The sequence below is a fragment of the Leucopleurus acutus genome, assembly GCF_964270905.1.
Source record: "Leucopleurus acutus genome assembly, chromosome: 1".
Taxonomy (NCBI): Eukaryota; Metazoa; Chordata; class Mammalia; order Artiodactyla; family Delphinidae; genus Leucopleurus; species Leucopleurus acutus.
The window spans coordinates 59492874-59637052 of record NC_139142.1 but is presented as its reverse complement, the minus strand read 5'-3'; the positions used below and the strand labels follow the sequence as shown (position 1 = coordinate 59637052).

The 144179-nt window shown below is 37.5% G+C and overlaps 1 protein-coding gene across 1 annotated transcript; it reads right to left on the bottom strand.

Annotated features, from left to right (window-relative positions):
* Positions 1 to 71845: 71845 nt before the first annotated feature.
* SEC23A (SEC23 homolog A, COPII coat complex component) lies at positions 71846 to 137115 on the bottom strand. The gene is made up of 20 exons (XM_082835230.1): positions 136969 to 137115; positions 131856 to 132097; positions 130142 to 130199; positions 129852 to 129938; positions 128399 to 128635; positions 124756 to 124835; positions 123836 to 123980; positions 119478 to 119636; positions 118262 to 118377; positions 114483 to 114606; positions 109821 to 109901; positions 108713 to 108802; positions 106950 to 107056; positions 97001 to 97154; positions 90430 to 90507; positions 87826 to 87987; positions 85337 to 85423; positions 84026 to 84181; positions 82277 to 82342; positions 71846 to 73264 (listed from the first exon to the last, which is right to left on the bottom strand). Exons 2-20 carry the CDS (start codon positions 132074 to 132076, stop codon positions 73175 to 73177), a joined length of 2298 nt encoding a protein of 765 aa, XP_082691356.1. The 5' UTR covers positions 132077 to 132097; positions 136969 to 137115; the 3' UTR covers positions 71846 to 73174.
* Positions 137116 to 144179: the final 7064 nt, after the last annotated feature.

Below are 144179 nucleotides of genomic sequence, written 5' to 3'. Positions count from 1 at the left end.
CCGAAACAAAAGAGGCCGCTGCAAGGAGAAGGCCGCACGCAGCAATGAAGAGTAGCCCCCAGTCGCCGCAACTAGAGAAAAGCCCGCGCACAGCAACGAAGACCTAACACAGCCAACAATAAATAAATAAATAAATAAATAAATATTTTTTTTAAAAAAGGGAAAGACTGAGTGTTTTTCCTAATACGAGTATATATTTGGTTCCCTGAATTTTCCATATCCTCTAATCTCCACTATATCCCTCTTTGCTCTAACTTGCCCATAAGATTCTAAATATTCTACCATACATGCAACTCTGCCTCAAGCAGTTTTGAAAGCTTTTGAGTAAGTCACAGAAGAAAGCAAAAGGTGACAACTGTAATTTACAAACTATAATACTGCCTGGCAACATAGCAGTTACAGAAGTTTTCTGGGTTTTCTTTACTTTCTAGATAGAAGAGTCTAAGAATAGCCTAGAGAGATACATGCTGTAGAATTGCAGTGCTCCAGCGCTTGATAAATTCAGTTTTAAAAAAACTGGCGCACTATTTGAAGGATATCCCAGTCATGTATTTTCATGTTTTGATTGACTGTTTGAGCATCATGTCTAATTTCCCAAGATCACCATCAATCTCCAAAATCCCTTTCCATCCTTTCCCAATACTCTCCTTCACATTCCCTATGTTCTAGATCAGGCCTATTCAGAGAATTTTCTGTGATGAAGCAAATGTATTGTATCTGCACTACACAATACAGTAGCCATTAGCCATCTATGCCTACTGAGCACTTGAAATATCGCTGGTTCAACTGAGGATCTAAAATTTGAGTTTTATTTCATTTTCATTAATTGAAATTTAAATAGCCAGATGTGGCTAGTGGCTCCCATATCGGACAGTGTACCTCCAGACAAAGAGACCAACTTGTCCGTTCTTACCCTTTCTCATTTACTCCATTAGTATTTATTGCCCATGTGCTCTGGGCCATGCATCATGCTAGGCTCTGGGCATATAATGGTGAACAAGACACCTCTGACCTTATCAATGCTGAGGGAGACAGCTATTCCTCAATTACAACAAACAAGTTCTTAATTTCAAATCATAGTACTGCATCTCATCAATTCTAAGATGTTAAGTTTTTCATATATTAACATTTCCAGGATCAGGGTGTATGCCTTATACCAATGGCATCTTACAACCACTGCCACACAGGCCAGTCATGGCAAACTTTCATTGCCTGCACATACAGGAACTCAGGCATTATTCCTAGTGGCATGACCAGAAAAAAAATGCAACCCCTCAACATTTCAGCCAACAAATTACAGACGGGTCATTTAAAGAAAGTATATGAGTCCGGGTCATTATTGTTCAATTAACACCTTCTGGTAGGATCAAGAAAGCACTTCCTGTTGATACCTTCTGATAAAATCAAGATGACACCTGGAACAAAACTCAAAAATCTGGGATCTGTGTCTTGGAACAAAATTCAAAAGACAAGAGTAGAGCACTCTGTTAAGAACTGCTGCATTACCGAAGTACCTGAAGGTACAAGGATAACACTTTGGAAGAACATGGACATCATCAACTCTACAGTGTTTAGTGATTCAGAAGACTAAGATTCTAAATTTTAAAACCTATCTGGGGCTTCCCTGGTGGCGCAGTGGTTGAGAGTCCGCCTGCCGATGCAGGGGACACGGGTTTGTGCCCCAGTCCAGGAAGATCCCACATGCCGGAGAGCGGCTAGGCCCGTGAGCCATGGCCGCTGAGCCTGCGCGTCCGGAGCCTGTACTCCGCAACGGGAGAGGCCACAACAGTGACAGGCCCATGTACCGCAAAAAAAAAAAAACCTATCTGAAATACCTTACTCATTTTGTTTATATTTTCCTTTTCACAAATGCACAAGAATAAAATATGATGAAATCCATGTCTATATAAATCTAAAAGAACTCTCAATAAGAATGAAATTTAAATTACGAAGAAAAGATATTGTATCATGGATTAATTGGGAGTGGGGCTTTTCCCTTTCCTAATAATACATAAAATAGTTGATTATTTTTCAATATATGGCATCGCAAAAGCAATGAAATTTGATAAATGCAATACTCAAGTGTTCATACTTCCAATCCTTTTTTTTGCCACTTTTCCCTCTACCTGGAATGCCCTTCTTATTCATCTTTTTATTCCAGGTAAGATGCCAACTCATCACTGATCTTCATGTATTTTCCATCCCAATTAATTTTTCCCTCTCCTGAATTCTCAGAGTACCTTCTCAAGACCTACTATGGAGCACTTGGTACTTCCTTTGTTGTATTATAGTTACTTATGGGTGTTCTTAGCTCCCTCCGCAGAGTACCTGGAGTCCAGACTCCTTAAAGGCCAACTGCATGTCTTATTCAAACCTTATGTACCAGTTGGGATACTTGTTTGCCCACTGGAGTATTTAGCGAATGTACCAAGGCCTCTACAGCATATAATGACACGAAGATACCCCACAGAGTGATGTAATGTCCTTCAGACTTGAAATATGACAGATGTTATTTAATAGTAAATTTCTGATTGTGTCAATATGCAGCATGGATGAGATAAACTGAGAATCTTTCCGACCAACACATGCAATGGTCTGGGAGGAATGCCATGAAAATGCTGGTCTCAGGGCTATGTTCAAAGATCCCACAGGGTTAAATATAGGTAATTGAACACATTTTTGTGTAAAAGGGATTATCTCTGCTTCTTCCCAAAAGCCCAAAAGTTAAAAGTCAAGGAATTAACACTGACAAACCCAAAATACTAAGAAGTCTGGTAAAGGAAATCACAGTAAATAAGGTTAACAAATTTTGGAAGCTGATAAGCAGATGGTCAAGAAATTTTCAGGAATGGGAAAAAAGGCCTCCTTCATAGATGAAGTGTGGCACAGGGCTAACAATAGAGGGCTTTGAAGGGGGGGTGGGGGAGGAGGGATAAATTGGGATTGACATATACACACTACTACACATAAATATTGTAGATAACTAATAAGGACCTACTGTATAGCACAGGCCTATATGGGAAAAGAATCTAAGAAAGAGTGGATAATGTATAACTGATTCACTTTGCTGTACAGCAGAAAACAACACAACATTGTAAATCAACTATACTCCAATAAAAACTACTTAAAAAAAAAAGACTAAATAGAGTCCCCGGTCCCCACCTTCTAGCAAACACAGGATAGGCAGAGATGAGTTTACTTCTGAACTGGAGGAGCTCTGTGTTCCACGCAAAGCTAAGGGTAACACTGAGGTATAATTAAAACAAAGGAATACTGCACAAGGGGCCCCAGCCTCCTTCTCTCACTCAGCTCTGACAATATCCCCTCCAAAAGTGGATCAGTGAATTCCTCTTCAGGGAAAATAATAAGCTTCTTAAAAATAATTACTGTACTAGCTATTTTAAAAGATAATATTTTTTGCTGTTCTATACATACATATATACAGGTGCTTATATATACACACATATTCAGAAACACTTGAGATCCAATTTGAAGTTTGAAATTTATATACATTTTATATATTTTATAATTATATGTATATACATACATATCCCACTAAACAGCTTGCAGAGTTTTACAGGTAATAAGTGCTCAGTAAATATTTGTTAAATTTAAACAGAAAACTTCAAAGAATACAATATTTACCACTATGTATCCAGACATGGAGTTTGATACTTAACAAACAAAAACTGTTCAGACAAAACTTTCTGACTCCAACTAAAAACCAAAAACAAAACCAAAGTGACCATGAGTATTTACTGTGTTCACAGTGAACATACAGCACAGTTCTTTCTCTCAGCTCCCTCCAGGGTGCTGATCTCATAGTCAAAGATGATGGTTTGATGACAGGTGCCTACATGATCCAAACAAATCTATCAGATCTTCTGAAGGCCTATTTAGCAACATTACAACCACTTTATAAAAACAGTTATAAGTAAAGATTTAAGTTTAAAAATTTGTTAAAGTTTTTGAAATTTTTCTAATATGTTTTCTTTTCTTCAGATAAGAGTTCAACCAATTACATTAGAGGTTGTTATTGCAAAAAAAAGCATGGAAATTTAGTACTAAAGTATATAGAAATGTTTTTACAAGATGGAAATTGGAAAATATGCTACTTTACTTCCATAATTTTTAAACATTCCCTAACAAGAAAATGGCCCAGTCTAGATTAATTTTATGCTGTCGGTTCTGGGAAGACATCTGCGGTTTTCATCATTATCCATTATTATTAGCTGTTGATAAGCATCACTAAGTGATTTTAAGGTTTTATAAAGCAAATGAGGCCTTGGGAGTTCTCCGCGATGCTGTGCATCTACCAAGGGTTGGCAACAGTTCAGGAATGGGGTAGCCAAATCGCTGGCCCCCTTTTCTTTAAGCAAACAGAAGTACAGCAGGAGAGCAGCAATACAGAAGAAAGCAGAAGCCAAGAATCTTCTTTTCCCCCATAGATGAGATCAGCTCCACTTAAGGAATAAACTTTTACATTATGATGCAGAGTTGGAAAAACATTCTGAAACAAAGGGTATGTCCAAGGAGGGCAATTATAGCTGATCCTTACAGCAGCCTTGCCAGCTAGGTATTTTCACCTCCACCTAACGCCCAAAGAGAATGAGTAAAAGCCCAGACTACCAGTGACTGCCTTGAAAACCCTCTCCCTCCACCCTTGACAGCTGGTGTGCTGAGACCCAGCTGAGGCTCACTTCCCTTTGAGCAATCACTCAGAAACAGCCTCTCTGAACCCCACCTGCTTCTCCTGGCTCCCCACTAAGGACTCCACTTCTCTAACAACCGTCCAGGTAAAGGCTGCTCATCGTACCTGATCCCTCAGAGCTGAGAATGGTGCAGAAGACTCCTCACTCCATAATGCCTCTTCTAAACCATTACTCCTGCACCCTTTCAGAAAGTCACTGTCCCTACCTGGGACATACCACCTGGTACACTACCTCTGGCTTTCTGTGACTCCGTCATTTACCTACCTCCAAGCCAAACCTATCAAAGAAGACTTTGGTATGAGGATTATCCTACTCTACTCTGACTGCTGGAAGAATGATGCCAAAGAGAAAGTGGGTGGGAACCAAAGTTAACTTCTACTTTGCCATTTTGCCTGTGGCTCTAGTTCAATCATCACTTTAGATACCATGAGAACCACCTGTGACTTGGAGTGCTATCAGCTTTGGCACCTGTACCAGTTTGCTAATGACTAAGCTATACAATAGTAAAGTATCTGGATTTAATTATATATCATAAAGTATAGACGTTTAAGTTTCTAATATCCAACAGTATTTGGAAAAGTTAGTGTTTTTCAATATTATCAGTAACTTTGGTATAACAAAGATATGACTAGATTCAAACTATCACCCACCATCTGATATGGTACCATTTCAAGACCCAGGGAGGTGGCTGGGCAGGGATTATAAGAGAGTAAAGGTGGCCAGAAAGTAGCAAGAGACAATGGGGAGACTTCAAAGGCTGCCTCACAACAATAACAACCCCTCCCTTCCCCTCAAATACTCTTTATTTGGGGCTTTCTGCCCTGAGGTGTTATTGACACCTAATAACCTAAAATATTACCTTTTCCTGGCCATGTCTCTAGTCAAGTTCTATGAAAATGTCTATTTCTGCTTTTCATAAACATCCTAACATCCATATTTCTTATGTCTGTAAATTCTAGTCTTCAGGTCTTAGCTCAAAAATCCCAAATATTCCCTACTTGGAAAAAATCAAATCGTTTGTATGGTCTTATGGTGGGGACAGAGAATGACATATATGTTATATACTTATAGACATACATTTAACATAGCAGCCTACTGGGCAAGGATAATCTTTAATATTATCACTAAACATAGCACTATAAAAACATTAAAATTTTATTAAACCTGTATTATCAAGGAAAGTTATATAATTACTGCAAACTAAAAGGACTTCTTGGCCTTTATTCAGAAATTTATTATTAATTCCAATATAAACTTCCCATTCCTTCAAGCTATTATTTTTTCAATTCTGAAATTATATTTAAGATATATATAAGAATTATATTATATATATAAAGATTGACTCACTCAACTTCGTCAACATCACATTTTACTAATTGCATTGTTTACTTGAATTTCTTATTCAAAACAGCATTTGATTATTCACAATAATGTTGTTCAATTTTAACTGAATCCTCAAGCAAACCAGCATGCAGCTTCTCAGTTTGTATGGTAATTCATCAATACATTCATTATGCATTTCTTATGCACAGGACATGAATTCAAATGAGAGATATGGTTGAAGGTATGCCTACTTTTCTTTAGGCAGAAAAAAGGAGGAGAAATAAAATACATATACAAAGAGACTTTTTTCTAAGTCCAAATGCTTTAAAATATCATTTTAATTACTTTTAATTTTAAAAGACACCTGTACTCTATGGAATTAAAAACATATATCTGTCTGTACATGAGGGAGTGACATTTTTATCTACATTCAAGGGGTGGATGACCTGAATCCCACAACAGTTAATTAGTCGATCCAAGATCACAGATGCATTAATGAGAATCTTCCAGAACCCTAAAGGCCAAACACCTTCCTTGTTCAGTGCAGTTTGTGACTTACACCATACATTTTTACATTTATAAAAGTAATTAGAAGAGCTACCATTACATTGTCATAGAATTTGTATGCTATCAGCAGTTGCAAACTAACAGCTAGAGCAGAATTCTGTTCTATATTTAGAAGTGTTTTTGGCCAGCAAAGTATATGTGGTTTTTTGTTAACAGATTTGGATACCTTTAGGCCAGGATATACTGCCCAGTCCATCAGAATCCTGGCCGCTGCCTAAGGCCTTACCTGACAAATTCACTCTTTCACATCGCCTACTGATGCCGAAGGCCTTTGAACTTACATCCTTGATCTATACAGACTATATACTCTATTTCCAAGTTTAATCTTTATTGTCATTTCTTACTTTTAAAGCCATTTCTTACTTTTTAAAGTTTTCTTATTATCATTCATTCAACCTTCCAACCCAGTCTCTCTATCATAAATGCATCTTGTCAAATGTATTCATTCAGCAAATATTTATTGTATGGTCTAGGTACAGCTGATAGCCAATAAAATAGGGAAACAAAGTATCCTGTTCTCCTGGGGTTCTAGTGTAAAAGACATATAAAAATAAATGCTGATTAATGCTCTGGGTTGGGGGAGAGATGCTATTTTGAAGAGGATATTGGGAAGGCCTCTGTGAGGAAGTGATATTTTGAGCAGAGATGTGAATAAAAACTAGGCATGAGTCACATGAATGCCTGGGGAAGAACAAGTACAAAGGCAACAAGACAGGAACCCACTTAATACACTTGCAGAATAACAAGAAGGGGCATAAAACATGGACAAGAGATGTAGGAAACTAGGTCAAAGAGGTGGCCAGGGTCAAGTTCACCCATGGCCTTGCAGGCCACAATAAAGACTTGGAATTTGCGCCAAGTGTGATAAGAACTACTGGAGATTTTTATCAGGGGACTGAGAAAATCTGACTTGATACTTTTAAAAAATAAATTCTGGCTGCCATGTTTAGAATAGACAGAGAGAACCATCTAGCAGCCTACTGCATTGATCCAGATGAGAGATGAGTAGATTAGACTCCTTGTTAATGGTCCAGGGATGAGTTACATCTTGGTGCAGGATGTGACAAGTGTTCAAATTTGGGATATATGTTGAAGGTAGAGTTTACAGGATTGGATGATATGAGATTAGAGAACAACAGTTGAGTAAAGATGACTCCAAATGTATATAGCCTGTTGAACGATTGTGTCTGTTCCTGACATGAGGAAGGCTAGAAGAGAAGGCTGGGGAGTGGAATCAGGAGTTAAGTTTTGGTCAAGTGAACTGTGAGATGCCTATTTGACACCTAGTGAAGGTATCTCATAGACAAGTAAACATACAATTCTGGAATTCAAATGAGAAGATGGGCTATAGGCATATATTTGAGCTTACCTAGATGGTATATGATGCCATGGAAACGGAAAGAAACACCTAGGGAGTGAGTGTACATAGAGAAGAGGTCTGAGAGCTGAGCACTCCCAAGATCATGCCACAATTTCAAATTAAAGAGGAAGAGGAGTGTCCAGCAGAGAACACTTAGGACTGGCCAGGGCAGCAAGAGAACATGAAGTCCTAGAAGTCAAGTGAAGAATAAGCTAAAGTTGACAGCACTGAACCAGCAGCAGCATCAACTGGGAACTTGTCAGAAATGCAAATCTCAAACCCCACCTCAGACCTACTGAATCTGAGGGCTGTGCTTAACCCAGGCCCCCAGAATGTTTTGACACATACAAAAGTTTGAGAACCAAAGAAACTCAGTAAAGAAACAAAGTAAAGGCAATACTTAAAAGGATATGGTCCCCAGAAGCGTTTGCTAAGACTCAAACTGAATACATACACATTTAAACTCTACGAGCTGTGCTAGATTTTAAAGTACTCTTTTCTTTCGCAGTATCAAGTGATGCTCATCTAACTAGCAGTTTTGTGGAACAAATATCTTTAGGAGTCTCCCTTCATTTTAATTTTCACCAGATTTGTCTTATCACAGATAGTAGCTATTGTTTCAAGGAATTTACTTCCCACTAGTTCTTTTGCAAACAGACTTCACTCCCTTTTACAAGCAGATCTTACCACTATCCTCCCTTTCCCACTATCCTCAACCACATTAAGGTTCACCTTACAGGTTGGAACACAAAACAAACTCACATGAAAGAAATTTTCACATCGGACAAACTTTAAATTCTTATGTATTTTAGATCACTGGTTCCCAAATCTACCTACTCATCAAAATCACCTGGGGAGTTTTAGGGGTTTGGGGGTATTTTTTAGTAGATTCCTGGGCTCCACTCCAGACCTATCTCAAAACAGAATTTTGGAAGTAGGGCTCAAGAATCTATATTTTAAATAAATTTTCATATAATTTTTTGAAAAACCTTTCCAGTTGATTTTGAAGATTAGCTGAGCTTGGGAGCTACTGTTACAAACTGTAAACAATTTAGAAATTCAGGAACCATAAATCTGTCAGGACTGAGCAGTAAGGGAAAGCTCTGTGGCATAAGTGAGATTTGACTGAGCAGAACAGGCCATCAAATGTAGCAGACTGTAAACTGACAGGCAGAGCAAGGGCATGAGTTTTCCAGAAATGAGCAATAATCTGACAAAAGTAAGAAGCAACACAAGCTGGTACATTTGTGGTCCTAGGAGATGACGAGACTCACCAGAAAGCAGAGAGGGTGTAGTGAGAAACGACAGGAAGTAAGTTAGACAGGGAAGCACCTTACAGTTAATTTCAATAAGTAATAGTAGTTCAGGCTTCAAGATGGATGAGTGTGACACAAAGAATAGAATAAAGGGAGTCATGACCCGCCCTGAGTTTTAGCCCAGCTCTGAACTAGCTAAAGCCCCTACATAGGTGATGCTAGCTATGACTCTGGGCAAAAGGAGATTTTATCCAGATTTGTGATTCTCAGTAAAATAAAAAGACAGACCTAAATGGCATCTAAGATTTCTTGCAGATCTAACCTTTATGATCCTATTTTAAATAAGTCCTACTATTTCAACATTTCCAATGAGTCCCTTTAAGCACTCTTTGCTGTTCTTTGAATTTTACTTCTCTCCATTATGGAGAGAATAAAGTGCCAAGTAATGTGGGCAATGGCGGGTGATTTTCTTCATTAGTCTCACAATAGGAAGTCCTGCATCTACATTCCAATAGCAATCAACCTGGAACAACACACACCTTTCTCCAAGGTTTGCTCTAGAGACTTTGGACCTTAATACAGATTTTTTTGACGGAGATAAAGCCTTACAAAAACACACAAAAAAAGATGGATTCATATGCCACACTGACCTAGAAGAATAAAACTCTGCAACAAATGTGTTAGATAAATCTGATGTGACAAGCACTTCTGTGGTAGTAGCCATTTTACCCAAGGGACTTAGTGATATATGAAGACTAATATACTCACGGGATAAAGACTACAACCTTCTATTTCCAAGTACACTTGGCACAAACCAAAATCAATTTTCTCCTCTCCTTAAAGTTAGTTCCATCTGTCAAGATCCATCCCTCTTTGGCCTCATCTCCAGCCATGTCCCTTTTTCCATCATATTATTTAATGACTACCATTGCAAATCACAGAGATAAAGATTCAACAGAAGATAAACTGTTGTTGCTGAAATAGAGAATTTGATATTATTCACTTTAAAACTGTCTTGCTGAGAGCTCATGAGATTATTCCTATGATTCTCAGGAACAATTATTTTATGATTTTCCGTAAAGTATAGAATAATGTCCAAAGGAGATTTCAAGGAGAAGGAATTATGATGAAGGTGTACAAACGAAGCAAAAAGCAAGATGAAGTTAATAAAGCCTCTTTTCCTTAAGTCTGTTTAGTGCTATAACTCTGTACTATGTTAGGAATATCTGATGGCTTATCCAAGTTCCAAATAAAAGACTTACAGGATAAAACCTGTAGAGGAAACATAATGATTTACTCAGGAAGCCCAGTTCTATTCCTCTTATATGATGTGTGTCCTGACAAATGATCTCTTTAAAAGTAGTGCCAGGATGTAGTGGAACTTGACTTCCTATTAAAAAATCCCCAGGTAAAGAGCACCTGTACCAAACCCTTAATTGTTCACTGACATGTTTATTAGGTTTAAGTGTTTAAATATATATTTTTTAATTATAATAATATTATATCCATATTATATATATTATTATTAATTTATATAAAATAAAGTTTCAAAAGCTAACAAGCTGGTAGATAAAGGAAATATTGCAAAACAATAAAAGCCAGTATACATCTATTACGATGGACATAAAGCTGACTTCATATGTGGTGAATAATGGTCTTTCTTAGCTGTAAGTCATCAGAGATAGTTTTGTATAGAATCAGATTTTAAGTAGACTTTGAGGGATCAGCAAAGCTAAAGACCTTAATATTTTGAGGGTACCCTCTGAGTATCCTGTCAATTATACCACCTCAGTGGATCTTACATTTGTTCCCTTCTCTCCAGCTGCTCTGCCGCTGCCTTAGTTGCACCCATCATCATCTCTCACCTCAATGACTGCAACAGCCTCTTTTCTTCTTCCACTTTGGCCCAATCCAACCCACTGATTGTGTCTGCCCACTTTCTGTCCTGGAATATACCAAGTGCTTTCTACCTCATTGCCCTTGTCTGTAGTTTTTACTGCTGTCGAGTGTTTGGCGCATAGTAGCTACCCAATAAACATGTGTTAAATCAATGAATAATTGTTTCTTCTTCTAGTTTGTAAGCTCCGCAAGGTCAGAGACCATATATGTTTTATTTCCCACTGTATTCCCAGAAGCTAGCCTAGCATATAACAGATAGTAGGCCTTCCATAGATAGTTATTGAAGGAAAAAAGGAAAGAGAGGGAGGGAGGGAGGGAGGGAGGGAAAGACTAAGCAAACACCAAATCTGCTGCATGAGTTTTGCTTTAAGGACATGTTATTATCCATGTCACAATTATAATAATTCTTAGTTCCCTTTGGAAGCATAATAACACTATAACTCATTGTGGAATAAAGACAGGAACGCCTATGTTGGTATTTGCCCTATTAAAATTGTTTTATAACTAGTATCTATTTGACTAAATGTGCTGTTTTGAAAAATAATGAACAGTAATAAAAATTCCATAATTGCATCTAAATTAGTCCCAAAGCATTATCACTAATACCTACTGTCTGTACTTTCAAATGCTAACTAATAACTAAATATGCATGTCTTCAGCCATTTTAACAAGGCTTTTACTTGAATATTAAAAAGACAAGGTACGTGATAGAAACTATCTTATTAACATCCGTGAACAGTAGTTTGATTCCTATAAAATAATTGCATATACTCAGAGAAACATCATGTTTCTAATGCTGGAGGTAATATTACTTCAGTGACACTATTGAAATGAATTGTTCTTTTTTTTATTACAGCTAGACATATGCCATTATCTGTTGGATTTAACAAACATGCACCATCGAAGCTGTTTCATATTTAGTACCCCAGGGTATACCACGTAGTAATAATGTATTATGAAAAGAAAATTGTTTTACACTCTTTCTTGTAAATTATTCTCTCTTTCCCATTCTCCATGTGTTGAGATTTATTTAAAGTATCTTTTATTTTTTTATTTTTTATTTTTTTGCAGTACGCGGGCCTCTCACTGCTATGGCCTCTCTCGTGTGGAGCACAGGCTCCGGACGCGCAGGCTCAGCGGCCATGGTTCACCGGCCCAGCCGCTCCGCAGCATGTGGGATCCTCCCGGACTGGGGCACGAACCCGCATCCCCTGCATCGGCAGGTGGACTCTCAACCACTGTGCCACCAGGGAAGCCCTAAAGCAACATTTTTTAAGCACAGAGATGTGCATGGCACTTGATCAAAGTTAATAACAAAATTATACTTTGTTAGCTTACTAAGAACTTATAATACAGTATAAAACAATGTAAACAGAGAAAACAGGTTGAGAAGTTCTTTTGGTTTTGGGGGGTTTTTTTGGTGTAATATCAAGAGAGCTGCAAAGACCTCTTTGGGGTAAAGAATTTAAAAGCATATTATATACTTTGTGGGGTATACATAAGATCTGCAAAGTTTGGCTTCATTCAACAAAATAGAAATTTCAATTTCATAAAGAATTCCATCAACTGTTTTTCAGAAAAACAAAAACTGAATTTACTATAAGATAAAAATAAATGCAACTTGAATGAAGGAAACTGGAACTAAAGTTTCCTAAAATTAGATACTCTGTGATTTTGTTTTAAGAGTACTGATCCAGTTTTTATGAAGCAAGGCTTCTCCGAGGATAGTACACTGCCATCTTAGGAGGAGTTATTTCTCTGGGATGATAGTTGAACTAAATAATTACCTTTGCTGTCAATTTTTATGATTATTTTGATTGATCTTCTGTTGATATGTTAATCATACAGTCCTATTATAGCAAACTATACAGTTTCATTCTTTGCTTTTCTTCCTGACCATTAAAAACAACAGTGTACATGATTTTCTAAAATTCAGTAAGTTTACAAATTAGTCTTTCTATACCAATTTTAATAACTTTCTTCTAACTAGTGAGAAAATTGAAAAATACAGAAGAGCTCTAAAATATCACCATTATTCTGCCTCCGAGAGTTAATCACTGGTAACACTTTCACATATCCTTTTCTATTTAATGCATTTTAAATAGTCATTCATGCAATAAATCAACAAACATACATCAATGCCTGCTATGTGCTTGTCATTATTCTAGGTATTAGCAATACTACTATGACCAGGACAGTTAGGATGCCTGCTCCCATGAAACTAACATACTGGTAATAGAGATAGATTAAAAACACAGATAAATATATAACATAGTAATGTAAGTACTCTGAAGAAAAAAGATATCAGCTAAAAAGTGTCATTTGCAGAAATGGGAACACTGGGAAAGGAATACATTGAAGGGAATCAAGAGTCTGGTTTTAGACATGTTCAGTTTACAGGGACTATTAGACCATCTGGGTATTCATAGTACCATATTGTTTTTAATGGTTTGTGATCTGCTTCTTCTCTTGGCCTTTTATGGGTATTTTCCCTTTTTAAAATACATATTTCTATATGGTAGTCTTAAAAACTTACCTAGAAATCCACCTATTGCTGAATACTTGTTTCCTTTTTTATAACTATAAATGTCAGCAGAAATTCTTTGACATACATATTTATAAAAATGCCTGATTATTTTGTTATAGCAATTCCTAAACATAGAAATATTTGGTTGAAGGATATGCACATTTTAATGTTTTTTGCTTATATCGTCACTTTTTTCTCTAGAAAGATTATGCCAATTTTCACACACTAATTTGCCACTCAGTATTTTATCTTTTCTTCAAAAAAAATAATAAAGTATTTCTTTGCTATGTTTGATATATTATAAAAATTATAGCTAAAACTTATTGAGAAATTATTACTTGGCAATGCTGTGCTATACACTTACATGTATCATTTCACTTGAAAGTTAAGAAATCTGAAGTTTTAAACAGCTAAATAAATCGCCAAAAGTCACTCAGCTATTAATTAAGTCAGAGCTTAGATTTAAATTCAACCCATCTGATTTCATAACCTTTTTCTATTAAATCATGACACTATAAGCAATTTAATTAACTAATGATTGATGATTGGCAATTTGTGTTTGACAACTGTGATATTAATATATTTATGTTTATAGGGTTTTTTGTAATTTTGATGCTCTCAATTTATACATGCATTTATTTGTTCTATACCATGATAGACTCTATAGAAATGATGTTGAGTGAAAACTGACAGGAGCTTTCACCTCACAGAGAACACAGCCCAGAGCAGGAAAGATAGTGAACTCAGGTTAGAGAAAGAACTATAGGAAGGGTCAAGCAAAGATTTGTTTTTTAAATCCGTTCCCAGTACTGACAACTCTGGAAGATCAGGGCCAAGTCTGCTGCTTGAAAGGACCCTTGGCTGGACTCTATAATAAAAGTTGAAGAACCCTAAGCCCTGTGGCTCAACTGGAAATCCTACTCTTAAGTCCTAAAAGTCAAATCTGAGTTATGGAGCAGCCACAGGACAAGTGTATTGTTGCCAAGCAGGGATTAGGGTGTAATGAAGTGGCTTCCTAGGTTGGAAGGTGTAATGATTAATATTATGTGTTAACTTGATGGGGCTAAAGGATGCCCAGATACCTAGTAAAACGTTATTTCTGGATGTGTCTGCAAGGTCATTTCCAGAAGAGATTAGCATTTAAATTGTTGAACTGAGTAAAGCAAATGGCCCTCTCTCCAGTGTGAGTGGTCATCACCCAATCTGTTGGGGGCCTAAATAAAACAAAAAAGCTGAGGAAGGGTGAATTCACTCTTTCTCTGCTTGAGCTGAGACATTCATCCTCTCCTACCCTGAGACTGGCATTCCAGGTTCTTGGGCTTTTGGACTTACACTGGGACTTACATCATCAGCCCCCTGATTCTCAGGCCTTGCAACTCAGACTGAATTATACCACTGACTCTCCTGGTTCTCCAGCTTGCAGATGACAAATCATGGGACTTCTCAGCTTCCACACCCATGTGAGCCAATTCCTATATTAAATTTCCCCATATATATATTGATATATTCTATTGGTTATGCTTCTCTGGAGATGTGTGACTAATACAGAAGGGCATAAAAATATGAGCATGTGCAAACTAGCAGGACCCCCACCCAGCAGGCCACATAAACCAGCAGACCCAGGGCGCACCTTTGTGTGGGATAAGGAAAGCACACAGTAGGTCATCCACTTTACCAAGATACCTTCTGCCCTCTCTAGTTAACAGCTTCCTTTCTACAGACCCACTAACCTGCAGGCGTCTTGCATTTCCACAGCTTGGAAAAGTAGCATTTTACAGAGAGGAAAGCAGAGTCCCTAATTCACCAAAATGACCTTTGATGAATCACATCATCAGAGACTGAAAAATATGCAATTAGAAATGATTTCCTGGGGAAAAAAAAAAAATTGAAAAATCCCAGGAAAGGAACACAGGTGTTAACAAACCGCTAAAAGAGCAGACCTGAGCATCTTCAACACACTGAGAAGTTGTTCTTATCAGCTGCTTACTGTGAAGAAAATCCAAGTTTTCCAGAAGATCACTGTATAGTCTCTATACTGTTGTATTTATACTTACCTAGCTAACGTAGAGTCAAGTGTATGTAGTTTCATTAGAAAACATGAATTCAATCATTCTCATCGAATCCTTTCGTCGGCTTCGTAAAATCCAAACTAAGATCTCCCCACACACAACTATTCTTTTTTAATACAGATTCCCAAACAATGAAGTCCAAGATTCTGGCACCTAAAATGAATAGAACCAGATGCATAACCTCTCTCACAGAATGTTGTCTTCAGGTTTATTTCTCCTGGGCATGCGTAACTACCCTTTCATATGCGTCATTTCATTTCTTCCCTACAACAGTCTCATTGGAAAAGATATGCTGGAATAGATATTATTAAGCTCCCATTAAAAATGAGGAAATTGAGACTCAAAATGGATGACTTGTTCGAGGTCACACAACTATTAAATGAGGCCTGGTACCCTGGCTCCTGTTCAACCACAATGCCTGTTCTTTTTCATATCATCAGACTTTATGTTCTTCATCATGATTTTGAAGTTTAAAATAAAAGCATTACATTGGGACTCTCAAGTTCAATAAGCTTATCATCAAACTTGCTTTTTAAATTAGAGGTACCATATCTTAGACTTGGATTTTGCATTGTTGGGGAATTAGAAAGATTTGTATTTTTTTACAAATACAGATTTTGGTATTAGAAAGATTTGTATTTTTTTAATTTATTTTATTTTATTTATTTTTATTTTTGCCTGCACTGGGTCTTCGTTGCTGCACATGGGCTTTCTCTAGCTGTGGTGAACGAGGGCTACTCTTTGTTGCGGTGCGTGGGCTTCTCATGGCTGTGGCTTCTCTTGTGGCAGAGCACGGGCTCTAGGCGCGCAGGCTTCAGCAGTTGTGGCTTGCGGGCTCTAGAGCGCAGGCTCAGTAGTTGTGGCGCACGGGCTTTGTTAGTCCATGGCATGTGGGATCTTCCCGGACCAGGGCTCAAACCCGTGTCCCCTGCATTGGCAGGCAGACACCTAACCACTGCGCCACCAGGGAAGCCCAAGATTTGTATTTTTGTTTCAATTATTTCTTTCACACTGCCTTTTTCTAATAACCTTAGTCCCTGTCCCTTCTTTGCATACTATTTGTTTACTAGTGGGACCAATATTGAAATTAGGCAGTAACCTCTTCTTCTACTTCCTCTCTTTCATTTCCAGAATAATTTGAAGTATATTTTTTAATTCTCAGTTAATAACTATAAAGCTACCAATAAGTTTACCCTGCTTACCATATATTCTTCTGCTTTTCCTGACATTTTTAACAATTGTAATGTTTCAAAACATAATATATTGCCCCCCTTATGTCCATTATTTACTTAGTTCTACAGGCAAATATGCAGTGTACGTAGAACACTCTCAATTTCTTACCCAGTCATTTTTGTTATCTGAACTTGTTCTCTAGTAGATTCTATGGGAAGGTTTATAATAACAATATTTCCGGAGTTCTATTATATAGAGCTTTCCCGAGGATTTTATATTTGAAGGTCAGTATTTAACTGGATATAAAATGCTTGGCTCACATTTTATTCAAATATGTTACTCCATTATCTTTGGGCATAAAATGTTGATATCAAAAATTTTTATATAAATCTGACATTCTTTTCTTAATAAATGCCTTGGTCTTTTTGCTAAATAACCAAAGAATTCCCCACCCCCAATTCTACTTATGCTGTTTGATCATAGTTTGTATTATTTTCTTAATTTTTAAAAATCATTTTGAAATACTAGGTTAACTTTTTCATGTTTTGTGGGCATTCTTTCTTTTCTGGAAGAGTATTATTCTCTCTATTTCTCTATTTTTTTTAATAATAATAACTTATATGGAATGTGATCATGGTCCAATCTTGTTGCTCATAGGAGGAATGGGCCAGGAAAACTTTCCTAGCTTCACTCTCTACAGTTCTTTCTTCTGTTGTTAGCATGAAGTATTAAAAACTATGGCTGTGTATCTTCTGAGATATGCCACCCCTGCTCCCTCCTCCCTTTTCTATCTGACATTTCTCTCCTCTGCCCTAGTATTCTAGTCCTCTCAATTTAGATTCTACTCCCAGCAGCTATCTCTGTGGGGTGGGGGTGGGGGGAAGCTCTTTCCTAGAAGAGATTTAGTTGATTGGTATTATGAGTTCATCAGGCCCAGACCATTCCAGCACCATCCAATTTTACATGGTCACCTTATACTCATGTGTGAACTGGGAACTAGTAAAGCCTCCTCTCAGTTTTCATTGCTGTTTCTCAGTTTGGCTTTCCATAGTCACTGGGGACTCCTCTATTTGAGATGAACACCTATTGGTAATTTGTTTCCTGAAGTTCCATTACCTCTCCTCTGCTTCATTACACACAACTGCTGATCCTACTCTGGTCTTGCTGCTGTCTGTGGTTTGGCCTTATCCTTTTTTATTTCTGAGGTTTGTGGAGATAATTCGTTACTTCATTTTTTGGTAGATGTTGCCAATGAGTTTTTGGTTTTGCTATCCTAATTGCTCTGTTTTTATGGGGGAAATTCAGGGAGTTTAAAAAACTACCCCACCACTGCTGCCAACTTTTCTCTGAGTTCTCTATCAGTATGGGTTTCCCTTCTTCTCAACCCCAATCCACATTATTCTCTATCCAGCACTCAACTGTTCTCTCAATAGCACTTGTTTTTCAATTGTTTACTGCTTCTCTCCTTCCCATTTCAATATAATCTCTGTAACAACAGAGACTGTTTCATTTATTACTATAACCCCCAGCATACAGCACAGAGATTTCCACAGCAAGCACGTGATAATACCTATGAATGAATAAGTAAATGAATGGATGGTCAATGTCAGTGCTGTTAATCTACATCTATAGAGAATGAAACTTTCTTTCCTTAAGCTTTCAGTATCCTTGCATACAATCTTCCATCAATTTAAAAGATTTATTCTAATTTGCATTAAAAGTTATGATTATTTTTTAAATCTTTAAGATAATTCATATAATCTTTATGTTCAGAAATTTTATTAAGCACACAAATAAAAAGATCTAATCCATATATTTTATAAGAAAATAGGCAATGATTTACAGTTCCTAGTTTTTATACTTCATAAAAATTTAGAAAAGAATAAAAAATAGATTCTAACTATAAATAAATAAATAAATTAGAGGTACCACGGTTGGTCACAGAGGCTGTAAAAACTCTCCCTGTGGCTTTGAGAGCCTTGTTTACTGCTCACTGGTCGCTATGACAATGCTACCATAAATAACCCCAGATAGATTACTATGTATAATCACAGAAGACATGCATATGCATGAGTCACCTATCAGCTCTCCAATCCCATCATTTCCAATACCTGTCAACATGTCATCAAGGACTCTCTGAGTCTGTGACACAAACAAAATTTATTCTCTCAAAAAATTATGCAGGGCTTCCCTGGTAGCACAGTGGTTAAGCATCCACCTGCCAATGCAGGGGACACAGGTTCAAGCCCTGGCCCAGGAAGATCCCACATGCCACAGAGCAACTAAGTCCGTGTGCCACAACTACTGAGCCTGTGCTCTAGAGCCTGCGAGCCACAACTACTGACCTGCGTGCCTAGAGCCCATGCTCCACAACAAAAGAAGCCACTGCAATGAAAAGCCCAAGCACTGCAACAAAGAGTATCCCCTGCGCGCTGCAACTAAAGAAAGCCCGTGTGCAGCAACGAAGACCCAATGCAGCCAAAAATAAATAAATAAATTTTTTTAAATCATATTAAAATTCACTCAAAATTGTCTTTCCAACCAATGACAGGTATATAGGGGGCAGTTACTCCTTGTGTATAATCAGATGCTGAAAAACTGTAACAAACAGGGAATACATTAAAAATAAAATGAGGAATGAATATTATCATAAGGATGAGACAGAGGATAGTGAAATGGCTGTTTCCACGTAATCTGTCTACTCTAGCCCTTCTCATAAGGGCACCTCACACATTAAGAAGGGACAAGAAAGCAAGCAATTAAACATGTCATCCCCCTTTCCCTTTAGTGTTTAATTTGTAACAACTTTTCATTTCCTTCTAAATGAGAGTTGATTATTCAAGGGAATGCTGGCTGCATTGTACATGACTTTGACTTGGCCCAGACTAGCATTAATCAGCCAATGTATCAACACTGAAACTCACAGGTTCAACAAGATGGAAAAGGAACATTTTCACAAGGGTTCAGTGAGGCTGCCTGTGTGAGCATTCCATTCACTGACAGTAACAAGATTAATGAATATAGTCACCTGGATGGTGTGTCCAACGTTACCCTCAAGCTGATTTTCAAATACTGCTAATCAAGGAGCCAAAAATCACAAAATGAAACATATCATATCTAATGTCTATATAGCAACAGACTTTGTCTATTAGGAAATGTGGGAAATGCTTCATGTTTTACTTCTTAATTTTTCAGGTCTTTATTATAAGGGGTGGCTACCCTAACTGCCTTTGTGATGTAAATCTATTTTGACTATTAGCTCTGACCTTCTTAAGGAGCTCCCAAATTTTCCCATGTCTGCTCCTTTTGCTCACAGAACTCCATGATCAGTATTTATAACCCAAGAAGTATTAAGCCAAGTGGCCATTTTCCTTCAAGGTTATCCAGTTACTCAAAGAATGCACTTAGCTCTCTCATCTCCCACCACACCCCCTCCTATGGCCTTGTCTCCAGACTCACATAGCTGCTCAGCTTCCCTTAAACACACTGTGTGACTCTGTGAGCTACTCATTGTATTAATCTACTCAGGCCACCACAACAAAATGCCATAGGCTGGGTGGCTTAAAGAACAGAAATTTACTTTCTCACTTTCTGGAGGCAAAAAGTCCAAAATCAAGGTGTCAGAAAATTCAGATTCTTGTGAGAGCTCTCTTCCCAGCTTGCAGATGACTGCCTTCTTGCTGTGCCCTCAAATGAATTTATTCTGTGAGCACACGGACAGAAAGAGAGCTCCAGTGTCTCTTTCATTTCTTATAAAGACACCTGTCCTATAAAAGTCCCACCCTCTGACCTCAGTTGACCTTAATTACTTCCTTAAAGGCCCTATATTCAAATATAGTCACATGGGGGGGTTAGGGCTTCAACATATGAATTTGGTGGGAACACAATTTAGTGGATAACACTCATGTGCTACCACCAACCCAGAAAGTTCTTTCCTCTCTTTCTCCCTGAGAGACATTCCACTCAAGCCTCTAGATTCTGCCTAAATGTTATCACCTCCAAGAAACCTTCTCCAATTCCGTTCAGGAATAATTTATTACCATGATGCCATTTCATTTTCCCTCATATTATTTCTTGTTAGTAGCTTATATGCCTCTCTTCACTAATATACTATGAATTCCTTGGAAACAAGGACTCTATCAGACTCATTGTACATTGCCCATAACACCCAGCACAGCCTTCTGTGTCACAGTCATTCACTCTTTCTGTTTCTGTAGTGTCTAGCACGTGACTATACACAATAGGCACTCAATAAAGGAATAAATGAACTTTCTTTTTCTTTCTGCTACTAACACTTTCCCCAATTCCCCTTTAGTTCTTTTTGTCCTCTTTCTGAACTCTCTTCTTTCCCTTTTTCCTTTCCACAACATTAACATTTTTTCAAGCCCCCTAAAAGTATAGTTTGCTCTCTCTTCCCTGATGTCCTCTCCTGTATGCTTTGCAAAAAAAGAAATACAAGAAGAAAGGCTTCAGATATGATTCCCAAAGTCTGCCTGCATCCCAGACCTCTCTGCTGAGTTTCAGTCCTGCATGCCCATATCCCTGCTTGACACCTCTACTGCCTGTCCCACATGCAGCCCAAGTACAACAACCCATCTACGCATAAGTCACCCCACATCAAATCAGTCTCCAAATCCTACAGATTAGACTGCCTCAACATTTCCCTTTCTGCCACTTCCTTAATTGAGACTGGTATGCTACTTGCCAGGATGATGATAACAACAATGGTGGGTGTGAGAGTAAGGCGGTGGTGGTGGTGGTGATGATGACTGATGTTAATGATGATCATGATGACAATTACTTCAGCAACAACTTAATTATTTTGCCCAATGCGGGTCTAGGCTCATTCCCACCACTCCCCTATATTTTCTTTTTGATCCCACCAGTCCAAAAACAACTCCCCAATTACATGTGATATTTCACGCCATGTTTCTATACACTACCCCCCCAGCCAGCAGTATCACCCTCCACCTTCTAGATCCAGTTAATTCTCACTCATCTTTCAAAACTTAAGTTAAGTTGCCACTTCCTACAGGAAGACTTACAGGATATCCTTTGTAGCCAATGGCACTGCAAGCAATACCTCCCACTTGTGTTGGGATAAAATTTGGAAAGATAAGCTAAGGGTTTTCCTTGCTGACTCCTGACTTTCCTCTTCTGAGTCAGTGGTCTTCACTGCCCCAAGAAAAGGAATGTACACACACACACACACACACACACACACAACAGAAACTAAAGAGTCACCTGACTTTAGAAATTGGATATCATGTTTTTTCCAATCACAAATTTGAATTATCCAAAGTGTATGAGAACTTGGGCTAAATTTTAAAAATACAAAACTTCATATTCGATCATATTAGATATCATTTTCCTACTTACATAGAATAAGTAGAGACCCTTCTATATAACTCTTTCTGGGTGAAACAAAGAAATGAATGAATCTCAACTGAGAGTCACTCTAACACCACTAAAATGTTCTTGAAACTGCCATAACTACAGTTAGTCTCAAAATAAGTTTAAAAGCAATAAAATTCTTAAATAGTTGCAAGGTAGTCATGTTTGGGTCACATCCTTCAGAAAAAACCAATAACATATAAGCTTCAGTACGATTGTGAGATCTGCAACTGCCACTGATGACGCACATGGCTCCTCGAGCAGTTTCATCAATGTTTATAAGCACTAAATGATGAGACAGATTACCAATACCCAGGGTCTGAAATGTAATCAATACTACAACATAGACACTAGGCTTATTATGTTTCAAAGTGGCCAGGTTTAAAGGGCAACAGCAGAATACTAAAACAGTTCTTTATTTACCTTTGTGGGGAGACATGGAAGAAACCCTTAACAAATGGGATAAGACACAGCTGCACGAGCAAGAACAAAGTTTGTCTGAGCAGCCCCTCTCGGCTCAAGGACTGCACTAGACCTAAGAGTTGAGATTTGCTGAAAAACACCAGTGCAGGCAGACCAGCCCACAGCAGTGAGGAATGTGGGGGATATGGGTTCTATCTGACTAAGATTTCAAGCTGACCACTCATCATTGTACATAAACTGCCTGATAAAAATGCACCTAAGAGAAAGCTATTCAAGTGTCAAGGATTTTGTGTGGATTTGTTCACCTAGCAATTTATTTTGAAAAAAATCTATATTCTCACTGATTAATAATTGGATTTTTTAAATTCTAATCTACAAATGACTTTCAAAATAACGTTTGATTGTGCTCAGCCTACGTAATCTTTCACAAATTGATTCTCTAAGGTAGAAGAAGACTAAGAAGCCATGCTGCAAAGAACAACAGACTTCAGTTATGACTACTCAAGCAAGCCAGAAACTAACCTTCTGGGAGCAGAGTGTGGAAACGTTCTCACAGCCTCCACTATATGTGTGAAAAGTACTTGTAAGCCATGCGTCATCTTTCCACACAAAGAGTAAAGAGATCCATATACATTATATAACAAAGGTAAGTTTTAAATCACAGGACTGATTTTCTTATACAATTTACAGTAACTCTCATTGCTTTGTAATTACACTAGGTATACTTTGAATTACAAACCTCAATACCAAACAACCTTAATTTGCATCATGAGCTATAGATTACCAAGTACTTTCATATACATTATCTCAAGTGGTCCTTAAAACATTACCCTGAGATATATTATCTCTAATTTCAGCTGAAGAAACTAAAGTTCAGAAGGTTAAGTCGCTTGCCCAAGGTCATGCAGTTGGTGTAGTCTGGGCCAGAGCTTTGCCATAAAATCTAATTGCAGCCCTTTTTCCAATGCACCACTGCTGCCTCCATACATATATATGTCTATCCAACAACACCTGCATGCCCAATACTATGAATCCACCTCTTCAATAAACACTTACCGATCATCTACTCTGTGCTTAGCACTATGTTAAATGCTGGATATTCACATTCGCAGATTCAACCAACCACAGATGGAATTCTGGTTGGTTGAATCCCTAGGTTCAGAATCTGCAGATCTGGAGGGCTGACTGTAGTATGCCATTTCACATAATGGAGCATCCTCAGATTTCGGTATCCACAGGGGGCTTGGAACCAGTTCCCCACAGATACTAGGAAACTGTAATGATGAGTCCCATAAACAAGGACCACAGCTGTTCTCCAGGATAACTGCAAAGCACTACCTCATCAGAGAAAATATTACATAACTTTTTAGGCACTTGGACTCAAAATATTGGGTACTTTTCTTCATGCTAAAAAGTGTATTACAGAATGTAATCTGTCTAGGGTAGTCTGAAAAAGGGTTTTTCCCAACATGTATAAACATGGGCATTTATAAGATTTTTACATAAAATTAATAAATAATAAATTCAAGCCAAAAAGTTCTGGGCATCCAAAGATGACTCAGAGAGGGGAGCTTCAAGATGGCGGAAGAGTAAGACGTGGAGATCACCTTCCTCCCCACAAATACATCAGAAATACATCTACATGTGGAACAACTCCTACAGAAGACCTACTGAACGCTGGCATAAGACCTAAGACTTCCCAAAAGTCAAGAAACTCCCCACGTACCTGGGTAGGGCAAAAGAAAAAAGGAAAAACAGAGACAAAAGAATAGGGACAGGACCTGCTCGTCTGGGAGGGAGCCGTGAAGGAGGAAAGGTTTCCACACACTAGGAAGCTCCTTCGTGGGCAGAGACTGCAGGTGGCAGAGGGGGGAAGCTTCGGAGTCGAGGAGGAGAGCACAGCAACAGGGTGCGGAGGGCAAAGCAGAGAGATTCCCGCACAGAGGATCGGTGCCAACTGGCACTCACCAGCCCGAGAGGCTTGTCTGCTCACCCGCAGGGGAGGGCGGGGCTGGGAGCTGAGGCTCGGGATTCGGTCGGATCCCAGGGAGAGGACTGGGGTTGGCTGCGTGAACATAGCCTGAAGGGGGCTACTGCGCCATTGCTAGCCGGGAGGGAGTCCGGGAAAAGGCTGGAGCTGCCGAAGAGACAAGAGACTTTTCCTTGCCTCTCTTGTTTCCTGGTGCCTGAGGAGAAGGGATTAAGAGCGCTGCTTAAAGGAGCTCCAGAGACGGGCGCGAGCCGCGGCTATCAGCGCAGACCCCAGAGACAGGCATGAGACGCTAAGGCTGCTGCTGCTGCCACCAAGAAGCCTGTGTGCGAGCACAAGTCACTCTCCACACTTCCTCTCCCGGGAGCCTGTGCAGCCCGCCACTGCCAGGGTCCCGTGATCCAGGGACAACTTCCCCGGGAGAACACACGACACCTCAGGCTGGTGCAACGTCACACCGGCCTCTGCCAATGCAGGCTCGCCCCCCATCCGTACCCCTCCAGTCTGAGTGAGCCAGAGCCCCTGAAGCAGCGGATCCTTTAACCCCGTCCTGTCTGAGCAAAGAACAGACGCCCACACAGAGGCGGGGGCCAAATTCAAAGGTGAACCCCAGGAGCTGTGTGAATAAGAACAGAAGGGAAATCCCTCCCAGAAGCCTCAGGAGCAGTGGATTAAATCTCCACAATCAACTTGATGTACCTGCATCTGTGGAACACCTGAAAAGACAACGAATCATCCCAAATTGAGGAGGCGGACTTTGGGAGCAACGATATGTATTTCTTTTTCCATTTTTCTCTTTTTGTGAGTGTGTATGTGATGCTTCTGTGTGTGATTCTGTCTGTATAGCTTTGCTTTTACCATTTGTCTGTCCATTTTTTACCATTTGTCTGTCCATTTTTTTGTTCTTTTTTTTGCTGTTTTTTTTAGTATAGTTTTTAGCGCTTGTTATCATTGGTGGATTTGGTTTTTGGTTTGGTTGCTCTCTGCTTTCTTTCTTTTTTTTAAATTACTTTTTAAAATATTTTTAATAATTTTATTTTTTATTATAACCTTATTTTATTTTATTATACTTTACCCTCTTTCTTTCTTTCTTTTTCTTTTTTTCTCCCTTTTATTCCAAGCCATGTGGATGACAGGCTTTTGGTGCTCCAGCCAGGCATCAGGGCTGTGCCTCCAAGGTGGGAGAGCCAAGATCAGGGCATTGGTTCACAGGAGACCTCCCAGCTCTATGGAATATCAAACGGTGAAAATCTCCCAGAGATCTCCATCTCAATGCCAAGACCCACCTCCACTCAACGACCAGTAAGCTACAGTGCTGGACACCCTACCCTATGCCAAACAACAAGCAAGACAGGAACACAACCCCATGCATTAACAGAGAGGCTGCCTAAAATCATAATAAGGCCACAGACACCCCAAAACACACCACCAGACGTGGACCTGCCCACCAGAAAGACAAGATCCAGTCTCATCCACCAGAACACAGGCACTAGTCCCCTCCACCAGGAAGCCTACACAACCCACTGAACCAATCTTAGTCACTGGGGGCAGACACCAAAAACAACGGGAATTATGAACCTGCAGCCTGCGAAAAGGAGACCCCAAACACAGTAAGTTAAGCAAAATGAGAAGACAGAGAAACACACAGCAGATGAAGGAGCAAGGTAAAAACACACCAGATCTAACAAATGAAGAGAAAATAGGCAGTCTATCTAAAAAAGAATTCAGAATAATGATAGTAAAGATGATCCAAAATCTTGGAACTAGGATGGAGAAAATACAAGAAATGCTTAACAAGGACCTAGAAGCACTAAAGACCAAGAAAACAGAGATGGACAACACAATAAATTGAATTAAAAATTCTCTACAAGGGATCAATAGCAGAATAACTGAGGCAGAAGAACGGATAAGTGACCGGGAAGATAAAATTGTGGAAATAACTACTGCAGAGCAGAATAAAGACAAAAGAATGAAAATAATTGAGGACAGTCTCAGAGATCTCTGGGACAACATTAAACGCACCAACATTTGAATTATAGGGGTTCCAGAAGAAGAAGAGAAAAAGAAAGGGACTGAGAAAATATTTGAACAGATTATAAGTGAAAACTTCCCTAACATAGGAAAGGTAATAGTTAATCAAGTCCAGGAAGCACAGAGAGTCCCATACAGAACAAATCCAAGGAGAAACACGCCAAGACACATATTAATAAAACTATCAAAAATTAAATACAAAGAAAAAATATTAAAGGCAGCAAGGGAAAAGCAACAAATAACACACAAGGGAATCCCCATAAGGTTAACAGCTGATCTTGCAGCAGAAACTCTGCAAGCCAGAAGGGACTGGAAGGACATATTTAAAGTGATGAAGGGGAAGAACTTACAACCAGGATTACTCTACCCAGCAAGGAACTCTTTCAGATTTGATGGAGAAATTAAAACCTTTACAGACAAGCAAAAGCTGAGAGAGTTCAGCACCACCAAACCAGCTTTACAACAAATGCTAAAGGAACTTCTCTAGGCAGAAAACACAAGAGAAGGAAAAGTACTACAATAACAAACCCAAAACAATTAGGAAAATGGTAATGGGAACATGCAAATTGATAATTACCTTAAATGTAAATGGATTAAATACTGCAACCAAAAGACACAGACTGGCTGAATGGATACAAAAACAAGACCCATACATATGCTGTCTACAGGAGGCCCACTTCAGACCTAGGGACACATAGAGACTGAAAGTGAGCAGATGGAAAAAGATATTCCATGCAAATGGAAATCAAAAGAAAGCTGGAGTAGCAATTCTCATATCAGACAAAATAGACTTTAAAATAAAGACTATTAGAAGAGACAAAGAAGGACACTACATAATGATCAAGGGATCAATCCAAGAAGAAGATATAACAATTGTAAATATTTATGCACCCAACATAGGAGCACCTCAATACATAAGGCAACTGCTAACAACCATAAAAGGGGAAATCGACAGTAACACAATCATAGTAGGGGACTTTAACACCCCACTTTCACCAATGGACAGATCATCCAAAATGAAAATAAACAAGGAAACACAAGCTTTAAATGATACATTAAACAAGATGGACTTAATTGATATTTATAGGACATTCCATCCAAAAACAACATTATACACTCTCTTCTCAAGTGCTCATGGAACATTCTCCAGGATAGATCATATCTTGGGTCACAAATCAAGCCTTGGTAAATTTAAGAAAATTGAAATCATATCAAGTATCTTCTCTGACCATAATGCGATATCAATTATAGGAAAAAATCTGTAAAAAATACAAATATCAATTATAGGAATATTATAGGAATAATTTCCTATAATATAGGAAAAAATCTGTAAAAAATACAAATACATGGAGGCTGAACAATACACTACTTAATAACCAAGAGATCACTGAAGAAATCAAAGAGGAAATCAAAAAATACCTACAAACAAATGACAATGAAAACGCAACGACCCAAAACCTATGGGATGCAGCAAAAGCACTTCTAAGAGGGAAGTTTATAGCAAAACAATCCTACCTTAAGAAACAAGAAACATCTCAAATAAACAACCTAACCTTACATCTAAAGCAATTAGAGAAATAAAAAAAAAACCCAAAGTTAGCAGAAGGAAAGAAATCATAAAGATCAGAAATAAATGAAAAAGGAATGAAGGAAATGATAGCAAAGATGAATAAAACTAAAAGCTGGTTCTTTGAGAAGATAAACAAAATTGATAAACCACTAGGCAGACTCATCAAGAAAAAAAGGGAGAAGACTAAAATCAATAGAATTAGAAATGAAAAAGGAGAAGTAACAACTGCCGAGATACAAAGGGTCATGAGAGATTACTACAAGCAGCTATATGCCAATAAAATGGACAACCTGGAAGGACTGGACAAATTCTTAGAAATGCACAACCTGCCAAGACTGAACCAGGAAAAATTGAAAATATGAACAGACCAATCAAAAGTACTGAAATTGAAACTGTGATTAAAAATCTTCCAACAAACAAAAGCCCAGGACCTGATGGCTTCAAAGGCGAATTCTACCAAACATTTAGAGAAGAGCTAACACCTATCCTTCTCAAACTTTTCCAAACTACAGCAGAGGAAGGAACATTCCCAAACTCATTCTACGAGGCCACCATCACCCTGATACCAAAACCAAAGATGTTCACAAAGAAAGAAAACTACAGGCCAATATCACTGATGAACACAGATGCAAAAATCCTGAACAAAATACTAGCAAACAGAATCCAACAGCATATTAAAAGGATCATACACCATGATCCAGTGGAGTTTATTCCAGGAATGCAAGGATTCTTCGTATATGCAAATCAATCAATGTGATACACCATATTAACAAATTGGAGAAAAACCATATGGTCATCTCAATAGATGCAGAGAAAGCTTTCAACAAAATTCAACACCCATTTATGATAAAAACCCTCCAGAAAGTAGGCATAGAGGGAACTTTCCTCAACATAATAAAGGCCATATATGACAAACCCACAGCCAACATCGTCCTCAATGGTAAAAAACTGAAACCATTTCCACTAAGGTCAGGAACAAGACAAGGTTGCCCACTCTCACCACTCTTATTCAACATAGTTTTGGAAGTTTTAGCCACAGCAATCAGAGAAGAAAAAGAAATAAAAGGAATCCAAATCGAAAAAGAAGAAGTAAAGCTCTCACTGTTTGCAGATGACATGACACTATAGATACAGAATCCTAAAGATGCTACCAGAAAACTATTAGAGCTAATCAATGAATTTGGTAAAGTAGCACGATACAAAATTTATGCACAGAAATCTCTTGCATTCCTATTCACTAATGATGAAAAATCTGAGAGTGAAAATAAGCAAACACTCATATTTACCACTGCAACAAGAAGAATAAAATACCTAGGAAAAACCTACCTAAGGAGACAAAAGACCTGTATGCAGAAAACTATAAGACACTGATGAAAGAAATTAAACATTATACAAACAGATGGAGAGATATACCATGTGCTTCGATTGGAAGAATCTACATTGTGAAAATGAGTATACTACCCAAAGCAACCTACAGATTCAATACAATCCTATCAAACTAACAATGGCATTTTTCACAGAACTAGAACAAAAAATTTCACAATTTGTATGGAAACACAAAAGACCCTGAATAGGCAAAGCAATGTTGTGAAAGAAAAACGGAGCTGGAGGAATCAGGCTCCCTGACTTCAGACTATACTACAAAGCTACAGTAATCAAGACAGTATGGTACTGGCACAAAAACAGAAATACAGATCAATGGAACAGGAGAGAAAGCCCAGAGATAAACCCACGCACATATGGTCACCTTATCTTTGATAAAGGAGGCAAGAATATACAGTGGAGAAAAGACAGCCTCTTCAAGAAGTGGTGCTGGGAAACCTGGACAGGTACATGTAAAAGTATAAGATTAGAACACTTCCTAACACCATACACAAAAATAAGCTCAAAATGGATTAAAGACCTAAATGTAAGGCCAGAAACTATCAAACTGTTAGAGGAAAACATAGGCAGAACACTCTATGACATAAATGACAGCAAGATCCTTTCTGACCCACCTCCTAGAGTAATGGAAATAAAAACAAAAATAAACAAATGGGACCTAATGAAACTTAAACACTTTTGCACAGCAAAGGTAACCATAAACAAGACTAAAAGACAACCCTCTGAATGGGAGAAAATATTTGCAAATGAAGCAACTGACAAAGGATTAATCTCCAGAATATATAAGCAGCTCATGCAGCTCAATATCAAAAATACAAACAACCCAATCCAAAAATGGGCAGAAGACCTAAATAGACATTTCTCCAAAGAAGATATACAGATTGCCAACAAACACATGAAAGAATGCTCAACATCATTAATTATTAGAGAAATGCCAATCAAAACTACAATGAGATATCATCTCACACCAGTCAAAATGGCCATCATCAGAAAATCTACAAACAACAAATGCTGGAGAGGGTGTGGAGAAAAGGGAACCCTCTTGCACTGTTGGTGGGAATGTAAATTGATAACAGCCACTACGGTGAACAGTATGGAGGTTCCTTGAAAAACTGAAAATAAAACTCCCATACCACCCAGCAATCCCACTACTGGGCATATATCCTGAGAAAACCATAATTCAAAAAGAGTCATGCACCACAATGTTCATTGCAGCTCTATTTACAATAACATGGAAGCAACCTAGGTGTCCATCAACAGATGAATGGATAAAGAAGATGTGGCACCTATATACAATGGAATATTCCTCAGCCATAAAAAGAAATGAGATTGAGTTATTTGTAGTGAGGTGGATGGACCTAGAATCTGTCATACAGAGTGAAGTAAGTCAGAAAGAGAAAAACAAATACCGTACGGTAACACGTATATATGGAATCTAAAAAACAAAAATGAAATGGTCATGAAGAACCTAGAGGCAAGATGGGAATAAAGACGCAGACCTACTAGAGAACGGACTTGAGGATACAGGGAGGGGGACGGGTAAGCTGGGACAAAGTGAGAGAGTGGCATGGACATATATACACTACCAAATATAAAATAGATAGCTAGTGGGAAGCAGCCGTATAGCACAGGGAGATCAGCTAGGTGTTTTGTGACCACCTAGAGGGGTGGAATAAGGAGGGTGGGAGGGAGGGAGACACAAGAGGGAAGAGATATGGGGATATATGTATATGTATAACGGATTCACTTTGTTATAAAGCAAACACCATTATAAAGCAATTATACTCCAATAAGGATGTTAAATAAAAAAAAAACAAAGATGACTCAGATAACTCCACTGACCCCTCAGAGACACACAATCTACTAGGAAGACAGTGACATCATCAGCCTTATCAAAAGAGCTAACTTTTTTTTGTATTAACTGTGTGCCAGGCACTGTTCAATGCACTTTACAAGTATTAATTTAATCTCATAAAACTCTATGAGTTGGGTAATATTAATATCTGCATTCTACACACAGATAAGGAAACCAAGGCAAAACAAAACTGACACAAACAATGCTAAGTAGTAAAAAGAATAGTTTGGTGTTAAAAACAGTGTTAAAGAAATTTCAGCAAAGTAGATCCTATTTGAGCTGAGCTGCAAAAGATGAGCTGCGCTATGAAAGGTAGAAAGGAAGACATTTCCAGGGGCAAAGCTGAAGTGTTAGCAAGGCTGGAGAGCTACCTCAAATGTGTTTCAAGCTCTTTGGCCTCCCTGTCTTTCTGCTATTCCTTAGCTAGGATTCTCTTCCCTCTTATCCAACTTAGTATACCCACCAGGGCTTACTGGTTAATTGGGCATGGTTGGAACAAACAAAGTCAAGGATAACTCAAAAATAGTTGACTAAAACAACAAGAAAGATGGAGCTGCTATTAACTGAAAAGAAGACTATAGGAAGTTAAGGAAAGTTGAAACAAAAAAAAAAAAAAGGGAAGCCAAAGCTGTGCACCCTACACAGGGAGCTTCTGTCTAGAGAAAGATAAGTCTTTTTTCTAATCTGCATAAAACAAATGTATAGCAGCCCTAGGAAAAATCAAGAGTTTGGTTTCAGGCATGTTAAGGTATTTATTAGACATCCAAGTAAATCTGTCAAGTAAGCAATTGAATACACAAATCTGGAGTTCCCTGAACAGGTCCAGAAAGGAAATATAATTTAGGAGCTGCAAGCTTAATTATACTACTTAAAACCATGAGACTGGATAAGTTTATCAATGGAGAGGGAAAACATAAAGGAGAGATCTAAGGACTGAGGTATAGAGTATCCAGTGTTAAGAGATCAGAATGATGAAGAGGAACCAGCAAAGATGACCAAGAAAGAATAATGAAGTATCCCGGAAAATTAAAGAAAGAGTGATGTCAAATACTGCTGACTGATCAAGTAAGATAAGGACTGAGAAGTGACCACTGAAGTTAGCAATATGGCAGTCACTGGTGACTGACAAGAGCAGTTCTGGGGAATATTAAGGGAGAAAGCTTGATCTGATTGAGTTTAAGAGAGAATGGGAAGTGAGGAATTGGAGACAGAAAGAAGAAACAACTCTTTAGAAGTTCTGTAAAGGAAAGCACAAATAATGGAGCAGTTGCTGGCAGTGGTATTAACTACCATTATTTTGTTGTTGTTTTAAGTTGGGAGAAACAGTTGCCGGTCTGTACACTAATGCAAACAATCCAGTAGCGGAAAGGGAAATGATGATGCAGAAGAAAGAGGACAGAAATAGTGGAGCAATGTCCTTGAGTAGATATAAAACATGGGATCTAGGGCACAAGTGGGATGATTGCCACAGCTAAAAGCACAGACAGTTCCTCCATAATAATGGGAGGAAAGGCTGACTACAGGGGCACTGATGCAGGTAGGCAGGTAGAAGTAGTGATGGGAATGTGGCATATCTATTCTGATTATTGTATTTTCTCGGAGAAATGGAAAGGAGAGTCACCATCTGAGAATGAAGACTGCAAAATACTGTAAGCATTGTTGGCAAAAAAAAAACACTAAAGTCTGACATACCAAAAAGAAGGAGTTGTCAATGATGTGAAACAGCAGGAATCTGCATACACTACAGGGCATGAAAACTGGTAGAACCACTTGGAAAAGTGTGTGATAATATTCAGTAAAGGCAAAGGTATTCATATCCTGTGATCCAGCAATGCCATTCCTAGGTACTTGTCCTATAGAAATGTGTGCATATGTAATCGTGGCCCCTGTACAAGAATAATTATGGCACGATTGCTCTTATGGTAGGTAGTAAAATTATTCAAAAAAAAAAAAAGAAACAACAACCAATCATCAACATAGCGGTTACCATTAAGAAGAAGGAAGGGGCTGTGACCATGAATGAACATACTAAAAGATTCTCAAGTACCAGCAATGTCCTATTTCTTAATCTGGATGATTTGGTAATCTGTACACATATATTTTATGCACTTTTATAAACTGTTCAATTTCAAAATTAAAAAATGTTTTTAATCCCTTAGTCTTGCCACTTTTGATTTATAACTGTCTCACTGGGTAAATATTACATCAATTCAAGATTCTCCCACTCCCCTCCATCTTCCTTCTCCTCTGATGACAACATAATTTCCCAAGGGGGTTACAAGAAATCTTGGCAGCTGAAGACATCTGGTCCACTAGCATCTATGGTATAGCTCACCCCACCTGGTCACAGGGCATCACGCACTGGCGTCTGATAAATAATGTGTTCAATTCCTGCCTCAACTCCAATCCAGTCTCAAAGGCAGCACATTCTGAATTTTCCTCATTCAGACCCGGGCCCTCTTTTAGCCTACCAGTCCTCTCAGCACTTTTGCGTGGCCCTGCAGGTTCAGAAAATCTGAACATAAGGACTAAGTGAGGCTGCCCCAGGCTTACCCACTTCTTCATCCTTTGCTTTCCATCTTCCTGCACCGTGCTTTCGGAAATAAGGCACAAATCTTCATGTTCTGGGCATCTCCCTATAAATATCCACATCTTGCATCCCCTCTATTTTCTAGAAAACTCTCAAATGCCTGGTGTTTCCTATTACCTTTAATTCTGTCCAGTTTTGCTTCATGTACTTTGAAGTTCTGCTATTTGGTACACACTTATTTATGACTGTTACATTTTTCTCATGTATTAACCTTTTTAACACTATGGAATCCCCTTTATCTCTTATAATAACCTTTGTCTCAAAGCCTAATTTATCTGATATTAAAACAGTTTACTCAGCTTTCTTATGGTTATAGTTCACATGGTATATCTTTTTCCATTCATTTATTTTCAACCTAATTTAATATTGCCCTACAGATCTGTGAGTCTCTGCTCCTTTTTTTCTAATCTTTTTCTCTCTGTCCTTCAGATTAGACCATTTCTATTGCTCTATCCTAAAGTTCATTGACTTTTACTTCTGTCATTTTTAATCAACTATTAAGCCCATTCAGTGAATTTTTATTTCAGGTATTATATTTGTGAGTTCTAAAATTTAGATCCTGTTCTTTTTTGTAATTTCAATTTATTTGCTGAGCTATCTTTATTTATTATAGAAGTATCTTCCTTTATATCCTTTTCAAGGTTATAATCACTACTTTAAAATATTTGTTTGCTAAATCCAACATCTAGCTACCTTGGGGTCAGTTCTGTATGGGTCACATTTTCTTGTTTCTTCATGTCTAGTAATTTTGAATTCACCTGGACATGATAAATGATAAATTATAGAGACTCTGGATTCTGTTATGTTTCTCCAGAGAGATTTATTTTTGTTTGTTTTGGCAAAAAGTTACCTAGGCTGAACTCAAACTCGAAACTCTGAAATCTCAGCTCAGCTCTCTTATTTAGCCTTAGCTGGGAAGCTTAGAGTCATCCTGCATATGTGTCATTCAGGGCCCATCTAGATATTTGGGCAATTGTACAAAGAATCTGGGGCTCCCTCTCTGTGGCTCTCTCTTTTCCTGGATTCCTCCCTTACTTTTCAGCTGCTATGGTCACCTCAAATCCTATACTCAGTATAGGTTTTACTCTCTATGGTTTGGTTTCCTAGTGTGCCAGCTGGGACTTACCTCCAGGCTAAAATCTATAAGAAACTGGAAACCCACCCAGTGCTGCTCCCTTACTCTAAATGTCCATATAAAATACATACAAATATGCCTACTTTGGTTTGCTCTTTAATGCCTTCAGATGGTTGTGTTTTCCATTTTATGCAGTGCTTATAGTTATTTGTGGAAGGGTTATTCTGACAGGAGCTTCTAAGCCATTACCAGAAGCAGAAACTAGCACCTACTATTAAAATCCAGGAATTTTGTATCTATTGCCTCTGGTGTTATTGTTGTTGTTTTAAATCTTGACAGAGTCATGAAGAACCTAGGGGCAAGACGGGAATAAAGACACAGACCTACTAGAGAATGAACTTGAGGATATGGGGAGGGGGAAGGGTAAGCTGGGACAAAGTGAGAGAGTGGCATGGACATATATACACTACCAAACATAAAATAGATAGCTAGTGGGAAGCAGCTGCATAGCACAGGGAGATCAGCTTGGTGCTTTGTGACCACCTAGAAGGGTGGGATAGGGAGGGTGGGAGGGAGGGAGACGCAAGAGGGAAGAGATATGGGAACATATGTATAACTGATTCACTTTGTTATAAAGCAGAAACTAACACACCATTGTAAAGCAATTATACTCCATAAAGATGTTAAAAAAAAAATCTTGACAGAAACTCGATGAAGTCTTTCTCTCTCTCTGTGCTTTTTTGTATCCTTCCTTCCCTGGGACTATAGGATTCAACCTCACTGCCTAATTTTAATGCTGAAAGGGCTAAAGGAAATAAGAAAGGGAACTATGCATATATCCCTCTGTAAGTGCAGATATCTTATGGAAGAGGTAACATATTAAAATCATCATTTGAACAAATCAGGTTGCTGGCCTAGGAGGTCCTGAAGAAGAATCCATGAGGAGGGAGTACAAAGGAGATGAAAACATCCAGAACTGGGTGAGAGACAGATCTGGGTGAAGCCCCTTAGTGAGGTGTGAGATGGGGAGAAAAGGCTGACCTCTCATAGATGAAGGGGGGCCCCAAAGACAGCTTAGAGCCCAAGAAAACGGAGAATCCCTAAATTTCAGAATTATAGCCTCATGACATTTTAAACCTAAAAGATACTTATCAGATCATCTAAATCCAAAAGCCTTCTTCTGGAGACAAGGAAACTGAGTCTCACATTTTGCCTGCCTCATAATTTAGTCAAGGTGCCCATACCCCCTCAGCACAGGGTTGGTACTATCCTATTCTTTTTAACAACAGCCTGGGGCCTGTTCACATTTGTGTTTTGACTAATCACTGTTCTGTATGATAGCTTTAGGTCTGAGCTACTCAATTCATTCTTAAACATGCCAGAGAATTCTAATATAGAGCTTTTTGTTCTTTCTCTGTATATCTCGGAGTTTTAATCACAGCAGAGTCAATTGAGGCTTTTTTTATGACTGCATAGAATACATCAGGCTCCAACTCTCTTTTCTAATTATGATAAAGCCATGTGGCCTCTCATGGATTGCTTGGTGTAGTGTCCAGGTATAGATGGCTCACAGGATTTTATAAAGATTAATTCAGATTAGCTCATAAATTTATTGAAGGAGGTATCTATTAGGTGTTCCTGTCGGTCTGTGTGACTGCTATTGACAATAATAAAATGATATGAGTTTCAAACTCCCTTGTCCCTTGATGCCTTCAGATTTAATCATTAGTCAGAATCTGCATTCTTCCCTAAGGTATCTTTTTATCATTTCAAATAAGAATGACAAACTGGATCAGTGAATTTAAGAAATTTTATTTCAAATACTACTTTTATTTCCACAGATTTATCCTCTTCTCTCAATATCTGGGTTATAATATAAATTAACATCTTCTGGACAAATTAATATATAACAAGATGAATATTACTGTCTTTTTACTCAAAAGATAGTATGTGTTTCTAATGACATCAGTGGCCAAGTAAAAACAGAGTAAACAATTGTTGACAACCCAAGGTCAAGAGTTGCTCTGGTTTCTTTCAAAATGATGCATTACAGCCCTCTGCTGTTCTGCCAACCAAGAGCCCAAGTAGTAATTTAACAAAGAGCCCCAAAGTGTCCAGTGTAACCAAAGAGTAACCTAGCTTTGGGGGAGAATAAACATAAGTAATAGGGTTTGTTTTTATTTCCTTCCCTTAAATAAAAAATAGAAATGTTAATATTCTTTTAAAAATCTACAAATATTCACCACATTATTTTTGAGGCTGTAATTATATAGCCCAAAATTCAGCCCTTGGAAATACAAAAACAGTGCCATTTCTTAAGCAACTACTATGTGTAGAGCCAAACAGCAGATGCCATGTTATGTCTCACCCACTGGGGACCTGAGGGTCTCTTCTAATATCCTAGGGGTCATTTATCTTCTTTTTAAGATTTTTGGGTTTAATACTAAGATCTTCACGAAGAATATTTTCTGCAGTCCCAGATTACTGCTGTTATTTGCAGTGACAAGCCTGATAACCTCCACAATATACGATCAGAATTCATATATAAATAAGATATATAAATAAAATAAATAAGATAAAAAAAGATCCAGATCATTTTTAAACAAAAGATAAATCATTTATTATTTCTCAACAACCACCTATGCAAATATACTACAGAATAAATGATATCTGATTAGGCAAATTCACAAAATCAATAACAACAAACTCCCACTAGGCTATGAGACAACATCTCAGACACCTCTATCAAGATCCCATGCACGGGCCCAGTTTCAGTGGTCAACACAATAAGCAGGAGCAGGAAGAAGAGGTAAAAGAAACATCCTTTTGATCTTTTCACAATATCTCTTCTACTCTGCTATGTTTTTTTTCCCCCCCACCATGTCCCTGGCAGTTACTGGATTCTATCTTCCTTAGCCTGGAGAAAATAAACAATGCCAGCTCCCTTTAGCCTCCAGACAACTTTATCCTATCTGAATGTAACTAGTGTGTAATATTAGTGAACACACTTATACCAACTTATTTTTTGTTGCTATCCTCAGGCTTAAAAACCTCCTCTCTCACTAATTATTGAATGTACTCATTCGATGAACAAATATTTTGATGCCTGCTGCGTGTCAGGCAACATAGAAAAGCAGGACTGAACTAGACAAAGAAGGGGACAGGCATTCTAGGCAGAAGATACCCATTAAAGAGAGACTCTGCAGCAAGAAAAAGAGATTCCATCATATAAGGACTTATTATTTTAGTTGTAACTTGTAATTCAGCCCGTTATTGCTAACCCTTGAAAATTAACCCATCAAGCTAATTTTCAAGAAAAAAAGGGACAACCACATAGTATGGTAGTAACCAGGTAAGTGATTGTCAGTGTGATAGTACCAGATGGTCATACGGAAAATGCATTTTTGCATATATGCCTCAGTGGGGTTAATAGTGTAAGTGACAGGCAAGTAAAGTGCAAACGACAGGTAAAAACAGTGCTCTCAATATGGCTTTTAAGATGAATTATACTTTATATAATTTTGAAGTTCTTCAGAAACTAATACTCTGACTAAAATGCTTGAATAGATAAATTATCATCACTAAGATACATGTCATTTTTGGTCTTAATGATGCTTTAGTAACAAAATAAAAAATCTGTTTTTGTGTATCTTAATTCCTTGAGTTTTTTACTGAACTAATACTTCTTGAAACAAAATGAAAAATATAGGGCTTCCCTGGTGGCGCAGTGGTTGAGAGTCCATCTGCCAATGCAGGGGACACGGGTTTGTGCCCCGGTCCAGGAAGATCCCACATGCCGTGGAGCGGCTAGGCCCATGAGCCACAGCCGCTGAGCCTGCGTGTCCGGAGCCTGTGCTCCACAACGGGAGAGGCCACAACAGTGAGAGGCCCGTGTAATGCAATATATATATATATATATATATATATATATATATATATATATATATGCTGAGGTCCATACTTGGTTAGACTGGAAAATAAAACATTTGCTTATAGTTTAGCACTATAATTATATTTTTTAACACACAAAATGTCCCTGAGAGTTTTACTTCAGAAATAATCCCCTGGGAGTCTACCTCAAGACATTAATATATCTATATATACAAAATGTATTAATACAAATATGTGATATCTTAAGCTTTAAACAAAGTAAATTTATTTCCTTTTTTAAAATGAGCTTTTACATTATGCCACAAAATAGCATATGAGTACAATATTTAATATCAAACTTAAATATAAAAAATTCAAAACTACCTCAAATGCATTCCCTTAAGAGTAAATAAAACAGAAAAATATAATAACCAGATGAAGGTGCTATCAAGATTATGAGCACCCCTGTGGAAAAATAAAGAATGCCACCTGATTTCAGATAAAATCAAAAATACATTCATAGTTTAGCTCTTCCTACTATAGTTTTCTAAAAACAACTGAAAAGGAGAAGGGAAGACAGGCATTTCCAGAAGACCCACCTTATGCAGGCACTGCAACGGGCTCTGGGGATGCAGCAGGGAACAAAACATACCTTCCCTGCCCTTATAGAATTTACATGAGACAGATGAGAACTGAGAAAAGATAGTTTTCCTATATTGTCTCTCTTCCCTCTCAAGCTCCCTGTAGCTTCCTTCCAGCATAAGGAAGAGAAATGCATCTGAAATTCCCTTTAATGCCTTTTCATTTTCTACAGAGTTCCAGCTCTCTGACCTGGTTTTCCAGGCCTTCCTCAGGCTGTTCCCAACCCACAACTGCAATCTCATCTCTCCCACTTTCTCACATGCATGTTTTTCTGTCCAGTTTATCTATTCACTATTTCAAGATGCTGTGTTTACTTTTAGTCAAAATAACTCACTGAATCCTTTAATATCTTCTCTTCTTTCAAGGGCAACTGGAAGGGCTCCCTTTGTGGACAGTCTTGTCCTAGGCCTAATAAAGATCTACAGAATGAAGCAGACATGTTCCCTGACCTTGAGGAGCTGCTGGGAAAATGAGGAGAAATGGGCAGAGTTGATCTCTTTGCATTAGCTGTCTTCATGATCAATATCTGTCTCCACTGAATCGATTTTATGGAGCCTCAAACTAGTGGTTAAAAGGCCAGACTGAATATTCCAACCATGCCATGTATGTCCATTCATATTTTCCATGTTGGCTGGGCCATTCTGAGTGGTACCATTACTGGGGTTAAATATATAGAAGCCATCTTTGAAATGAATTATTATTCTTCATAATTTTTTTCAATATGAAGTAAACACAAAGACTTTGTTATGACTTAAAAAAGGAGTCAGGAACTATAGCCCAGAGACAATAATTATAAGACCTAGATAAGATTTCTTAAACTTTCATAATGTCATTTACTTCTTTCCCTCCAACCTCCTGCCAAGGCTGAACCAAACCAGAAGTCAAAAGTCAGAGGAGCACACTGAAGTGCTTCTAGAGGTCACACTGCTGGGACATGGAGCAGACGGAGAAGAGTTGAAAGCAGGTCCAGAGGGGCAAACACAGGCTATCTAGCCAGAAGACCTGAAAACCTTTAAAATTAGACTCCAGAAAATTCTTGTGCTCAGATGCAGTTTAGGAAATGTTATGCTACATTAAAATGGTTAGAAAGATGGGGTCTTGAGTGTCAATGATTCTTACTCATATACCTAGTACTTCTTTTTTTTAAAGAAATATGGAGGAATTTGAACCACTTACCAAGAAAGACATCAATTAGTTGCAGTTGAAGGGAGAAAGATTATTTACTTTAACAACCTACAGCTTGAAAATAACATCCCAATTTTCGAACCTCGAGGCCAGGCAATTTGGCAGATGAAGATGAGTCAGTTATCACAAAGGGATAAATAAACACACCCTAGTCTCTCATTGTCAGTAACAAAGGCTCATGCCTCTGTGATGTAGTGCTCACAGAAACTGTGAATTAATTGAGAAAGAATGGAGAATTGAGCCCAGAAGCTCAGATGAGAACACACACAAATACACAACACCACACTGAAAGAGCAGAAGGAAAATTACTACAACAGCGTGTATCTTCCTCAAAGGAGAGAAGCCCTTATCTCCAAAATTTCCTCTGCTTCCCCTGCCTCAGAAAGTACAAACCACGCATGGACTGAACCAAAGAAGGCGCCGGTGAGTTCAGTGTCATCATTCTGTGAATTAATTTGGCTTTCACATATGGGTTGTTTTTCTAGAACACAGGATTACTACATTATGAAATGCTAATTGTTTCTGCTACCCAGCATGACCTGCCTGGAAGATGAGATGCAAATTAAGACATAATACAATTATGGATGCTCTCACCCTATTCAAATGTATTTTTCTTCTCCAACAGGCTCAGGTAAGTGGCCCTTATTTTAATTTCCAGCATCCTACTCGTAACTCCCAACTCTTGCAGCCTACGGACTCTACTCCAGTGAAATGCCTAACAGTACCACAAGATAGTGAGGCTTCTTGTTTCGAATAAACATATCAGAACTTATGTCTCCAAATAAGTCTTGTCTTTCTAAGTAACCAACTTGGGACACTAAACATTTAGGCCACATGGGCTACATTTTTATACCAGTGAGCTCTCATTAAAATACTATGTCAAAACAAACAAAAAAGAGAAAAGAGGCATCATCAGAGAAGGATGACATACATCAGCTTGGGAGGCATGTGTAAAGGCAGGGCTGTACGCTGCCTTAATGACCATGGGGAGTTTACAGAAGCAGAAACCTCTCTTCCTCTTCACCACCAGCTGTTAAGCCTCCTCTTAGCCTCCTTGCCAGGTGCCCACCCTGATTCAGGCTCCTTATCTTACCAGGAAAGAATGAAATACATTACTAATGAAAGTGTTTCTAAAAAAAGAAAGACACAGGGGAGCTAGGGAGGGGAGGGGAGGGGAGAAAAAATCAGAATAAAGGGGAAATAAATGCCTTTTGGCAAAGTATCCGAAAATCTCCTGTCAATAAGACATTAAGTACTTAAGAATGTTGCAGAATGTGAAGTTGTTTATGACAGTAAATACTTGAAGTTGCTGAAATGTTCAACCAAAGGAGATTGGTAAAATAATTTATGGATTATCCATGCAGTAGAATAATTGGCTGTGATTTAAAGCTATTGTATAGGGCTTCCCTGGTGGTGCAGTGGTTAAGCATCTGCCTGCCAATGCAGGGGACGTGGGTTCAAGCCCTGGTCCAGGAAGATCCCACATGCCGCGGAGCCCGTGCGCCACAACTACTGAGCCTGCGCTCTAGAGCCTGCAAGTCACAACTACTGAGCCTGCGTGCCACAACTACTGAAGCCCGCATACCTAGAGCCCGTGCTCCACAAGAGAAGTCACTGCAATGAGAAGCCTGCGCACTGCAACCAAAAATAGACCCAACACAGCCAAAAATAAAATATTTTTTTAAAAAGAGTGAATTAAAAAAATAATAAAGCTATTGTATACACCTATTTTCATTGATTTAAGTGAGAAAATCATGTTGCAGAACTATATGTATAATGGGATCTTTTTAAAGTATGTATGTTTGCGTGTATCTGTGAATAAGTGTATATGTGTACACAGAGAAAGAGGGAGAAAACTACAAGGAGACAGAGGGAGGAAGGAAAGATTCTCAATAAACACCAAGATGAAAATGGATATTTTTGAGAGGCAAAAATTATTTCTTTCTTTTGCTTATTTCTATTTCCTATTTTCTACAAGAAATATGACTTACGTGTGTAAAAAGTAAAGAAGGCTGCCGTAAAGAAAACTGAGTAGCTGTGGCTGAAGATTACCATCCAAGTAGTTACCCAGCATTTGCTTTTTTCTACTATATCTCTTTCTAAAAGGAGGCAACATTGTGCTACAGATATAGTGATAAGCTTTGTACACAAATCTCTAGAGTCCACATCTAGTGCTCTTTTAAAATCATCAGTCTTCTCATCTCCAACATGTATTATTAAGTGAAAAAAGCAAAATGAAGATGCAGGAAATGTGTAAAGTATGCAGCCAATTGTTCACAAAAGAAAGGAAAATAAAGAAAATATATCAGATTGGCTTCTATGTGCATAAAAATTATCTGGAAGGGTTAAATAAGAAACTTTTAACAGTGTTTACCTGTGAGGAATAGCCACTGAGTAGAAGGGGGACAGAGATAAACCTCTTTATATTTTTTGATGTTTGAAACTTGTGAATTCATTACCTAGTCAAAAATTAAAATTTTAATTAGTCTTTTGTACTTTTCAATGACTTATCTTTTTATCATGTATCCTCAGAATTATAACTAAGTGATTGGTTTAGTGGTTTAGTCTTGATTTTAATATTAATTATATTCAAATATACATCTGCATGATTTTTTTAAATATTTCTACTTGATCTCTTTTTAAATGTTAAACGTAAGATGGCCTGGGTAGAAGGGGACAGCCTCAGTACCTTAGCAATTGAATGGGACTGAATATTTTCGTCCATGCTCCCTACTAGCAGGTTTATCAAAAAGGTCAAATAAAAAACAAACCCCAGCTGAGGGTTTGCTACTAAAAGGTGTGTAAGAGGCACATGTTCTCGTTTATCATTCTATTTTGGGTCCAGTATTAACTTCTCCTGGATGACAATACTGTTTCTATTGTTCCCCCATTAACATGGTACACCCAGTGGGGACATCGGCCCAACACTAACAAACTATTCACAGGAGAAACAAGAACAGGATACCAGGAGCCAAGACAAAACAATTAGAAGGAAAGGGCGACTGTTGGCTCCTGACCTAAATTGAATTGCTTTTAAGAGACAGAAACAGATTTTTAATTATGTAATCCCTTTCTCATTTCCTTTAAAACTTAAAGGTCACATTCCCCTTTCAAATGCTAAAGGCCAGATCTGACATTATTTTATCTGATGTTATTGTCTCTGTGAGACTCACTGGACTAAAAATGGAAGAGGTGCCCTGTTCAACCCAAATGAATGCAAAGCATTTCTGTTGTTGTTGTTGTTATCATCCAAACTACTGTTTGGAAGAATTAGTTAATAACTACTGTCTCTCTCCCTTTGCATTTCATTTTTCTTTCCAAATACCGTTCTAAGAGAAATGTGCTCTGCCTTTACCAAGAAAAAAGAACTGTCTGAAGGCATGAAGATCTGGGATAAGAAGTCTACTTAACTTCCACTTTTGCCAGACCTGACTTGGTGAGTTTGCTTTCACCTACTCTTTATCACATTTTATTGTTTGCATTTCAATAATAGAAATTTTTCTTTCCACACACTTCTCCTCTGCCCTTATTTCCCCCCTCTTCCCAGCCCAGTGAAGTCCACCTCTTCAACAGCGACTTCCCCAGTTGCGTCAGCTCCCTCTGATCTTGATCTCTGATTTCCTGCCTCTTTCTGTTTATAAAACTCATCTTGGCACTCAAGCCCACATTGTCTTCTCTTTCACTGGCAAGAAATCTAATAAATGAACTGCACTGGTTCCCACGGCAGAAAATAAAAGGAATTAAGGCCCAGCTAGCTGTGTGCAGAAGTTCAATCAATGTCATTGGACTCTCTGCCTCTTTCTCCATGTCTTTGGCTCTGCTTTGCCTCTGTGCATTTTCTCTCTAAAGCAAGCTTTCCCTACAAGGTGGCTTATATAATCCTAACGGTTGGAAATCCCAGAAGAAAAGGACCCTCTTTTCCAAAATCATAGCAGAAGTCCTAGGGCTCTTAGTAGGAGGCCCAGCTCTGAGTTACATGCTCACCTCTGGAACAGGGATCAAGATCAGTTCTACCCAAAATTCATGCACTGAGAAGGGGGAAGGGAGGATCCCAAAAAGAAAAGAGGGATTCTGACACCAGATGCTATGTATAAGGCATCACAGCTTTAATTCAGTGTTATTTAACAATACCTGTATATTCACCATATCTCCAACTAGAATGTAACCTTTCCACATCAGTTTCACTTCCTTATATCCCCACCCCTTTGTTAATATCTACCACAGCAGTAGTCACTGTTATAGTCTATTATATCAGAGGCTCCCAGTGACCCAAAACTCCCGATATAAACACACTCATGTGCTTCCCTCCGCACAACTAGGGTACACCGTGTGACTAGCTTTAATCATAAAATGCAGTAGCAATGACCCTGTGCCAGTTCCCAGTCTAAGCCTTGAGAAGACCTCGAACTTCTGCTTTGGAGCCCATGGGAGCCCGTGGGAAACTGGGCAACTCTGCTGGAGAGAGGCCCCGTCAACCCAGTGTCCCAGTTTAATCCAGCCGCGACATGACCCACAAGTTGAATGAGCCACCGGACTGACCATCAGCAAGATCAGCAGAAGAACTCTCCAGCTGAGCCCATATTGCAGAACTATACGAAAATAAAGTTTTATTGTTTTAAGCCACTACGTTTGGGGACTTATTATACAATAAAAGATAACTGGGGAAAGGTACTTGGAAAAAATATGTTGACTGAATAAATTAATGAATGAATGAAATTCTTGATTTTTTTATTGCTTTCGCTACAAAACTGCCATGGCAACAAATGTGACATTAAAAATGCATAAAGAGGGGCTTCCCTGGTGGCGCAGTGGATGACAGTCCACCTGCCGATGCCGGGGACACGGGTTCGTGCCCCTGTCCAGGAAGATCCCACATGCCGCGGAGCGACTGGGCCCGTGAGCCATGGCCGCTGAGCCTGCGCGTTTGGAGCCTGTGCTCCGCAACGGGAGAGGCCACAACAGTGAGAGTCCCGCGTACCGAAAAAAAAAAAAAAAAAAAAAATTATAATGAGGATGGGTTGGGAGTTTGGGATTAGCAGATGCAAACTATTATATATAGAATGGATAAACAACAAGGTCCTACTGTAGAGCACAGGGAACTTTATTCAATATCCTGTGATAAACCATAGTGGAAAATAATATGAAGAAGAATGTATATATATGTGTGTATACACATACACATATATGTATACACACATATATATATATTACTGAATCACTTCGCTTACAGCAGAAATTAACACAACATTGTAAATCAATTATACTTCAATAAAGTAAATTTCTTAAAAACTCATAAAGAGTGGATTGAGAAAAAGGAGAATGCATGAAAAAAGAGAATATAACATTTACTGATAACCTTCTATGTCCCAGGCACTATACCAAGTCGTTTTCACATTCACATTTCATTCTCTCAGCAACAACCCAATGAGGTAGTATTATTTTCCTGCATTTTTTTATTGATGAAAAAACTGATGCTTTGACAAGTAAATTAATTTGGTCAAGGTCAAGCAATTATAAAGAGTAAAAACTTGGATTCAAATGCAACTGACCCAAATACAACTCAGGGGTTAGGGTCACCAACCCTCTGTGCAGCTGAAAAATCTGTGTACAATTTATAGCTAGCCCTCTGTATATATGGTTCCTCTGTATTCCTGGTTCTTCCATATGCCTGGTTCTGCATCTCTATTACCATAGTATTTACTACAGAATAAAAATCCACATATAAATGGACTCATGCAGTTCAAACCCATGTTGTTCAAGGGTCAAATGCACAAATCTTTAAGCTTACATACAATGCCCGTGCTGTTTCCACTCCATCATACTGTCCTCACAGACACTTGTAGTCAGTGGGGTATAACCATGCCCCAGCTTCACCACTGATTTTCCATGGGATTTTAAGCTTCTTCCATACACTATTTACTATACTTCTTCCATATTCTATACACTAAAGTTTCAGCTTCCTAAGCATGATACTACTAGGCTGACACTGCCCTTTCTTCCCTAAAATCCATCCCAACTCCTAAAATGCTTACAAAATTCCAGCAACTCCTTCTTCAAAGACAGTTCCTTATCACTTCACTTCTTGCGGAGCACGGGCTCTAGGCACACGAGCTCAGTAGTTGTGGCCCACAGGCTTAGTTGCTCCGCAGCATGTGGGATCTTCCCGGACCAGGCCTCAAACCTGTGTCCCCTGCATTGGCAGGCTGATCCTTAACCACTGCGCCACCAGGGAAGTTCCAATAAAGACTTTAAAAATGGTCCACATCAAAAAAAAATCTTTAAAAACAAAAAGTATATATATATACACACACACACACACACACACACCTTGCCCTCATATGTTTCTCTACTTTGATAATTAAATGTAATGTGTTATAATTTCCAGGTCAAAGTGGAATGTGGTTAACATCCTCCCATAAAGATGCTCCTATGTTCACACTAAATAATCCATGAAAATTTAAGACTAAACCCACCACACACACAACTAAATGATCAATAACCTCATGCCACAATCTTAGTGGAATCAACACAAAGCCCAAGGCATTTGAAAATACACTGAGAAAAACCTAATTGTTGTTCATCACACCACATACCCTGGTTTGCCTCATGAAAAAGAAGCCACTTAGGGAAAAAAATATACAAACAAAAATTATTTTTAACCTTTAAAAAAAAACTTTTTATTGAAGTAAAATATAGATATAGAAAAGTTCATGCATCATAGGTGTGTAGCTCATTGAATTTTCACAAACCAAACTCATCTATGTAATCAGCACCCAGATCAACAGATTATTACGAGCTGCCCAGAGGGTGCCCTCAGGCTCCTGCCAACCACTAACCCCCAGACCAGGGTTTGTACCTTGGTTTAAAATTCATAAAAGGTATTTCTATTCCCCTACTTTCAGTCCCCTGACTCAGAGTCCAAAAGAATGGAGCAACCAGAGACAAAGGCAGCTGCTCTCTGTGCTCCTTGGGTGCTTTTCTACAGGTCAAACACAATACCACACAAGACTCCCCTTTCCTACCTCACTCCTCCAAATCTCTACATCCAGGCAGAGACTGCAAATACCAGAAAGTAGTGGGACAATAAGTATGTATACAGAGGTGGCAGGGGATGCAGGGAGGGACTGGTGACATCTGTGTCCTCGCTATGAACACTGAATACTAGGGATTGTAGCCTTTGTGCATTATACTGGTTCACATATCACAGAATCAAGCATCACAGATAGACAGTATGTCAGTTGAACAAATGCCTACTTAGAAATGGGAAACTGGGTTGAAAGTGCAAAAGCATCAACCGGCATGCCCTTCACATGTCCTACGAAAAACAGATCATACCAAAACATCTCTGAACCACATCAATACAGTTTGTGGAAGTTATGGGTGAGGGGGGTAAGAAAAAGTCTACTCACCCTGTCTGATGACAGGAGTCTGGACTCATCTCACCTTGTTCAAGGAAACAAAAGAAGAAAAAACCAACACGAGTCTATGGGGAAAAAATACAGGATAAAGAGAAAAAAAAAAAACAACAAATCAGAGACCAGGAAAAAAGAGTTAACATCTGAAAATAACTCTTTTTATATTCCAGAAGAAAATTTCCAAACTCTGATTAGTCTTCAAAAACAATATAAAAAGACACAGGAGACTTCCCTGGTGGCGCAGTGGTTAAGAATCCACCTGCCAATGCAGGGGACATGGGTTCGAGCCCTGGTCCAGGAAGATCCCACATGCCGTGGAGCAACTAAGCCCATGTGCCACAACTACTGAGGCTGCTCGAGCCAGCGAGCCACAACTACTGAAGACTGCGCACCTAGAGCCTGTGCTCCACAACAAGAGAAGCCACCACAATGAGAAGCCCGCGCACCACAATGAAGAGTAGCCCCCGCTCGCCACAACTAGAGAAAGCCCACACGTAGCAACAAAGACCCAACACAGCCATAAATAAATAAATAAATAAATAAATTTTTTAAAAAGACACAGGATCTAAAAAAGAGAAGCTGGACAAGGAAGGCGCAGGGTGAAATGAGAGGGTAAAATGAATGTTTTTAAATAAATTAAAAGCACTATAGCACACAGCATTGCTTGGTGAATGTTCTCACAATATGTAGTAGACTTGATTATATGTATGCTCTATTAGCCAACAAACCCTCCAGTGGATACTTACCCTAAGAAATATCACAGGGTGCACCAGCATACAAATTTCAAATTAATAATACTGTGTTGGCTACTGGAAATTTGCTAAGAATAGATTTCAGGTGCTCTAATCACAAAAAATTAAATTATATGAGGAGAAGGTGTGTTAATTAGCGTGACTGGTAATCAGTTCACTATGTATATGTACATCAAATCATCATGTTGTATATCTTAAATACATATAATTTGTATTTTTTTAATTTTTTAAAGAATATTATAGCAGCATTTTTTAGTAGCCAAAAACCATAGACAACCCAACTGTCCACCTCTAGACGGGTAGTATGGTGATGTACACAACGAGATACCATACAGAAATGAAAATGAGCAGCATACAGCTACTCAGCACAACACAAAAAAGAGTCATAAATACAGTGACCTGTGGAGAAGCCAGACAAAAAATTCATATTGGCTGTCTTCTTATACATAAAGTTTAAAAGCTAAACTGCAATATTTAGGGATGCATACTTAGGTTGTCGAATGATTAAAAAAGAAAAAACGAGGCAGTGATTACCATCAAAGTCAGAAGGCTGTTACCTTTGAGAGGAACAAAGAGTTTGTCCGTGGGATGAGGCATGTGGGGAGCCTATGGGATGCTGCCACGTTCTGTTTCTTAACCTTAATTGGTACACATGGTTTATTCTCTTAGAAATTCCTCAACGTGTACATTTAGGATATATACATTTTTCTGTATGTATATTATATTTCACGACTTTAAAAAGTTTTGGAAACACATTAGCAGAGTTAAAATCTAGGCTGAGAGAAAAGGGAGGTTTGATAAAAGAAAAAATGAGAATAAACTTGTAAGAAAACAATAAGAGGTAAGATGATGACCACAAAGGAAAAAGAAAAGGAAAGACTGAAATTCAGACAACTGACATCTCCTGAAAAAAGTCCTAACAGACAGAAGGGGAAATCAAATAAATAATAATTGAGTAATATAACAGGTACTGAGCTAAATACTGTATACAAATTAACTCTGAATGTTTACAATAACTCTGTGAGGTTAAATACCATCATTGGGTTCCCTCCTCATGCTAGTGGGAAAACTGAGGCTTAACCTTCCCAAAATCTTATGACTTTGGTAAGTAGTAAGCAGGTAAGTGACAAATAGAAGCCTGAAACCCCTGTCTGTGAGGTACTAAAGTGAGTCCTCTGAACCACGATACCATAATGCCCCTATTTTTTCCTGCCCTGGATTAAAATAAAATGTACTGCAACATTCAAGGCCAAAGGACAGGGAAAAAAATCTTTTAAAAGATTTAAGGGGAAACTCATTTTTTGTTTGTTCTGAGGGGTTTTTTGGGTTGGTTTCTTTGTTTGTTTTTTCCAGAGTTCATTTAATCCATTTCTAACCGTAAGCACTTATTACAAAATTCATTTATTCAGACCAAATAGAATTAAAAATACAGATTTTCCTGAAACAACAACTATGAGTCATCTACCACAAAACCAGATGTATTCAATATTTACTACAGAGTCCAAAATTGATAAAAACTTTAAATAAAAGTCATACTTGAGGGGGTAAAAAAACGTTCTCTAAAGAAAGCCAAGTTTACCTCCGTACTAACTGGGAGTAGCACTCATATGCTCTGCTGAGAAACACTAGTAATTCCTAGGTTCTCTGCCCTCTTTCTACAGAATAAATTACAAAACAACCAATGACAATGACCCTTAAATATTATGCTATTTTAGTCATTTTGCTCAGAATGTATGACCCCTTTATGTTTTTTTAAACTCTCACTTGTGAAAAACCTTTCAAAGCAAATCATTTATCTCTATGTGATATAACTAGGTTATGAAATAATGCACAACCAAAACCATCCCGTATTTAGTACAAAACGCTCACCGCTTGGGCCGGGCCTGGAGCCCCCGGCGCTTCTGCGCGTGTTCGTCATGCCGGCCGGGCACAGGCCCGAGGGGCTCGCGAGCCACGGGGCCGCACGTGGCCCATCTGCTGCACCAGCTGCACTTAGGGACTTTGTGTGGCGCCTCAGGATGCCAGGCCCGGAGACGCAGCAGCAGCGAGGCCGGTGCGGAAGTGGTGCCGGACTACATCGGAGAGCGTCGGCGGCGGGATAACCTGCGTGCGGCGGCGGGATAACCTGCGTGCCGCAGCACGCATTGCCGCTTCCGCCCGCAGGAGTTCCGGGTCAGCGCTGCGGCCTGGGGCGCTGGGGTCGCCCAGTGGTGGAGCCCGGCTGGGTGTACGGCCTCAACTTTCCGCAGAGGACGCTGCTGCAGGCCGTCACCAACACACAGGTCGTCCACGGCTTCTTTGTGAAGCACACGGAGGACATTAAGGAGTCGGCTGCCTACCCGGCTCTCGTGACGCGGGGCCACAGGGACTCTACCAGGGCCGCGCCCTCTCCAGTCGCCCCACCCCCCATCCCAGACGAGCCTTAATCAGGGGCCCAGCCCTCTGCAAACCCTCTCTGCTCACTTCTCACCTTCAGTGCCCAAGCTTCAAGGACAAGGCCCAGTGGGGAGGTGTTTGCCAGGGAAAAGGCAAAAAAAGGTGGCCACCAGCCTCCTGGCCACCTGTGAGGCCTGGCCAGGGACCAGGCCACGCTGAGGAGCAACCATCAAGTGTGCAAATCTGTGGAGGTGTCTGGGGCCTGCTCTTAGAAGCACCTTGTCCCCACTCTGCTACAGCTGAGGGGAAACTTATTTTGACCCAAGAATTTTATACACAGCTGTTGACTGGGGGAAAAAAAGCACAACCTGAAAGTTGAGAATTATGTTTTATTCGGTGGACTTCCTGAGGACTTAAGCCTGAAAGACAGGCTCTCAGATACCTCTGAGGGGCTGCTCCAGAAGAGGTAAGAGAGGAGCCAGGGTTTATACAAGCTTTGCAACAGAAACCAGGTAGTTGGAACATCGAAAGATTGCTGTTAATTAAAGAAAACCAGACGTCTCAAGTTAATTAATTTAGTGCTTTTCTGTGTATGGGAAGATGCAAGAGGCTGGGCTCATTGAAATTATTCCTTTGATATGCACCTTAGCTATCTAGGGCCAGTATCCTGCTTTTCTACATCCTGAATCCCTTCGGGGTGCACAGTTGGGTGTGGCTACAGTGGCCTCTGGCTTGATGGCCACAGCATCCTTTGTTTACTGATATGGCAGGCAACATTTCTCAACCATACAGCCAAGTTGTCTCACACTTGTGAAAGCAATAAAACAAATTCAGGTATTTTAGAAAGTATACCCACTCATATTTTTAAAGCCTTTTAAAAAACATGCATTTGAAAACAAATTTCAATTGACCAAAAGAAGCAGCCTAGAAGGAGGTAAAAATGAGGGAGTAATAGCATAGGCATGTTCCAGAGCTCCAAAAATGACTGAAACCAATATAGATTTAATCATCTAGGAACAGTTTAAAAATAAAAACTAAAGCTATAGCAAAACATTCTTGAAAGATGCAGTATTTTTAAAATTTTTATAATCTAAATTTTAAAACCCAGATTTCGGGACTTCCCTTTAAGGGAAGTCTTTAAGTCTTCCCTTAAAGGCTCTGCACTCCCAATGCAGGGGGCCCAGGTTGGATCCCTGGTCAGGGAGCTATATCCAGCATGCCCCAACTAAGAGCCTGCATGCCGCAACTAAAGTACCCGCATGCCGCAGCTAAGATCCCACGTACTGCAACTAAGACCTGGTGCAGCCAAGTAAATAAATAAATATTTTTAAAAATAAATAAAAATAAAACCCAGATTTCATTAAGAAGAACTTGATGGGTGAGGGGCAATGAGCAAGGAGAAGGTGGAGGGTAGGTTAAACTGCTCTGAATGGTAATCAAAAATATGGTTTTACTCTGGGGGTTAGAGAAATGTAAATTTAAGAATGCTTTTGAAAAACTTTGAAAGCTAACTACCACTAGCAGAATTTAAATATGTGTGTGACTATCTCCAAAGGAAGATAAAAGCAAAGAAAATTAGATCCATATTTCAAAACAATGGAAACGCACATAAATGGGCAAACAAAACATGAAACAAGATGACAAGTAACATCAAATCTATTGAAGTTAAAGGGTTGCAGACTGAGTCCCAAACTGCTATGTTTAAGAGCCCCATCTAACATCAAGTGACATAAAAAGAAAAAAAGTTAAAGGAAAGGAAAATGTATGAAAAACAAAGGCAAACAAAATAGAAGCAGTGATGAAAATACTAATAAATTAAGAGGATTATAAGGCCAAAAGCATTACATAGAGCAAATAGGATCATTTTATATTAATAAGTGATACAGTCCTTAGTATCAGTATAACAGTCAAATCTTCATATGTCGACTAGGATTGTATTGAAAACACACACAGGAAATATGTCCTTAGAAATACAAGGATACTTTTTCAGCAACACAATAGTAGTAGGGAACTTTGACACCATCTGCATCTTGGCAAATCAAGTAGGCAAAAAAAAAAAGGATGATGTTTCAAGAAATACATAATAAGATCAACTTACTGGATATGTAGATCAAATTATGTATACCACAAAAAAAATAAAAATAAAAATTATGTGTACCACAAACCAAACACCACCTCCTAAAAATGTCCTAAGTAAAAGAAAAACCTCAAAGCCATCATTAGGATCAATTTAGAAATAACCAAAATGAGAACACTACATATAAAAGACTATAGTATCACCAACAAGGTACTCAGAGGAAAACATTCATAAACACTTTAAATATTAAGTAAGAAAGCATCATAGTAAATGAGCTGAGAGACTTCCCTGGGTCTGTGGGTAAGACTCCATGCTCCCAGTGCAGGGGCCCTAGGTTCGATCCCTGGTCGGGGAACTAGATCCCGCATGCCAGAACTGAGTATCCTGCGTGCTGCGGCTGAGACCCAGCACAGCGAAAATAAATAAACAAATATTTTTAAAAATAAAATAAAAATTTTAATGAGCTGAGCACTTATAAAAAAGCAATAAAGCAAGTCAAGGGTAAGCACAAAGGAATTAATAGGAGAAGAAAATAATGAATAGGAAAACAGAAAAATATTAGAATGATAACCCCTAAGATGGTTCTTTGAAAGAACCAATAAAATGGACAAATTTCTGTTGAATCTCATCAGGAAGCAAAGACAGAAAGTACTTGTAGAGGATCAGGAATCCAGATATGATAACATTTTTAAAATAAAAGATTAAAAGTTTGGAAAATCTGGAACAAACAATGGAATACAGCTTCACACCAGTTAGTCTAACAAAAATCATAAAAATCTAACAATAACAAGTGTTGCACATGTGTGGTAGATGCACCGAGAGCTGCTTTGGTTTGGAGGGCAGGCAAGACTGGAGACATAAAGTAGTTCAAAGTTGCTTTCTCTTTGGTCTGCTTTGCACAGCAAATAGTGCAAAGGATATCTATCTGAGATGCAGGTAGGTGGATGTGGCTCCCTTTTACTACCCTTGCTTTTCATGGTGGCACACTAGAATTTCAGTCCACCAGCTCAGAGAAGTATAGAATGGAGGGATCCCTGATTTTTTATACCCAGATACATTAAAATCCAGACATGAGTTTTGCTGCATAAGAAGTCAGGTTGCCCCGCCTGTGCCTAATGTTCAGATCGCACGCCTTGACATTCCTGCTCTGCCAGTTCTGGGCCAATACCCTTGTCTGCTCTGCAGGATCCAGGTGTTTCCCACTGATGTCCAGTCAGGGGATTTGTGTGCCAAGGCTTGGCCATAACTTTCCACAGAGTAACACCTACTACTCTGATAGGTCTGTTCATTTGTTTATTCATCCATTCATTCATTAAACAAATATTTAACAGACTTTTATGTACCAAGCAATGGAATAAACCCTGAGGATACAAAAACTTTGGGGAAAAATAACTGCCCTCATTAGGGACAGCACATTCTAGTGAGAAAGAGTAAAAAAATTTATCATATCAAATGTGTACAGGTTGCTATGGAAGCAAGCTATGGGAAGTCAGGGAAGGCTTCACTGGTAATCTCTTTAATAACAAATATGCAGGGATTTCCCAGGTGGTCCAGTGGTAAAAAATGCGCCTTCCAATGCAGGGGACGTTGGTTCGATCCCTGGCCGGGGAACTAAGATCCCACATGGCGCGGGGCAACTAAGCCCACGCACCACAGCTACTGAGCTCATGCACCACAACGAGAGAGCCCGATAGCCACAAACTACAGAGCCCATGTGCCCTGGAGCCTACGTGTCACACTAGAGAGAGAAAACCTGCACACCACAATTAGAGAGAAGCCAATGCACCGCAGCAAAAGATCCTGCATACCACAACTAAGACCCAACACAGCCAAAAAATAAAATAGAAGAAAGAAAGAAAGAAAGAAAGAAAGAAAGAAAGAAAGAAAGAAAATTAATTAATTAAATATATATTTTTTAAAAAAGAACACATATGCGGTATTTGTCTTTCTCCGGCATATTTCACTTAGCATAATGCCCTCAAGGTTCATCCATGTGGTTTCAAATGGCAGGATTTTCTTTTTTTTTTTAAGGCTGAATAATATTCCTCTGTGAGTGTGTGTACACATATACACGTATATTTCACATTTTCAACAATACTATATTGTATACCTGTAAGTTGCTAAGAAGATATATCTTAATTTAAAACTTCTCTACACATACACAAAATCATAACTATGTAGGGGTGATGGTTAAGTTACTTAGCTTGATTGTGGTGATATTTTCACAATATATACATATATCAAAACATCAAGTTGCACACTTTAAATATATACAATTTGTATATGTCACAGATATCTCAATAAAGTTGTTAAAAAATAAGTATGAATTTTGTAGCTGAAATGAGATAACCCCAAGCAGAGGCAGCCTGTCTCTTCTCCCTCCTACAACCAATCTCCAGGTCCTGTCACTCCCACTACCCTCCTCCCAGCATCATCCCTCTTGCCTCGATGTCCACAGGTACTTCCCAGCTGCCCTCTTTATTGATTCCATCCAGCCTTACCAACCTTACGGTTTTCCACTCTGATCATACATTGTCCTGCTTAAAATCTGCCATGGGATCCTCAGTGCCTTCAAGATAAAATCTAAACTCTTTAACCTGGCTTACATGGCCCCTCAAGATATGACTCTTGTTTATCTCACCAGTTTCATCTACTGTATTTTCCCAGTGTATTAATTGGGAGAAGCAGATATTACCCAATTGAAATGACCCCCCTAAACTCTTGTAAAGTTAGATTTTCTTGCAGGTACCAGCTGTCTCTTTGCAACACATGCCTAATATAATACCAGGGCCTGGGAATATGCTATATATTCTCAGTGATGGTGACAATGCTGGTGGTAATGATAGTGCTGGAAATAGATTATATCTCCATTAAAACTAAAGAAATCAGGAGTCTGGGTAGAGAGGGAGAGGAATGTAGGAAATGGGTAGTAGTAAAGGAGGGATATTTAGGACATGAGTATAAGGCCATGTACCTCAACTCAACATCAAAATGTGTGGTGGAGGAGATACTAGTAGAGATTTCAGGTAAGTGTAAATCCCCAATCAATAGGAATGTATGAGTCTTTGTTCCTGCCTGGAGTTCTGTTCTAACAGGCAATTATAATAAAGTAGATATCAGTGTGGAGAAGGCTTATGAGAACAGTGCCTTACCCCTACTCAGGTATACCTGCAGGCAGGGAGCTAGAGAGAGCAACAAAAGTTTTCAAAACCTTTAACAAAGGATGCAGAAGTTACTTGAAAATCACAAATCAGTACACCAAGCAAGAGGTCACCCCAGCATGGGGCAGTGATGAAAGCCCACAGCCAGTGGCCAAAGTGTGGACCGGCTGAGTTTGGGAATGTCAGCAGGACCCATGTGAGCAGATGTGGGAGCTTGTCAGCAGGGCCTCGTGGCTGGGCTCTCCTGAAGCATCACCAAGAGAAACAGCCCACAAGTTACAGGAGCAACAGGCAGTGAGGGAAAGGCTGATGACTGAAGATCAAATAGAATAGCCTTCCAGCCAGAAGCCACTAATGACCAAATGACCCCATGTTGGTTCAACTGACCCCCATAGACTGAGAGCAAAAACTGAGGAAAGAGGCAGACCACTCCAGATTACTGGGTGACAATTTTAATAAGCAAGGGAACTTACATGCAAGGCTCGTCTTGGGTGGCCACTAGATAAGTAGATCTCTGCACTCACCTGCCAGAACTTTAAAAGTTTATAGAGAGGCCTTAATTGGGTTCTGTCACATTTTCAGTTCAGATGGCCTCATCAATACCTATTCTCTGTTTTTTTTAATTTATTTTATTTTATTTTTGGCTGCATTGGGTCTTCGTTGCTGTGCGCGGGCTTTCTCTAGTTGCAGCGAGTGGGGGCTACTCTTCGTTGTGGTGCACGGGCTTCTCATCGCAGTGGCTTCTTTTGTTGCAGAGCATGGGCTCTAGGCACGTGGACTTCAGTAGTTGTGGCACGCAGGCTCAGTAGTTGTGGCTTGCAGGCTCTAGAGCGCAGGCTCAGTAGTTGTGGCACACGGGCTTAGTTGCTCTGTGGCATGTGGGATCTTCCCGGACCAGGGCTCGAACCCCTGTCCCCTGCATTGGCAGGTGGATTCTTAACCACTGCACCACCAGGGAAGTCCCTCAATACCTATCCTCTTAAGGCTGTGTCTTTGAAAGCAGAACATCATTCTGAGGATGGGGTTGGGGGTGAGGAGCATCCAATTGCCCAGGTCCAGTTCTCCACTCAACCAGTGGGCACAGCTGTTCAGTGACCTCCTCCAACATCCTTCCCTGATCTCAGGACCCCATACAAGCTCCATAGGAATTTAAATCACTCTCAGGGAAAAGAATAAAAATAGGTCATGTAGTCTGGATCAAACTACCTGGACTTATATCTCAAGTCTACTACTAAGTAGTTATGTGATCTTGAGTGAGTTACTTAACCACTCTGCGCCTTGGTTTCCTCATTGGCAAAATGGAAATAATAATAGTGCTTATCTCAGAGGTTATCCTTAGTACATATAACAGTGCCTGGCACAAAGTAAGTGCTCAATTCATGTTATTAATTACTACTAAGTATATTATTCATTTGCAGTTTATGATGCATTTTTATACAATCGGTACAGTATAATCCATGGACTTTACTACTTACTGGTTGTACAAGCTTTTATAAGGTCTTTAAGTCTTCATTTCTTCATCTGTAAAAGGCAGGTAATAACGTGGGGTGCCTAATAGACAAGGAAGAATCAGAGAGAAAGAAGTAAGGCCTCCCATGACAATGGTGACAGCCAACACTTACAGGGCATTTAGTTAGCTCCAGGCAATGTTCTAAGCATACTACAGGCACTTAATCATTTAATCCTCACACAACCCTATAAGGTAGGTACTGTGATTGTCCCCATCTTATAGCTGAGGAAGTAAGTCCAGAGAGGTTAGAAAACGTGCCCAAAGTGATTCAGCTGGGGAGCGGCAAAGCTGGAACTTGAACCCATGCAGTCGTGCCCCTAAACAACTCACTCTGCCACCCTCTGGCCTCTGCATTTGTTCTTAATATCAACACCGGTGGATTCTTCTTCTTAAAGGATATGGACTATATCTGTTTTCCTCTATTTACTAGATTAAAATACATCTGATTATACTAAAAAAAAGAAAAGAAAAGAAAACACTTCTGAATCTAAACTCTGTTGGATTACCCCTACTGGAAATAGCAAATATTCAAACCTTGATGCTTAAAAATAGCTGAAACACCTGCTATATCCCACATTTACCAAAGCTGTTTATCTCCACAGATCTCCACTCATATGATAATTCACTCAAGCAAGGAAACTGAAGAGTGAATTTTTAACATTTTAGAATCTACCACTAAGTATAACTTTGTGTAATTCCACTGGTAATGGTTATTGTGCTTTTGCTTAAAAAAAGAACATCATACTTTAAATCTATATTTAGATTGTAACCAAATGGAAATATGACTAAAATATTAAATATTCTGCAAGAAATTATAAGTCAAAAATGTGGTCACATCTGGAGGTTCTAGGATGAAATGTGACCTCAAAATCCCTACCCAGCCTCTCTTAATTGTGCTATAGAGTCCACAATTGCTATTTTTAAAAGAATTAATTTACAGAGAAAATTTTAAATTTCATGTATTTGTAATTTTCTACTGGGAACTCAGATTTTGAAAGCTTTCCATGCATGATGTAGAGCTAAAGTCATACTTTCCAATTTTGTACACTTTCAACAAACTATTTTTTCACTTTGGGGGTCCAACTGTTTTACACAGTAGTAAGGATTAGCTTTCAAAAATCAAACACTAAGGAACGGGCATTGATATAAAAAAATCACACACAAAAAATAGAGAAGTTCAGAATTTAAAGTGGAGGAGAAAGATACCAAAATTACTTCTTTCCATTTTTGTAATAGCTGCTGCCACCCTGAGGTGAAAAAGTGTTAGTGCCTTCAAGCTATTTTCACCTCTTGATTGAAATTTCTTCAACATTTTCTAACATGTTTCTCTGAAATGATTTCCTTGTTATTTTTATTATATCGTTATTTTCTTCCTTTAGTCACTCTTTTGTTTATTGATGGCTTAATAATATTAAAAAAAAAACAGAGTGAATTAAAATATTCACTCAATTCAAGAGCTAGTTCAGCAATTCTTACAAAAAAGCCGAAAGTGAAAATAATACAGAGAAATGTAATGACACATCTATAAACAGAGAAAAAGAGCACAGAATAATTTTTGTCTCTTGACAAGTTTTGTTTTTCAATCCTTCTAAAATCTAATAGTAAAGAAGACTTGGCTAGAAATAATATTGTAATATTAATTTTGTTAAATCAGAGTCAGAAATAAAGGAAAAATATACTCTAATGTATGAATCACCTAACACATAGAGAATCTTTCATTGATTATTTGAAATGAAATTATCATTTTCTTTCTAGGGAGGGTAAATGATTAAATACCTCATGCCTCCCTCCCTGCAGATATCTGACTGGTAGGTTAGTTCTATTTCTAACTTTCTAGAATTATCAGCAACTGATACTTTTAGCACAAGGCACTTCCCTATAAATCATTTTTATCTCTAGTGTATCAGCACTTATGTAACCTACATACTATTGCATATGAAGTGATTGAATTATAGTATCTCTGAGATATTTTTTATCAACAACTGCCAAGAAACACCGATGTTACACAGGCATCGTAGATTTATGCAAAGTAGTGTCCATTTTCAGCCCAGACTCCTAGCAGGGAGGGACTCTCATCACCAAAACACCCTTCCCATGGCTACAGCCCACAAAGAATCCCCACCAGCAGAACGGACCCAGCAGGCAGAGAAGAACACAACCACATTCTGCACAAAGCTGCTGCATCAGATCACCGTTTTCATTAACAAGAAAAGCAGACAGATGGCCTTGTCTAGCATTTGAGAGGCACACGTAGCCTTTCATTAGAATTCGTTGTTGAAGATTTGTCTCTTCAGGTTTACTTTGTGCTGTTTGTAAGCAAATCCTGTGACTCAGAATAAAGGTCCTAAAGTAAGAACTATATATCACAGAGCAAATACTGTGGAGGAAGAGGTGAATGGGTGGGACCCAGGAGAAAATCTCCAGGTCCTGGGAAAAGCATATATGGAGAACAGCACTATTCCCAAGACATGCTGATTAAGAAGTATCCCTGAGGGCTTCCTTGGTGGCGCAGCTGTTGAGAGTCCGCCTGCCGATGCGAGGGACACGGGTTCGTGCCCCGGTCCGGGAGGATCCCACATGCCGCAGAGAGGCTGGGCCCGTGGGCCGTGCCCGCTGAGGGTGCGCGTCCAGAGCCTGTGCTCCGTGGCGGGAGAAGCCACAGCAGTGAGAGGCCCGCGTACTGCAAAAAAAAAAAAAAAAAAAAAAAAAGTATCCCTGAGAGAAGAGCCAGAGACTGACAATGGGATGCTCCACGTATGTGTAATTTATACTATTCTTGTGGATGAATGTGAAACAAGTGACTTGGACTAAGATAACACAGATAGCAGATTACAACGTGAGCCATAAGACAGACCACCATTCAGAAATGTAAATGAGATGATGCATGTACCCCACCTAGCACAGGACATGGCTATTGTTAAGTGGGACTATGTCTATGACTTAGAGGGATCTATTTGGTAAAAGTGACCCCAAAATTATCAGCCTGCTAGGGTCTTCCTCAAGTAGTTGACAGGTGGAAAACTACACACATTGAACACGTTTAAAGGGACAGAGATAAAAATACATAATTACAGCTCATGATCCCTACTCATTCAATGCACTAATTACAAAGATGTGAAGTAAATTATATATAACTCCTATTACTCATTGATATTAAGGCTTTTTGTTGTCTTCAGAAAGCTGAAAGTGAGGAATTCTCCTGGATAGTGTTAGAAAGACACCCAATCCAGGTGAACCTTATCTGTTTCAAGTGAACAGGTTAAGACAAAACAGTGTATCTTCTGGGACTCTCCAAATGTGTCACATATCTCACTTTCTCTGATTAGTTTTCTGAATACTGAATCCCTATTCTTAGCAATAGCCAGGTGAAAAGGTAATATCATCATGGTCACTGTGATCTTTGTTTCACCAATAAGTTTAACTCTTCTTCAATAATGGGGATTTGATGTAAGGGCACATTTGGCAGTAAGGGTGAAAGGATTCCGTAAATAGCCATGCTTCAAAATTCAAAGCCATCTAGGAACACTCCTCCAGCTGGAGCTCATGAACCTTAACCCTCTTGTTCCACCATCAATGTGCCTCTTCCACTCCTTGTTTCTTCTCAGTTTTTTCTCTCATTACAGAATGGCTGCTGCTCTCTGGGTTTTCCTATTCAACTTTTAGAGGAGGGAAGTATAAATAGTCCCTTACTGGGAAAACTTTTTCATGCCAAGTCATTTCAGCAGCCAGTCTGTGGATTAGGTGCCTTTAGGAAACTTGATCCTGTGCCTTTGTTTAAGGAAGAGACTGGTGCTGGCTGCTTAGCTCAGCAGAGGAACTACAAGCAGAGACTTGCTGAGTGCAATGGGCGCGATGGTTGACGTCTCTGGTATACTATGTTAAAGATTTGGTTTTCTTGCCCTGTAGTGGCAACTTTAGATTTCACTTATGAATGGGTTTTATCAATAACAGGAACAGAGCTATATATACCATATAGCATAGCTACATCATTATTAAACACATTTTGTGTTCATATTTTTAATAATAAAAGTAAGCTCTGGTCATGTTTAAACATATCTTTTCAACCATCACAGTTTCATGATCTATTTAATCATGAGAAATCCTCACATCATTTCACAAAACTATTTTTTTGTGGAAGTCTTGAAGAAAGGTGGAGTTTTTTTTCAATCCAGTTAGTTTCCTTCATTAGATAGTCGGACAGCTAAAGATATCGACTTAAAACTGAAAGGTGCAGATGGAGAAGCAGATGCAGCTGTCGCCCATAAGGCTGAGCAAGCACAACGGGCACCGTGAATGTTCTTGCCAGAGAACCTACAATAATAAAACATTAGCTCCCTGAAACCCTGCTGGACTTTAGACTCCAAATGGAAACTGATCATTAGAGTCATTTACAACAAGCCATGTCAAAATCTGTATGATACTCAATAAGTGAACATAATTGAAAAGGCCTACTGTAAATAAATATATAAGAAGATGAGAAGACACAACAAACACAGAACAGTAGTCTGTTGGTCTAAAGACTGCTCAGACTGTCAAATTTATTTTTCTAACTCCAGGAATATCCATGTCTATCTAACCCATAATGGTTATCTAAGTAACTAATAAACATACCTAATTAAGAACATTTCATAACATGCCTTGGCTTTCACAGTCCTAAAAAATGGGATGCATCTTCCCTAAAATACTTAAAGGCAGTTATTAACTAAGCCATTCCACAGTTTATTACTCAGAATCTCATTTTCTCAACACCCCTATCAAAATATAGAAGCTCATTCTGGGTATTATCAAAACCCAGGATTCAATGAAAACATTCTCTTCAGTTATATGATATTGTACTCCCATTAATATTTCAGTAACTTGATAGCTTTTTTTATAAATTTATTTAATTTTAATTTATTTTTGGCTGTGTTGTGTCTTCATTGCTGCGCGCGGGCTTTCTCTAGTTGCGGTGAGCGGGGGCTACTCTTCGTTGCAGTGCGCAGGCTTCTCATTGCGGTGGCTTCTCGTTGCAGAGCATGGGCTCTAGGCATGCAGGCTTCAGGAGCTGTGGCACGTGGGCTCAGTAGTTGTGGCTCACGGGCTCTAGAGCACAGGCTCGGTAGTTGTGGTACACGGGCTTAGTTGCTCCTTGGCATGTGGGATCTTCCCGGACCAGGGCTCAAACCCGGGTCCCCTGCATTGGCAGGCGGATGCTTAACCGCTGGGCCACCAGGGAAGTGCCGATAGCCTTTTTAATAGAAATACTTCCTTGCTGAAAATGATGCATTTGATAAATCAGTTGGCTTAATGTTCTCATTAAAAAAAGAATTTTAGAATTAAACATTTCAAGAGACCATACGTGATGGAATAATCTGTGCTCAACGGAGGAGGACTGTGTCTGACTCTGTTCTCCCTATCTACCTTGTTAGCACTTAGTCAAAAATTAAATAAGAGCAACCTCATCAAACCTGGAGCTTCAGTTATCAGTTTTATGCTTACAGTTCCCAAACCTGAGTCTCCCGACTCCAGAATGCACATCTCCAACTGACTCCTGGACTTCTTCTTATGGAAGTTCCAAACCATGGTGAAAATGTTGCTTCCAGCTGAACTTGCTATTTAAATTATGGTCCAGAAAGCAGCAATGGTATCTGTCACCTGGGAGCTTGTTAGAAATGCAAAAATCTCAGACTCAATTTCAAACCTGCTTCGAAATCTGCATTTTATCATTACCAGGTGATTCCTATACCTGGTCAAGCACTGTGCTATGATTCTCTCATCTCTGTTGAATTTTTCTTCACAAATGTTTTCAAACATGCAAAATACTTGACCTATCAGCATCTCACAAGGATTTTATGAAGATTAATTTTTAAACCTCTGAGGATTAAGTTACTTGTAAACAAACGGTGCAGTCCTTAGAACAAGTTAAATGTATACATAGGATCATTCTGTGGCTGCTTCACCCCGTTAAGGCAGCTAGGCAAGATCTTGACACAGATCAGAAAATAGAATTTTCTCCAGCAGATCAGGCCACATTTCCCCTAGGAAACAGATTCGCACCACCAGCCTCTTAATGCCCTTTTCTCACCTAAATATGTACTCCGGTTACTGAAGTTGGGAAACACATAGGGCTCTGTTGGAAAGTGGGTGCCTGATGCCCTGCTTGGAAAGCATATTTCTAAACTGGCACACACTTCCTGCATTATGGGCTGCCCCGCTCTCTTTTAATGACAGTATCAGAGTGCCAGATGGCTTTGTGGGTCAATGGTTACAGTCCTCAGAATGTGTTGTGTAAAACAGATTTAAATGTTCACCATCAAATTCTGGTCCAGGCTTATTTTGGTATGTCACATATTAATCCCTCCCAATTCACTATCTTTTCTCTAAAAGTGTAAGTCACTTGTAGCACTCAGCAATTTACAACTCTCTTGTCTTGTCACTGCAAGTGTCCTACAGAGGTCGGATGATCAACCATCAGGGATACTGTGAGGGAATTCTTGAACTGGGTAAGGAGATAGGACTTAATGACCTCAATGGACTCTTTTTTTTTTTGTTTTTTTTTTTAACATCTTTATTGGGGTATAATTGCTTTACAATGGTGTGTTAGTTTCTGCTTTATAACAAAGTGAATCAGTCATACATAAACATATGTTCCCATATGTCTTCCCTGTTGCGTCTCCCTCCCTCCCACCCTCCCTATCCCACCCCTCCAGGCTGTCACAAAGCACCGAGCCAATATCCCTGTACCATGCGGCTGCTTCCCACTAGCTATCTACCTTACTACGTTTGTTAGTGTGTATATGCCCATGACTCTCTCTCGCCCTGTCACAGCTCACACTTCCCCCTCCCCATAACCTCAAGTCCGTTCTCTAGGAGGTCTGCGTCTTTATTCCTGCTTTACCCCTAGGTTCTTCATGACATTTTTTTTTCTTAAATTCCATATATATGTGTTAGCATACGGTATTTGTCTTTTTCTTTCTGACTTACTTCACTCTGTATGACAGACTCTAGGTCTATCCACCTCATTACAAATAGCTCAATTTCGTTTCTTTTTATGGCTGAGTAATATTCCATTGTATATATGTGCCACATCTTCTTTTTTTTTTTTATTTTTATTTTTTTTTTAACATCTTTATTGGGGTATAATTGCTTTACAATGGTGTGTTAGTTTCTGCTTTATAACAAAGTGAATCAGTCATACATAAACATATGTTCCCATATGTCTTCCCTGTTGCGTCTCCCTCCCTCCCACCCTCCCTATCCCACCCCTCCAGGCTGTCACAAAGCACCGAGTCAATATCCCTGTGCCATGCGGCTGCTTCCCACTAGCTATCTACCTTACTACGTTTGTTAGTGTGTATATGCCCATGACTCTCTCTCGCCCTGTCACAGCTCACCCTTCCCCCTCCCCATAACCTCAAGTCCGTTCTCTAGGAGGTCTGCGTCTTTATTCCTGCTTTACCCCTAGGTTCTTCATGACATTTTTTTTCTTAAATTCCATATATATGTTTTAGCATGCGGTATTTGTCTTTTTCTTTCTGACTTACTTCACTCTGTATGACAGACTCTAGGTCTATCCACCTCATTACAAATAGCTCAATTTCATTTCTTTTTATGGCTGAGTAATATTCCATTGTATATATGTGCCACATCTTCTTTATCCATTCATCCGATGACGGGCACTTAGGTTGTTTCCATCTCCGGGCTATTGTAAATAGAGCTGCAATGAACATTTTGGTACATGACTCTTTTTGAATTTTGGTTTTCTCAGGGTATATGCCCAGTAGTGGGATTGCTGGGTCATATGGTAGTTCTATTTTTAGTTTTTTAAGGAACCTCCATACTGTTCTCCATAGTGGCTGTACCAATTCACATTCCCACCAGCAGTGCAAGAGTGTTCCCTTTTCTCCACACCCTCTCCAGCATTTATTGTTTCTAGATTTTTTGATGATGGCCATTCTGACTGGTGTGAGATGATATCTCATTGTAGTTTTGAATTGCATTTCTCTAATGATTAATGATGTTGAGCATTCTTTCATGTGTTTGTTGGCAGTCTGTATATCTTCTTTGGAGAAATGTCTATTTAGGTCTTCTGCCCATTTTTGGATTGGGTTGTTTGTTTTCTTGTTATTGAGCTGCATGAGCTGCTTGTAAATTTTGGAGATTAATCCTTTGTCGGTTGCTTCATTTGCAAATATTTTCTCCCATTCTGAGGGTTGTCTTTTGGTCCTGTTTATGGTTTCCTTTGCTGTGCAAAAGCTTTGAAGTTTCATTAGGTCCCATTTGTTTATTTTTGTTTTTATTTCCATTACTCTAGGAGGTGGGTCAGAAAGGATCTTGCTGTGATTTATGTCATAGAGTGTTCTGCCTATGTTTTCCTCTAAGAGTTTGATAGTTTCTGGCCTTACATTTAGGTCTTTAATCCATTTTGAGCTTATTTTTGTGTATGGTGTTAGGGAGTGATCTAATCTCATACTTTTACATGTACCTGTCCAGTTTTCCCAGCACCACTTATTGAAGAGGCTGTCCTTTCTCCATTGTACATTACTGCCACCTTTATCAAAGATAAGGTGTCCATATGTGCATGGGTTTATCTCTGGGCTTTCTATCCTGTTCCATTGATCTATCTTTCTGTTTTTGTGCCAGTACCATACCATCTTGATAACTGTAGCTTTGTAGTATAGTCTGAAGTCAGGGAGCCTGATTCCTCCAGTTCCTTCTTTCGTTCTCAAGATTGCTTTGGCTATTCGGGGTCTTTTGTGTTTCCATACAAATTGTGAAATTTTTTGTTCTAGTTCTGTGAAAAATGCCAGTGGTAGTTTGATAGGGATTGCATTGAATCTATAGATTGCTTTGGGTAGTAGAGTCATTTTCACAATATTGATTCTTCCAATCCAAGAACATGGTATATCTCTCCATCTATTTGTATCATCTTTAATTTCTTTCATCAGTGTCTTATAATTTTCTGCATTCAATGGACTCTTTTAACTACAAAATTCCATAATTTCTCAACTTCATAACTACTTCTACATTCATAAGTAGTAAGTATGATTTTAACATCAAGCTTTCCCTGAAATTCATTAAAGGATAAATTTTAATTAAACAACTAAATAATTAAACAACTAAACAATGATGCTTCTTAATTGGCCTGGATAAAAAAAAATTGAATAATTATTCATTTAAAATTTCCAGTAAAAGATTATTCAGAAGATAAGCTGATACCCAATTTCCTTCTTAGCTTTAGAAATGGGTTTAAGACTTTCAAAGCTATTATCTTTTTGGTTTTATGAAACATCTCCTCCATTTATTTTGTTTGTTTTCTATCCCATTAAAATTCTTATTTTATCATTATTATTACCTTTGCCCTTCTTTCCTTAGATTTGTTGTTGCTTTTCATTTTCTTGAATTGAATACAAAGTTCATTTATTTTCAATCCTTCTTCTCCAGTTGCATTTAAAACAATATATATCCCTTGATATATAATCCTTTTTCTCATACCACAGGTTTTGATAGAGTACTTTTATTGTTCAATTCTAAATATGTTGTAATTTTCATTGAAATTTCTTATATAATTATGAGTAAATCAAACCTGACTGTTTAGTGTCTGAGGACAATAGTGTAACAAGGACAGAACACTAGGTTTGAGTTTTATCACCATATGCCAGCAATTCCAAATAATGTCAGTGATAAAATACTCCAACATGAAACAATTTTTATTGGTCTACAATCTATACAATTGCTATGGCTACTGCTGAGTTTTAATAATATGTGTGTAACCTTCTGATTAGTACATTGTTACCACTTATCCTTTCATAAACATTGTGTTGTACATGGAACTTGATTCAGAGAACTCCCATACAATCCAGTCCCAACATACACAGACACCCTTGCATTTGGAAGGTTAAGTTAGTAACATTTTTTAAAATCATTACAGCTCCCTTGGGAAGATTTTGTGTCTTCAATACCCATGGTTCTAAATATCCTGGTGTTTAAACAGTAGGTTCAAATAATACCAGCACAGTAATTACAAAGATGAAAAAACAATTCTCTCAATCTATATATGACCACTTGGAGTTTTTGTTTGTGATTAAATTTTGAAACAGTGAAACACTGTGAACTCTGAGGTGTAATTTTTTTCGTAAGCGCAAATTTTAGTGTGTATATGGAAACTTTTACTGAATCTTAGTATCTTTACAATTAAAATCGTCTTTTTAAACTATTGCTTTAAAACTAAAGTATTGGGCTTCCCTGGTGGCGCAGTGGTTGAGTCCGCCTGTCGATGCAGGGGACGCCGGTTTGTGCCCCGGTCCGGGAAGATCCCACATGCGGCTGGGCCCGTGAGCCATGGCCGCTGAGCCTGCACATCTGGAGCCTGTGCTCCGCAATGGGAGAGGCCATAACAGTGACTAAAGTACTAACCAAGAAAATAAATCAGTACATTAGTGGCATAATTTAGAAATTTTTCTTGGTGTGAAGTTTTAGATGAGGTTGATCAGACATCAAAACGGTTGCAGCCTAAACAGAATTGAACAATGTACAGTAAAACATTAAAAGTTTTTAAGTTGTTCCTTGAAGAGCAGCACACAGCAATTGTAGAGAAGACTTCTAATTGTATTAGAAGACTATTTGTCATTAGCTTTGCAATGACAAAATGTAAGATAGGCATTTACACTGAAGAATCAAATTCAAAGAATGCCAGGAAAGCAACAAAAAGATGTTGGTCTTAAATGGTCAGAAGAAACTAAAAGAGCAATGTTCAAATGCCTTGATCATTTTCACCATAAATGGACATTTGTTCTAAATCAATGGATCAAATAATGTCAATGTTCACCAGCACTGAGCCATTTGCTCTCCTTTTTGCAAAAGAAAAATTTTGGAGGGTTTTACCAAATGTAATAGGAATTTATCTTGAATTTTCTGGTTTATATATTTTAGTGGAATTTTTTAGACCAAGAAGCTTTTTGAAAGCCACTAAAATAAATCCTAAAAAAACAGTTTTAAGAATTTAGGAATTTATTGTGAAATGGAATTTTTATGAATCTCTATCAGACTTATCTTTGTTTTCCTATTTGTGTATCTGTTGCTTTACATGAAAAAAAAACTTTTGAAATTAATAAAAAGTGTTCTACAATCAACTATGAGCAAAGAATGACCAACCTGGCTATACTCTGTAGAGCATGGGTACATGAAAAGAACAATTTTTATAAAGTCTTAAGACACATTTGCAGAAGGTTCAAAAAGTAATATTGTTTATTACAGTGAAAGACCAATAAGTATTTTTTCCATTTTCACAAAATTCACTAAAAAATATTAATCCATTATTTCTTCCTTTTTGTGTTTCTTATTTACCATGCTTTCCCATTTGCCATGCTGCCTTTTTTTTAAACATCTTTATTAGAGTATAATTGCTTTACAATGGTGTGTTACTTTCTGCTTTGTAACAAAGTGAATCAGTTATACATATACATATACCCCCATATCTCTTCCCTCTTGCATCTCCCTCCCTCCCACCCTCCCTATCCCACCCATCTAGGTGGTCACAAAGCACCGAGCTGATCTCCCTGTCATGCTGCCTTCTTAATCTTTCTTGCCTTCTCTTGATTGATCAAATTATTTTTATTGCTTCTTTTCCCCTACTGTTTGGAAGTTACACATTCTGGTATAAAAAGTATGTATCCTGGTTTTATCTTTGTTACCCTTAACTTTTAAAAATACATAGCTAATTTTATGTCGATCTAACAAAGCCTAAAGTTAATATTTCTATCCACCTTCCAAATGCTTTAGATGCATTACTATATATTTTTTCTATGTTTACTTAAGTTAAAAAAATCCTTAATATTCCAGGATCACATCTGCAACCCAAATAATTGGGCTTTATTTCAGTATAAGCCATAGATAGGGATGGGAGAGAAAAAAAATCTGATTTAGTAATGTAACTTCACTGTTACACACTTGGTATTGCATACCTATTATTATAGTCACCAGATAATACATTAAACTTAGACCAGATTTTGTTTCAATATATTAAACAAAGAATGAACATAAGGAGAATGTATTAATTTCATAAAGTAAACTACTAAAAAGCAAACAAGAAACATCTCTAGAATTACTTGATAAAATGCTCAAGATGAATACAAATTGAGCACATCAGAGTACAAGATGTATGCATGTACATAGGAAACAGGAAAAATATAAATTAAAATGTAAAGCTAGACATTAGAAAACAAATAATGCTAATTTGTCAGTATTGTTTGAAAAATAACTGAAAAAATATATTCATCTTTTTAAAAGCCAAGTACAATGAGCCACAGCATTTAGTTTGTAACAGCCAATAAAGAATGCATTTGCTCTTGTCACTATATTGACCCCAAACATCACACCTAAGACTAATGCTTAGGTAGAACTAGAGACCACTCTCCAGCACTACCTTTCCAATTGCACCCTTTGTACTATTTCTAGGAGAGAGCTATGGATTTGATGTGTAGTATACAATGTTACCAGGTCAAAGTGTTTGGATTTCATTATGAGGGCAGAGGGAATGACATAATCATATCCACGTTTCAGTGAATTGAAGAGAAAGATGGAGAAAAAGAGACTGGGGAAAGCAGACTGGTTAGAAGGCTATTTCAACAAACCAGGTGAGATATGATGAAGGTAGAATAGCAGTAAGATGGAGAACAGTAAACAGATTAGGGAGATATTATAGAGATAGAATTGGTATAATTTGGTTACTAAAGATGTTGAGGAGAGTAAGAGTTGAAAATGATTCCTTAGTTTCTGGTCTGGACTGGAAAACAAGCACATTCCTTAGATGCAGTCTGGGCTAGGGAATATGAGAGGGAAGTTTACCAAGTGGAGAACTGGATAGAGGAAGTATCAGATCATTTTTGGAATCAGCCAATAAAAGCATAAATTTATTCTGTTACAACAAAATATAAGTGTGCATAGATGAGATCTAAAGTCATTTTTAGAGATAAAGCCACTAGGGGTAAGTAGGTTCAAGAATGAATTCCCTAATAGTTCTGGACACACCAAAGCTTCTCAGTGCTGCTAGTGATTTAGCAAATATTCGTTATCCACTCTAAGTTCATTAAAAGGGTTAAACATTTCTTCCTTCAAGTCTATTTAAATAGCTAGCAATTTAGTAATAGCTAAATTATACACAAAAATTATCCAGGGTGACTTCTTTCAAATGGTAAGCTAAAAGGGTATGATGATATATTTGTTCATCCTTATCCCTTAAATACAGAGATACTTTAGTACCTTCGGCTGTAACTGCTTTAGAAGTAGAGGAGAGTTTAGGAGTAAGTAGCGGCTCATCACTCAAGAGAAGAAAAAACAATGCATTCTTAAAGGATATAAGTTAAGGGGCCAGGCAAGCTAAACATGTATCATCATCACAGGGATTTTCCTCAGTTCCTTATAGCAAAAACAAATAACTATTTGGGAGATGAAAATGCTCTAAAATTGATTGTGGTTATGGCTACACAACTCCATGAATATTCTAAAAACCATTGAGCTTTACACTTCAAATGGGTGAATTGTGTAATATGTGAATTAAACCTCAATAAAGCTGTTATTTTTTAAAATGAGTAACTTTTTAATCCACTAATATCAGGTTTTATAAATGCTTTAATTTTACATTAGGCTTTTCAGGCTTACTAGGTTTCAAAATAAGCAGGAAAACAGAGAAAAAGTATATTTTATTGGTATTTAGACCTAGCACAGTTCAAATCAAATAAAATGGAACAGAGCAACTTATTCACTCTAATTGAATATAACATATAAACAATTTTTTTAAGTTTCTGTCTATTTTACCATCAGATGATAGTGTTCATGCAAGTACAATCATGACACTGTCCTTCCGGGCCCATATCATAGCACCACCTTTTATTTGCAGTACTTGATATAAATTTCATTGTCAAACATATCTTGCTTTAGCAATGTAAACATTTGCTACAAGTAAACTTTAAGAGGTAAAAGTGAATGATACTAATGAATAAATCAAAATAGAACTGAGCGTCACATGATAAAATTCAACAGAATATTAGATAATACTGTTTCAATAAGAACTACAACTTAATAAAGTTCACAAAATGGAAGCAAAAACCAAAAGTAGTGTGTAAACTCCCAAAATAGTTTAAAATACTGGAGGATATAATGTAAAATTTACCTTAGAAAAACAAAGGGCAACAACAAAACCATGCAGTGAATACCAAATTTGGTTTAGAAGTTACAGAAGTCCTTTTACTGCAAAGCCTTTCTAAAATGTACTGTGCCAAACTGTTTATTTTCTATCTCCCTTTATAAAAAAATTATCACTTTTAATCACATAGTTGAATACTTTGTGGGAATTTCACATATGTTGCCAACTGTGGAATTGTTACCCAAAAACTTTCATCTCTAAACTATTTTTTCAAATGACCAAAACATTAAATTATCTTCATAAAAATTACCATACATAAAGTCAAATAATTCCTAAACAAATCATCATAAAAATAAATCTGCCTTAACAGAGTAAATACAGAAATAGTGTATACATAAGTGCTGAAAATCACAGAAAAATATTCAATGAATAGGCAAAAATTCTCACATTTATCATTACTGTTGATGATTTGCTTTACTTTTTGGTTAAAATTAAGAAACAAGTTTTCAAAATGTCAAAACATTCAGTGCCACTTTGAATTTGTCTGCAACATACAAATGAGTTATATCTCTGTAGTACAAGGCAGACTCTATTTTTACTTTTTAACATAAGTTATAAAGACCTCAAATTTCTAAAACCAGTTATAATACTGTGACAAGCAAAACAAATTTGTTCTTATTGCTCTTATATTCTAGCTTAATCTACAAACATGAACATTTTTCCATTTGTTGTCTCAAACCATACTAATACAAAAAGAGTCTAGAGAGATCTCTCTGTTGGTTTCCACAGATTAACTGAAAAAAGGGGGAAAAAAAGAAACTGAAATATTATTTCATCTTCTTAAGTGTTCTTAATATGTTTAGCACATCAAGCAGCACTTGACACAGCAAGTTTCTTTAAGTGATCCATAAACACTTGTAAACTAACATCATCTGTGAGAATAGGTGCTCCAGACTCCTAGAGGAAAAGAAAGATATTTTCTATGATTAAAACACAGGAGATGATACCTTATATAAACAAATGTGTAAAAAAACAGACAAGGAAATCATTTTAAGCAGAATGTCTATGCTCCCTGTTGTAATAATAAAGAATCTGCTGGCCTTTGTCCCAGATTCCTGTCCCAGACTCCTGAGAGGGGAACTACATCCTTAGAATTTCCTGAAAGTAGTATCTGTTACTCATGAGCCCCTCAGATCACACCTGAGTTTATGCTATGAGATGAGATGACTCAGGATAGGGACCAGTCACCAGAAAGATCAACCATGTAATTAGATGCCTGGGCTTTAAGAGAGCCTGACCTCCAGGGAGGAAGAGATGCAGGGCTAGAGATTCAATCAATCATGCCCAAGAGAAACAAAAGCAAAAACAATAAAACCACTGGATACCAAAGCCCAGCGGAGCTTCCTGTTTGAGGAATACATCAATGTGCTGCAAGGATGACGCACCCTGATTCCATGGGAAAAGGGCACAGAAACTCTGTATCTGGGACCCTCCCAGACCTTGCTGTCTCTTCCTTTAGCTGGACCTAACTTGTAACTTTTATACTAACACTGTAATCATAAATATAGTGCTTTCCTGAGTTCTGTGAGTTGTTCTAGGGAATTACCAAACCTGGGGAGGGGGGTTATGGGAACCCACCCCCCACCCACTCTACCCACCCACTGCCCACCCCAGCACCCTCCCTTTCTCACCACCCCCCACACACACGGATTTGTAGCCAGTTGGTCAGAAGTGTGGGTAACCTGGGATTCGACTTTCGGCTGGCATCTGAAGTCGGGGCAGTCTCGTGGACCATGTCCTTTAACTTTTGGAGTCTGCACTAACCCCATGTGGTCAGAGTCAGACTTGTACCGCAGTTTACCAATTGGCCTTACATTAGCTCCATACCCAACTTAATCTTTAAAGTAGTAAAGTGTTCATTTGTCTTGAATGTATTGGTGTTTTTATCACTACTAAGAAATAAGTCTCCCTTATTGCTGCCTGTTTACTAAAATAAAATTCCACTCACACATTTTAGCAGAACTGCCAGATGGAAGGAAGAGAATTTATATCATTTTTAAAATAAACTATACTTATATATTTTCATTCAAGTAATTTTAATTGATTTCTGTGGGTTCTAAGTAATTAACAAGGGTTAGGGAAAATTCCTAACTTCTATTTTAATAAAAACTGTGTTGATTACCTTAGTAATCCAATCCACTAATAATGAAATTTTATTGTAGCAAGAAAGTTTTTCTAGAATATTTTATATCTGGATTTTTTTTTTTTTTTTTTTTTTTTTTTGCGGTATGCGGGCCTCTCACTATTGTGGCCTCTCCCGTTGCGGAGCACAGGCTCCGGACGCGCAGGCTCAGCGGCCATGGCTTACGGGCCTAGCCGCTCCACAGCATGTGGGATCTTCCCGGACCGAGGCGCGAACCCGTGTCCCCTGAATCGGCAGGCAGACTCTCAACCACTGCGCCACCAGGGAAGCCTTCTATATCTGGATTTTTAAAGTTTTCACCTGATATCCAGTTTCTTATTTATCAGTATATATAAAATACCTAAAACAAGGAAATTAAGTAATTTTCAGAGGATACCAGCAAGTTAGTGGCAAATATGAGCTCTGACTTTATAGGTCTTGTGGTTCTAGGCTGGCATAGCCACAGATTTGTCATAACCTCTCCTGAATACTGGAAAATCAATTTTATTATGTGTTTTCATATGTGAATTTATAAGAACTTGAAAAACTTGATAATGAAGGGAGACAACAGCACTGGAATTAAGAGCTCCGAGTTTGGAGCCTGACTGCCGAGCTCACATCCTGGCTCTGCCACTTACTTAACCTCTCTGAATCTTAGTTTCCTCATTTGTAAAATACAGATAATAACAGAACCTATTTCACGTGGTTGTTATAATGATTAAATGAGTTAAACTTTGTAAAGCAAACACAACAATACCTGACACACACAGTAGGCATATAACATTATTATTATTATACCTGAATTTTTTGCATTTTACACATTTTCCACCTCAATTCACCCAATCCCAGATCTATTTCTCCTAGTCAAGACAAAATATATATGGATTTTCTAATTCATATACTGTGATCTTATTTGAAGTGATTAATACGAATGCTCAACTCAATCTTATCAAAAATTTGCAGTTGATTGATCTCAACTTTACAACTGCACTCTTTTTCTCTTTAAAATATATTCAGGATTAAGCAAAAAGTTCCAAGCTTTATATCATTTAGTATATGAAGCACTATAGCAACAGAGACCTCCAGCACCCTGTCACAGAAGCAGTGTTGCAGTGGTGCCCTCTTCAGGCCATCCGTGGATAATACTTACACTGGGTACTTGATTTCTGACAAAAAGAAAACTAAGGTATTAAATTCCATAATTTTTAGTAAAATGCTTGGCTACCATGTTAACGCCCTAAATTTCAATCATCAATTTAGCTTAATGGTTAAAAATTCTGATTCTGGGGTTAGAATGACCTAGGTTCAAATCCAGACCCTGTCACAGTTTAGCTGTGTGATTTGAGGTAAGTTAACTTAACCTATATAAGCCTCAATTTCCTCTTCTGAAAAATAGGATTAATAGTACTCACCTCACAGGAGTGTTTTAACAAATAGAAGTGTATGAAAATCTTAGCATAATGACTAAAACACAGTACAGACTCAGCTTATTAGCTATTATTATCTATAAAAATATTAACATAATTTCTCTTACAAAAATCATAGGTCAAAAAAGACCTTAGGGCTCTTGGTTTCTTTCTTACTTCTAATTAACGTATTTATTTAATTTTGACATTTCAAACAGCATTACAGGAAAGGGATGTTTTCAAATTTAACAAAATATAAAGACTGAGAAACACTGATTTAAATATGTCAGACCAAAATTTCATTGTTTTTAGACACATGAAAAAGTTTAATACAAATGAAAGATTTTTCAAATAGTTTGGAACCAATCTTAAAAAAAGAAATGGTCTAAGTAAAATCCTATAGAAATTTTTTTGTTTTGTTTTTGTAAGAATCTATTCATAAAAGATAGGATCAAATGTCAGCTTCCCCCAAAGGTGTAACTGTAACTAATTCCTAAATTTTGCTAAATCAAATGCATTTCTGGGGGCTTTCCCTGGCGGTCCAATGGTTAAGACTTCGCACTTCCAATGCAGGGGGAGCAGGTTCAATCCCTGCTTGGGGAACTAAGACCCCACATGATGTGCGGTGTGGAGTGGCCAAAAAATTACAAAAATTTTTAAAGTGTATTCCTGGAAAAGATGATTATATTTTCTAAAATGCAATAATGAGAAGAAACCCAAACTGTCTTCAACTGCCTCTTTGAGGAAAACACTTTATAAAAAATCTAAGGAGAGACAGACCTGATAACAATGTAATTAAAACCACCATATAGTATAAGGACATAATTTAACTTAATGACTATAAATATTTAAACAACTTTTTATCAAATCAATAAAAAGAATTCACTTAATAACAAGTAAGTACACTTAAGTTTCTCCAAAGGTGATGGCTTTCAAAACTGAGTACTGAATAGATGAATGGGTGGATGGATAAACAAATGAGTGAATCAGATAAACAAGATGCATGTTTATTCCTTTGCCTGGGATTTCCTTCTCCATCATATTCATCCAATGAAATAATCTCCATCTTTCAGGGTCTGGCTTAAGTGTTAGGGCTCTTGTTCATGTCTCTAATGCCCCTACTTCCAGGCAGTAATAATTAAACTTCAGTTTAAAAACAGGTTTTCTTTCCTATCTTAAATATCTTTAGAGAGACTTTTTTTCCAGTGATAAAAAGGAAAACTAATAACTAATATTTACTGAGTATTACTGGGCATATCAAGTATGTGTCATCAAACTCTATAACAGACAAGGAAGAGAAGGCATAGGAAGTTTAGTAACCTGCAGAGTTTTCAACTACCAGCCCAGAATGATGCCTCTCCATGTTTAACAGCTCAACAAGTTCTTTACTTTATATGTCTTCCATCTACATCTCCATGCTGTAATTTAAACCTCCCCAAACAAGGAACAAGCCATTATTTCCATGAACTAAACCATGTTTTTTTAATGCAGAAATTCAGCCACAAAGAGATAGGTTTTATTTGGTCTTCATAATGTGAGCTCACAACATTTTGCTAATTGAATTATGTGTATGACAACAATCATCTGGAGGGGAGGAACACTACCCCCTTTAGAAAAGGATTTGTGTACCCTCCCCACAAACCCTAGTCTGCCATATCCCGCTGCCTCCAGGTATTGCTTTTTGACACTGAGAGTCAAGTTTTCTTATATGCAGCCAGGTTCACTCATTTGTTCACCTGGTCCCTAGGGGCATGTGAATATGTGACCCCTGACAAGTACTATTTTAAAGTATCCTTCAATCCTTTAACCTCCCCTTCATATTGATTATTCACCATTTCCATTAACTCTATTAACTTTATTTATTGGTGCTACTTTTCTATATTCTTGTGATTTTCTTTTCTTAAATAAGTTCTTCTTAAGTTGTGGGATCCAGAACCAAAACCAATACTCAGTTAACTAGAGTTAAGTATAATGGAAAGTCTGATTCATGGTACATCCTGTACTCCAAACTTCCACATCACAGTAATATTTGGCTTTTTGTTCCCCCAGCAACTGGAAGAGGGTGAGGGGTGATATTGAGAGTCTATACGTATATGTGTTATATGGGCACAAATTTTTCTCACATGTGCTATGTGTACCCTTTGAACGCCTTCCAAGAGTAAGTTCCTTTCTTTGCTGTAAAAAACTCCTCACCTTTCAGGACTTTTAGATCGTGAATTCAATTTATTTATCTATATCATGAAAGCTTCTTCACTCCTAAAGCATCTCTCTGTTCTCCTGTCCAGATCTATTATAGTCAATATATGCTATGTTTAAGGTACTGTGGAAAGTCAAAGATGAAAATGACACAGTTATCACCCTTAAGTAATTTATAATCTAACAGGAGAAATAAGTGTCATCAGAAATAGATGAAAAAAGGGGGTGGGGATGAAGCGCCAGGGATATTACACAATATCCAGTCATGCAATCACAGAAAAGGTTTCATGGAGTCAGTAAACTTTGCACTGAGCCTTGAGGGATGGCTATGATGTGTTACAAGTGGTGATAGGGACAAGTCACATGCTCAGTGTATTCAGAGTGGAGTAAGAAGTCCAGTTTGGCTAAAAAGACTAAAGAGTAGCTAAAAGTGGACAAAGCTATTTGGAGCATACCACAAAGGACCCTCAATAGCAATATAGAACTTCTATGTAACTTAGTAGGGGGTTATTAAAGATTTCTAGGCAGTGCTTTGACTTAGAACGGCTTTAGGGGGACCACTCTGGCCAGTGCCAAAATGGAGGAAAAGGCTGAAGCCCCAAGAGCAGGTAATTCCAACAGTCTATGTGAATAGTAACAAGGGCCTGACTTCGATTAGTGACAAGGAAAGGAGGGAATGGACAGCGAAAATAAGTCAGTAATTAGGGGCAGAAAGGAGAAGATGTAAATGACTAAAGTTCCAAGCCTTGGGAATTGAGAGAACAGTGGGGCCCTCTATAAAAATAGGAAAGTCAGTCAGTACAAGATAGTGTGAAAGAGTTCAAGTTGGGGCATGCTGCTTATGAAGTGTCTACAGAAAACTCTAGTGCTGTGCAGCAGGCAGTTATAGAAATTCCAGTCTACAGGTCACTGTGAAGCCAAACCAAAGATGGAGATTTACAAGTTAGCCTCAGATGAAAGATGAAGCCATAGGAGTGGATACAATCACCCAGAGAAACAGTGAATGTACAGAATTCAAGGCAAACTTTTTTTTTTTTTGCGGTACGCGGGCCTCTCACTGTTGTGGCCTCTCCCATTGCGGAGCACAGGCTCCGGACGCGCAGGCTCAGTAGCCATGGCTCACGGGCCCAGCCGCTCCACGGCATGTGGGATCTTCCCGGACAGGGGCACGAACCCGTGTCCCCTGCATCGGCAGGCCGACTCTCAACCACTGCGCCACCAGGGAAGCCCAAGGCAAACTTTTGAGGCACCTCTATATTCAAAGGAAAAGGACCTTAATCCCAATTACTGCTTCGTTGCTCTTCTAACCAGCCTGGACCCCACATTCAGTTATCTAACTTCGTTCTCAATTATTCTACTCCCTTTGCTGTGTCCATCTTTCTTACCTCCAGTCCTAAATTAGCCCCAATGCAATGTCTGAATTACAAAGCACGGCTAGAGAACATTACAGAAGCATGCTCAAGAAACTGTTAGTAAATAAAATGGACCCTCACCATGCTGTAAAAGTCTTTTATTCATCTTCTGTTGCTTTCTTATATTCCCTATAGCTGTTTTTAATCTTTTCTATTTTCTAGTTTTAACCCCAGCATTTCTCTCTCTTAGCAAATAATCTTTTACTGAAAAGAAACAGGCTTATCCAATGTGAGTTTTCTCTCCACCTCAAAAATCTTTCTCTGTCTTCACCCTTCTTCTCACCCTTTGCTTTTGCAGAAAGAAATGTCCTGCCTCCTTACCAATGCTTAACCACCACACAATGCGTGTGATCACAGTGTCTCCTTTTGAGGATCTTAAACATCTATACACTGTTCCTTTGTGTCTCCCCTACATTAGCTCCTTACACTTGGTCCACAAATAAATTCTGTGCCCTTACTGTAGTAACAATCATCCTACCCTTCACTCAGGCTAAATTTGCAAAAGAATCATTTATACACACACACACACACACACACACACACACACACACACACAGAATCATTTACACTTATGACCTCCACTTCTTTACCACCTACTAATTCCTTACAATCTATCTGCTACTCAACCACTATATTAAAGCTGCTTACCAAGGGCCAAAAATAACCTCCTAATCATCAAAGCAAGTGTCTGCAGCACCTCAATATTTGCTACTCCCTTCTTCTTCCTTCTATAACGTCCTCCCTCATCATTTAGGATGTGGTATTCTTCTAATTTTCCTTCCACTTCTCTGATTATTTATAAAATATTCCTACCACTTGTACTTCCTCAAGGTTTTATCTCATCCTTGCTTTGCCTCTCTATTCTCTCCTTGGACAAGAATCCACTGTGATGACTTTAAGTATCACTTGTCTATGAATCCTTGCCCTGATCACCAAACCCAAATTCTCAACAATCTGCTCAATTTGGGCATCTAGATGGTATCTCAAACTCAAAGTCTAAACCCAAACATTTTCAGGAATTCCCTGGTGGTCCAGTGGTTAGCACTCTGCGCTCTCACTGCCAAGGGACAGGATTCAATCCTTGGTCAGGGAACTAAGATCCCACAAACAATGTGGCAAAAAAATAAAATAAAACAAAAAATAAATAAAATCAAACATTTTCTTTCTACCCTCCCACTTACTGGCACATGTTCTCCTCAGTTACCCAGGCTCAAAACCCCATATTACCTTGTTCTCCCTCAACTATTTATTTTTCAGAAATTCAAACCTAGAGAAAAGTACAATGAACAAACACCCACATACTCTAAACATAAAATCACCGATCAACATTTGCCACATTTTCTTTATGTTTCTATATATTTTTCCTTTTCTTTTTCTTCTTGTTAAATAATTTCTGCAAGTTGAAGACATCATGATATTTTACCCCCAAACACTTCAGGATATATCTCTCAAGATCAAGGACAATCTCCTACATAACCACAACACCATTATCACACTCAAGAAATTTAATAATATTATACTAGTATCTGACATATAGTCCACATTCAAATATCACAAATCATCCCAAGTATGTTCTTTATAAGCTGTTCTCTCTCTCTAATCCAGAATTCAGTCAGAATTCACATTTTGCATATAGCTGTCTTGCCCTGGGGTAAGTTTTCCTTTCCTGCAACTTCTAATCAAATCTCACCGAGTCTACTTTTGAAATATCGCTCAGATCTACTCTTTTTCACCATCTCGTCTTCCTTCCCTTTCACTTGGATTACTTCGATAGATACAGTTTCAACCTACACACTGCTCCCAATTAATCTTAAGATTCGACTGTATTATCTAAGACTCAAATTTGCCCCTCTGTCCAAAAACCTTCAATAACATTCCATTACTTACCAAATAAAGACTCAGCTCCTCAGTCCTCAGCCTGGCATTGAAGAGTCTCCACAATTTGGCTGCACAATATATTGCCAACTTATAGTTCTACTATTCATCCCTATGTGTACCCTTTACCTTACTCCATACTGTCTTCTCCCTAGAATTCCCTTCCTCATACAATTTCTACTTACTGGATTAATAACCACTCTAAAAGGAAATGTCTCTTTTTCTGAGCTCTATTCTGACACCCTCTCCTGCTGCCACCATGTGACCTCTTCCACTCCTCCTCATCTATCCCCCTGTAATACTTTAAATCTTCCTAAAAGCACATAGCCCACTCGGCCTTGTACTTTAACTACTTAGGTATGTATTTTATTTCTAATACTAGACTACAAGCTCTTCAAAGGCAGGGATGATCACTGTGGATCTTAAAGTACCAATACAAAGTCATGAAGATTGGAACACTTGATAAATGTTGATATATTATATCAAGAGGTAGGACTTCCACCAAATTAAAATATATTAATAATGATTTCCAGGCTTCCAGCCTCTCCTGCTCAACCACAATCCCTGACCACTCCCAGCTTACTGTGGCCTTTTATAGTTCATAGTCTAGCATTAAGCTTGAATCATCACCTCCTATCTCATATTATACACTTTATTGCTTTTTGTCTCAAGGGTAAAGTGTTAAGCTTGAAATATGAAGGGGTTCTATCTATTTGATATAATCACTTTTTTATTTTCTGTGGTGCCACCAAATGCTAATTCTATTTTCGACTCTTATTTTTTTATTACTTTTCCAACAGACATTACCAAATACATAGGAAAAAATGTAGCATTCACTAAAATAACAAACTATAATAACACAAAGAAATAATTTCCAACATCTGCTATTTACACTTACCTGTCCCCAGGCATACATATTATTATGAGTCTGTGAAGGGTTGACTTTCGAAAGCAGGAAACGCGCCTTAAAAGCAAAGAAGAAATAACATTATCCATCAAAAATAGATTTGGTCAATATAGGCTAAACAAATGTATTATACTATCTAAACTCAATTTTATTTAATATGTTTTGGTCAAATTAACTTTATTAAAATGCAACTTTAAAAAAATGAACTAAAGTTTGAAATATATAGGCCACTATATGTTACACATAAATAATAAATGTAACCTCTTCTCGCCAAATCATACATACATAATAACATTCATAGTAACAAATACAAATTGTTGAGTCCAAAACTCAGCATATAAAGATTATGTCTGCAACAATTATGACAAGGTTACTGTGACATTTACCAAATACCTAGTCTGAAATGTCATCAGAGGTTGGAAGTCCCCAAAAATGATAAAAATAAAAGCCATGAAAACCTATACATGTTCTTTTACTTTAAACAATGACTCTCAAACTTTTTTAAACTGTAGGCTATTCCATGAGAGCACTTACCCAACGTTTTACCCATCTATCCACTATGCCTTATCATCATTAAATAATAACCAGAATAAAAGAGGAAGACAGCACTACATGTGGTGAAACATCAATGAGAGAACCAGTCATAAATTATTATTACATGTTGGAAGAACAAGGACAGTCCTGCCTTTTGAAATTTAGTACCATATAAAATCTTTTCCTACTCTCAAAGTAGAAACACAAGAGCACTGGCTCACGAGTCAGAACGTCTGGATTCAAATCCCAGTTCCTCCATTTACTATGTTTCCTTGGCCACAAGTATCCTAAGTCTCAGTTTTATTATCTGTAAAATGGAGGTAACAATAGGACTGCTATGAGAATCAAATGAGGGAAGGTATGTAAAGTGCTAACTATCAGCTTTGCAAATTCTCAATACAGGGTAGCTTCTATTATAGTAAAACCCTAATAATAATTGCTATCATTTCTGAATAATAGTTACTGATATTTATTACCTACTATGTAATACTGTGCTAGGCACTAGGGATACATTAATAAACAAAGCAACATCTGTGCTTTTAAGGAACAAGTGAAACAAACTTATAATAATCTACAATTAATTTATATAACTCTAATAAGAATTACAAGGGAGCAGTAAAAGTGTTTTAAGAGTGTATGTTAAGGGGTCCTGAGTCTTCTGTAAGGCCCAAAAGGGCTATGTGTATATGTACATGTATCTTATTTAATCCTCATAATTCTAAAAATTACACACCTTTTTACAATGCCATAATGCTTTCCTATTATATTTCCTAGAAAATTGAAATGACAGAATGAGGAAAACAGAAGAACATTATGTTACCACAAACTTCGTATTCATAGACTTTACCAGTAAGTAAACAGATTTAAGAAAAGTACACTAAATTATTTCCAAGTTGTTTATATCTTCTTGCTCAACTAAAGCTTGCATACCACCATAATGCCATCCTGGCTCCTTACTAGAGCTGGGCTGGAGGAAGAAGATGGGATAAACCACCAGCTTTAGACAGCTAGTCAATAATCTTACTACTCTGCTCTCAAAGCTAAAGCAAAAAGCAAGCATACCTTCCCCTGGAAACCATCTGCCCATCTCCTTCCTTTTTTATGTGCCTGGTGAAGCAGTCTATTCAAATTAACGTCAGAAGGCAAGTAGGATCAACTCGTAAAACAAGCAACAAACAAACACACAAACAAATTAACAGTAGTTACCTGACTGCCCCCATGTTCAGTGTCAATGTATCTCGGCATTGGAAATCTGGAGTGAAGGATCTCCTGTGCATCATCCACTGGGGCTTGCAGAAGGTGGCGGAAATTTTCATATTCTGGCATGTCCTGGTATCCCGACTTACGCCACTGAGCTATGGTCTAATTTTACAACAGTTAAAAAATTATGACTTTTTTTCTTGCCTAACCAAAAACTTTAAGAGATTTTTTTCAAATGAAGCAATCTTCAGAAAATAAGAAAATTACAGAACATTATCCTATTTTTTTTTTGAGTTACAAATTTTTTTAAGTTACAAATCCTAATTTCAGTATTCTTGAGTAAACAGATGCAAAATTAGGATATTTCTTCTCCTTTAAAAGTAAAAAGAAATAATAATTCAGCCAGAACAATTGTAAAACGCTATACTTATCATATTAATGTTAGCTAAAAGCTATCTACCTAAGTTTATGATAAATAAGGGGGATTTTCACTACAGAAGATTTCCTAGAGACTTCAAAATTAATGACCTACTATTATGAAGTCTGTACCAATGGAGTTACATTCTCCCAAGATACATAAACATAAAAACTTTAATAATAATAATAGCAATAATATTATAAAAATAATATACCTGTAAAAGAGCATCTGAATCAATTCTTTTATTAAGGAAAATGACTCCAAAAACCATGTAATTAAATCATCCACAACTTTAAACCTGGCTTGATTTCTAAGTTAACTGAATCAATTAACTGAATCAATCAATGTATACTCTATATTGCTTTATATCTCCATATTTAACAGAGGAACAGTCATCTGCATTTCTGATTTCTCATTTAAGCACATTAATGAGCTATTGAAGAAACAAAAGTACAAAAAGACAAAAGATATAAGCAAAAAACCTAGCTCTGTCATATCATAGACATTACTCTTAAAAGGTAAACAGCACTAGTAACTGGTATCAATTAAAAATAATAATCAATAGGTCTTTTAAAGTCCTGGATAATATCACTTAAAGTAATATTTTGAATAAGGTCTTCACCATTACAGTGCAAATCTAAAATCATTTATAATTAAAACACTGGAAAAATATATCTGCTGAAGTTACTAGAATACTAGACTATAAGCTTGAGTGTAGGTTTGTGAAAAAAAGAGATCTGTATCTCTCAAAGAATCTAGATTTACACATATCTTATAAAAGTGGAAATAAAGCTTATCATAGAGGAAACACTAGTCATATAGTAAAGGGGGAAAGCTTCTATGAATAAAAAGACTTTATTGAACCTACGTGCTTAGCTTTAAATGCTACGGACTCTTACCTCACCATGATAAATCAAAATCTGGAAAAATGTGTCCATAAGGAGAATACGATCTGCAAGAATGCTGCTGCTATCAAGAAGAACCGGCTGACACAAAGAAAACAACGGAAGAGGAAACAGGAAAACATAATTAAAAACATAAAACTGATCTTTCTAGGATATTTTAAATTTTTAAATTTATTACCTTATTACATAAAACCTCTTAGTATTATGAATTCTCAAAGTATATTTCAATTTAACTTTCTGAGGAATCTCTAAACTGAAGTAACAATTGAAAAATAGAGTCCAGTCAAGAGGAAAGAGTCTAACTGATGGTGGCACCACTGAGTGAGAGGGGAAAGGCTTGGGAAAGAACAAATTTGGAGATGGAAAATTAGTACTGAATATGAAATAGAAGGAAGTGGCCTGAACTTGGGTATCACATGCACAAAGATGGTAATTAAAGCTATATGGTGAGACTGCACCACTTAGAGAAAGGGAAGCTATAGAAGAAGTCAGAGATTGAGCCCGGAGCACGCCAACACTTAGAGGTCGGAAAGGGAGAAACCAGCAGGGAGAGACTGAGAAGGAACAGACAGTGAGGAGGAGGAGGAGTAGGTGTTGTAGGTGTCAGAGAAGCCTACAGCAAAAGGTTTTCAAGGAAAATCCTCAAGGTAAATATTGTTGAGAGTTCCGGCAAGATGAAGGCTTTGGTGACCTTCATAAGAGTTGTTTCAGCATAATTTTGGGACAAGAGGAGTTCCCTGGTGGCCTAGTGGTTAGCATCCTGAACTTTCACTGCTGTGGCCTGGGTTCAATCCCTGGTCAGGAAACTGAGATACCGCAAGCTGCACGGTGCGGCCAAATAAAAAAAATTAAAAAATTAGGGACAAGACTTTAACTAATATAGGTTGAAAAGAGAATGTGACATGGGAACATATAGACAAGTAACTTTCTGCATTTAGCTGTGACTGGGACCAGAGAAATGTGGTGGCAATTAGAGAAAATGTGAAGTCCAGGGGCTTTTTGTTTAACACGAGCGCTATTAAGGTTTCTATGTTAATGAGAATGATCCTGATGAGAGAAAGTGATGATGCAGAAGAGAAAGAGGATAACTTCAAAAGCAAAGTCTTAAGAAAGGAAGCTAATGGGATTCATGGATTAAACAGAGAGCTTGAAATTTGATAGGAGTAGGCAGTGGGATTCCAATTTTCTTCTAAACAGTTTTCTACATTTTCCAGATGTCTACAACTTACATATATTACTATGATGATAAGAAAACAAGTTACTTCTAAAACTTTTTTCCTGATTCAAAGAACTACAAAACCAAACATAGACCAACATATTAAAAATGCATTTTCTAGAAAAGTAGAAACTATGACAAATTACTTTAAAAATTATAGTAACAAAATACAACATTTTAAGGGACTTCCCTGGTGGCGCAGTGGTTAAGAATCCACCTGCCAATGCAGGGGACACAGGCTCAAGCCCTGGTCCGGGAAGATCCCACATGCCGTGGAACAACTAAGCCCGTGCGCCACAACTACTGAGCCTGTGCTCTAGAGCCCATGAGCCACAACTACTAAGTTTGTGTGCCACAACTATTGAAGCTCAGGTGCCTAGAGCCCGTGCTCGGCAACAAGAGAAGCCACCGCAATGAGAAGCCCGTACACCACAACGAAAAGTAGCCCCCGCTCGCCACAACTAGAGAAAGCCTGGGTGCAGCCACAAAGACCCAACACAGCCAAAAACAAATAAATAAAAAATAAATTAATTAATTTAAAAAAATACAACATTTTACCCACTATTTTTTACAAAACAGTGAATAAAGGCATCATTAGAGATCATTAATCAGTAGATATTATAAATATTCTCTTTATAATAACCTTTCCTAAAGTATTATTTTCATACTTTTAAGTAGTGTAACAGATAATTTTAACCTTAGAATGGAAAAACTCTTTATTTAATAATAGGTTAAAATAAGTGTGACAGTTTTCTAAGAAGGCAAAATGGATGATTTTATCACTTTTTTAAGTATATCTTTATAATCAACTGTATCTTTTGTTCCAAAAAGACTATAGGAGAATGAGACTATATTAAAACAAGAAGTTCTGTTTAGACAGAATGCCCTAATTGTCAGACACTAAACTCTGGAATACAGTTTCTAGAATCATCACTACCTCTAGACATTGTTAAAGACATAAGAATAATCATGAGCCCTATAGGATTTAATCAACTAAACGACTAGACAAAATGATCTTTAAAAAGTCTCTTCTACCTCATTGTTGTTTTATTTTTTAATGATTTCCTAATACAGCCTAGCATTGTATATAGCATATAGTAAGCACTCATAAATATTTTTAAGTGAATATATGAATAACTTAAGATAACTACACTTGAATTAAATTCTTATATTTAATAACTATATTTAAAGAAAAACCTAGTTGTTTTATTTTTTTAATAGCACACATCACAGTAACAAAACCAATTTCTTTTTCTGTCCCTCTTACCTCTGGTGGTCCACTAAAAGAATATGCATACAGAATAGGCTGAATCATGATTAGAGACTGGGTCAAATCTTGACGCATAAAATGGTGACGATAATATGAACTCTCGTCAGGACTATTGTTAAACACTTGCAAGAAAGGAGATCTTCTTAAATGAAACATAAACTATAAGATAAAACATGTGAGATAGCTTTTACTGATTTTAATATTACAACAGAAGTTTACTACTACAAAAGCATTTGATTACAACCATTAACACAATAAAACAACACCTTACAATAAGAACATTCTAAATTGTATTTCTCAGAAAGAATCTTACTCATGATATTTATCAGTTACTTAAAAATATAATTCAACAACAACTTAAAAATTAAAGAAAAAAGATGACTCAAAAGGAAAACAAGAATAGGGACAAAAACCCCTCGCTCAGATCTAAGTTATTAGAGACTGATGCTAGGTGATGCATTAGCAGCAACCTTTGTTTTTATTCTTCATCTCTCTGTCCACATCTCTGAGCCTTTTTATTTCTATTCATTACCACCACCAAAAGACTCTAAGAGAACATAAAAATAGATTAACAGATAGATCCCCAAAACTGCACTGGTTTAAAAAAAAAAGGACATATATACCCACTTATTTCTTAATATTTAAGGTCTCCTTTATCCTTAAGAAACATTCTCTAGACTTTGTTTCATAATTTCTTTCTCCTTTCCTTTTCTCCCCTTCTACCTACTCCTCATGTGAAAGAGATCAAAAAGGGGGTGAATTAGGCCTGAATGAAGGACAGCTACACTGTCCTTTGACACCAGGGGTCTTTGATATAACCAATAGGATCAGCTCCAAAATACTCCCATTTGTCTTTTAGTTACTTCTCTCAACTTCCTTCAGCCCTCAGGTCTCAAGTGCCTACATGCTGCCCTGCCTGGGACTCATTCCACAGCTCTCTCCCAACACATGCCACTCATTGAAATTCTTATTCCTGTTCCTTTTTTCAGTGATCCATAATTCATTGAGAGGCTCTCTCATCCCTTACCACTTCAATCATTCTTGTTTACTTACAAAAATGTATAATTGGTAAATCTGGGGGTAAATATTTTATAAATGAAGACCTCCCTTAGATTTAGTTTATGTCACCTTTTAGAAGATCATAAGGCTTTGAAAACCCAAAGAAAAAAGCACTTCTGGGTCCTCTGGCTCTCTACTTTCAATGAGAGGAAAAGATGGGATGCCCAGATCTCTTGGAAGATCCAAAAGCCCAAAGAGAAGGCTTGGAGAGGGAGAGAAGAGAAAGTAAGGAAAGTGTGGAGAATTTAGTCAAATACTTAGACTAATGCCCTCAATTCCCTTTCCTATTAGTTTCTCTATGAAGATGAGGCCTGAGAATTCCCAAAACACAAAGGGTTGCCTCCCTTAAGACAAATAGACCCTGCCTTTTCCTAGCTCCCCAAAACCTCAACCAGAGATTTAGGAAAGTCTCCCCCTATAAACATGGAGCTTCTAGATTACAGATTACTAAAAGATTTTCAAAAAATAAGTATAGCTCTTATACTTCAACTTAATAAAGTTGAAGCTTTAAACAAATTTTTTGTGAGCAAAAATTTGAATTTCCACATCTCAATATTAATCATCCTTCCAGACTGAGCTAAAACAAAACACTACCTCTTCTATAAAGATATATCAGGGCTTCCCTGGTGGCGCAGTGATTGAGAGTCCGCCTGCCGATGCAGGGGACACGGGTTCGTGCCCCGGTCCGGGAAGATCCCACATGCTGCGGAGCGGCTGGGCCCGTGAGCCTGCGCGTCCGGAGCCTGTGCTCCGCAACGGGAGAGGCCACAACAGCGAGAAGCCCGCGTACCGCCAAAAAAAAAACAAAGATATATCAAATCATCCATTTGGAAGGATTCTTTAAAGTTTCCTTTAAATGTTATATATCTCTCATAGTATTTCTCACTTTCTTTTCTGTGTTATTTATGTATATTTCATATCTCACTCTTCAGAATGAAAGCTCCTTGAAAGTGGGATCCATGTCAGCCATCTCTATTCTCCTAAATTCCTTGCACATAGTATATACTCAGTTGAATAAATATTATCTCTATTACTCATCATATAAACAACCTAGACTTTTAAAAATATCTATCGAAACAACACATAGACTCCACTACCCAAGTGGAAAAGGTTCTATAAGATAAATCAAATTAGCTTCTTTTCTATTTATCTGGGATGTCCCCATAAAGTTGTTCTCAGGCAATGAGACCATGCTATAAGACTAGCTGATTTGTAAAATTACTTCCTTTTGGTACTACTGTAATTAGTTAGATTCCTTATATCAGATGGAAAGCTAATCTGCTTCACACCTAATTCTACTCCACAGTAGGGTTCCAGTGTAAATTTCTACTCAACACAAATAAATGCTATCTGCAAGGCCATCATAAAAATAGTACATACTTTTCACTAGCTATTCAAGCATAATACTAATTTCTTAACTATCTCAAAACTTAAAACCTAACCAAAAGAATGACCCTATAAAATGAGTAATAAAAGACAACAGGAAAAGTGAAACCCAATGCTCCTGTCAACACTAAGAACACGGACCTTTTATCTACTTACCTGTGGATAAAGGGAGAAAGTTTCTGAAAATCTGAAGGAACTTGGATCATCTTTGTGATACTCTCCAAATTTCTGACACTAAATAAAATAAAACATGTTAGTAATATATTCCCTGGCACAGAGCTAAAACTTTGTCTGTGCATACTCTATTTTTTTGAATGTTTGTCACTTTTAATTCAGGAACTATGAACAAACATAAACAATTCTGTTTAAAAAAAGAATTTCCAAATCTGTTCTGTATGATAACACACAAAATTGCTTGGGACACAAATTAAAGAGAGCAAATATGTCCCATCAGCTGCATACTCTATTTTTAAAGTTATTACTCTTTAGGAGGCAAGATACTTGATATAGGATAAAACTGGAATATTTACTTATAGACTTACCAAGAGAATGATTACAACCAAAGACATAAACTTGAATTTTGGAAACAAATAATACATTGCTCCAATGCAAAACAACTCATCTTAAAATGTTTGAATTTTTTTAACTAAGTGTCTCTGATAGCAAATAAAGAGCTCTTGGATGATGGCCAGAAGAGCTCAACAGGCACCCCCTAAGACTCTGCTTAAAAAAGACAATAGTCTACTGACAGAAAGATGCACTATCAAAATACCATAGTGGCTCCAAAGGCAAATTGATGGTATAAAATTGGGTACACTAGAAAAAAGACCAAAAAGAAAGAACTGTTGAAGAAAATCAAGATCAACAGGTAAACCGGTAAAGAAGAAATGCAAAGGCAGAAAGTGGAAGGAAATCAAGGAGACACATACTCTAGCAACAGAGAAGTAAACCCTCTATGATAATGTGACAAAAGGCATCTAAATAACTGAGATAATCCACATGAGAAAGTGCTTAGCACAATGACTGACACTAAGCACTCAATAAATGTTAGCTTCCTCTCGTTCTTGAGCAAAGTCTCTGACCTGAAAAGTTTTTATAGTACTTATGTAACTGGTCTACTTCCTGGCAACGTTTATCGGTACTTGAATATGATCAAGGGCAAAAACAATAAGCAAAAAATAACAAAAGGTTCACTGTTGCAAGTAGTACAGGACTTTTACAGCCTAAAATGTTCAACTAAATAATTTATGTAGTTATCTGTGCCTTAAAGAGCACATACGAAGGCCTAATTGGTTTGATCACATTTTTTGGCTTCCAGGAAAAATCATTTCAGAACCACAGTTATCCAAAGGATAGAAAAGCTATAGTTGTAGCACTAATCCTCAGAAAATAGATCTTGGTATGTGGGAATAAGAATGTTTCTGTCTTCAAAGCCCCCTAATAACACTTCACTGACGAAACTTACAGAGTTGGATAATAATCTTCACTGTCCAGTATGAAAGTCACTAGCTATGATCCAATTTAAATTAATTAAATTGTATTAAAATCCAGTTCCTCAGTTGCACTAGCCATATTTCAAGTGCTCAAGAGCCACATGTGGGTAGTAGTTCCATAATGGACAGTGTCGAACACAGAACATTTCCACCACTGTAGAAAGTTCTCTTGGACAGTGCTGATCTAGAATATAAAAATACACTTGAGATCTAGAATATCAAACACATTGAAAAGATTTTGTGGAAAAGCCAATATGTCACACATTATCTGATTTGATTATAAATAAGATTGGTAACTTTTTCACATGTTTATTGGTCACTTGCATTCCTTCTTTTGCTAATTCCTTGCTCATCACCTTTGCTCATCTTTTGCCCAAATACTACTGATTTGTAACAGCTCTTGTACATGAAAATTTTCACATTCTGTCATACATATGACAAATGTTGGCATGAAATTCTGCTAATAGTATTTTTACCACACAGACTTTTGTCTCATTTTAATGCAATAAAATCTTTTAATATTTTTATTTAATGGTTCCTGATTTTACCTTTCATGTATAAAATCCTTCTGCATCCAGAGGCTAAACACATATTAACCTATTTTTTGATAAATATCATCTATACTCTACCAAAGACAACAATATAAATTTTGTATAATATACACATACATAAATTTCTAATCTTTGGGTTACTTCTTAAAATTTTTTTGAACACTTATCAAATGCCCCAGCATTAGTTACTGGAATCATGAGGAGTAGTCCTTATTTACAACCCAAACAAAACACTAATAAAAATGAGCAAAAAGATTGAAGCATAAAGGAGGTATATCAAAGATCCACCGTTTGAGTTATTTAGAAGTAATAAGACTGGGCAGATAAAGCATCAGTAATACAATTTTCTTGAGGAAAATAACAACACTTGCAAGAAGTTTAGTCATGTCTTCAATTCAGCAATTAGTTATGCATAAAGCCATCCACATAAATGGGCCCAAAGGGTCACAGCATAACCTCTATAAGAAAATGGTAGGGCTTCCCTGGTGGCGCAGTGGTTGAGAGTCTGCCTGCTGATGCAGCGGACACGGGTTCGTGCCCCGGTCCGGGAAGACCCCACATGCCGTGGAGTGGCTAGGCCCATGAGCCATGGCCACTGAGCCTGCACGTCTGGAGCCTGTGCTCCTCAATGGGAGAGGCCACAACAGTGAGAGGCCCGCATACCGCAAAAAAAAAAAAAAAAAGAAAATGGTAATGACAAAAGTGGTCCTCCTTAAAAACAGCACAACTGAAGTGCCTGGTCCCACTGGTATAGCAAGAAGAAAACCTAGCTGTGATAAAACTTGCAAGGAAAGCCCCAAGAGTCTTAAACAAGAGAGATTTCCTGGGAATGAAATTTCCTGAGAAATGATTTCCTGAGAGATGAACTGTTTATCCATCGTAGCTAGCAGCACAGCTGAAGGGAGTAGTTAGTGGGTAAACCAAAGGTCAAAGATGAAAAAAATCAAATAGTAATTTTAAGTTATACGAAGATGTCATTCAGTAGAAAAGGTCAGAAGCCAAAAAGGTAAGGAAGGAACAGATCCATGAAGCCAGACACAAGATGGACCCAAACAAGAGTCTGAGAATGGAAGCAGCATATATCATGTGTTATACCGATATCTTAAGTGATTCTGACCAAGGAGAATGAAAGCTTATATTAAAGCTGTCAGAAGCAAATGTGGTACCAGCACCAATCTGGCCATATGATGCTCATTAGCTACAAAATAGTTTTTAAAAAGATGTTTATTTCTGTTTTTTTTTCTTCTATTTTATCTATTTTAATTGAGGTATAGTAGCTTTACAATGTTGTGTTAGTTTCTGCTGTACAACAAAGTGAATCAGCTATATGTATACATATATCCCCTCCCTCTTAGATCTCCCTCCCACGCTGCTGCCATCCCACCCATCTAGGTCACCACAGAGCACCGAGCTGAGCTCCCTGCGCTATACAGCAGGTTCCCACTAGCTTATTTTTAATTAAAATGACTCTTAGTCATCAAGAAAAAAAGAAAACAGTTATATTCACTATACCAAATTGAGGCAAGAAATTTGTTAGCATAATTTCACAGGTTTTTCATTAGGAAAAAAATTAGAAAAGTGTAGTACCTAAGAGTTATTAATCCTTTCTCTGTTCGTGTTGCTATCATTGTTATAGTTGAAAATTCAGCAATAGGGAATCAGGACAAAAAATGAGGCTAGGGATTTCCCTAGTGGCACAGTGGTTAGGAATCTGCCTGCCAATGCAGGGGACATGGGTTCGATCTCTGGTCTGGGAAGTTCCCACATGCCACGGAGCAACTAAGCCTGTGCACAACTACTGAGCCTGCGCTCTAGAGCCTGAGAGGCCACAACTACTGAGCCCACGAGCTGCAACTACTGAAGCCCACGCACTCTAGAGCCCATGCTACGCAATGAGAGAAGCCACCACAATGAGAAGCTTGCGCCCCACCACGAAGAGTAGCCCCTGCTCTCCGCAACTAGAGAAAGCCCACGCCCAGCAACAAAGACCCAACACAGCCAAAAATAAATAAAATTTTAAAAAATTAAAAAATGAGGCTACACTATGTTAGCTACTTAGAATAGCTTCTATAACTAAGGTTCATCTGTCATCACCTGAAACTTCACTTCAATTGTACACTAATTTGATTCAACCAATTAAAGAAAAGAATGTAAAAACCATATTCCCACCACTTTTACCATATATTAGTCACTAGGGTTTCTATAAGAAACTGTGATCTTTTTAAAAATTATTTTTTGAACTTTGCACACCATATGATGCCAGCCACAGTGATGCAGTTTCCAGGTTATCCTGTTAGCAGTTTCATTGCAGATCTTTTAGTCTCACGTGGCAGTAGGACTATATTCATTTGGATAACTCCATTCTCAGTTTTTGACACAAGACAAGGGGCGGGTCATGGATAATTGATGAAAGCTGTTTTGCAAAGAAAGCACGGCAATAGTCTGATGATATCAGCCTTTCCCTCTGAAACTACCTCCACCAATCCCCTCTTACACACAGTTGCCAGCTGACTCATGGAACAGACAAGCTATACTGCTGTGACAGACGAGCAGAGTATAATTTTCATTATGTCATGACTCGCCTGTCCTCTACCCTCAACTTGCTGCTGTTGTAAACGGTGCAAACTGCAGGATATGTAGCTTAGAATTGAATTATATTGTGAGATTTTTATCATTTTGTACTTTTTGCAACTGTCTCATTCAGTTATTTACAAGACCAAGTCTATGTTATATTTTATTAGCATTTGTGTTTTACAGGCATGTCAAACAATATGGCAATTTTTGAAGCTGAGGTGTGAGAAGAGAAAGATTCTAGACAGAAGCCTACAGAGAATTCCGAAGAATTACAATCCTCTGAGTCATTTCACTAAACCCATACAACAGAACACAGAAAAAGTCCATCTTCACACTGAAAGCTACTTACCAGTGGGTTTTATGTGGGGCTGATAAGCCAAGTTGTACTATCCAATTTTGTGTCATGTCATAACCTACAAATGTAGTACTAGCTCCAGCAAAATGGAAAAAGTACTTTACTACAAATCATAACCATTTGACAAATAAAGGTGCTGATCACTTCAAACAGCTTTTAGACTCTCAAAACAATACAGCGTTTGTTAAAACAAAGTCACAATCAGTGAAAAGGCTCAGGAAGCAAGATACTTCAGAGCAAAATTTATTATCTAGAAAAGGAAAAGTCATATAGTTGATGAGTGCTAACAATGACATGTAAAATTACAGTAAGTAAAATGCTAGGACAAGATGAAGTCTGAGAAACTGAAAAGGTTCCATCTTAAAACAATATAACAAGTGGATGCATTCATGACATGTTACATGATGCTGAAGAGTTTTGTGCAAATTAGCTGAAAAATAACAGCTTCTCTATTCAGGTTGATGAGTCAACGGATTTCACCAATGTCATGTCAAGTTGCTAAATGATAGTGAAATTCAAGAGAACTTTTCTGCTGCCCTAAATAAGCAAAGGTCAAAAATATATTTAATGTTTTGATCCTCTTATATGGAAACAAAAGTCCACCTTGGAGGAACTATGTTGACATTTGTACTGACGGTGTCCAATCAGTGGTTGACTCCAAGAGAGATTTTATGCCTATTGTTAAAAAAAGACAGGCTGATGTCGTCATAAGACTGCTTTATTCACAAAGAGGTGGTAGTGTAAAAACACCCTCAGAAATGAAAGAATAAAAGCTCTGGATGATGCTACAAAAAATGACTAACTTTATTAAACAAAGACTAGTTCCCTCGATAATGTTTTAAAAACTGTGTGAAAATCTAGACAAAGGGCACAAAAACCTCCTGCTACAAACAGAAATTTGATAGCTTAACAGAGAGAGTTCTCAACAGGCTGTTTGAGCTGAAGGGTGAACTGAAGAGGTACTTTCAAGGAAATTATAGGCCAGAATTTGCTGAGTGAAAATGAAGCATTAAGAACAGAACTTGGGACTTCCCTGGTGGCACAGTGCATAAGACTCTGAGCTCCCAATGCAGGGGGCCTGGGTTCAATCCCTGGTCAGGAAATGAGATCCCACATGCATGCCACAACTAAGAAGCCCGCGTGCTGCAACTAAGACCTGGTGCAACCAAATAAATAAATATTTAAAAAAAAAAAAAGAAAGAACAGAACTAAGCATTCTAGGTCATAGTGAAAGTAATGGGCTCCTGACATGTTAAAAGCTCAAGTAAATCATCAGTATCAATAACTTTATTAACATACACTTTGGTCATCTAGATCTAGATAAAAAAGACTTGCCTATATTTTTATATGTTAATGTGTATAATTTTTATACCCTAATTAATTTCTCTTAAAATTTCCATTAAAATGAAAATAGAAAATTTAAACCACAGCAATGAAGGAAAATATGCAAAAAAGGAGTAAAAACAGATATAGTAATTTAGGATTAAATTGGGAATTAATTTCATATCAGCCCTCCAAAATAATAACAATAATAGGTTACATAATTGTCACTCTTTTATTTTGAGGAAAAAAGGCATTTTCATTTACTGGAAGAGATAAATTAACTCTGCTATTCATTAATATGCCTTTCTCAGCAACTTTATTAGGAGTCCCTCATACAGACTTTCAGTTACACTGTCAAGTACCATGAAAGAAAATAATTGACTACAAATAAATGCGTACAGATTTAGAACAGTGTGATGTTTACTTCTTACCAGTCGAATGAGCTGTCTGTCTAGCCATCTAAGCACATCTGGACCTTCTTCTGTTTCTGCTCTATATATTGCCAGTCGAGCCATAAGAATGGCAGCTGCCTCCTGGTCAAAAGATGCAGCAATGTTTTGGATTTGAGTTTGAGCATCTGCCCAGCTAAAGACAAGAAGAAGAAAGCAAGAAGTGCTGCTAAGTTATTATATTCATGATATCATAGTTGGCTGTCACACAGATTTAAATTTAAAACATACAGAAAATTACTTCAATATTTCAAAATTCCAACATTACCTAGAAAAATTAGCTTTAAAAAAAATCACTAGTAGTAGTTTCAGTATAGTACTCACTGTTTTTTAGAAAAATATATCCAAACCTAATAAAATTCTCTAAAATAACTGTAAAGGTCTATTTCCAAACATATTCATTAAAACATTAAGATTTTTACATGTAAAAATGTGTGTGCATATGCACATAGATATACAAGTTGGTATATCAGACTTTAAAAATTCACTTCTTCAATTTTATAAAAGCAAAAATATGGAAATAGAAAAATAAAGTTTTCTGCCAGACTAAGTAATTGTCATTTACTAAACTGGAAAATGAATAAACTATCAGAATATTTTCTCATTGGTCTTTAGTTCAATTATTAGTGATAAAAATTAAATAATTAATATTATTATTTTTACATCTTCATTGGAGTATAATTGCTTTACAATGGTGTGTTAGTTTCTGCTTTATAACAAAGTGAATCAGTTATACATATACATATATCCCCATATCTCTTCCCTCTTGTGTCTCCCTACCTCCCACCCTCCCTATCCCACCCCTCTAGGTGGTCACAAAGCACCGAGCTGATCTCCCTGTGCTATGCAGCTGGTTCCCACTAGCTATCTATTTTAAGTTTGGTAGTGTATATATGTCCATGCCACTCTCTCACTTTGTCACAGCTTACCCTTCCCCCTCCCCATATCCTCAAGTCCATTCTCTAGTAGGTCTGTGTCTTTATTCCTGTCTTACCCCTAGGTTCTTCATGACATTTTTTTTTCTTAGATTCCACATACATGTGTTAGCATACGATATTTTTCTTTCTCTTTCTGACTTACTTCACTGTGTATGACAGACTCTAGGTCCATCCACCTCACTACAAATAACTCCATTTCGTTTCTTTTTATGGCTGAGTAATATTCCATTGTATATATGTGCCACATCTTCTTTCTCCATTCATCTGATGATGGACAATTAGGTTGTTTCCATCTCCTGGCAACTGTAAATAGAGCTGCAATGAACATTTTGGTACATGACCCTTTTTGCATTATGGTTTTCTCAGGTTATATGCCCAGTAGTGGGATTGCTGGGTCATATGGTAGTTCTATTTGTAGTTTTTGAAGGAACCTCCATACTGTTCTCCATAGTGGCTGTACCAATTCACATTCCCACCAGCAGTGCAAGAGTGTTCCCTTTTCTCCACACCCTCTCCAGCATTTATTGTTTCTACATTTTTTGATGATGGCCATTCTGACCAGTAAGAGATGATATCTCATTGTAGTTTTGATTTGCATTTCTCTAATGATTAATGATGTTGAGCATTCTTTCATGTGTTTGTTGGCAGTCTGTATATCTTCTTTGGAGAAATGTCTATTTAGGTCTTCTGCCCATTTTTGGATTGGGTTGTTTGTTTTTTTGTTATTGAGCTGCATGAGCTGCTTGTAAATTTTGGAGATTATTCCTTTGTCAGTTGCTTCATTTGCAAATATTTTCTCCCATTCTGAGGGTTGTCTTTTGGTCTTGTTTATGGTTTCCTTTGGTGTGCAAAAGCTTTTAAGCTTCATTAGGTCCCATTTGTTTATTTTTGTTTTTATTTCCATTTCTCTAGGAGATGGGTCGAAAGGATCTTGCTGTGATTTATGTCATAGATGTTCTGCCTATGTTTTCCTCTAAGAGTTTGATAGTTTCTGGCCTTACATTTAGGTCTTTAATGCATTTTGAGCTTATTTTTGTGTATGGTGTTAGGGAGTGTTCTAATCTCAAACTTTTACATGTAGCTGTCCAGTTTTCCCAGCACCACTTATTGAAGAGGCTGTCCTTTCTCCACTGTACATTCCTGCCTCCCTTATCAAAGATAAGGTGACCATATGTGCGTGGGTTTATCTCTGGGCTTTCTATCCTGTTCCATTGATCTATCTTTCTGTTTTTGTGCCATTACCACACTGTCTCGATTACTGTACCTTTGTAGTATAGTCTAAAGTCAGGCAGCCTGATTCCTCCAGCTCCGTTTTTCGTTCTCAAGATTGCTTTGGCTATTCGGGATCTTTTGCGTTTCCATACAAATTGTGAAATTTTTTGTTCTAGTTCTGTGAAAAATGCCAGTGGTAGTTTGATAGGGATTGCATTGAATCTGTAGATTGCTTTGGGTAGTAGAGTCATTTTCACAATGTTGTTTCTTCCAATCCAAGAACATGGTATATCTCTCCATCTATTTGTATCATCTTTAATTTCTTTCATCAGTGTCTTATAATTTTCTGCATACAGGTCTTTTGTCTCCTTAGGTAGGTTTATTCCTAGATATTTTATTGTTTTTGTTGCAATGGTAAATGGGAATGTTTTCTTGATTTCACTTTCAGATTTTTCATCATTAGTGTATAGGAATGCCAGAGATTTCTGTTCATTAATTTTGTATCCTGCTACTTTACCAAATTCATTGATTAGCTCTAGTAGTTTTCTGGTAGCATGTTTAGGATTCTCTATCTATAGTATCATGTCATCTGCAAACAGAGACAGCTTTATTTCTTCTTTTCCAATTTGGATTCCTTTTATTTCCTTTTCTTCTCTGATTGCTGTGGCTAAAACTTCCAAAACTATGTTGAATAAGAGTGGTTAGAGTGGGCAACCTTGTCTTGTTCTTGATCATAGTGGAAATGCTTTCAGTTTTTCACCATTGAGGATGATGTTGGCTGTGGCTTTGTCATATATGGCCTTTATTATGTTGAGGTAAGTTCTCTCTATGCCTACTTTCTGCAGGGTTTTTATCATAAATGGGTGTTGAATTTTGTCAAAAGCTTTCTCTCCATCTATTGAGATGACCATATGGTTTTTCTCCTTCAATTTATTAATATGGTGTATCACGTTGATTGATTTGCGTATATTGAAGAATCCTTGCATTCCTGGCATAAACCCCACTTGATCATGGTGTATGATCCTTTTAATGTGCTGTTGGATTCTGTTTGCTAGTATTTTGTTGAGGATTTTTGCATCGATGTTCATCAGTGATATTGTCCTGTAGTTTTCTTTCTTTGTGACATCCTTGTCTGGTTTTGGTATCAGGGTGATGGTGGCCTCGTAGAATGAGTTTGGGAGTGTTCCTCCCTCTGCTATATTTTGGAAGAGTTTGAGAAGGATAGGTGTTAGCTCTTCTCTAAATGTTTGATAGAATTCCCCTGTGAAGCCATCTGGTCCTGGGCTTTTGTTTGTTGGAAGAGTTTTAATCACAGTTTCAATTTCAGTGCTTGTGATTGGTCTGTTCATATTTTCTATTTCTTCCTGATTCAGTCTTGGCAGGTTGTGCATTTCTTAGAATTTGTCCATTTCTTCCAGATTGTCCATATTATTGGCATAGAGTTGCTTGTAGTAATCTCTCATGATCTTTTGTATTTCTGCAGTGTCAGTTGTTACTCTTCCTTTTTCATTTCTAATTCTATTGATTTGAGTCTTCTCCCTTTTTTTCTTGATGAGTCTGCCTAATGGTTTATCAATTTTGTTTATCTTCTCAAAGAACCAGCTTTTAGTTTTATTGATCTTTACTATCGTTTCCTTCATTTCTTTTTCATTTATTTCTGATCTGATTTTTATGATTTCTTTCCTTCTGCTAACTTTGGGTTTTTTTTGTTCTTCTTTCTCTAATTGCTTTAGGTGCAAGGTTAGGTTGTTTATTTGAGATGTTTCCTATTTCTTAAGGTAGGATTGTATTGCTATAAAGTTCCCTCTTAGAACTGCTTTTGCTGCATCCCATAGGTTTTGGGTCGTCGTGTCTCCATTGTCATTTGTTTCTAGGTATTTTTTGATTTCCTCTTTGATTTCTTCAGTGATCACTTCGTTATTAAGTAGTGTATTGTTTAGCCTCCATGTGTTTGTATTTTTTACAGATCTTTTCCTGTAATTAATATCTAGTCTCATAGCGTTGTGGTCGGAAAAGATACTTGATACAATCTCAATTTTCTTAAATTTACCAGGCTTGATTTGTGACCCAAGATATGATCTATCCTGGAGAATGTTCCATGAGCACTTGAGAAAAATGTGTATTCTGTTTTTTTTGGATGGAATGTCCTATAAATATCAATTAAGTCCATCTGGTTTAATGTATCATTTAAAGCTTGTGTTTCCTTATTTATTTTCATATTGTATGATCTGGCCATTGGTGAAAGTGGGGTGTTAAAGTCCCCTACTATGAATGTGTTACTGTCGATTTCCCCTTTTATGTCTGTTAGTATTTGCCTTATGTACTGAGGTGCTCCTATGTTGAGTGCATAAATATTTACAATTGTTATATCTTCTTCTTGGATCGATCCCTCGATCATTATGTAGTGTCCTTCTTTGTCTCTTCTAATAGTCTTTATGTTAAAGTCTATTTTGTCTGATATGAGAATTGCTACTCCAGCTTTCTTTTGGTTTCCATTTGCATGGAATACCTTTTTCCATCCCCTCACTTTCAGTCTGTATGTGTCTCTAGGTCTGAAAAGGTCTCTTGTAGACAGCAAATATGTGGGTCTTGCTTTTGTATCCATTCAACCAATCTGTGTCTTTTGGTGGGAGCATTTAGTCCATTTACATTTAGGGTAATTATTGATATGTGTGTTTCTATTCCCATTTTCTTAATTGTTTTGGGTTTGTTATTGTAGGTCTTTTCCTTCTCTTGTGTTTCTTGCCGAAAGAAGTTCCTTTAGCATTTGTTGTAAAGCTGGTTTGGTGGTGCTGAACTCTCTCAGCTTTTGCTTGTCTGTAAAGGTTTTAATTTCTCCATCAAATCTGAATGAGATCCTTGCTGGGTAGAGTAATCTTGGTTGCAGGTTTTTGTCCTTCATCACTTTAAATATGTCCTGCGAGTCCCTTCTGGCTTGCAGAGTTTCTGCTGAAAGATCAGCTCTTAACCTTATGGGGATTCCCTTGTGTGTTATTTGTTGTTTTTCCCTTGCTGCTTTTAATATGTTTTCTTTGTATTCAATTTTTGACCGTTTGATTAATATGTGTCTTGGCGTGTTTCTCCTTGGATTTATCCTGTATGGGACTCTCTGTGCTTCCTGGACTTGATTAACTAGTTCGTTTCCCATATTAGGGAAGTTTTCAACTGTAATCTCTTCAAATATTTTCTCAGTCCCTTTCTTTTTCTCTTCTTCTTCTGGAACCCCTATAATTCGAATGTTGGTGCATTTAATGTTGTCCCAGAGGTCTCTGAGACTGTCCTCAGTTCTTTTCATTCTTTTTTCTTTATTCTGCTCTGCAGTAGTTATTTCCACTATTTTATCTTCCAGGTCACTTATCCGTTCTTCTGCCTCAGTTATTCTGCTATTGATCCCTTCTAGAGTATTTTTAATTTCATTTATTGTATTGTTCATCATTGCTTGTTTCATCTTTAGCTCTTCTAGGTCCTTGTTAAATGTTTCTTGCATTTTCTCTATTCTATTTCCAAGATTTTGGATCATCTTTACTATCATTATTCTGAATTCTTTTTCAGGTAGACTGCCTATTTCCTCTTCATTTGTTAGGTCTGGTGGGTTTTTATCTTGCTCCTTCATCTGCTGTGTGTTTTTCTGTCTTCTCATTTTGCTTATCTTACTGTGTTTGGGGTCTCCTTTTTGCAAGCTGCACGTTCATAGTTCCCATTGTTTTTGGTGTCTGTCCCCAGTGGCTAAAGTTGTTTCAGTGGGTTGTGTAGGCTTCCTGGTGGAGGGGACTAGTGCCTGTGTTCTGGTGGATGAGGCTGGATCTTGTCTTTTTGGTGGGCAGGTCCACGTCTGGTGGTGTGTTTTGGGGTGTCTGTGACTTTAGACCGCCTCTCTGCTAATGGGTGGGGTTGTGTTCCTGTCTTGCTAGTTGTTTGGCATAGGGTGTCCACCACCGTAGCTTGCTGGTCGTTGAGTGAAGCTGGGTGTTGGTGTTGAGATGGAGATCTCTGGGAGATTTTCGCCGTTTGATATTACGTGGAGCTGGGAGGTCTCTTGTGGACCAGTGTTCTGAAGTTGGCTCTCCCACCTCAGAGGCACAGCACTGACTCCTGGCTGCAGCACAAAGAGCCTTTCATCTTTTGGGACATCAGAGGTCTTCTGCCAGCATTCAGTACATGTTCTGTAGGAGTTGTTCCCCGTGTAGATGTATTTCTGATGCATCTGTGGGGAGGAAGGTGATCTCCATGTCTTACTCTTCCGCCCATAATTAAAATTATTATGTATTCTTTTCTCTCCACATTAACACACTAAAACCAATCAAAAATTAATGAATAAAAATTTTAGTCTAAGGGATAAATTTGAAATTACGTACAAAATAACAGTAATTTATTAAATTTACATGTTCTATAAATCTAATCCAAACTGATCCTGAGTAGACCCAGCAATAACTTTTGTTTGTTTGTTTAACATTTCACAGAGTTTTGTAATACTTCAGCTGATCTTAGTTCTGAAGTACCTCACTTTAAGCAATTCTGGCAATAGTTACAGACTTTGTGAAAAGCTGAACCCCTTTTACATGACTCAAAGATGTAAGACGTGATCCCAAGAAAATCCTGGCTGCAACGTTCAAAATTCTTCTCCTTTCTTCCTCTATTTTTAATTTTTTTCAAATAGACGAAAAATTTTAAAATATTTTCCAGCTGACTGATACCCACGAATTATCTCAGTCTAACGAAATACCAAGAGGCAGAAAAGAATGAGAATAAATAAAGGAATAAAAGCTGCTAATTATTTTTTTAAAAGATACACCATGCAAAGCACTATATATATATATATATATATATATATATATATTTTTTTTTTTTTTTTTTTTTTTTTTTTTTGGCTGCACTGGGTCTGCATTGCGGCACGCAGGCTTCTCTAGTTGTGGCACATGGGCTCCAGAACACATAGGCTCTGTAGTTTGCACATGCGGGCTCTCTAGTTGAGGCATGCGAGCTCAGTAGTTGCAGTGCATGAGCTTAGTTGCCCCACAGCATGTGGGATCTTGGTTCCCCGACCAGGGGTTGAACTAGCATCCCCTGCATTGGAAGGTGGATTCTTAACCACTGGACCACCATGGAAGTCCCAAAAGCTGGTAGTTTCAAAAGTTATTTTTAGTGCAATTTGAACACTTAGTGATTATACTAATAGTTTAGTTTATCTTTTTATTTTTTTCAATTTTTTTTGGCTGCATCGGGTCTTAGGTGTGGCACATGGGCTCTTCGTTGAGGCATGCAGCATCTTCCGTTGCCGCACACAGGCTGTTCATTGTGGTGCACGGGCTTCTCTCTAGTTGTGCCGTACGGGTTTTCTCTCTCTAGTTGTGGCGTGCAGGCTTCAGAGCACATGGGCTCTGTAGTTTGCAGCACACGGGCTCTCTAATTGAGGCGCACGAGCTCAGTAGTTGTGGCACGTGGGCTTAGTTGCCCAGAGGCATGTGGGACCTTAGTTCCCTAACCAGGGATTGAACCTGCGTCCCCTGCATTGGAAGGCAGATTCTTTATCACTGGACCACCAGGGAAGTCCTTATTTTTTAATTTAAAAATATCACAGAGCTAAAAATAAAGCTGGGTTTTGTTTGTTTATTTTGGTCACGCTGCACGGCTTTTGGGATCTTAGTTCCCCAACCAGGGATTGAACCCGGGCCCATGGCAGTGAAAGTGCTGAGGCCTAACCACTGGACCACCAGGGAATTCCCAAAAACAAAATTGTTTTAAATTGGTATTTTCCCAACTTGTATGACCATGGTGTTCACTTGCTTCAAACTGAAACATAAAGGTGACATTTTTCTTCTGAAAATATCAATATAATGGTTCAGTAATGAAAATAAATTAGCAAATAAGCACATAAAAATTTACTACTTAAAAGTTCTTTAGCCATAAATTTAAAATTTTGCTCTTAAAGTTTAAAGGGTTTGTTCACATTGTAAAATCTGTCTTTTGTATTTTCAGTACCTCTTCACTGTGATTCTTACAATTAGTTTCAAACCAAACTTTCCAGATCAAAGTTATTTTCTCTATAAATATAGGATAACATTTTTTTATTTTTATTTATTTATTTATTTATTTATTGTGGTATACAGGCCTCTCACTGTTGTGGCCTCTCCCGTTGCAGAGCACAGGCTCCGGACGCACAGGCTCAGCAGCCATGGCTCACAGGCCCAACCGCTCCACAGCATGTGGGATCTTCCCAGACCGGGGCACGAACCCGTGTCCCCTGCATCGGCAGGCGGACTCTCAACCACTGCGCCACCAGGGAAGCCCTAGGATAACTTTTGACTGTATCTCAGGAACTTGAGTCCTTTATTTTCATATGGCTTATTCACTTAACAAATGCACTTGCCTAGGCCCCTAAAGTCATATTTCTAATTAATAAAGAAAAAAATAAGCCTTGATTATTGAAAATGGTCAGGATAAGTTAATTTGAAAGAGTGGGTGCTTTGGTTAGACACAATGATATAAATGGCACCATAACACACATAGTATCTCTCTACAAATAGCCTCATAAATTCTGTGTAAGAAACTGAAAATATATAAACCCATGAAAAATTTCTCATGACAAAAGTTCCCTTGCTCTTGAATGATTAACTTAACTCTTTTTAGAACTTTTCATTTTAAGAATATTTCAAACATAAAGCTATAAGTAGAATAATCTATATATCCATCACCTAGATTTATCAATTGTCAGCACTGTAACATTCTGCTTTATCGATCTCTTTTCCTTCATACACACACACTTTTTCTTTCGCCAAACTTTTTGAGAGTAAGTTACAGATACATCACCCTTTCCCCTAAATTCTTCAGTGTGTATCCTAAGAACAAAAAAGTTCTCTTATATAGCCCCAATGAATTACTAAATTAATGAAATTAAACATTGATAAAATACTATTATCCTATATGTAGACCATATTCAAATTTCCCCAGTTGTCTCAACAAGGTCCTCTATAGCAAAAATTTTCCTGACGGGATTTTATCCAGGATCATATATTGGCTTTAGATGTAATTCTCTTTAGTCTCCTTTAATCTTAACTGGTTACTAACACTTTCTTTGCCTTCTAAGACATTTTTGAAGAGTCTAAGCCAGTGGCTCTATAAAATATCCCTCAAATTGTTATGTCCAGTTGTTTCCTTAAGTAAATATTTTGAATTCCAAGTTAAGTTATACGTGCATATGGGGCCATAAATAAATTGACATGTTTGCCAAGAATCAATACTTCCAAGTTCATGATGTGCAAATGAACAGATGTAAAGGAAAGCTCAGGGGGCACTTTTTCTTCAAAGGAATAATGTATTCCCTTAACATTCATCTAGGATTTTAAGTCAAAGCAAAGTTACAGCAGGACAATAAATCTCTCTACATACTACCCTCTGCTAAGTAACAGACCATCCAACACAACACTGTTTCATTAGGCCATGTCCGTCACTCACCAGAATAGTCTCATGGTTTTCAGAAATGAAGCTAGAGTTTAAATACAGTTCAATAAAATGAGAGTTACGATGCCTTCAGTGTCCATTTTCTAGGCTATGCCTAAATCAGGTTAAGTTTATACTGACCAACACTTTTCCTACCCAGACAATCAAATCCAAAACAAACAGAAAAAGACCAAAAGCCTGTTCAATTCTAGACTCACCTCATCTAAGAATCCTTTCCAGACTAACTTCATTCCAAAACGTCACTCAAAATAGGAAGCCAGTTTGGGAGCATGATCCAGAATAGTTTTGATATGTAAATCAAATCTCTAACAAATACAACTTACTTCCTAGCAATGGTGGTCACTCGGATACGTCTCTGCCCACTTGAATGCTGATACTGAGTCACAAACTGGATTGCACCACGTCCTCCTTGAGGAATTGGAGCATTATGCTGTATAAATATAAAAGAGTAGAATCTAAGCAAGATCTATTACATTGTTGTCATATAGTCATGGACTGCATATCCTAGCACTAACAAAATTCATTCTAAAATCTATCAGAAGGATGCTTATTTCCAGTGCATACAAAACAGTGGTGATTTGCCACGTGAAAAAGAAACGGATTTGGGAGAGGAGAAAAATTATGGAGTGAGTCAAGCTAGGAAATCAATTTCAAGTAATATATAATTCAGAGAAACATGAAAAAACAAAATGAAGGGAGAAGTGTAAAGAAATTAACAGATAAGAAAAGGCATAAGTGAGGCAATTTTGCCTAATAGTAACTGGATAAAAAGACATTGAGCTAACATAAAAAATAATGAAATAATGTCTTCTGCAGCAACATGGATGGACCTAGATAATCACACTAAGTGAAGTAAGCCAGACAGAGAAAGACATATATCACATGACATGGTTTATATGTGGAATCTAAAAAAACAATGATACAAATGAACTTATATACAAAACAGAAATAGACCCACAGACATAGAAAACAAACTTATGGTTACCAAAGGGGAAAGGGCAGGGGATAAATTAGGACTTTGGGATTAACAGATACACACTACTATATATAAAACAGATAACCAACAAGGACCTACTGTATAGCACAGGGAACTATACTCAATATTTTATAATAACCTATAAGGGAAAAGAATCTGAAAAAAGAATAGAAAAATATACATGTATAACTGAATCACTTTGTTGCACACCTGAAACTAACACAACATTGTAAATAAACTACAATTCAATTAAAAAAAAGAAAAAGAAATTGAGCTAAGTTCTCCTCCCCTAGGTACATAAGATGAAAACACAACTTTGAGGAAGATAATCACATGATGAACAGATGACTAACAGAAAATCATTAATGAGAAGAGACCAATAGTAATATATGATAATGATCCTCAGAAAGAAAAAGTGGGGTGGTCAATAGGGAAACTTTCTTCATGCCCTTTGACAACATTCTTGCTTTGTTGTTGTTGTAACTGTTTGTCAATAAGAGCCACTATATTTTTCACAAATTTTAACTGTAAAAAAAAAATTCCTGCACTTGTCTTAGGAAGGCTGACTACTAATACTTTGTGGTTCATTTTATGCCTAATAACTATTGGTATATAAGTCAATAATTTATCCATTATATCATTCTTTAATATGATAACTTTTTCCTGCAGCAGCAGAAAAAAATCTTTCCAAATATTGGCATCTTTACCTTCCAATCTTTTTCTATAAGTTTTGATATATTAAACTTTCTCGTAGGAGGACTCAAATATTATATACCTTGAGACACCTAGGAGGAACTAGATACCTAATTACAAAAATGCATAACTAGAACAGAATTTAAGATTTTATTTATGCTTCAATTTTTTATTAAAAACAAAAGAAAACTAATACTAAAAGTTGGGTTGCCCAAGGTTGGGCATTTGCAGGTTTCCCTGACATCTCTATTATAGTATGTCCTCTCACCAAGGAGTGTAGCCTTGAGAAACAGAAAATGACAAACAAAAACTCCAAAACAGAATAATCTTTGGGTCATAAGCTCTGGAAATATTCATGGCCTAAATTAAGTATTTTTTCAAATATACATTTCAATATTCAAATATAAAAAGTCATACCTGATTGACAACTTCAAAATATATGGCTAAGGTTGTAGTGGGACTGAGTCCACATATCTTCCATTGACAAGTGCCACCTGTTCCTATCTCCTATAAAAATAAAACATAGTATGTTTGAAAACCAGAGAATATAGTTTATTACTATATATATATTAAGGTGAAAAAGTGGAAAAAAATATCAGTAAGAAAAAATCTATTTCAGGTTTCTAACTAATTCAATAAATGTTAGAGGTTTAAGATTTTTTTAAGATCATATAAATATACTATGAAATAAACTTAAGCAATTTTTACACAAATAAAATTATAATTAATTCAAATTCTTGCTAAGTAAATTACAAAAGTATTGATACAAGTTCTTCATATTGTAGACTTTAAAAATATGCACCATTTAATGAAGTAATTACAACTAACATTATCCTTCTATCCAACTATTTAATCTGTGTAAAGAGAGAGTGATTTAACATATAACATACGCATATATGAATATAGGTTCTCTGGATCAGAACTGTGTAATTTAAGCAGTCTAATTCCCAAGAAAACTTCTTAGATATAAATTTTTCCATGCAAACTGCTTAAAATTAATTTTTAAACTCTGTCATTGTAAAGATGATTGCACACTTTGTTATTTGTCCCATCATCCTCTCCACAGCTACATGATTCTACTATTTCAAAGTGCCTTATATGTCCACTAGATGTGATAAAAGAAAAGAAAGGAATTGAAGCTTAAAAGCTTAAATCTGCTGGCTACTTTGACGGAAATTCTACTAACGAAAAAAATTTCAGAATTAATTTTGACTTTCAGGAGTCTCCAAATTTCCAAATCATAGTTGTTGTTTTTTCAGGCACACTGGGCAAGGAATAACTTAGGCATAAAAAATAGAAGACTGGTGACAGTACAAAAGTTTTAATTTAGGGGTGAATGGGAAAAGGGGTATGTGGAAAGAACAACAACAAACAGAGGTATACCAATGGAAGCTGAGCCACATTCTACTGTAAAACAGCCCACACAATAATTTTGAAAGGAATGCTATAGACTGCCACCCCAGGTCTCTCTTGGATCTGCCCTGAGAATTAACTGTGTTTTCTTTTTAGAATAAAGATGACTTACATTTTCAGACACACAGGGTCCTTTAGAATTGAGAGACACACAGGGTCCAATAGCTCCTGAAATCTTTATTTCCCTTGAGGTCTGCAAAATAAGAATATATTGTCAGCCCTCCATATCAGTGGGTTCCACAGCTGCAGGTTCGACCAACCTCGGATTGAAAATACTTGAAAAAAAGTTTTTCAGAAAGCTCCAAAAAGCAAAACTAGAATTTGCTGTGCACAGGCAACTATTTACATAGCATTTACATTTTATTAGGTATTATAACTAATCTAGAGATGATTTAAAGTATGTGGGAGGATGTGTGTAGGCTACATAAGAATATTACACCATTTTATAGAGGACTTGAGCATCTGCAGTGGTGGTGTGGGGGAGGTGTCCTGGAACCAGTCCCCTACAGATACCAAGGAATGACTCTAGTACACTTTGGTGTACCACCTTCTATTTTAACTCCCATTGAAAATCTGTCACCAAGACTGGTTTCTTTCCAATCTCCACTAACCCCCAAATTTAAGCTAATGTTATCTTCTATCTAAAAATTTGGAAGCCCAACTCAAGTTTTCTTACATGAGATTCTTTTTCCTGACAAATCCTGAATACCACTATCAAGACAAATTTTACCCCAAACACTGTTCTTCATTAACCTATAAGGGCTTCTTCTGCCTACACATGCATCTCCAAACTACAACCAAACCACACAATTAAAACTATTTCACTTACATTCCAATACAAACCATCCACTCTCACTGGGCAGTCTTCCCAAACATACCATGCTGATTCTCACCTCTGTGCCTCTCTTCACACTGGGCTCCCAACTAAAATCATTCTCCTCAACCAAGTTAAACTCTGCCATGTTTCAAAAACCACTCTAAGTCACTGTAAAACCATCTAGGATAAATTGTATCCTGCATACATTCATTTTTCTTCCCTAAACCTTTACAGCTCTTTTATAATCTACTATTGTTTCATTCAATCACATGTGTTAATCTTGTCTTTCTATCAAGAATAAGTTCTTTATAAGAATACCTGTGTCTTAGATATTCCCTGAGATCTCTACAATTTCCTAGCTTAATGCTGGACATATAGCAAGCATTCAATGAAATAAGAAGATTAACAAGAAATATTTAATAACTCAAAATCAATGTGCCTGTAAGACACTTAAAAATAACACTAAGCCTTTGGGTTTCTTGAATCCCAAATTTGAAATGAATGATAGAATTGAATAATATCAACAACTTACCAAAAACAATTACTGATTATCCAAATAAAACAGAAAATGTTTCTCTTAAGTTAGATACCAACTCCTGCAATTAAAGAATCTAGCACTAACATAAGCAAATTTAGCACTAAAAAAAACATACAGGCATACCTTGGAGATATTGTGGTTTTGGTTCCAGACCACCACAATAAAGCAACTATTGAGAATAAAGAGAATCAAACCAATTTTTTATTTCTCACAAAGTTATGTTATATAACTTTATGTTACATAAAGTTATATTTATACTACACTGTAGTCTATTAAGTGTGCAATAGCATTATGTCTTAAAAAACAATATACATAGCTTAATTTTTAAATGCTTTATTGCTAAGAAATGCTATCATCTGAGCCTTCAGTGAGTCATAAGCTTTTTGCTGGTGGAGGGTCTCGCCTCGATGTTGATGGCTGCTGACTGATCAGGGTGATGGTGGTTGCTGAAGGTTGGGGTGACTGTGGCTATTTCTTTTTTCTGTTTCTTTTTTTTGAAGTATAGTTGATTTACAATGTTGTGTTAATTTCTTCTGTACAGCAAAGTGATTCAGTTACACAAATATATACATTCTTTTTTATATATTCTTTTCCATTGTGGTTTATCATAGGATATTGAATACAGCTCTCTGTGCTATACAGTAGGACCTTGTTGTTTACCCATTCCATATATAATAGCTTACATCTCCTAATCCCAACTTCCCACTCCATTCCTCCCCCAGCCCCCTGCCCCTTGGCAACCACAAGTCTGTTCTCTATGTCAGTGAGTCTGTTTCTGTTTTGTAGATAGGTTCCTTTGTGTCATATTTTAGATTCCACATATAAGTGATATCATATGGTATTTGTCTTTCTCTTTCTTACTTACTTCACTTAGTATGATAATCTCTAGTTGCATCCATGTTGCTGCAAAGGGCATTCTTTCTTTCTTTCTTATGGTTGAGTAGTATTCCATTGTGTATATGTACCACATCTTCTTTATCCATTCATCTGTCGATGGACATTTGGGTTGTTTCCATGTCTTGGCTATCATGAATAGTGCTGCTGTGAACATAGGGGTGTATGTATCTTTTTGAATTAGAGTTTTGTCTGGATATATGTGGCAATTTCTTAAAATAAGACAACAATGAAGTTTGCTGCATTGAATGACTCTTCCTTTCACAGTTTCTCTGTAGCATGCAATGCTGTTTGATAGCGTTTTACCCACAGTTGAACTTCTTTCAAAATTGGAGTCAGTCCTCTCAAACCCTGTCACTGCTTTATCAACTAAGTTTATGTAATATTTTAAATCCTTTGTTGTCATTTCAACAATCTGTACAGCATCTTCATCAGTAGATTCCATTTCAAGAAACCACTTTCTTTGCTCATCCATAAGAAGCAACTCCTCTCCATTCAAGTTTTATCATGAGGTTGCAGCAGTTCAATCACATCTTCAGGCTCTACTTCCAATTCTAGTTCTCTAGCTGTTTCCACTACATCTGCAGTTACTTCTTCCACTGAAGTCTTGAACCCCTCACATTCATCCATGAGGGCTGGAATCAACTTCTTTCAAGCTCTTGTTAAGACTGATATTTTGATCTCTTCCCACGAATCACAAATGTTCTTAATGGCATCTGAATGGTGAATTCTTTCCAGAAGGTTTTCAATCTACTTTGCCAAGATTCATCAGAGGAACCACTGTCTATGGTAGCTATAGCCTTATGAAATGTATTTCTTAAAAAATAAGACTTGAAAGTTGAAATTACTCCTTGATCCATGGACTGCATGATGGATGTTGTGTTAGCAGGCATGGAAACAACCTGAATCTCATTGTCCATCTCCAACAGAGCTCTTAGGTGACCAGGTGCATTGTCAATGAGCAGTAATATTTAGAAAAGATTCTTTTTTTTCTGAGTGGTAGGTCTCAACAGTGGGTTTAAAATATTCAGTAAACCATGTGGTAAACAGATATGCTGTCATCCAGGCTATGTTGTTTCATTAATAGAGCATAGGCAGAGTAGATTCTTAAGGGCCCAAGGATCTTGAGAAATGGTAAATGAGTATTAGGTCAACTTAAACTCACCGACCGCATTAGTCCCTAACGAGAGAGTCAGCCTGTCCTTTGAAGCCCACCACTGACTTCTCTCTAGCTATGAAAGTTCTCAATGGCATCTTCTTCCAGTAGAAGGTTGTTTCATCTATATTGAAAATCTGTTGTTTTATGTAGCCACCACCTTTATTCATTATCTTAGTTAGATCTTCTGGATAACTTGCTGCAGCTTCTACATCAGCACTCGATGCTTCCCCTTGCACTTTTATGTTACAAAGCTGGCTTCTTTCTTTAAACCACATGAACCAACTCTGCTAGCTTCAAACTTTTCTTCTGCAGCTTCCTCACCTCTCTCAGCCTTCCTAGAATTGAAGGGAGGACAGGACTTGCTCTGGATTAGGCTTTGGCTTAAGGGAACATTGTAGCAGGTTTGATCCTCTATCCAGACCACTAAAACTTTCTCCATATCAGCAGTCAGGCTGTTTTTCTTTCTTATCCTTTGTGTGTTCACTGGAGTAGCACTTTTAATTTCTTTTAAGATCTCCTCCTTTGCATTCACAACTTGACCAACTGTTTGGAACCAAGAGACTTAGCTTTGGCCTGTCTTGGTTTTTGACATGTCTTCCTCACAAAGCTTTTGATTTAAAGTGAGAGATGTGGGACTCTTCCTTTCACTTGAACACTTAGAGACCATTGTAGGGTTATTAATTGGCCTAATTTCAATATTGCTGTGTCTCAGGGAATAGAGAGGCCTGAGAAAAGGGAGAGAGACAAGGGAACGGCCAGCAGCTGGAGCAATCAGAACACACACATTTACTGATTAAGTTCACTGTCTTAAATGGGCATGGTTCATGGTGCCCCAAAACAATTACAATAGTAACATCAAAGATCACAGACCACAGATCACTATAACAAATATAATAATAATGAAAAAGTTTGAAATATTGTGAGAATTACCAAAATGTGACACAGAGACATGGAGTGAGCAAATGCTGTTGAAAAAATGGTGCCAGCAGACTTGCTCCACACAGGGTTGCCACAAACCTTCAATTTGTAAAAAAATGCAGTATCTGCGAGGCACAATAAAATGAGGTATGCCTATACTTAAAAAGTTAAACCCTATATAAACAAAAAATAGAGTTAAAGGAAATTTTACTTATATAATTTCCTCTTGTTTTAACAATTATTTAGAGATGCTCAAGTAAAATTTCATTGTACATTTAACGATGAACATTTTTCTGGTGAACAAATCTCTAACTCCAGGTTTCAATACAAAATAACCACTATTTTTAAAGCATATCTTGAATTTGATTGATGATATTTTAAAATTATGATCAAGCCTACAAATTTCTCTCTTGGTAACATACCATACATGTCAAGTTTTGGTTCTTACCTTTATTTCTAATGTACCACCAAAGCCCATTTTAAACTGTCCATGCATATCTTTGGTAAAAACTCTTTGAAAAGTTTGCTTGAATAAGGAAGTGTTGAAAGAGTCACCCATTACCATGTATCCTCTGCATGGAAAGAGCAAAAAACAATGTGACACAAGAGTCCATGTGTAAAACCAGAAAAGTAAATTATTTTTCAACACTACCAACAAAATTTTAAAGATCTTTCCCAAGATGTGTGATATTAACATTAATTTAAAAAACTCAATTATATGAAAATATCCCAAAGCCACAAATAATCTCAATTCTGAGGGTACCTGAGTGCCCCCAACACTTGTATCTGTCCTCAGTAATTTTTAAAAATTCTTTTTTAAATAGGTAATACATCTATACATTACAAAATTCAAAAAGTACAAAAGGGTACATAGTAATATATGTGTCTCTCCCATCCCAGTTACCCAGTTCTCCCTACTGGTGAAGACATCTGAGAGCTCACAGCATTCATTCTCATTCTTAAAAATAAATATCTCCATGTGTAGTGTGTGTATATGCATACATTGTCTCTGTGTGTCACACTGAACTTAACAGTGTTATACCCAGTGAATGAGAATACAGGCATATTTTGGGAGCATTTTCACTTTATGCACTTAAGTACTGTTAAATTTTTTTCAGTAACCATGTACCTTTATAAATTTTTTTAAGTTTTAAAAAACACTAACTGTCAAATAAAAACTATTCTGAGATGCCATTTCCACCCTAATAAATCAGCAAATCAGTCTGACAACATATTCTGTTGATGAGGCTGTGGAAAAACGGGCATGCTCATAATTGCTTATGGGAATGGAAAATGGTGCAAACCCAATGCAAGGGAACTTGACAGTATCTAACAAAATTACATATGTATTTTCTCTGTAATCCAGCCACCCCACTATTAGGAATCTATCCCAAAGATAATCGGGCAAACAAAAAGCAAAATACAGGCACAAGTCTATTCACTGAAGTACTATTTATAATAATAAAAGATTGGAAACAATCCAGATGACCATCTATTAGACTAGCTGAATAAAATATGGTACAACCACACAATGGAGTAATATACAGTTGACCCTTGAAAACCACAGGTTTTGAACTGCGTGGGTCCACTTATGAGCAGATTTTTTTCAGTAGTAAATATTACAGAACTACACTATCCACTGATGGTTGAATCTGAGGATGCAGAACTGCAAATATAGAGGAACCACAGATATGGAGGGCCAACTAAAAATTATACTCAGACTTTCCACTATGCAAAGGGTCAGTTCCCCCAATCCTCAAATTGTTCAAGGGTCAACTGTACTACTACAACTGTACTACTATAAACCCATTTCCAAGATATCAGTAAAAAAATGCAAAGTAGGGGAAGCTATGTAAAACTTTCTACTGTTTAAATTAAAAGGCGGATACATATATCCATATACAACCTGAGTCCAAACATTTACATGTATTTGTTCATCATATTTTTAAAATATTTTAAGTAGTTTTTAAAATAACAATAAAACAATCAAAAATTACATTAGGCAAAAGAAAAAAAACTGATGTGGTATAATTAATCAATGGAAATTTTATTTTTGATACTGCTAAAGTCCTAATTTATGTTATCTCTGATGCTATTATAGATTGTATGCTGTTAAATTTTGTTTGCTTTTTATAGTTGACCCTTGAACAATGTGGAGTTTAGGGCACAGACCCTTATGTGCAGTCAAAAATCTGTGTAAAACTTTATAGTCAGCCCTCCGTATCCATGGTTCCACATCCTTGGAGTCAACCAACCAAGGATCATGTAGTACTATAGTATGTATATATTGAAAAAAATCCACATATAAGTGGACCTGTGCAGTTCAAAACCATGGTGTCCCAGGTTCTACTCTATTTGTTACTGTTACACAAAAATATAGTTGAATTTTGTACACTGACCTTGATTTAGAAGTCTTGACAACTTAACATACTAATTCTAATAGTTTGCATGTAGATTTTTTCAGATTTTCCACTTTTGCAAACATGTCATCTAGAACGATCTATGTTATCACTAAACCTAGTAAAACATCCTAAAATAATGGCAACGTATACCATACCCTACTTATCCACTCCCTTTTACAGCAAACCTCTATGAAAGAGCTGTCTATACCTTTACTACTCAGTGTTGCCCTTGGTCCAACAACATTAGCATCACCAAGGGTCTTGTTTGAAAAGCAGAATTTCAAGTCCCATCCTATGCATACTAAATCCAGAATCTATATTTTAACAAGATATCCAACTGACTTGTACATGTGAAATGAAAGTCTGAGAAGCTCTGGTCTATGTCAGCTGCTTCCGATCCCCTCCTCCTGTTCCTTTTCTTATTCACTCTAAGTCAACTTTCAGTGCTCTTAGGAAGACCAATGACCTTCGTAGTATTAAATTACACAATCGTACAATCTCATCCACTTTTATTGCTTTAAAAAACCAACAATAGGGACTTCCCTGGAGGCGCAGTGCTTAAGAATCCGCCTGCCAATGCAGGGGACACGCGTTCAATCCCTGGCCTGGGAAGATCCCACATGCCGCGGAGCAACTAAGCCCGTGTGCCACAACTACTGAAGCCCATGTACTCTAGGGCCCATGCTTCACAACAAGAGAAGCCACTGCAATGAGAAGCCCGCGCACCGCAATGAAGAGTAGCCCCTGCTTGCCGCAACTAGAGAAAGCCTGTGCACAGCAACCCAATGCAGCCAAAAAAAAAAAAACCACAGCAATATTCTGACAACTCCTGCATTTATATCTCTAGATACAAATTCAGACCTATCTTCTGCATTTGTAGGTTCTAATATCCAACTGCCTACTCAACCTCTCCCCATGGATGTCTACTGGCATCTCAAACCAAACATGTTCAAAACTGAACTCCTAATCTTCTCCCCAAATGTTCTTCCTCCCAGTCTTACCCATTTCAATAAAGGACAACTCAATCCTTCTAGACTTATTTGGTTTTCTCAAACCCCAGATCCAACCTCCTAGCAAATTCTCTGTCTTCTAAATATACCCCAAATCCAACCACTTCTCACCAGCTGTGATGCCACCACTTGATATTCCTGTGTCCCTCATATCACTCCTCTCCTGAAAACTCTCTAATGACTTCCCATCTCACTCAAAGAAAAATCCAACAAACTAGGAATAGGAACATACTCAACCTGATAAAGGCATCTACAAAAATCCACAGCTAACATTATACTTAATGGTGAAGGACAAAATGGTTTCCCCCTAATATCAAGAACAGGCAAATCTATAGGGACAGAAAGTAGTTTAGTGGTTGTCTAGGCTGAAAGGGGGAGGGGGAGGAAGGAGAATTGGGAAGTGACTGCTAATAGGTACAGAGTTTCTTGCTGGGATAATGTAAATGTCCTAAAATAAAATCATGGTGATGGGTAGAATATACTAAAAGAAAAAAAAAAACCATTAAGTTACATGCTTTAAATGAGTAAATTTTATAGTATGTGAATTATATCTCAAAAAAGCTACCAAAATAATAATATAAAACAATGACTGAAGGGTATGAAGATGATCTTTTCAAACAAAACTTGTGCCTTTTTAACTGTAGTTTAGAAAAAATTTAAAGTAAGCTTTACTGAAAGGAGTATCAAAAACTGTTAATAGCTGTTGCCCTGGAGTGGCAGGATCATGACTATTTTTTTTTCCATTATTGGTTTATATTTGTAAAGTGTCATTATTAGTTTATAACTGCAATACTTGTAAAAATGTATATACATACCCAGTAAGGTTAGGACAGCATTTCATCTCCAGGAGACCTGTCTGATCTAATGCACATGCATAGATATCAATAACATGACCAGTCGTAGCAGCGCGATTAGCCAATGCTTCAAAATGCTACAACAGATTTTTTAAGATCAAATCAAAGTAATGTACAAACTTAATCATCCTATAAATCTTTTGCCATTAATAAATCAAAATGATCTAAGAAATACTAAAAGAATAATCCATAATAATTTAAGTGTGATTTGTTCTAATTTAATTTTCTATAACATCTCATAAAATGATACGATAACTTCTAATAAGTCTGACACTCTCACATTCTTTTCTTTAAATGCCATTCATTCTAAATGAACTCCTAAATTTCGAGCTAACCTTGAAGAAAGGCATGTTGCTCTTCATACATACATGATGGGAGAACAACACAGAACTCTTTTTCCTGGATAAATCTATACTCAAGTAACATGAAAAATAGACAATAGCAAAAGTATTAAGACAAACAAATATAAAACTTCTTTTGAAGCTCTAAGAAATACTCCAAATTCAAAAGGGAAATTAGGTGACAGGAAAAAAAGCATCCATTAATAGTGACAAAAATTATCTGTTATTAATTACACCCTAAAAATATAATAATGACTACCAAAAAGAAATATGAGATAATACAGGACAACTAAACTAAAATTGTAAACTCTAGACAATTTTTTTAAAAAGGGGGGGAGGGATGGGACATTAACAAGCAGAACCAATACAAGGGTATCAAGAATCAACAGTAGTGAAAATGTACTGACACAAACCCAGATAAAATTGAAGTTACATGAACAGAGAACAACTTATGAGAAACTGACGGACTATTCAAGCTATGAACAATATACATATCTAAAGGGCAGCCTCCTGGAAATGAAAAATTGGAAAATTCAAGAAATTCTTCCTGATGGGAAAGACATTCTTTAACATGAATATTAAAAAAGACACACAGGTTTTCTCTCAGGAGTAGTTTTTAAAGAGACACCTATTGGTGCCCCTTATTAAGTTTTTAAATATTTAAAACCAGAAAAAATATAACAAATTATCAAGGAAGAAAAAGACTATTTCTCTAATTCTGAGGAGCAGTTGCAGGATCATCACAATATCAGACTTATCAGAAAGTAATTATATTCTTCCTCTTCCATCAAATGAATTTTTCTAATAAGGCAAAAAGACTTAAAAACCAAAATTACCTTAGTTCCCTTTTTAACATATTTGGCATTGTCTTTTTCAATGTCATGCCATGATCTTATGGGTGTCTTCAATTCGTCTCCAACCACCATTCCAGGCCCCTGAGTGGCTGGACCACCAATGAACATCATGATACGAGCACCAGTGTTGGGAAAAGTACACTATCAGGAAAAAGTAATTCATGAGAAGAGCTTAAAGGAAAACATATGGATATACATTTATGATTGTGAATTTTTATATATTCTTTCTAGAAAAGCATACATTTTCCAAGAATAATCAAATGTTTAAAACAAAATTTAAAAACAAGATGTTTGTGTGAATATCTTTCTTTTGAAATCCTATTCTAATAGCAATGCCTTCCTAATTTTAAAATAATCTATAAACCTGATCCCTATAGGCAAGGATGTTTCTCCTGCTTAACTTGTACTAGATAGGGAAGAGTAGGAAAAGAAGAAGAAAAGAGGGTATCTTTTTCTGTTTGGTTGTTATTTTTGTTTTCTATGCTTAAAATACATGCACAACTTTTATTTCTCATTCAAACTGATGGATTGAGTACTTCAATCTACCTCCCCCTTCTTCCCAAGATGCCAGTGAAATGATATAAATGGTACTGTTTAAAAAATAAATAAGAAAGAGTACTATCAGCAGACTAGAAATTTTGAGGAATCCAAACAACAGATTGTACTGGTTGACAAAAGAATTTTAACTATATATATTATGTATAATTTAAAATATATATATGTACATATATATATACCAAAAGTAAGCCAGATCTTCCCAAGGGAATATCTTAAAAACTCTACATTTAGAGTCAAAAAAACACAAAAAGCAGCAATGGGCCAAAGAAGTGCAGTCAGCTCCAGAAACAGCAGCTAATGACAACAGATTTTAGCAATTCCTAAGAAGAGCTCTCTGAGAAAAGTAGGCAATCTTCCCAGAGAAGGTTCTTAGCATAAAAATTGGGGGCTGAAAGATCCAGAACACATGTTACAATGAATATCAAAACAAATATGACAACTCTCAAGAGATTCTAGAATTAAAATCATGGCAAAAGTAAAAATACCTCAAGGAATGGGCTAAAAAGCATGTCTGAAGACCAAGTTAGAGATATGGAAAATAATCTTGAAGAAACCTCTAAGAAATAGGAGAAAAGAAAGAAAACATGAGGAAAAAAAATAAAGATATGAAGAAATGCAGAAGTCCAGCATCAATCTAATGAATATAGAATAAAAAAGAAAGTAAGCTGAAGAATGACAGAAGTCTTAATGAAAGGACCTACCAACAACCAAACATAATTAATGAAAAAATAATCAAACCTAAACACAACCTAATGAAATTTCAGAACTCTAAAATTAAAGAGAACATTCTAAAAATGTTCAGTGGGAAAAATAAGTTTCCTGAAAAGGACTAAGAATGAGACTACATCAAATTATCCAATAAACTATCTGTTAGAATACTAGCAAGGAATGGCTCAAACATCCTATTGAAGACAGGGACCCAAAGTACAAATGAAGTGAGAGGGAAAAATTAAAAAACATTTTTAGACATGCAAGAACTCAGAAAATTTATAATAAACAAAAGAACTGAGTACAATCCAAAAGAAACAGGGAATCTAGAAAAAAAAATTTAAAGGTATCCTAAGACTTTAATACATGAAAGATTCCCCAGCAAGCAGCAAAACTGCAATTACAAAGAATTACATCTCCTTCTCTATGTGTATAACCACTCTATTCCACAATTAACAATATTTATATATATTTGAAATGCTTTTATTTCTAATTTCTATAAGCAGTTATTGAACAAAAATACACAGTGCATTTTCAAGCTACATTATAGCTTCAGAAAAGAATGTCAATGATATATACTTTGATGATAATTTTAAAAATTCATGATTAACAAATCTAGGCAAGAGCAAGGAAAACTGCCTTTTACTTTTCATTTTTATACATCCTTGCATATTTGAATGTTTTTATTAGGTATACTTATTATTTCTATAACATTCTTAAACTAGATTAATAAACAAATAAAAATACTGTTTTCATATTGGGTATCATCCTGCTGAGGTAACAGCAGTCATGTAAAGCTGAAACATCAGTAAAGAACAAGAACAAATTAAAGTATACAAACCACACACCTTCATACCTAGAACTCAAAAAGCATTCAAACTTCAAGTTACTTATAAGTAAAAAATAAATAAATAAACACTAAGTCCCAGTGAGCTATCTCCCATGCAAGCCTTCACACAAGCAAGGGCAGTTTGGGGAAAAGTACAAGGAAGAAAGAAGGAAGCTAGCAGCCAGCATAGAACAACTGCCAGATTCAAATGAAAACTTATTAAGGGGCACTAAAGAACAGCAAGAAAATAATCAAGAGCATGAAAACGAAATAAATAAGAATAAAAGATCAGAGATAAAGTGGTTGAAATAGAAAACAAGCAAAGATCCAATTTATGTATAATTGGAGTTCTTAAAGAAGATAAACAAAACAGTGAAAAAACTAACACTTAAAACTGTAATACAAGAAAACTTTATAGAAACAAAATACTTGAATACACATATAGAAAAGGATCACCAGGCACTAGAGAAAATTAACCCACAGGACATACTAGTAATACTCCAAGCAAATGATCAAGTAATTTACAAGGGCAAGAGAATTAGGCTGGCATAATTGCATAAGCTCAATCTACTCATGATTAAAGATCAGATAAACCCAAATTGAGAGTCCTTCTACAAAATAACTAGCCTATACTCCTAAAAAGTATCGTCATGAAACACAAAGAAAAACTGTGGAACTGTTCCAGAATAAAGGACACCAAAGAGTCATGACAAGTGAATACAATATACAGTATTATTAGGATAACTGGTGAAATCTGAATAAAGTTTAAAGATTAGAAAATAGTGTTATATCAATGTTAATTTCATGATTGTTAAATGAACTGCGGTTATACAAAGGAATGTTCTTATGTAATTAAGAAATGCACACTAAAGAACTTAGAAGTAAAGGGACATCACATTTGTAACTGACTTTCAAATGGTTTTTTAATATTTATATGTGTGTAACATATAAATAGATACCTATATATAGCTACATCTATATTTATAGAGAGAGCACACTATATAAATATCTGGAGAGAGAAGGATAAAGCAAATGTAATAAAATGTTAACATCTGAGGAATCTGGGTGAAAGGTTTAAAGGAATTCTTTGAACCATTCTTGTAACTTTTCCGTATGTTTGGAATTATGTCAAAGTAGAAAGTTAAAAGAATAAAAAAATGACAGTAACAGATAACTCACTGTAAAAAATAGGAAACCACGAATCCACAGTGATATTAATAAATGAATAAATTGAAAGGTTGATGAGGAATAGGATATTTGCATGGTTTCAAAGATCCTCACCATCTAATGTTTATTAATTACAAAAGGAGGGGAAATAAGAGTAATTTTACAGTGGAGAAACCTGGCAGACACACCTTAATGAGTGATCAAAGTCATAATCATCAATAATGGGCAAATGAAAATCATGTGCCACCTGAGAGGATACAGTAAGAACAGACCATTACTTCTGTGATATTCCTTCCAATGATGCAATACCTCAATCTAATTGTGACGCTACATCAAGACAAACCTAATTTGAGAGACATTCTATATACTGGCCTGAATCTTCCAAAGTGCCAAGGTCATGAAAGTCAAGGAAAGGCTGAGGATCTATACCAGACTAAAGGAGACTAAACAGACGTAACCACTACATACATGCCTCTGAATTAAATCCTTTCAGTAAAAGAAATTATTCAGATAACGAGTGAAACTTGAATGAGTTTTGAGAATTAGATGGTAGTAATGTATCAGTGTTATGTATTGTATAATACATCAGTTTATGTATCATATATTTCAAAACCTGACTTTGAAAGTTGTATTATGGTTATGTAGGAGAATATCCTGGTTTATAGGAAATACAACTAAAGTATTCAAGGGGTTGGTAACATCACTTCAGCAACTTAATCTCAAATAGTTCAGAAAAAAAGTCCTTGGCAGCTTTTCTATAAATTTAATAACATTTCAAATTTTAAAAAACATTTTTTAAAAAACTCTTCTAATTACAAAGCTAATATATGTCAAGTGTAAAATTTTCGAATTCTACTTAAAAGTAAAACTCTCCTTAACCCACCACTGTTAACAATTGGGTAAATATCCCTCCAGAAGCCTCTCTATACACAAAAGGATATACCACAGATCAAACTTTAAATAAAATCACATATGCGCTGTCCTATGACCTGATTTTTCCACCCAACATTATCTTGTACATATCATTCCATACACACACATACACATTTACATTCCAAAACAAAGCTATTGTCACTACCTCAAGTAGTCCTACAGCTATGGAAAGTGCCACCCCAGAGGAACGCAAAGGTCTCTTTCCCTGTGGTACAGGCCACGGGTCTCGCTGCAGTTCTCCCAGAAGATCTGTGAGATTCATGTCTATTTTCTGTACTGGCTGTAAGAACCTGCAAAACAAAATTAAATAAAAATCCATTTATAAATGTTTGTGGGTGAGGGTTTAAGAAACAAATTGTCCACTTTCTTAAAAATAGAGAAAAATAATTTGAATACACAGTAGAACAATGGTTCGCAAACTTTTGTGTACATCAAAATTGGTGGGAGGGTTTGTTTTAACATAGATTGCTGGTTCCAAAGTTTTGCTTCAGTAAGTCTGGGGTGGTGACCAAAAATTTGCCTTTCAAATAAGTTCCCAGGTGATGCTGCCCACTGGTGAAGAACCACACTGAGTACAACTATTATAAATAAAACACTCAAACCAAGTATTACTTTGAGACTGCATCTTCCTTTTACCAATCTAGTAAGTTTTAAGGTTACTGAATTAATTATGAGAAGATACATCAACTCAGTTTTAGTAAGACCGCCTCTGATTAGTAAGTTTAGTGGAAAAAGCTACTACAAGGGTAAGGAGAAAAAATGAAAAGTTTGTGGGGCGCTATTTTTGCTTGGCTGCCTTCAACTACAAAAATTAAGTTTTTCTGAACTTAGAAAATCAAGAATATATCAAAACTAAAGAAACTCCTTACACTGTAATAATGAAAAACCAACCTTTTCAGCGATGTGATTCTACCTCAACTCTTTAAAAAGTATACTAATGCAATATTTATATTCCTAAAAATGTTTAACAATATAGTATCACTGAATCCCTACATTCAAGTTAAGGATATAGGATGCTTAAAATAGCCACATGAATTGTAAAATTCTCTTTGCCGTATTTATTACCTATTGGAAGGAGGTGGCTGCTGTACCTGAGGACCACGTGTTGCTTGAGTAACTGGTACTTTAGAGAGCCCCAGCATTTCCTGTAAAGAGATTATTTTTGTGATATCCATTTAATTACTCCTACAAAGATGTATCAAATATTTATGACATGCAAGGTGCTTCTGTAGGCATCAGGAACACAAAAATAAAGGACACAAAGTCTCTTCCCTCAGAAAGCAAAAGTTTTAGTTGGGGAGACTGTCAGGTAAACAGTAATACAATGAAATGATTATCATACAACAGCAAAGTACAAGGTGCTATGTGAGCAAAAAAGAGGGATACTAACTCAGAAATATTTTATTTCTAATTAAGTAAAAATAAGTTACTGTGTAACTTGAATGTCTATATTTCTTAACTTATCTTCATTCATTCCTTTCAGCAACTATATCTCAATGTGCCAGGTATCTAATGTTGAAAAAAATATATAGTCCCTGACCGTATGGAAATTTATATCTGGTGAAACAGACAAGAGTTAAATCATTAGCTAAATAAGTGTAAAATTGCAACTGTAATAAATATAAAGGAGAGATACAAGGAATTGTATTAATGGGGTTTATAAGGTACACACACCTTGTACGTCTATTCTTCTTAATTTTCTGACTTAATGCCTAACCAAACTGCCAGTTTTGTTCTGAATTTTAGATGTATGCAGAATTCCTCTCTAGACACATGAAAATAATGTTATTTTACTAAAATTTTCTTGAATCTAGAAATGCTTAATCATAAAGTAATAGAATAAAAGTATATAACAGAAAATCAGAAAGTCTAAAGATTTGCAAAAAAAAAAATATTGAACCAATCCTGCAGTATTTCCTACACTGCTAGAATGAACAGCAACTTTTTACTGAGGACTTATGTGCCAGATTCTGTGCTAAACTCTTTGTATATACTATTTCCTCACAAAATATAATGAAGTAGATTTTTAAATTCCTGCCTTGCAAATGAAAACTGACACTCAGAAGGGCTAAGTAACTTGCCTAAGGTTACAAAACTAGTAAGTAGCAAAGCAAGATATTAGTCTAGATTTTGCTATGAAGCCCTGAAAGAGTTTACACTACACTGAGTGTTCTCACTTACATTATTTCATTTAGTATTAAAATAAAATAATCTGGTAAAATAGGTATTGTTTATTCCTTTCCATAGAAGAGGAGAAAACAAGCAAAGAGATCAGCCCAAGATCACACAACTAGAAGAGTTTAAGATTTGAATCCAGAACTATTTGGGGAACAAAGACCAGGCTCTCTTCAACAAGATGGGTAGAGAAGGAAGATAAAAACATTTTGATGGAGAAAAAAATTTAGTTTGCATGCATTCAGTGTTTCAAAAAGGCAGATGTTTTATGTATTACATATATATTACATAATTTAAGTAAAATGTATTCTACAATCAGAACTAGAAATAAACTACTTTAAATAAATTTACAGTTTAAAAATAACAGTAATAGCAAACATCTAAAAGCACAATCCATTTAATTTTCATGACTGCCCTGTAAGATACATACTATTATTATCTCCCTTTACACATGAAAAAACTAAGGTATGGGATTCCCTGGTGGCACAGTGGTTGAGAGTCCGCCTGCCGATGCAGGGGACACGGGTTCGTGCCCCGGTCCGGGAAGATCCCACGTGCCACGGGGTGGCTGGGCCCGTGAGCCATGGCCACTGAGCCTGCGTGTCTGGAGCCTGTGCTCCGCAACGGGAGAGGCCACAACAGTGAGAGGCCCACGTACCGCAAAAAAAAACAAAAACAAAACTAAGGTACATAGAGGTTAAAACTTGCCCACTCTCTCTTGTCTCACGGAAACAAGTGATCCTCCCCTTCAAGGTACTCTGCTTCTTATGCTCTTGAAGGAATCCCTGTCATGTTTTGTGAAACCTCACTCTCCTCATCTCACTCACCATCTTTAGTCTCTTTCTTTTCGTGTATAAACACATTCAAGTGTCCCTCCTAAAGTAAACCTCTTTAACTCGGTCCTCTCTCTCTCAAACTTTCACACTATCTCCTTCCCTACCTTCAACCACAAACCTCTTGAAAGAACACAGACTCTAATTTTCCCCACTTCCTCAAATCTTAATCACTACTATGATTCACTACCATATTCACTGTTCATTTAACCTCCCCCTCCAAACCTGCATATTCCTCCAGTATTTTCTGTCTCGGTTAACTGCAGCACCACTATCCTAGTCTGCTAAGCTTCAAATTAGTCATCCTCAAAATCTTTTTTTTTTTTCCATTTTGGGCTACCTGGATGCCTCCAAAGTCTGATTTCATATCTGTCTACTTTATACCAGGCTTATCAATCAGGGTAATTTCTCAACTGGGGGTTGTATAAGAATCACTTAGAGGGACTTCCCTGGTGGCACAGTGGTTAAGAATCCACCTGCCAATGCAGGGGACACAGGTTTGAGCCCTGGTCCGGGAAGATCCCACATGCCGTGGAGCAACTAAACCCGTGTGCCACAACTACTGAGCCTGTGCTCTAGAGTCACGAGCCACAACTGCTGAGCCCACAGGCCTAGAACCCGTGCTCCACAACAAGAGAAGCCAACGCAATGAGAAGCCTGCACACTGCAATGACGACTCAACACAGCCATAAATAAATACATAAATTTATTAAAAAAAAAAAAAAGAATCTGCCTGCCAATGCAGGGAACATGGGTTCGATCCCTGGTCCGGGATGATCCCACATGCCTCAGAACAACTAAGCCCGTGCGCCACAACTACTGAGCCTGCACTCTAGAGCCCACGAGCCACAACTACTGAGCCCACGTGCCACAACTACTGAAGCCCGTGAGCCTAGAGCCCGTGCTCGGCAGCAAGAGAAGCCACTGAATGAGAAGCCCACGCACCGCAGCAAAGAGTAGCCCCCACTCGCCGCAACTAGAGAAAGTCTGTGCGCAGCAACGAAGACCCAATGCGGCCAAAAATTAATTAATTAATTAATTTTAAAAAAAGAATCACTTAGAAAGTTTTTCAAAACACTTACATGAACAATCTCTACCCTCTCAACTATCTTCCAGTTGAAGCACATATTCACTCACTCTCTTATGATCTATCAAAATCTCTGGACAGAAAAAGATTTTGAAAAATACACCAAGATGATCCTAGTATGTTACACATAACTCCCTGCCTTGGAAGACAAAGCTTCAATTTGCCCCAAAGATAAAAATGTCCTAGTGTGTGAAAAAATATATATACTCGTGGTTCACCTATTAACTCTCAAGCCTTAAAATATGTACCCTTGCCAAAAGTGTTTTTTTCCTAAGTGAGATGTAAAGAAACAAAAGCTAAAATTCTGTGGTTACCTTCTCTCAGTCTTCAGCATGACTCTTCTATAAACCTTTCAAATCTCTAGTAAAATAGCTTCAGTTTCACTCTAAATTTTAAAGATACTTCAAAAGTGAAGGGTCTTCAATCTCTACGATAACAATTTAAGGCAAATGAAAGAACGCTGAGGCCAACACTAAATTTAAAGGCTTTGTTATAAATACAATTATATTAGTTATTCATAATATTTTCTAGAAACGTATATCTAGAAGGCATTTATAGACATACATAGAGTGATGTGCACAAACAGGCTAAAACTACCATTCTTGTTGTTTACCTGCAGTTGTTTGGCAGACAGATCTTTTGTTCCTCTGAAGACATAGCTTTTTGAAATGCCCTCACATCCAAGTTCATGAACCTGCACCATTCTCCCAAAAGTAATTAGGCCAACCAAAGCTGTAGGTGGTAAAAGACTTAATGACATCTGCATAGATTCTTTCAGGGCTTGTAAGTCTTCATCTTCCATGCAAGTATCAACCACATAGAGGAATATCAAAGGCATCTGAGGACCACGCTTTTAAAAAATGTTGCGATTAAAAAAAAATGTTTTAAAAGTATTAACACTTCAGCACAATACATAGGATAATCAATAGAGGACTAATTAAATAATTTATAATACATTTACACAATGGAATCCTAATAAAGCCATTTCAGAAATGAAACAGGTTATATATGCATGGAGAAATATCCAAGACATCATCAAGTGAAAAATTCAGTTTAAAAACATTATTTATAGTTACATGAAGGAGATTTTCACTTTCAATTTTACTTAACTGCATGAGGTTTCATTTCTTATAATAAGCACTTATTTCTTTTAAAATAAGAAAATAGTAACTATAAAGCTTAAAAGCAAAATTAGATGATTTTTATAAAATAATTATCTAACCCTGAATTGGATTATAAGAGAACTGAGTGGACAAATTACTGACTGGCTCAGTGAACCATATTCTGGTTTCTCTACAACATTCATAAAAAATATTACCTTAATACTTAAATATGTAAATAACTATGTAAAACTGTTCAGAAAGGGAAGAAAAATGATTTTCCTAACAAGGGCCAATGCAAGAGTAATTTCATCATTAGACTCGAGCATCATACTGACCAAGTATTTGTAATTGACCTTCCAACTACAAAGCAAAATTGATACTTTACTGTTTATTGATCTATTCGGTATAGCAAACCACACCACCCCACCCAATACCTTGGCCACCTTTCAAATAACTACAACAGAAATTACCTTACTCAAACTGACCTTGACAGTTCTTACCTTTGAAATTCTCAATCAATTCAATGTGAGAATCAAGAATGATGCCTTTTGGGCTTCCCTGGTGGCGCAGTGGTTGAGAATCTGCCTGCTAATGCAGGGGACACGGGTTCGAGCCCTGGTCTGGGAGGATCCCACATGCCGTGGAGCAACTAGGCCTGTGAGCCACAACTACTGAGCCTGCGCGTCTGGAGCCTGTGCTCCGCAACAAGAGAGGCCGCAATAGTGAGAGGCCTGTGCACCGCGATGAAGAGTGGCCCCCGCTTGCCACAACTAGAGAAAGCCCTCGCACAGAAATGAAGACCCAACACAGCAAAAATAAATTAATTAATTACTAAACTCCTACCCCCAAAATCTTCTTAAAAAAAAAAAATGATGCCTTTTAAGTCGGCTCAATTTAACAGTTATTTTGGTATAAATTACTGGATATTTTAAATTTCTTAAAGAGTTACTCTTATGTTCTTACCAGAACTACATATTCAATGCTAGAAAACTGAGGTAAAAGTTCAGCAGGTTGATTCAGTTCAGATATACCAGCGTAAGTAGGTGGAAACTGCAGGTAGAAAAAAAAATTTTTTTAATAAATTATTTGTGTGAAATTTTAAACTGAAAATAATTATTTCCTGATCATTTAATTATTAAAAAAGATAGTTTCATCATATATAAAGTTATTTCATTTTTATTTTTAAATATGCATCTTTCTGCATATTTAGAGCAGTATTATAGCATTAACATCTGTAACAGGGGTTTTCTTACCTGATTCCTTTGATAACAAAAGTTGCAAGCCCAGAGTTTTGCTCGATAATCCACTTGACTGTTTTAAGAAAAGATACAATAGCTCATGGTTCAGTTAAATTGTACAATAATCCTAATTTCAATAAAATTAATTTCTTTCTGAAAATGAATACATTCAAACTGATATCAAAGCAATCTTTAAAAGCCATGTATTTTTAGGTGTTTTTTTTTTTCTCCAAATGGCTCAGTAACTTCTAAACTCAGATCTAGAAAGCATTTATTCAATAAAAATATATTTATTGAATGCCATTATTCTAGGTGCTGATAAAGAAGTAAACAAGATCATAGGTCCCTGCTATCACAGAGTTTATATTGTAGAAGAGAAAGACAATAAACAAGTAAACGCATAAACACAGAAGATACTTTTAGATAGTGATAATAAAGATTAAAGATAACAAAGCAGGACATGAGAATGTATTTGGGAGGGCTACTTTAAAGGAAAGCCTTCATTAATAAACAACTGAAGGACTTCCCTGGTGGCACAGTGGTTAAGAACCCGCCTGCCAATGCAGAGGTCACGGGTTTGATCCCTGGTCCAGGAAGATCCCACATGCTGCGGAGCAACTAAGCCTGTGCGCCACAGCTACTGAGCCTGTGCTCTGGAGCACATGAGCCACAACTACTAAAGCCCGCACGCCCCAGGGCCCGCGTGCCACAACTAGAGAAGCCACAATAATGAGAAGCCCGCGCAACACAACGAAAAGCCCTCTCGCCGCAACTAGAGAAAGTCTGCGCGCAGCAACAAAGACCCAAACGCAGCCAAAAAAAATAAAAATAAAAAAATAAAGAACTGACATGTAATCAGAATGAAAAGAAACCAGTCACAGGAAAATCTGGGGGCAAAGCAATCCAGGCAGCACATATAGCTATTGTACAAAGTCTGTGGTAGAAGTAAGTTAGGTATATCCAAGGATAAGAGAGAGGGTAAGGTATAATGCAGATGAAAATAAAGAAAATGGATGATACAAGATGAAGGCAGAAATACACAAAGGATAGATCATATAGGGTTTTATAGGTCTTGATAAGGGCTATGGATTTTTCATTCCAAGTGTAATAAGTATCTATTGAACAATTTTAATAATCTGATATCCATTTGTAAAACTCTAGCTTCTGAGTGGAGAAGAGACTGCTGAAAAGCAAGAACAGAAACAGGAAGACCAGTTAGGAGGATAATGAAACCATCCAGGAAAAAGATGGTATATTTTGATGCACCATGTTCTAGCAGAGAGTAAGAGACAGAATCCTGATTGTTCTGGAGATGGAATTGACCAGATTTGCTAGTGGACTGAGTGGAGAGAGAGGGAGCAGAAAGAGGAATAAAAGTTAATTCTTGAGAGTCTGGCTTATGTAACAAGAAATCATAACATTTTTCAAACACCATACCACTCAATTATGACCTTTCAAATGACACAAGATGGGTTGATTGCCAGCAGTATCTAGAGAATACTGATAGAATCTAACAGTTTACACAGTGACAACTTTGCATTTGGTTTCTTATCAACTCTCTACAACTAGAATGATCCTAAGATTTTATAGCTCTTTGGATCTGACTACCTTAATTTGAAAAAATAACTATAATCAAAAACAAAGATATTCTTATATAAATGAGCAAGAAAGAAACTACACTTCTTTTTAAATCATAGTGACATTAGTTTTTTCCATATACTTTAATTACCATAAAGGATTCAAAACTGCACGGCAAGTGGTCCTACTACACAGAACAGGTTCATATTGAATGGGTGGCAAATCTGGTCTCTCCTTCAGTGGTGTAAATAAGGCTGCTACTGGAACGACCATTCTTGTAGCTTCCAGTCGACTTGATGGCCAAACATTCCAACTAAATCGGACTCCATCTCGTTCTTCATTTTGTTGGATGAATTCCAAATAGGTTGTCATCGTAGAGCTTGATTCTTATTTCTGTAACAAAATTAAAGGATATTTTTAAATCCTCTTAAGAAAATTCAAAATAAGTATGTTTTTCCCACTTCCAGCAATATTAATCCATTAGAAATCATAACCAAATGAAAATATTTATCTCAAAAAAAATTAGCAAACAACAATGACCACAATTATAACAAAATAATGAACAGCTCTACAGAACCCAATGCATATTAGGCCCAATGAGAGGTATTTTATCGTTTTTTATTCACTCCCAAAAAAAACTATGGCAAAAAATAATAAATAATAAAATAGATGTCCTATTGATTTAAGGCAAAAATGGGGGAAAATCTAGATCCTAAGTTTTCCGTATCAGCCTTGTGAGTTACATTATTCTAATACATAGATTGTCAAAAACATTAAATTCTAAAACTCACATGCTTTTCTACCCATAAAGTAGTAAGTTTCCACTAAACTTGCTAGAAGAGAATATTTAAGGGTGCAAAACAAAAATATTTTTCTAAAACTAGGTACTTCTATTTTAGACAGGTAATTTTTTATCATGCATCATTTAACCTCTCTTGCAGAAACTTAATTCAGAATACTTTTAACATTCCAACTTAAGAGAGCATTTTAAACTCTAATTTGAGATATATAATTTCAATATAATCATTTAACTTTACCACTGGAAGAGGGAGATGCCACTCTGGTTAGTGCCCAGTATCAAGAGACATCTCCATCTTGTTATTCTTTAGCTTCCTGACTAGGATGCCAGCTCTCCTACCTGGGAAGCAGTTCTATCTATCTCATGATCTCAAAATGCAACAGTGGTTAGTGATGGAAGGAAACTGTAAAATTTAAAGGTCTGAGAAGATAGAATTTCAAGTACTATGTGGCTGGCTAAAGACTTGTGGGAGAGATGAATGGCATCAAGAACCGAAGAATTATGAAGGTAGGGTGCCAACAGAGGCAACATGGATGCTGAAGTAGCTAAGAACAACAATGGGATGAGGAGCTGATTTTAAAATGTAAGTAAGGGAAGAAAAGGTATTATTAGATATAATAACAATTTTAATTTTAGAAAAATGTCCAAATATATTTTAGTAATACAAATTACAGAAAGCGAAGCTTAACAAATCTGAAGTATGTTAAGCAGCTAAGACCTTTCCCTTCTCTAAAAGAGATGTTATATGCCAAATATATCTCAATTAAAAAATAATAAAATAAAAATTAAACACTGTATTTCCTCCCATCAGAATTTCAGAGACAGCTAAGGAATTTTATGCTATTCAAAAGCGATCATGTATTTTTCAAAGATTGATAAAGGGTAGGGAGAAATCCTAAGATATCTAGATTTGTTTAGAAAAGATTATCTTAAAGCTAAATACAGGAGACAGCTTTGAGAAAGATAATATGAGCTTTCAAGAAAAAGTGGCTGTTGAAAGATAATGATAAAACAAAGGTCTGGGATAATCAGAGAGGAGTTAGAAGATGCCAACCTCAGTTTTAACACAGGCAACAATAAGAGGAGAAACAACCTCCTCTGGGAGAGAAATGGTTTTTAGCAACAGCTTCCATGCTACAGATGTGAGTATAAATTCTAGGAGTATGCAATCCCTCCCATTATTTCTACAGAACATAAAGCAAATGAAGTTTTCTGTTTATTACTTAATTGCATCTATAATCTGAGATACATCTAAAATGCATTACCAAAAAGCATCAAAAGACTATTAAAATATACTCAACCAATCAGCGTTGTTCATTTGAACGACAAGACACAAAAAATGTTTTAAGTGACTATTTTCTCAATTCTCCAAGAATAGTATATAACTAGTACTTAGGTATTTGTCATATATTTTCTTAAAAATGGATGAAGTGAGCCTGTCACCTGCAAAACCATTCACAGTATTTGTTGCCAATGATAAAATCTGAGCTTTCTCAAATTTAAATTAAAACATTAAAATTTTTTAAAACTTGTATCTAATACCATGAGCTTCACAACTTCCTAATATGTAAAGATTTTGCTGATGAGACCAGTAGTGATAATAATATGATTTTTTATATATTATATAATGAAACATGCCAACATTTGGAAGATACACATTATTCAGTGAAGCAGGAGCTCCCAAATGATCTTTCCATGATGTTACAAAATCATGCATGGGTAAATGATCCATTCAAAGTGTAGGACAGACCAATGGGTTATAATGCAATAAGTACAAAAAGTTCATTTTTAAGGTTTCAGACTCCACACTGCAATTAACCCTTGATTTCTTAATTAAAACTGTCAAGTTTGGGTATAGTATCAAAGAATATGCACATTTTTTAATACGAAAAAGCTATTAATATTATCTCTCCTTTTTCCAACTACGTACCTATGTGAAGCCAGACTTCCTTCACACAATTCAACCAAAACAACATATTACAATAGACTGCAAAGCAGTAGATATAAAAATCTATCTGTCTTCTATTAAGCCAGATTTTTCTTTTTTTTCTGCATCCTATAATACTCTTAAGTATTATATGCTTTATAATGCTTAAGAGTATAAAGAGGTCTTGGGACTTCCCTGGTGGTACAGTGGTTAAGAATCCTCCTGCCAATGCAGGGGACACGGGTTCAAGCCCTGGTCCAGGAAGGTCCCACAGGCCCTGCCCGTGAGCCACAATTACTGAGCCCGCGTGCTGCAACTACTGAAGCCCATGCGCTTAGAGCCCTGCTCCACAACAAGAGAAGCCACTGCAATAAGAAGCCTGTGCACCGCAACGAAGAGCAGCCCCCGCTCGCCGCAACTAGAGAAAGCCCGCGCAGCAACGAAGACCCAACACAGCCAAAAATAAATAAACAAATTTATAAGTGCATCCATTCTTTAAAAAAAAAAAAAAAAGAGTATAATGAGGTCTTGAGAATCACCTCCTTAGGACTCTGGGGCTTAATTCAAAATCTGGGAGCCTAGTAGAGAAAGGCTCTATGAAACTTAGCATGAAGACATCTACACACAGGCGATAGCCAGATTTAAGTTTCTACAACAGGTAACAAACCTGGATTGTAACTCCACATCCTTACTTTTTATTGAGACATACTAAATATCACCTGAGTGATATTTGAGTACAATTCCCCTCCTCTTCCTCACTCTTTTTCCTCTCAGTCTCTCTGCTCTAAGATTATATTTGTTCACTAAATCACACTTATTTCTTACCTTCTCACTTTCCAGCAGTGGTTTGAAAAAGTCCCACCTGTTTCTTCTTAACTGGTCCAATTACATAGGCATGCAAAACACCCCGCCAACTTCCCTCACCTTTCCAAGGGAGAAATTACTCAATCTTAAAATCACTCATTCTAGTACAAATTTTGCCAGGTTTGGTCCCATAGTCAACAATAGCATATCTGAAATAAAGTCCTGTTACAAACCAGCTTTTTATAAAATGGCATTATTTGATAAGCATTCTCTCCCCTGATATTATGTTTGTCTAAAAGCATAAAACTAAATAAATACGATTCAAACACTATATTAGGATGCAGACTTAATATACTAGGTGTTATATTTTTTTTTAAGTGGCACAAACACAAAAGACCATTCTAAAGAAATGTCTCATTTTTCAGCACAACTTATAATCATTGGGAGTTACCTTAGTTAAATACTTACTCTTGGTATAACTAAAAGGAAAGAAGCATTAAGTCACTTTAACCTAGAACATCAGATATGTGCCCACAGTATTTTAAAAGGCTTTACCTATTCAATAATAATTAAAAGTTTTTAAATATTCCGATTTTAGCCCATTTATAGATAACTAAGTGCAAAACATTGTAAATTGCAAGTAAAATTTGAGTTCCTTCCAATCAGATATATTTGTTAACAATTATATGTGCCTCTCCCACTTTTCTGTCCTAAAATCTTCAATGAAGTGTCTTCAACTACGTCCCATGACTAGATTTATCATATTGGAAAAATAGCTTAACCCCTCTGATCCTCAATTTCTCATCTGTAAGATCAGGGGTTTGGGTTAGAAAACTACAAGACCCCTTCTAAATCTAAAATTCTGAGCCTATTAAAAATGACTGGAATTCCAAAATGATGTCCATTAGACTACTGGAGAAGGGAGAGAAGGAAGACTTAACACGCATTTATATTTAAATCTAAAACTTCTTTTAACCAAGTTAACTTGGCTAGTTATCCACGACTTTGAGGGGTGTAACTTGAGTAAGTTCACGTGAAAACACGAATTCAATTTACTCAATCCAGTGATTACATGCAGATTTAACTATGACTTTTCCCTTCCCACCAGAACGGGAAAACACTTAGGGCTGAATGAAGTAGGTACAATTGGTCTAATCTGATAACTGAAGTCTATTTGTAATCAAGGCCCAAGGTGTTAGCTATACCTGGCACTTTTCTCCTTATCCGCTTTAACTCCCAAGGCCGAACTACGGGTGACGAAGTCACCTCGGTTCAAAGTCTAGGACTCTTCAGCTCAGGCAGGGAATGAACCAAGAAGTCAAAGTACCTAGAAGCGGTGATGGGGTGGGGTGGGGAAGGCAGATCGGCCGGGAGCGGAGGGTGGGGTGCTGGGGGAGATGCCCAAACTGCTGTTTTTCACCCGACTCCCATCTTTCGCACCTGATACAGGGCAGGTGGGTGAGGGGGCCAGGTTCCCAGGCCCAGAGAGAACTAAGCAGAGGGTGGTGGGTGAGAGGGTGACAAGTTCAGGGTTCCAGGCAGCCCCGCCGGGCCGGCTCGCAGCCCCGGCGCACCCCGCCTGCCCCGGGGCACCAAGACGGCAGAGCAGGCACCACCCTTGAGACCCCTGCCCGCGGACCCGCCGCCGCACAGCCGCCCCTCCCCCGCTTCCCACTGAGCGCCCGCGGACCCCCAAGGGAGCCGAGAAGAGGCAGCCCTGAAGTGGATCCTTACCACAGTGCCACCACGAACGAGATCCGCGCCTGTCGCAGCCTCGGCCTTACAAAATCCGCCCTCTCCGCCGAGCCAGAGAAGCCGTGGCACCGCAATCAGGGACGGCGCCGCCCCGCCCCCGGCCTCGGCGCAGAACTCTGCGGGACTAACATGGCTGGTGCCGCTTCTGCCACGTCAAAGGGGGAGGCGGGGCGGGGCGTGAAGGGGCGTGAGGGGGAGGGGACGGTTCTGGGGGCGGGGCGACCGGGCCAGGGAACTGAAGGGGAGGGTGCGGGACCAGGGCGGGGCGGGGGGAGGGGATAGGGAGAGGAAAAGGGAGGGGAAGAGGAGGGGACCAGAGCTGGAGGGGCGGGGTGACAATGCCAAACCTAACAGGGGTACTTAGGAGGGGCGGGGAGGGGAACGGGACCTGGTGGAACTGGAGCGCGAGGGTGGGGTGCGCCATGGCCCTCCGGTCCCCTCTCCCCGGAGCCATGGCGGCTCCCACTCCCCGCAGGTCTCATGATGTGTGACCTTCTGTCGCTAGACTCAGCTTGCTGAGAGAAATGGAGGTGTCCTCTAGGAGAGTGGTCCCCAAACTTTCTGGCACCAGGGACCGGTTTTGTGGAAGATAATTTTTCAGGGGTGGAGGGGGAATGGTTCAGGCGGTAATGTGAGCGATGGGGAGCGGCAGATTAAGCTTCCATTACTCCGCGCTGCTCACCTCCTGCTGTGCAGCCGGGTTCCTAACGGGCCGCAGACAGGTGAGGGTGGGGGCTTGGGGACCCCTGCTCTAGGACATCCTCTCCTCTAGGGCCCGGGTTGATTCCAAGAAACACAGGCTGCATCGCCCCTGAAAAAGCAAAGTGAGAAGTTTGTTCTTTCACTTAGTGCAACAAACATTTACTGAACATCTATCTACTTTGTGCCAGGCACAGTAGCGATGCTGTGATATGATGTAGGCAAAACAGCCAAATGTCTGGTCTGGAAGAATTTATATACTATTTATACACTATTCATGTATTCCTAGTCAGTTTACCTCTTTCCTCCTACACTGCCTCTGCCACCTCTCCCCCTACACACACACACACACACACACACACACACACACACACACACACACACACACTACAATCTTTGGCTGATTAATCTTGATGTGTTTTCTGCTTCTCTTTCCAAGAAAAGAACTGAGCAAAATGGGACAGACAGAAACTGGTTGGAAAGGCATTCGAGCTTGGTGGTCTCAGGCAACCCCACCCTTCAGTGAGGGGTTGCTCACGGAATTCTTTCCAGATAGGTCAACACCTAAAATCCTGCAAAGCTTAGCCCTATAAGCATTTTATGGAATAGAGAAAAAGATCAATTTTTTGTTCTTTCAAGCTTATATTCACAAGAAATAAGATATGCAGCAAACATATATTTTACTTCATCTAAGATTGTTTTGTAAGGTAAAAGAGTATTAGTTTGCTTATCAAATTTTAATACAATCCTGAAGAGGAAATGGGAATCAGAAGCCAAAATTCTGTATAGGCCTGCAAATAAAGTGGGCTCAGGATACTACCTTAACAAGGATTCTTGGCTGAAAGTACAGCAAGTAAATAGCTGTAGACAATGATATAAAGGTGGAATAAGGACATTCGCAAAAAGAAACAAGATCTAGGAATGAGTAGGGTAAATAGACATAGATGAGAGGATCCACCAGGATCCTGGAATTCAGTGAGGAATACACCAAAGTATAGCAACTTGGGTAATTTCATTATTTTATGGTCCCCAGAAAGGGATCTTTGCCATCCAGCTCAATGAAGTCTAAGAAGTCATAATGCCTATGTATTCAGCTGAACAAAAGGCTTTTGTTTCCTATTACAATGAAATAAATGTTATGATGGGTAACAAATTCATTCATATCTGTCTTTATATGCTTAAAGGTGAATGAGTTTAAGAATTTAACCTTTGTACATATCATCAGGATCTATTAGACCCAAACTTTAGTTTTCTGAGATTTCCTCTTTTGGGAGTACTATTTGTAAGGATTGATTTTTTTCATGACTTTTATTCTTTCTTAAAGGTCTTCCAAAAAACAAAGAGAAAACTTATTTTTTAAAAAAATAGGATAAAACTTTCTTTATTTGCAGTGGTCATATGGGTCATTTGGACTCTTGTAAATCTAGGATACATCATGGAATCTTACTGATCTTATTTTTCCTATGTCCTGCAACATTCTCCTACTTCATCATCCATGGAACTATTTCATCATTACTCATTAATTGTTCCAAATCATGCTTCAAAATATACTAAAATAATAAGAAAATGGAAAATGGTAGAATTACCTAAGATGATAGAATAGTGAAGTAAGTCATCACTATTGCATTATCCTTCAGTTTTCCTTTTGCAATGCTCAAAGTACTGCATCATCTTTCTAGATCTTTGTACTATGCTTTAGCTCTCATTGAATATAGTTGAGAATTCAGAATTCAGAAGATTAATGCAGAGATAGAGAACAGCACTCTAGACCCTAATAACCTTAAACTAGGAATCTTTAGATGACCACCACCTAACTGAAATTTTCAAACTCAAGAATTAATTAGTAAACAATATATTTCTAAGGACAAAAAGAAAATGTGGTATTCTCATCTACTTACTCATTCAAAAGGAATAACTCCATTCCACAAGATTTTGCAGCAAACATCTGGATAATCTCATTTTGCTAAGAGTACATATGATAGTATTCTTTCACCTTTTATGATGTTTATATGGATACATTTACTTGATATGATTCTTAAGTGCACAAATGCTAGTGGCAGTTGTGTATACAAAGATGATAAGAAGGAAATAGATAATCTAGAAATTAAAAATTCTTTGAGTTGCTCATTTATAAAACTAAAAATACAAATGTTTTGCAGCTAAGTAGCAAAGAAGATGGCTGTCCTCTCTTCAACAAAATGATGAGCCTTTAAATGTTTCAAAAAATTCTACAAGTCTTGTGTTTTGATAATGCAACTGCAAAAAGAATCAGAAGCAACAATAAGCTAGTATGCAGTAGTGATGTATTTGGAATCTGCAGTCACTATTTACAAGATGAGTATGCTCCAGACTCAGCATCATGGATAATGTGTAGGTAGTTGCATTTAGAGGACATTGCCCATTTTGGATATATCTTCAAAACCAGGAAAATATGGAATAAAAACTAGGGTTTTCTATGTTTAGATACTTACTTAAATGTCCAATAAATTTGTTTTTCATTATCCCTTTACTCTTTTTTTATAACAGCTTTATTGAATATCCCTTTACTCTAATGTGTATAAATTATTCATGAAATGACTTAAAGATATAAAAATTAGAAAGGATCCATTGGACCCAGATGGTAAATGGTAAAGACTAGTTTTTCAAATATACTGAAAGTTAAGAGGTTTTCATCTGAGGAAGAATAGAGAGAGAATGGAAAATTTCTTTTTTTTTTAACTGAAGTATAGTTGATTTACAATGTTATGTTAGTTTCTGGTTTGTTGTCAAGCAAAGTGATTCACATATATATAATATATACAATATATACCATATATATGTATATGTATTCTTTGGATTAGGTCAGTCTGACCTAAGAAAAAATTGGTAAGATTTATGTCAGAGAATGTTTTGCCTATGTTCTCTTCTAGGATTTTAATGGTGTCTTGTCTTATATTTAAGTCTTGAAGCCATTTTGAGTTTATTTTTGTGTATGGTGTGAGGGTGTGTTCTAACTTCATTGATTTACATGCTGCTGTCCAGCCTTCCCAATACCACTTGCTTAAGAGACTGTCTTTTCCCCATTGTATAGTCTTGCCTCCTTTGTCAAAGATCAATTAACCATAGATGTGTGGGTTTATTTCTGGGCTCTCTATTCTGTACCATTGATCCACATGTCTGTTTTTGTGCTAATACCACATTGTTTTGATTACTATAGCTTTGTAGTATTGTCTGAAGTCTGAGAGGGTTATGCCTGCAGCTTTGTTCTTTTGCCAGGATTGCTGGTCTTTTACGGTTCCATATAAATTTTAGAATTATTTGTTGTAGTTCTGTGGAAAATGTAACTGATAATTTGACAAGTATTGCATTAAATCTGTAGATTGCTTTAGGTAGTATGGCCATTTTAGAGAATGGAAAATTTATTGAGCTCCTGAGAAAGGAGTCAGACTATGAATTGGAAAAATGGAGAACCTCCAAAAACAGTATTTATTGGCTTTCATTTTTTAAATATTTATTTATTTGGCTGTGCCTGCTCTTAGTTGAGGCACACAGGATCTTAGTTGCCTTGTGTGGGATCTTTAGTTGCAGCATGTGGGATCTAGTTCCTTGACCAGGGATCGAACCCGGGCCCCCTGAATTGGGAGTACAGAGTCTTAACCGTTGGAACACCAGGGAAGTTCCTTTACTGGCTTTCTAAATTATAGACATCCCTGGACCAAGGCATTTTAGATCAATCTGTGAACCTGAAGGATTCTTGTTAAACATTTGCCAACATGCAACTGATTATAATTGTTTGCTGTCAGTTACACCACCTTGTGCAGGTCCTGGCACAAAATGATCATTCCCTAAGTATTCTTGAATTGAGCATGAAAACCTAAACAATTGTAAAACATTGTGTGTTTTTTGTATTTTTTTGTTTTGTTTTTTGCGGTACGCGGGCCTCACTGTTGTGGCCTCTCCCGTTGCAGAGCACAGGCTCAGGACGCGCAGGCTCAGCGGCCTATGGCTCACGGGCCCAGCCACTCTGCAGCATGTGGGATCTTCCCGGACCGGGGCACGAACCCGCGTCCCCTGCATCAGCAGGCGGACTCTCAACCACTGGGCCACCAGGGAAGCCCAAACATTGTTTTTATCATCATCATTTTTATGTATTTGGATGGTAAAACTATAAAATCTGACATAAGTTCCCCCCCGAAAAAGTCTTTTTTTTTTAAAGCAAATACTCCTAAGATAATTACTTTTTCAAACTGGTATTCTTGAAAATGCCAGAGAATATTAAAAAGAGAGAGAGGGAGAGGTCCTGTGTTCAAATACCAGTTAAATTATGTAAAATAGGACTCTTGACTTGTCAATAATTTTAATATGCTAATATTCATTGTGAATGTTTAAGAGTGGCATTTGCGTACATTTCCCAAAGATATTTGACCTTGGAACTTTTTTTCAGGGACTATCTGGGGGCAAGTATTCTAAACAACCTATGACTTTTTCTTCCGTCATTAATCATCTTAATCACTAGTTAATGTGTAACAGCCAGTATTTTCCTTCCTACTTTTCAATCCACAGATGTTTCTAAACTGGAGGTTCTAGTATTACACAGTCAGGTGAAGTATGATAATGCAAATTCCTTGGAATTTTATATGGTCAACACCAGATGGAGCTTTTGCCTCTACTTTTTGGTTTAATCCAGTGTCTGGTTTGGGTATTTTTCGTTTGTTTGCTTTTGTTTTTGTCCCCGCCCAGGGACTGACCCCCTGCCATGACAGTGAAAGCACCAAATCCTAACCACTAGACCACCAGGGAATAAATAAAGCATTTGCAGTTTTTTCTAATATGGATTCTCTTCCATTTGTTCAGATAGTGACATTATAAGGCACTAGCCAACTATTTTTGGACTACTCACTACAAAGAGTAATACTCAGCATCAGCAGAGTGTCAAGTCCATATATATGATATCTGTCTGGTGGTGTAGTCTGCACACACAATGACTACAATCATATCAGGTATAATAATAGTAAATAAGACTAATAAATTACACGTAAATTCAACAACAACAACAACAACAACAACAAAAAAGCCAATCAAAAAATGGGCAGAAGGGACTTCCCTGGTGGTGCGGTGGTTAAGAATCCCCCTGCCGGGCTTCCCTTGTGGCGCAGTAGTTGAGAGTCCTCCTGCCGATGCAGGGGACACGGGTTCGTGCCCCGGTCCGGGAAGATCCCACATGCCGCGGGGCGGCTAGGCCCGTGAACCATGGCCTCTGAGCCTAAAAAAGAATCCGCCTACCAATGCAGGGGACACTGGTTCAAGCCCTGCTCTGGGAAGATCCCACATGCCGTGGAGCAACTAATCCCATGCGCCACAACTACTGAGCCCATGTGCCACAACTACCAATCCCATGTGCCTAGAGCCCGTGCTCCACAACAAGAGAAGCCACCGCAATGAAAAGCCCATGCACCACAACGAAGAGCAGCCCCCGCTCGCCACAACTAAAGAAAGCCCACGCGCAGCAACGAAGACCCAACACAGCCAAAAATAAATAATATAGGGACTTCCCTGGTGTTGCAGATGTTAAGAATCCGCTTGCCAATTTAGGGGACACTGGTTCGAGCCCTGGTCCGGGAAGATCCCACACGCCGCGGAGCAACGAAGCCCATGCGCCACAACTACTGAGCCTGTGCTCTAGAGCCCGCGCTCCACAACTACTGTGCCCGCATGCCACAACTACTGAAGTCTGCATGCCTAGAGCCCGTGCTCCACAACAAGAGAAGCCAACGCAATGAGAAGCCTGTGCAACGCAATGAAGAGTAGCCCCCACTCGCGGCAACTAGAGAAAGCCCGCGCGCAGCAACGAAGACCCAACACAACCAAAAATAAAAATAAATAAAATAAATAAATTTTTAAAAATTTCTAGCTCTTGTTCAAACAGCAATTGCTTCTATTCCACAGAGTGCCCCACCAGTATTATACTCCAATACGATTTCATTCTGCCACTCTGACCAACTCCAGAATTATTACTGAGTTCATTTAATTGAACTAAACAAATGAAATCCTATGATCTGCTCTCAAACCATTTATAGCTAAAGGAACAAAACATGGTTATCTACTAACGTTTTTTTCCTTTTCTTTTTATCTAATGTTTATTTGATTTGTAAAGAACATAAGAATTATTAAAACCATGTAGCAAAGAAGGGAACTCCTACTTTAAAAGAAAGGAGCTCGGGCTTCCCTGGTGGTGCAGTGGTTAAAAATCCACCTGCCAATGCAGGGGACATGGGTTCAAGCCCTGGTCTGGGAAGATCCCACATGCCGTGGAGCAACTAAGTCCGTGTGCCACAACTACTGAGCTTGCGCTCTAGAGCCCATGAGCCACAACTACTGAGCCCACGTGCCTGGAGCCCGTGCCCGCGCACTGCAACGAAGAGTAGTACCCGCTCGACACAACTAGAGGAAGCCCACGCGCAGCAACGAAGACCCAACACAGCCAAAAAAATAAATAAATAAAATAAATAAAT

Bases quoted from the DNA above. Each gene is read 5' to 3' on its own strand.
- SEC23A (XM_082835230.1), bottom strand. From the start codon at position 132,076: ATGACAACCTATTTGGAATTCATCCAACAAAATGAAGAACGAGATGGA. The intron at 119,637-123,835 runs GTAGTGACAATA...TTTTCCTGATAG, and splicing joins TAGCTGTAGGACTACTTGAG to TGTACTTTTCCCAACACTGG. The intron at 109,902-114,482 runs GTAAGAACCAAA...CTTATTTTGCAG, and splicing joins GTGGTACATTAGAAATAAAG to ACCTCAAGGGAAATAAAGAT.